This window comes from Triturus cristatus, chromosome 1_1 (assembly GCF_964204655.1).
Source record: "Triturus cristatus chromosome 1_1, aTriCri1.1, whole genome shotgun sequence".
NCBI classification, from domain to species: Eukaryota; Metazoa; Chordata; class Amphibia; order Caudata; family Salamandridae; genus Triturus; species Triturus cristatus.
Window position 1 is genome coordinate 283599898 of NC_140579.1, and position 144179 is coordinate 283744076.

The window sequence follows — 144179 nt, forward strand, 5'->3', positions numbered from 1 at the left end:
CAGGTGGCTGATGTTCAGCCATTCGTCAACGGATCTCATGCCTTCTTTAAGGTTGGATCTGGAAATGGCTGGGTCTTTGGTGAGGGTGAGGAGCAGCTGGGTGTCAATGGCATACGAGATGATGATGAGGTTGTGTGCGCATTTGATGGTGGAGAGGGGTTTCATGGAGACATTGAAGATCGTCACGCTGAGAGATGATCCCTGGGGCATGGGCCAGATGACCCGAGTGTACTTCATGCTGAAGGGTGGAGGTCGACTCCCTGGGTCTTGTTGGTGAGCTACTTGTTGATTTAATCCTGGGCCCTCCTCTGGATACCAGTGTTGGAGATGTGTGAGCTGACAGTGTGGTAGCACATGGTGTAGAATGCCGTTGAGAGGTCAAGGGTGGTGGTCTCATCATTGTTGAGCAGGGCAAAGTTGTCGTTGGTGATGGCAATGATGACGGTTGCAGTGGTGTGATTACTGTGGAAGATGGTCTGGTGCCAGTAGCCTGGAATTGTTTGCGTGGAGGAAGTTTGTCAGTTGCTCATTGAGTGTCTTCCTGATGACATTTGCTGGGTAGGGAAGCAGGGTGATGTTCCAGGAGATCCTGCGGTATTGCCCTCCGTTGTTTAAGAAGGACCTGGGTCTCTGCATGCCTCCAGCTCCCATGGAATGTGGCAAACTCAAAGGAGACATTCATGACGTGCTGGACGTGGGCTTCAAGGATGGGGAATGATGTGGTTGAGATGTTGTGTGGGAACGGGCCAGATGGAGAGCCAGAGTGGATGGTGCACATGAGCCAGGTGGTGTATTTGCTGCTGACAGGAGTCCAGAACCTTAGGGGGGTTTGTCCCGCGGATAATAGTGCTGTCTGCCTCTGTGTGCCAAGGCTGTCGTGTATGTCCATGAGCTTGCAGTGGTAGAAAGTTGCAAGGGATTTGATCTGCCTTGCAAGGGTGGGGTGTCTTTTGGATGGAGAGCTGCTGTCAGTTCACTCACAATGCTGATGAGCTCCTTGATGTCATGTGTTTTGGTGCCTCGGCCCTATCTGAAGGATCTCCACTTGTCCTTGCTGATGATATGGTGATTGCGGTGTGTGGCGTTTTCCAGGGCTGTAAGGTAACTGATGGTTCTTTGTGTTGCAAGGTTTGCACAAGAGTCCGGCTAGATCTGTATGAGTCCAGTAGGTCTGCCTTGTCCCAGGTGGCTTAACTGTTGTTGTGCTTCACAGGAAAGTCCGTTAATGTGGCAAAATTGTTGGATCAGTTGCTGATCCAGTGTGTGAGGTTGCAGGGTGTGGCGGTGGTGTTGGTTCGAGTGTCCCACACAGCTTGTATGTGGTGACTTACATCAAGCATCTTTGGGGGATAGGTAGTGGGGTGTGGGGCAGTGTGTTGCTTGTCGGAGATGTGGATGCAAATATTGATGGCCCAATGATGGATGGTGGTGTGGTTCTCCTCCAGCAAGAAGTTACTGGCCCCCAGCCACATGTAGCCTGTGGAGGTGAGGGCGTGCGTGCAGATGTACGTGTTGATGGCTTTGCGGAATTGTGGATGTAGGCCTGGAGATCTGTAGATGAGTGTTGCCAGGGGGTTGTTGCGAAACCGGATTTGTGGCTCTGAGGGTGTACTTGTGAATAAATTGCAATTCATCCTCCGGGATTGTTGGTGCCGTCCCTGCAGGTGATCTTGTATCCGTCAGAGATGGCAATGAAGAAGTTGTGTGCTGAGGATGCTTTTATCCAGGTTACTGTCATGAAGGTGATGTGTGGGGCTGTTGTGTTGAGGAGGCAACAGAGTCCAATGGCGTGCTGGTGGACGGAGTGGGTGTGGAGTAGGAGGCACATGACCAGGTTGTTCTGACAGGGTCTGGTAGGCGGGGCAGCGCTGTGTAGGCAGTTGGAGTTGCACACTCAGCATGCGAAGGTGTCGTGTGTGCGCTTAGGGGTTGCCTGTTAGCATGCGGGTGATTGTCTGGTGGACATTGCTTGGAGGATGGCTGCAGCATGAGCCTGTTGTGTGACGTGGGTCATGTAAGGACCAGAGGGTCGTGTGGGTTGCAGAATCAGGGAACTCGGTGGGGCGGTGCCGCAGGTGAGGCAGCAGCAGGCAGAAGGGGTGAGAAACTAGGCAAAAAGTAGCACACAAAGACAAGGAGGTCAGAAAGGCACAGTGCAACAGGTGTATGTAAAGGAAGGAGTGTCAGGTTACTCATGGGTCACTCCGAGAAAATGTATGAACAATCACCAAAAATGACAGCCACAGGATCAGGCAACAAAATGCGGAGCTGCGCACAGGAGACACACCATCAGCAGGCGTTGACGTCCCGTTGTGGGGGGCAACCTGCACAAAGACATACACTACCAGGTACTTCACGCACAATAGAGATTATTAGCCATGAAGAACTGCATGCATGTTGCCGAAGTACACATACACTCATATGCTCAATCTTTGACAATTATGCCATAGATGACGCATGCAAACTGGCAAGAGATCTGCAGTGACAGAGATGAGGCACTTTGGATTGTGCTGAACACCTTTATTACACAAACTCACACAAAGGGAAATGCATCCATATGAACAGACTCACAGGTCAGTTGACAGAACATGTGGGACATACGCTGGACCCCCCCCTTCACAACACAGATGTTTTAAATCCCAATGAACTGGCACACAAGTTAAGGGGATGAGCCAAACACATCCTGCTGCACACGGAGAGGCTGCAATTCACCATAGAGCCTGTTGTTGTGATGTCCCACACTATGTCCACCCGTAGCATCCGCAATGTTTCAGAGGCAAGGTTTTCGCACATTGATGCCTTCATCAGACTCCACACCCCACTACAGATGACTGTCAAGAAGGGTGCCTATCATGTCATGGGAGTGATGCTACATGTTATATGCTCCATGGTGAGAAGACATGTATGCATGGTACCACAAAATGCACACAAGCAGTCCCCACATATTCCCAACCAGTACCACCACCAAAAAGCCTTGCTGCAATCTTTACCCAAACTGACATTTCCACATGTGCATGGAACGCTGATGAGCACACATTGCAATCCTCATGAGGAATAGCAGGAGGACAAAGATGACACGAGCAGACAACAGGCGCAAAAACCTGGGAATGACAGACACACAAGAAGTCACCTAAAACAATTCTCGCCGCACACATGGTCAGTTACGAAACATGAACAATGTTGGACACATGCAAATTTCAAAGAAAGTCACTTTGCTTTCAGCCAGCTGGACACACACATTGCAACACATGCCACTCAATGCTACAAGCTTGCACACTCATACCCAGTGACTCACCATTATGAGAAGAAGTTGCGTATGAGCTGACTCGGGATATCATCCTCCTCCTCCTCATCGCTTGCCTCGTGACCAAGCCCTGGATCCTCCTCTTGTGGATTTTCCTGCTCATCCGGATCCAGGATGAGTGGCACTGACTTCTCAACTGCCATGTTGTGCAGCATGCAGCACACGATGAAGATTTTGCAGACCTTCTCCGGTGCATATGGGAGGGACCCGCCTGTCTTGTCAAGGCACTGGAATCGGCTCTTCAGGAGGCCAAACATCCTCTCAATCACTCGCCTGGTCTGCCCGTGTGCATTGTTGTACCAGTGATCTGCAGCTGTTCTTGGGTTGTGGAGAGGTGTCAGTAGCCATGGCATGTTGGGATATCCAGAGTCCCTTACATGGAAACATCATGTAAATAAATAGGTCAGGAGATGCCGTAAGAGCCAAAGATACCGCAACACACAGGACAAACAGAGTATACCCACCAACAAGACATGCTCGTTCGTTGTGCATCCGCAGCATCATTTGTGGCACCCTGCCACGCCTCATGATGTAGTCATCGTGTGCTGATCCTGGAAAACGTGCACAGACATGGGAAATCAGCATGTTAGCAAGACACACCACGAGGGCATTTATTGAGTGGTAATGTTTTCGGTTGCGATAAGCTTGCTCCTGTGCCTGTGTTGGTACCAAAGCCACATGTGTCCCATCAATGGACCCAATGACATGGGGCATCCCTCCCAGGGCATAAAAATCACCCTTGACATTTGTCAACTCCTCAGGAGTAGGACATTTGATGAATTCATCAAGGTGCTCCAACATGGCTGCCAAAACATCACGCAGGACACGGCTGAACATTGTCTGTGACATCCCACCAATATCAGCTATGGTCAATTGAAACGTACCTGTGGCAAAAAAATGTAGGGCTGCCATCACCTTCATCTTGGGGGTCAGCGCAGTAGGATACCTGTGTCGCGGTTGGAGGTGTGGTGTCAGCTTGTTAGTCAAGTCCTCAATCAACTGTCGAGTGAATCTGTAACGTTGGATGCAGGCACGTTCCCTCATGGCAGCCAAGTCTGGCATTGGTCTTGGGACAGGCGGTGCCCTGCAGGACATTGTTAGGAATAATGAAGATTGAGAGTCTGCCAACATCAGTGTCCATGAACATAGCACATGCTAAACTGCTACTAAACATGAGGTAACTATGGAGTCTGGTGTGTGCAATACATCCAGGACACATATGCCAGCTTGCTGGCACTCCTACGAAAAGCCAGATATACCTGTTGATTGTCAAGTCTACATGACATGCCCTGAAATGAGCTGGGGGCAAGTCTGAGTGAACAGCCAGAGATATCACCGGAGTGACACACATCCACATAGCTGCATTGGAAGGATGTCATCTCATCCAGTCAGCTGACTGCAAGGCACACGCACAGGTTACATGGAATGTCAAATGTACATATCAAACACATTGCAATGAAGGGGTACACGTGACAACAAAAAAACACAGCCATTGAAACGACGCAGACATGTATGCCTGGGAAAATATGATGTCCGATGCACACAGACCCTACAGCCGTGGGAATCCACATGTGGCATGGTGTGCGTAGATGTGTGCCATGCCCATCTTCACACAGACCCATGTTGGATGCACCAACAGCAGATGCAGTTGATGGAACACTAACAGAAAGCTCATGGGAACACATGACACACACCTGACATAGTCACATAGGGGCACAATGATCGTGACATGTCAGTTGATAGAGTGTCCCTGTCCCTGGCATCAGGAGACAGGTGCGGGTGGTGATGATTGTGCCATCCCACTGCTGCTGTGCATGACACAGTTGCACTACAGACACACATGTGGCAAGTGTCAAGGTGATGTGTGCCACATAGTGCCCCATCACACATGACATGTGTACACAGGTCATTACACATCAATTGTGCAACTAGATGAGATGACCTGTGCAATATCACTGGCTGACACACCTTGGGCCTGCACATGAAAGTATGCAATGACAAGTACTTGATGGACATCCTTGTGCGACTCGTAGCCCTCCATTCCTGGCGTGTGTATACCTCGTATCACCATTGTAAGCATGTGAAACGCACCGTACCCCCGCATTCATTGCGTGTGTATGCCCTGTATCACTATTGTAGTGGTGCCGTAGGAGTACGTGTGAAACGCACCGTACCCACGCATTCATTGCGTGTGTATGCCCCGTATCACTATTGTAGTGGTGCCGTAGGGGTACGTGTGAAACGCACCGTACCCACGCATTCATTGCGTGTGTACACCCGTATCACTATTGTAGTGGTGCCGTAGGGGTACGTGTGAAACGCACCGTACCCACGCATTCATTGCGTGTGTATGCCCCGTATCACTATTGTAGTGGTGCCGTAGGGGTACGTGTGAAACGCACCGTACCCACGCATTCATTGCGTATGTACACCCCGTATCACTATTGTAGTGGTGCCATAGGGGTACGTGTGAAACGCACCGTACCCATGCATTCATTGCGTGTGTACGCCCCGTATCACTATTGTAGTGGTGCCGTAGGGGTACGTGTGAAACGCACCGTACCCACGCATTCATTGCGTGTGTACGCCCCATATTACTATTGTACTGGTGCCGTACGCGTACGTGTGAAACGCACCGTACCCCCGCATTCATTGCGTGTGTACGCCCCGTATCACATTTGTACTGGTGCCGTACCTGTACGTGTGAAACGCACCGTACCCCCGCATTCATTGCGTGTGTATGCCTCGTATCACTATTGTACTGGTGCCATACGGGTACGTGTGCAAAGCAACGTACACGTCCACTCCCGTTGTTGCTGTACGCAGGGGTTGCTGGACACGCCCCCCCAAGTGACCAGGCCCTGGTGGTAATGTACGGGTTCCATATTATAGGTTTGGCTTTGGGTATGGGGTATGTTTCCTGCCCCTCACCCCCACCCTGGCCCCTGGATGTTGTTCTCACCTTCTGCGGCGTGTGCGTCGGTTTCGGTGCACCAGGTCATAGGCTAAGAGGACCGGGATGACACATACGGTGGGGTTCATGGCGTGTACGTCGCGTACCGGGGCTCCGTTTGAAGGACTCTGCTTTTATGGCTGTTTTTGGCTCCCGTAAGAAAAGAGCCGTACGGAGTGCCATAGGGACGAATTGTACTTGCTGGGCCGGAAACCGCTGCTTAAATACGTCTGGATGTCGCGTACAGGCTGTTCCGGATCCTACTCGTTGTTTTTTTTTACCCATACGGTCTTTTGTACGATTCAGACGGAAATAGGCTTTCTGTACGAATTGTACTTCCTAGGTTGTACGGAAAGTTTACCGGGTACGAGTCGTATGGAGAAATGGCTCCGTACAACGATTCGTACAGCCTTTTTCCAGGATTGGAATCGGCCCCTTTGTGTTTGTTTTTTGAGGGTATAGGGTAGGAAGTAAATTATTTAAAGGAAATAATTTTAAACTTATTAATCAATAATTTGATAATCATGTTTAGCGTGTAAATCATTTTTGTTAAATTTTATGAGTAATGTGTGTGTTTTTGGGGGTATATTGTGCCAAGTAAAGTACATATAATTAATATTTTATTAATGATATTTGGATTGTTCCACTTTATATTAATAGAATAAATATTCATTTTTAAATTACATTTTATGGTGTAGGTTGAGTTTTGTGGGGTTGTATGGTGTGAAGTTAAAAAAAATATATATATTTTAAAAAAGTATTTCTATAAAAATGATTTTTTAATTTTATTTCTAATGATATTTGTAGATATTTGTGATCTGATTGTAACATTATAACATGGGTTTGTTTTGGATATATATTTGTATATTTTTTTCAACATATTTATATTTTTTAACATTTGTTTTTGAAGTAAATTAATTTTGTTGAAGATATTTGGTTTCTTTTTATTGTTGTGCTAATTGAAGTGGGAATAGTAAATTTTACTCCTCCGCAATCCAACACTTTCCCTACTGTTGCACTTATTGGAGTGGAAATAGTAAATGTTACCCCTTTAGAGCTTGCCTACTGTTGTACTTTTGTTTCTTTTTATTGTTACACCAATTGAAGTGGGCATAGTAAATTTTACTATTCCGCAATCCAACACTTTCCCTACTGGTGTTTTTATTGGAATATTACATTTTACCATTCTGCACTGCAACATTTTCCCTACTGTTGTAGTGTGTCAAATGGTAATATCAAATAAAACCTATCTGCAATTAAACATTACCGCTAGGTCCCTTTAGCTTATCTCCATTACGCAATGAGGTCCCTGTGCCTCGTAGACACACAGCCCTACCAAAATAAAGGCACCGCCCACTCCACAAAACCTGTTCTTTTGGTTCTAGACACAGTAGGATGTGTGCGGAGCACTCACTCCAGAGTGAGTTTGTTTGGCGGTGTCAGTTGCTAAATTTTTACCGCACTGGGTGGGGTATGGCTCCTGCTCCAAGGAGTTTATTCTGGGTTGGGCACGCATGATGTTCCTTGTGGCTTGGTTTCCTGCCACTCTGTGCCGGCGGTTGTGTGGACCGGCTTCTGCGTTCTTCTCTCCTGGTTGTCATGTCTTGAGGCGTGCTGGGTGGAGGGGGAAGGAAGATGTCGTTCAGGTGAGGTGGGGGAGTGGGTCTGCTTGCCGGCGTGGGGCTCCTCTCTCATTCCCGTTTTTTGCTGGGATGGAGGTCTGCGATGCTTACCTCCGTCTGGCTTGCGGAGGTGTGCAGGGACTCTGTTGTCTCGCTGTGTCGTCCTCACTTCCACATTTAAAAAAACCACAAAGGCCTGTTTTAGTTTCTTACATGGAGGTAGACTGTGCTTTCCTCCGGTCGGGGTGGCCTGTTGCCAGGGCTGGCAGCGGCCCTGTGTTGCTCAGCGGGGGGCATTTGTTGGCCCTGATGCAGCACATGGCTCTGCCTCTGCATTGCTATGCATCTGGTCCTAGTGCGAGTTTGTCGTGTGTGGAGTGTGCCCTTCTTGCCCTGAATTGCGCCTCTTTGTTCCTGCTGGTGATGCGATGGGGGGTAGATGCTAGCTTTTAGCATCTCCTGGGCTGTTGGGTTCTGGTCGCGACGCATGGGGTGGTTTCCTCTCCTTTCGTTGTGTGGCCAGGGGTGCTGTTGTGTGTCTCCTGTGTCCCACGTGGGAGACTGTGCCTGTTCATGGTGCTGCAGGATTTTACCTCGTTTGGTTCTCCTGGCCAGAGGTCTGCTGTGCCTTTCTCCGGTGGAGCACTTTTGTCTCTCCGTGGTGTTCGGGGGAGTGTTTGTGGCTGCTGCCAGCTTGTTTCTCTTTAGGGTGGCTGGGAAGGGTGCGCTTGTTGGCTGATAGCGGTGCATTAGCATTGTGCGTTCTTTGCTCTGATCTCTTCCGTACGTTGGGTTGCGGTGCTTTCTCCGGCCTGGGTGTGCTTCTGGGGTTTTTGGTCCTCTGGATGTTGGCACTGTTTGTGTGTCTGTCATGGGTGGACCCTATTGCGGCCCTCTGCTGTGGCTCCATGGGTCTGGTGCCTGTCTATAGCTTAGGATTGGCATTCATACCGGTGTTCCTGGTCCTGCCACGTGGGTTTGTGTAGGTCTGCTCCTACACGGGTTGGTCGGCCTCTGGTCTTTAGCTGTGGCCTTTTTGGATGGGTGCCTAGTGCTCGCTACGGTGTGGATGGCTGTGCTGAATTTAGCCTTGTGTGGCCTGGCCTACTCCTCTGGTTTCAGCGCACTCCTTTCTTGTGGGTGCTTGGCTCCTGGCCTTGGCGGCAGCTTCCGTGCATCCTCGTGGTTCTCTCTGCCAGTGTTGGGCGGTGCTCTTTTCGAGTGCAGGTTCGGCTATGCAAGGGTTTCTGGGTTTTGGCGACTTCTTGGCCTATGACTGTCCCTGGGCTTGTCACGGGGCTTAGGAGCATTGTTCTGGCTGTCGCTGTGGCTGGATGGGCACCTCAGTGCTGGTGCTACTGGCTTTTTGGCTCTTCTGTTTCGCTTGTTGTGGGGTGCTTGGCCTCTCAGCGTCTGAGGTGGGGGATGCATTTCTTCTTGCCGTTTGTGACTGTGCCTCTCGTTTGGTCATCTTTTTTGTGGTGTGTATAGCTGTGCATTTTTTTTTGTTGTGTTTGGGTTGTTTCCTAACCAGTCATTTTCCCCCTTGCCTGACGGTTTTCCTGTGCCTTGCCTCTGCGCCTACGGTGCAGTGCTTGCAGGCCTGGTGCTGCTTCTTCTGGAGGCATCCCCCAGGCTGCTGGGCGCACATGCCGGTTGCAGGGCAGAGTCTTGTGCCAGCCCTTTCCCTGCACTTCCTATGTTTTCAGCTTCCTATGGGCTGTGGGTGCCTTTGGGAAGGGGTGCGCTCCTGCCAGGGTCCCTGTTTGTGGCTTTGGTGTCTGTTAGAGCTGTTGCACGTCGTTTTCGGGGCTTCTCTATTGTGCAATTTCTCCCCCCTTGGTATGGCTGTGATCATTGTCTTCGGCTTCCCCTGCGCGCTGTTTCATGGGGTGCCGTGGCTGCTTCTTTCTGCCTGGTTGTTCAGTCTTGATCCCGCCTGTTGGCTGCTTCTTGTACTGGAGCTCTTTGCCTGCTGTTCCGGTGTTTTCCGGTGGTTTGCTGGCGAGTGGTGGCTTGTGGGTCGTTTGCTGACCTCTGGTTTTGGCCTGGTCTGCCTTGTTGTGCCAGTGGGGCATGTGCTGGTCGCCCATGTGCTGTTGTCCCGTCCTGTGTTGGGGGTGTCTGTGTCCTTTGGCCATACGACCCTGCAAGCACCTGCCCTCGTATGTTCTCCGACGTTCTGCAACATCAGGTCTGGTTCGTTCCTGGTTGGGAATCTGCCTGGGATTGGCGGGGGCTGTAAGCTTCGCTGCCTCCTCTGCCCTCCTGACCTGAGGGCTGTGTATTGTGGTTTGGTTTGGGCTTTGCCCTCTTCGGTTTCATGGTGGGGCAGTGGTCTCCAGCTCCTGCTTCTCCAGTTTCTGGGTGGTTGGGGAAGGTGCTGTGGCCTTGTTCAATCAATCAGGGGTTTTAAAGCACGTGGGTAAGGGTCTCAAGGCACCAGAGGTGGGGGTGGGGGAGCAGCTCCGGTCAGTCGAAGAGCCAGGTCTTGAAGGCCTTCCTGAAGATGTGCAGGGTGGGGGTGCCTCCGATGACGTTGATCAGGATGTTGTTCCAGGCTTTGGCCGTTCTTGTTCTACGGATGCGCAGGGGTTCGGTAAGGGTGAGGTTGGCTGTTCGGAAGTTCCTCTAGGGTACGTGGAAGGAGATTCTGTTGTTGAGATTTTGGGGTTCGGTGTTCTGTAGGCATTAGTAGGCGTGGATGAGCATCTTGAAAGTTACTCTTATCTCAACGGGGAGCCAGTGGAGGTTGCACAGGTGATGGGTCATGTGTTGTTATTGTTGTAGGGATGCCAAGGAGGAGTCTGGCTGAGGTGTTCTGTATGGTTTGGAGTTTGCGGAGCAGAGACTTGTTGATCCCAGCGTAGAGGGCATTGCTGTAGTCCAGTCTGCTGGTTATGAGTGTGTGGGTGATGGTCTTCCTTGATTTGGGGGGAGATCCATTTGAAGGTCTTTTGGAGAATGCAGAGGGTGTTGAAGCAGGTGGAGGTGACATTGTTGACCTGCCGGGTCATGGAGAGAGAGGAGTCAAGTACGATGCAGAGGTTTCAATCAATCAATCAATCATGGAATTTATATTGCGCACTACTCACCCGGAAGGGTCTCAAGGTGCCTGGGGAGGGGGTCTGCTACTGCTCGTACAGCCAGGTCTTGAGCTGTTTACTGAAGGCGAGGTGGTCCTGGGTCAGCCGCAGGTGGACGGGCAGGGAGTTCCATGTCTTAGCTGCCAGGTAGGAGAAGGATCTTCCTCTGGCGGTGGCTCTCTGGATGCGAGGGACGACGGCGAGGGCGAGGTTCGCGGATCGTAGCTGGCGGGTGGGCGTGTAGAAGGTCAGGCGGTCATTGAGGTACCTTGGGCCCAGGTCGTGGAGGGATTTGTGTGCGTGGGTGAGGAGTCTGAACGTGATCCTCTTGTTGACAGAGAGCCAGTGCAGGTCTCTCAGGTGGCTCGAGATGTGGCTGCGTCGGGGGACGTCCAGGAAGAGTCGGGCGGAGGCGTTCTGGATGCGCTGAAGTCTTTTCTGAAGCTTGGCTGTTGTACCGGCGTAGAGGGTGTTTCCGTAGTCTAGTCTGCTGGTGACGAGGGCCTGGGTGACCGTCTTCCTGGTCTCGGTCGGGATCCAACGGAAGATCTTGCGGAGCATGCGGAGGTTGTGGAAGCAAGATGAGGAGACGGCGTTGACTTGTCTGGTCATCGATGGGGAGGAGTCCAGGATGACACCCAAGTTGCGTGCGTGGTCCGTTGGCTTGGGTTCGGTGCCTAGGGCCGGGGGCCACCAGGAGTCGTCCCATGCGGAGGGCGACGGTCCCAGGATGAGGACTTCTGTCTTGTCCGTGTTCAATTTCAGGTGGCTGGTGTTCATCCATTCGGCGACGTCTTTCATCCCTTCGTGTAGGCTGGCTTTGGCGGTGTCGGGGTCTCTGGTGAGGGAGAGAATCAACTGGGTGTCATCGGCGTAGGAAATGATGTTGAGGTTGTGTTGGCGTGCGATGGCAGCGAGGGGTTTCATGTAGATGTTGAAGAGAGTGGGGCTGAGCGACGATCCTTGCGGGACGCCGCAGATGACTTCGGTGGCCTCAGAGCGGAACGGAGGGAGGTGTACTCTCTGTGTTCTGCCGGAGAGGTATGAGATGATCCATTCCAGAGCCTTCCCTCGGATGCCGGTGTCGTTGAGGCGTTGGACTAGGGTGCGGTGGCCGACAGTGTCAAATGCTGCGGAGAGGTCTAGGAGGATGAGTGCCGTTGTTTCACCGTTGTCGAACAGGGCTCGGATGTCGTCGGTGGCTGCGATGAGGGCGGTCTCGGTGCTGTAGTTGGCTCTGAACCCGGATTGCGATGGGTCGAGGGATCCGTTCGTCTCGAGGAAGGCGGCCAGTTGCTTGTTGACGACCTTCTCGATGACTTTGGCAGGGAAGGGAAGGAGCGAGATGGGGCGGAAGCTCTTGAGGTCGGTCGGGTCTGCTGTTGGTTTCTTCAGCAGAGCGCTGAGCTCGGCGTGCTTCCAGCTCTCCGGGAAGGTGGCTGTGTCGAAGGAGGTGTTGATGATGTCTCGGAGGTGGGGTGCGATGGTAGCGGCGGCCTTGTTGAAGACATGGTGGGGGCACGGGTCGGTCGGAGATCCGGAGTGGATGGTGTTCATCATGCGTGTCGTGTCTTCGGGGGTCACCTCGGTCCATGTCTGGAGAATGGCGGCGGGGTGCGTAGGTTCGACCGATGGGTGCGGGGGTGGGACGCCGAAGCTGTTGTGGATGTCGGCGATCTTGCGGTGAAAGTACGAGGCGAGGGAGTCGCAGAAGTCCTGCGAGGGGGTGATGTCGTTGTTGCCGGTGCTGCGGTTGGAGAACTCCTTGATGAAGTTGAAGAGCTCCTTGCTGTCATGGGCGTTTTTGTCCAGTCATTCCTTCAGAGCTTTCTTCTTTGTGGTGCGGATGAGCTGGTGATGTCTGCGGGTGGCGAGTTTGAGGGCGGTCATGTTGTCGGCGGTCTTTTCGAGGATCCAGGCCTTCTCGAGGGTGCGGCAGGCCTTCTTGGAGTCCTTGAGTTCGTTGGTGAACCAGGGGGCCTTCTTGCTTCTGGGCCTGGTGAGAGGGTTCTTCAGTGGGGCGAGGTCGTCGGCACAGGAGGTCAGCCACTGCGTGAGGTCGAGGGCTGCTGTGTTAGGGTCCGTTGTCCTGACAGGTGGGTTCTGGCTGAGGGATGTGGCGAGCTGGTCGATGGTGATCTTGCTCCAGTTTCTGTGGGGAACCTGCTTCGGGTGGTGGTGGACCGTGTTCTTTTTGAAGCTGAAGTGGACGCAGCTGTGGTCAGTCCAGTGAAGTCCGGTGGAGTGGCTGAAGGTGACATGCTTGCTGGATGAGAAGAGGGGGTCGAGCGTGTGGCCGGCATAGTGGGTGGGTGTGTTGACCAGTTGCTTGAGTCCGAGGTTGGCGAGGTTGTCCAGCAAGGTGGTGGTGTTGCGGTCGTTGTTGTTCTCCAGGTGGAAGTTGAGGTCCCCGAGGAGGATGTAGTCGGCGGAGGGGAGGGCGTGAGGGCTGATGAAGTCCGTGATGTCTTCGCAGAACTGTGCGCGTGGTCCCGGGGGTCTGTAGATGAGGGTGCCTCTGAGGGTAGTCTTGGGGTCGGTGTGGATCTGGAAGTGCCGGTATTCGGCGGCGTTGAGTGCGTCGATGGAGTCAGTCGAGATGCGAATGGTGCTTTTGTGAACGATGGCGATGCCCCCTCCGGTCTGGTTGGCGCGATCCTTCCTGATGATCTTGTAGCCGTCCGGGATGGCTATGGCAATGTTGGGGGCTGAGGAGGCGTTCATCCAGGTTTCCGTGAGGAAGGCGACGTCTGGAGATGCGGTGTCGAGGAGGTTCCAGAGTTCCACGGCGTGTCTGTGGACGGAGCGGGTGTTGATCAGGATGCACTTGAGGTGGTTGCTGTTGTCCATCTTGGTGGGTGCGGTGCCGGTTCGGAGGCAGGAGAAGTTGCAGGATCGGCAGACGAAGGGTCCATGGGTGCGTCGCGGGGATGCTCGGTAGCACCCGGGGGCTCGGGCATGGCCTATCGGGGTGGGGGGGCTGCCGTGAGCGGTGGCCCACCAGGTCAGGTGCTGTCCCATGCAGAGGGGGAGGGTCTGAGGATGAGGACCTCGGTCTTCTCCGAGTTGAGCTTCAGGCAGCGGCTGTTTATCCAGGCTGCAACGTCCTTCATTCCTTCCTGGAAGTTGAGTCTGATGGTGATGGGGTCTTTGGCGAGGGAGGGATGAGCTGAGTGTCGTCGCCATAGGATACTATGCTGAGTCTGTGCTGTTTGACAGTGGCGGCGAGGGGGGCCATGTATATGTTGATGTGTGGGGCTGCGTGACGATCCCTGGGGTACAGTTGATTTCCGTGGGTTCTGAGAGGAAGGGTGGTAGTCGGACTCTTTGGGTTCTGCCAGTGAGGAAGGAGCGGAGCCAGTTGAGGGCGGTTCCCTGTATGCCGGCGTCGTGGAGTCTTGTTGTGAGAGTGCGGTGGGAGACGGTGTCGAATGCTGCAGAGAAGTCGAGGAGGATTAGGGCTGCGGTGTATCCCTGGTTGAGGAGGGTGCGGATGTAGTCTGTGGCGGCGAGTAGAGCGGTCTCCGTGCTTTGGTTGCTGCAGAATCAGAATTTGGAGGGGTCGAGGATGGAGTTTTCTTTGATGAATTTTGTGAGTTGGATGTTGACGGTCTTCTCGGTGACCTTTGCTGTGAATGGGAGGAGTGAGATGGGTCAGTAGATTTGAGGTCCGTGGGGTCTGCCGAGGGCTTCTTTAGTAGGGGTCTGACTTCTGTGCATTTCCAGTTGTCGGTGAAGTTGTCGGTTTCGAAGGTGGCGTTGATGCGTTGGATTTACGGGGCAATGTGCAGGGGCAGGGGTCCGTGGGGGCTCCTGAGTGGATACTTTTCATGGTCGACACGGTGTCTTAGGTGGTAATTGGGGTCCAGGAGAAGATGGTGGGCTGTCTGGCGTTGCTGGAGGGGATATCGGGGGGCGTGGAGTGGTTATGGAGTCAGGTGTCTGGTCGTTGAAGTGGTCGTAGAGGCACTTGATTTTCAGATGGAAGTAGGAGCCGAGCTAGTTACCGAGGTCCTGGGAGGGGGTGATGTCTGGTTTTGCTGGGAGTTTTTGTGAATTCATGGATGACGCTGAAGAGTTCCTTGGAGTTGGCGATGATCCTGTTTTAGATTAAGGTCCTTTTGGTGTATTTAATGTGTTGGCGGTATTCAGTCATGGCGTTCTTGTATAGTGAGAGCGACATTCTGAGGATTTACTATTTCTCCAGTTTTTCCTCGAGACTTCTGCAGGTGCGTCTGGCTTCTTGTAGGTCAGCGGTGAACAAGGTGGCCTTTCTGGGGCGCTGTCAGTCGGGGTTGCGAGCTCGTCTGTGCAGTTGGTGATCCATCTGTAGAGCTCTTTGGTTGCAAGGTTGGCGTCAGTTAGGGTGATGGGGGCATCGCAGTTGAGGGTGGAGTTGAGCTGCTCCTCAGTGACCTTGCTCTAGTTTCTACGTGGAGAGCGGGGTGCAGTTTTGGGTGGCGTGGGTTTGTTGGCGAAGAAGTGTATGCAGTGGTGGTCCATCCATGGGGGTTGCGTGGTGTTGTTCCCACTTGTGAAGATGAGGTCGAAGGTGTGTCCTGCCATGTTGGTGGGGGTGGTGATGACCTGTCTCAGTCAGATATAGGCTTGGTTGTCCAGGAGGGTGACGGAGTTGGGGTCGCTGGGGCTGTTGAGGTAGAAGTTCAGGTCTCCGATGAGTATGCAGTCCATGGAGGCGATGGCGTGGGGTGCAATGAGGTTGGTGATGGTGGTGAATGAAGCTTGAGGTCCGGGGGTCTGTAGACTAGGGTGCAGTGGAGTGTGGATTTGGGGCCAGTCTGAATCTCTAAGTGGAGGTGTTCAGTGGAGGTGGAGAGTCGGTGAGAACTCTTGTGTGCGATGGAGAGTCCTCCTCCTGGGCGGTTGGGGCGGTCCTTCCTCTGGATCTTGTATTTGTCAGGGTTGGCGGTTGCGATTTTGGGGGCGGAGGCGGTGTTGGTACAAGTTTCTGTTAAGAAGGCGACGCCTGGCGAAAGGGTGTCGAGAAGGTCCCAGATCTGTACGGTGTGACTGCAGGGAGCGCACGTTGAGGATGCACTTCAGGGCTTCGGCGGTGTTGGGGTCTGACGTGGGGGAGGAGACTGTGGGGTTGCAGAGGGTGGTGAAGGTCTGTCGGGAGTGGCAGCAGGACTGGGTGTGTGTGATGTTCGGCGTAGGCAGCTGGAAGTTGTTGTTTCTCCCAGGGTTGAGTGCAAGGAGTGGCTCATGTTCAGAGAAGCAGGGTTCCTGCCGCTGGTCGCAGACGGGCTTGCCTTTGGCACACTTTTGGCACACCAGCAGCGGGCAGCAATCATTAAATAGGGAAGGGGGAAGGGAAGCGCAGCTGGAAGGTGGGAGTCGGCAGGGAGGAGGGGCTGCGGGGGCAGTTGCGGCGGGAAAGGGCGACAAACTGGCACAGGGCACATGGGCAAAAGCAGCATCGCAACAGAAAGATAACAAAATCACTCCTACAATTACAATACAGGAACAATTACGAATTCAGGCAGAACAATGCTCACCAGGCACAACACGGGAGGCAGGACTCGAACACCAACACACTAGGAGAGGCGGGGGCAGCGGCAGACGAGCAGAGCTGCTGGGGCAGGGGACAGAGTCCCTGAACAGGAGGTCAGAGATCTTGCTTGCGCGCCCTAGCAGCGGCTGACATTAAATAGGAAAGGGGGGAAGCGCAGCTGGGAGGCGGGAGTCTGCAGGGAGGAGGGGCTGCAGGGGCAGCTGTGGCAGGAAAGGGCAACAACAATCGCAAAAGCAGCAAGGCAACAGAAAGATAACAACAAAATCACTATTACAATTACAATACAGGGACAATTACAAATCCAGGTGGATCAACACTCACCAGGCACTACACCTACTCACTAGGCGAGGTGAGGGGGCAGCAACGGTGACACACTAGCGGAGCTGCTGGGGCAGAGGGCAGAGTCCCTGAACAGGAGTTCAGAGGTTTTGCCCTTGTTCTGCCTGGTTCCTTCATGGCCCCTCTTGTTGCCACTGCTTCTTTCGGGTTCATGGGGCATCGGTGACAGCCTCCTCTGCTGTCCTGGCCTGCTGGTTCCATGTTTGGTGTCCGGTTGTTTGGTTTACCAGGTTGCCAGGCTTGGTTGCCCTCCTGGTCCTGTTGGTCTTCTCTCTACTCTTTTTCTAGCTTGGCTGCCTGCATCCCCTGGGTTTTTCCTGCATACAGTACCCCATTTCTTTTCCTTCTGTGGGGCGGTTTCTGCCCGGATGAGATTGGAGTCTGTTTTTCCGCTGTGCTGCAAGGTCCCTCTGGCTGTGTGCCTAGTCTGGGGTGACCAGTGTGCACCTGTCCTGTGGCTGGTTGGTTGCTGTGGGTAATCCTGCTGGGGGCTTGCCTTTCTTTCTAGTGGGTGTGTTGGATTGTTCGGGTCTCCCTGCTTTTCCTCCAAACTAGTTTGTTGTGCCTCCCTGCTCTCGTACCCTGGCAGGCCGCCTTGGTTCCGCCGGCTTTGGGTCAGAAGAGGGGCATTTGCCGTTGGCACTTGGGTCTTCGTTCCTCCTTCTTTTTGCTGGTTACGTTCCTGCACGTCCCCGTTGGTCCATGTCTTCTGCGTTTCCTGGGGGGTCCGCTGTGATCTCTGAGCCTTTCTGGTTCCTGCCGACCGGGCTATTTCCTGTGATCACCTGGGTGTGGGTTGCCCTACAGGCTGTTCAGGCGCCTCTTTTACATGGTTTCCCGCTTTGGTTTGTGGATGTGGGGGGGTTGCTCTGCGGTTTCTTTGACCTGCAGGCCTCTTGGTGGCTCCTCTCTCTAGGACTTGTTCCAGGGTTCTGTTTCATTGGGATGGGAGTCCGGTTTTCTGGTGCCTTCCGGCCTGTCCTGTTCCTTTAGTCCCTCTGTTATTGGAGTTGGTGGTGGGTCTGGAATCTCCGAGTCTGTTGGTGACTGTGGCCCTGTGGTTTCTTTTTACCTGGTGCCCTCTCGGGTGTTTCCCAAGTGGGCGTCTTGCAGATGGAGCATGGTTGACGATGATGCCTTGGTCTCTCGGCTTTGGTCGCCTCTTCTCTGAGAGTGCCTTTTGGGGGTCTGTCTGGTCTTCAGGTGCTCTGCGTCGACTGTTGGCTGGGACGTGGTGTGCTCGTGGTTCCTTTCTGTTTCTCTGTCTCTGGCACTCTGGCTGGCCTTTAGGGGCTTAGCAGTCCTCTTGCTGGGGTCTGTTGATCAGTCTGGGTCTATTCTACCGGTCCTTTTGTTGCTTTTATCTGTGGGGGTTGCACCTTCTGGTTCTGCTGGTTTTCTTCCTTTTGTTTTCGGGTTGCCTTTTGTGTCGGCTTGCAGGCTCGGGGGTCCTTGGCTCGTTACCTGTGGGTCTTCTTCTTTCCTGTGTTTGAGGCCGGGCGTACCTCCGTGATTCGGTCCACTGTGTTGGGACTGGCCTATCTTTTCTGTTTGTTTGCCCTTCATTTGGGCATCTTTTGTGATGCTCTGGGATGATGCTTGGACCGTTGGCCTGGTTTTTTCCTTAGCTTGGTATGGCTCATTGCGTAATGGAGATAAGCAAGAGGGACGTGGAGGTAATGTTTATATTACTTACCAGTAATTACATTACTCTTAGTCCTGCTCTCGCTTACCTCCACTGTGGCTCACCCTCCCTCCTGGTGGCACGGCCAACAGTCTATGTTGGCTTGGTACATACAGGTATTGTGTATTGGGCGACGTCTTTTTATATTGGATGGGGAGTGTGTCTACGAGGCACAAGGGCCTCATTGCATAATGGAGATAAATGAGAGTAGGACTAGGTGTAACGTGATTACCGTCAGGCAATATAAGCATTTTCACTATTATCATATTTATTGGAGGGAGGGAGATATGTGAAAAAAAAAAAAAACGCGTTGCGTAAAGTGTGAATTGTACGTGTAAATATATTTATTATAATAGTTTGCGCAGTTTTAAATACATTTTAGTGTTGTAATTATTTTTATAATAGTTAAATGTTAGAATTACTTATAAAATGGTATTTTTAAACTTTAAATTATTGATATAAGAAATAATTTTATGTGTATGTAATTTAAAAGTTTACAAATTCAATAAAGATAATTGTTAAATTATTTTTGAGTAAATATATGTATAAATTATTGTTTGTGTGTTTATATTTTTTAAATTAAGTTTATTTGTAATATTTAGTTTAAATGTCAATATAGGGGTCGATTCTGATCCTGTTTTTTTTTTTCCCGTACGACTCGTATCCGTATTTTTTTACATACGAATCGTACAAGTCCCGTACAAACGGCGAAGTACGATTCGTACGTGAAAAATACATACGAATCGCCTCGGGAAAAGTCTACGAGACTTCCTCGGACAGTTTTACATACAAATCGTAAAACTGAAGTCCGAGCGCGCAAGTACGATCCGTACCGCCCGTCCGAAAACACAAGCGCATGGAAAAGGCTCCGGTCGGAGCGAACTTTGTATGAGCCCTACCCCGTGTGCCCGGGGTACGAGTCGTACAGCCCCCCCAGCCTCCCACCCCTCCCGCGTACATCCGCACCGCACTCCTAACCCCCGTATGAACGGCGCGTACCCCCCACCCCGTATGTATGGCGCGTACCCCCACCCGCATATGTTCGCTCCGTACCCCAGGCGTACCCCCCACCCGCGTATGTTGCACCGTACCCCAGGCGTACCCCAATCCTCGCGTATGTACGGACCGTACATACGCGAGGATTGGGGTATGCCTGGGGAATGGTGTGAACATACGCGGGTGGGGGGTACGCCTGGGGTACGGTGCGAACATACGCGGGTGGGGGTATGCCTGGGGTACGGTGCGAACATACGTGGGGGGGTCGCGCCGTACATACGGGGGGGGTGGGGGGTATGCGCCGTACATACGGGGGTGGGGGGTACGCGCCGTACATACGGGGGTGGGGGGTATGGGCCGTACGTATGCAATGTTGGGGTACGCACCGTACATGATGACACGTACGACGTGGGGGATGGTGTGTACGTCACGTAGCGGGCCCCCTTTTCCTCGGGCATCGCAGCGTACTTAGCTTTTCCGGCACTTTTTGGCTCCCGTAAAAATATAGCCGTGCAGAGTGCTGTAGGTACGAATCGTACTTGCTGGTCCGTAAAACGCTACCTGACTCCGTGCGGATGTCGTGTACGCGCAGTCCAGGATCGGAATCGTATGTATTTTTTAGCCGTACCGTGTTTTTTTACGATTCGTACGAAAATGGTATTTCTGTACGAATCGTACTTGCTGGTTTGTACAGTGGAATTCCCGGGTACGAGTCGTACGGAGAAAATGCTCCGTACAACCATTTGTACCCGGGTTTTACAGGATCGGAATCGGCACCTAAATGTAGTAAGTTTGGTTAAAAATAATATTCATATTTAATATATTTAATACATTATATTTTATGTTATATATATATTAAAAATCTATATTATTTACATCTATATTTTTGTACTTACCTGTTCAAGTTTTGGGTAGTCGATATTTTTGTATTCAATATTTTTACTGCGATATTTGTTATCGATATTTTTTACATAGATATTTTATCAGTGAACCGGTAATATTCTTCCTCCTTGGACCTTTCTGTAGCTTTCAGCTCCCTATGCAACAGCTTAAACATTCCGACATATAATCCCTGCCAGATCTTTTCTGTGGTGGACAACAGATTGTGTGCCCCCATCTGTTTTGTCACCATGTATGACAACTTTTTTCAAATCCTTTCTTTCTTTGAACTCCGCTATTTTGACCGTACCTTTCTACCCCTCATCACAATCTGTTCCACAGCATCAGTTCCTGTGTTTGACTTTGCCCCCTCGTTGTTCTCCTGCTGAGTTACCTGTCCGTGCACAAGATCCTCCATCTCTTTGTGCAGCCTCCTTTTTTTGTGTACCTTCTTCTTTTGTATCAGACCTTCGCTCCTCCGTGCCTAACCCAGTGTCCTTAACATACCAATACATCGGTAGACATGTCGTTTACTACTTTCCATTCCCAGCCTCCACCCCAATTGAAAACATAACAGTGGCAGAGAAAGTGGGACTTACATCCTTACCTGGCATTAAAGTCAGTACCCGCTCCGTAGTCTGCTGCCTTGCTTCTGTAGCCTTGCCAGTAGAAGTCACCTGCCCACCAACCTTGTGTCAGTGGATCTGGCCACTACTGTGTCTTGAACCTGTAAAACACTAGGTGGACACTGATTAACAAATCCAGCTCCCACCACCCACTGACCTTCCTGCCCCTTGCTGCCACCACATCTGTGACGCCTTATCAATTACGTCACTGCCCAAGACCTTGTCCTCCTCCTGGGAGTTTGTCATTATGAACTCCACAACGCCATAATGGCCACACTGTAAACTGAAAAGTTTGGTATCAAACTTCTCAGCACATTAAACACACACTGATGCCAGTGTGGGACTGAATGAAAAATGCACACAGAGGGCATCTTAGAGATGCCCACTGAAAACTAACCTACCACTAGTGTCCAGGCTGAGTGGCTGCTTTCAGCTGCCACCACCAGACATGTTTCTGGACCCCTGGGGCGAGAGCCTACTGCTCTCTGGGGCCTGAAACAATGCACCTCATGGGACGAGGTCCAAAGCCTCCTCCCCCAGGATTGGCAGGGTTCACGAAGAGGAAGCGTCAAAGGCTTGCTGCCTTTGTAAGCTTCCCTAGGCCACTTGCAGCTCTCAGCAACTGGCCCCCACTGGTTTTGACCCCCACTTTGGGCGGGAAAACCGGCAGGAACAACAAGTGAGGAGAGAGGTGTGCCCACCTCTGCCAACTTCACCCCTTAGGTGGGGGAGGCGAGGTGAAGCACAAATCTTAGTCCCCGCCATCTTGCAGATGGGGGAACCCAGCTAACCAGGGATAGGCCAATGCCCCCTCCCACTGGAGGGTAGCATAATAGGGGGTGTACCCACCCCAGGGAAGGGAGCCATTGGTCCCAACCTTTTTACCAAACTGTAACGCCCCTGAATCTAGTATTTAGGGGCACTCCTGAACCTTGCTGCCTCAGACAAGATGAAACTACAAGAAGAAGAAGAAGGACTGAACAGCCGTGCAGAAGCTCACAAGAGGAAGACGCCCACTGGCTTGGCACCAGCCCTACCGGCCGGTCTCCCCCTCGAACCTGCTCCTGCAAAATTCCATTGTGTCCTGCAGCAAGCAACCTTGAAAACCCCGGAGGACCTACCTGCCTTCAACCCCAAAGACTTTGTCTCCCCTGAACACCGGATTTGTTAACCTGCAATCTCTGGCCTCGGCCGGAAACTGAGAATCCCCACAAGTTTGCACCCGCCGTCCACGGCCGGAGCTCGAGTGGGCAAACAGCACGAGGTGGTCCCCCTGGTGATCCTGACCCGAGATCCAGTGATGCCCGACCTGCCTCCAGCCTCCAGCCGATGCCTGCAACCTAAATCCAAAAGGACCTCTCAACCGCGACCAGGAGCTGGTAAGATGATCCGACCCCAAAAGGGACCCCAAAAGGCATCCCTGCAACCGACGCCACGTGGCCTTGGGTGGCCCAACCAACGGTGCCTAGCCAACCCCCAACTTACATTTTGAAGTGGTGGTCGCACCCAGGAGACCTTCTTCCCTGCAGTGCCTTTTCAAACCGGAGGTTCCCCATAGCAAACAACAGGGTGCCTGACGTCAAAACAGCACCCTGCACCCGGCCACCCCAGTGCCGCTGAGGGTGCACCTTTGCTTCCCCATTTGTCCTGAGCTTAAGTTCAGGAGCTTTGCTCACACAGCCAAGTGGCCTGCTAGCCAGCAGCCACCAACCGGAGAACCCCCATCCCCCATTGGATAATATTGTGCCTCAGCACTCTTAACCCGGCCGCCCTAGTGCCGCTGAGGGTGTAACGAGAGTGAATCCTTGACCCTGGGGAAACCCTTGTTCTAACCCAGAAGCTCAACTCCAAAGACCGATTACTTACCTGGTAACCATTAACTTAATTTCTCTCCATAGGAACCTATTGACTGTTTTTCTCTGAAAAATGTTCCAAGTGTGGAGTTGATTTGTATGGAAACCTGAAAAATAACAATTGTACAAAACTGACTTAACTTACCTTTTCTCTTGGAAATGTCCCAGTGTGATAGCTAGGCATATCACACTGAGTAGAAAAAGTAATCTAAAAAGTAATCTCAAAGTAACGTAAAAGTAACTTACCAGTAATTTTAACTGCAAGATCGATACAAAGTATATGTACAGCAGTTCACAGTATTGCATTACCATTAATTCAAACTGTAACCATTCCAAAGTACATTTGCAACGACATTTCAAACTGTATATTTACTACAAAGTATTTATCAACTTACCTGTGCCAGGCTTGCTTGGTTCTAGGAAATAAAATAACAAAGAATATTTTTATACAAAACCAATTGGTCTGAAGTTCAGTCTTTGAGTGTGTGAATTAATTTGCTGACTGGGTGTGTGCAACAAATGCTTAACATTTGTCCTCTGATAATGCCTTCCTGCTTGACCACACTACCACAAATAGAGAGTGAGGTGCTATCTAACTTTACCTCTGCCTACCTTTGGGGTTCCACTGGACTCTGTGCACACTATAATTCACTTTGGTATAGTATATACAGAGCTAGTTTCCTACACTGGCTAGCCTTGAGAATCGTTTGGTTGATCTAGGTAGAGCAAGAGGCCTTGGTGAGTTGGGATGCTCAGGTAGCGGAAGAATTAAAAAATTCATTGGAGGAGTACCACGAAATCGCTGACAGTGAGGTTAAACACATGGGGAAATACGCAGTTGCCAAAACATATGGGGAGGGGGAAAGGCCGGGCTCAGTGTAAGAGGCAGGCTGTGCTGAGAGTGTGGTGGGAGTAGGGCTGTGTCTGAGTTGCGTGCAGAGAGTGGCGAGCTACTGAGAGACCCAACAGCAATAGCAGATAAGTTTGATCAGTACTATTTCTATCTGTACCACTCTAGAGTGACCGCTGGCGATGCAGCGATCAAAGAATACTTAGAACATATTCGGATGCCCTGGTTGACTGATGAGCATAGGGAGCACCTAATGAGGCCGTTAGATGCAGGTGAAGTGCTTGCTGCGCTAAATGCAATGCGTGCTGGAAACACCCCAGGGCAAGATGGCCTTACTGTTGCTTTCGTTAAGGAGTTGCTTACTCCACACCTGATTACTCTTTTTGAGGAGATAGGGGGTGGGGGGAATGCCCCCTCAATGAGGGAAGCCTTAATAGTTACATTATTAGAGCCAGGCAAACCCCCTAATGAATGTTCATCCTTTAGGCCCCTGTCACTTCTTAATGTGGATAGCAAGCTCTTCGCTAAAATCTTAGCTAACCAGCTGGGCCGCTGGTTGCTTTCTTTGTTGGTCCGGAACAATCAGGGTTTGTCTCAGGGCATAACTTGACATACAATCTACAGACTGTGTTTGGAACAATACAGCATATTAAGCAGGAAACCAAAGCTGCTACATATTAAGCCAGAAACCAAAGCTGCTGAGGTCTTTCTCGATGCTGAGAAATCCTTTCATGCAGGTAGTGTTGAGGCGGATGGGTGTGGGAGAAGTTTCCCTGCAGTTAGTGGTGGTCATATACAACTCCCACACAGCCAGGGTAAGAGTCGGGGATACTGTCACTGCCCCTTTCAAGATATCACGGGCACTCTTCAGGGATGCCCCCTATAACCTTTGCTATACGCTCTGGTGGCGGAGCCCTTGGCACGTGCCTTAAGGGAATATCATGGGAACAGGGTGACCCGCTTCCCAAAATGTAATCTCTCAGTGTCGTCCTACACGGATGATACTCTTCTGTACATTAGGGATCCGGTGTCTAATCTGTCCCCAGTGCTGGATAAGGTGGTAAGACAGTGAGCTATCATGCCTCAAGATTAATTGGGCAAAGTCAACTATTTTCCCATTGTCCCCAGCCATGGAGCCTATTGAATTAGTCTATCCCCTAACATGGACTACTGAGCCTGTGCGCTACTTGGGAGTAAAATTTGATCCAGACTCTGAGCTGGTTCCCAGCAAGAACTATGGCAAAGCGATTGCTAAATTAGAAGAGGTGGAATGCTGGATGCGCTTGCCTTGGTCTCTATTGGGTCTCTCATGAAGATGGTGGTGCTCCCAAGGTTTTTATTCCTGTTTTTGAATGGTCCGATGGTGCTCCCTGCACACATCTTCAGGATCATTCGTTCATTATTGGTGAAGTCAGCCTGGGCCAGGAAACAGGCATGTGTCAAATGGGATATTCTCACACTACCCTACTTCGGGGGGGAGGGGGGGGACTTGGGGCCCCGGACTTAGAATTATATTATTGTGTGGCACAATGTTCACATGCGTACCACTGGGTACACCAGCAAGTTGGCCTCCCACATGTACAGATTGAAAGGGTTGCGGCTGCGCCCCCTCCTCTCCCATTGTTGTTGTTTCAGGCGAGTTGGTATTTTGGACTCCGTTAATTCGGGTACTCATGCATGTCAAAATTTGTTAAAAAGGCAGGTGGGCACTATCTTGTATTTCCCTTCGACCCCGCTGGAGTGATGCCATTGGCTGCCAGCATACCGTGAAAGAGAGGTGGTCCACGCACTGGTATCAATTAACATTGTTAAAATTGGGGAGCTACTTTCTGAAGGCACGGCTCGAGGATGAGCTGATATTGAGGCGGAAGGGCATGTTCACACATTGCTTGTGAAGTTTCACTTTCACAGGGTGATGCATGCCATTCGCAGAACACTTGGGGAGGACATGATGGAACTGCCCGAGATAGCCTCCTTTTCTTTCCTTCTGTGTACGGAATCTCCTCGTAAGATAGTCTCCAGTATTTAGAACATATCACAGGACTATCGTAGGAATCACTTCACCAAGGCTAGCTGGAATGGCAAAATTATCTTGGGGAGGCTCTCCATGACATCACCTGGTTATATTGTTGTGAGGTCACGCAGCATGTCTCCTTGAATGGGATACACGGTCTCATACATTTTAAGTTCCTTAATAGAGTTTATTATACGCCTGGCAGGCTGCACAGATATGCCCTCCGTGACACTGCAGAATGTTTTTTGAGGTCTGTATCAGCACTATACAGCTGGAAAAGAGATGGATGTGACTGAAGGGGATGGCCCTGCCTGATGGTGCCGACTGAGACAAGGGTTTTGCACTGTGGGATGATTTGACGACAAACCTGTTATTCACTGCATGTGTTGTAACTTTCTACGTACTAGATTCTGCTAGTAGTTGATCAAACATCGTGTATATTTATGCACCTAATTGCATTGATGTATCTCCATGTAACATGCTGAGTATATGCTTTGCATTCTTTCTATTAGTACATCGTCTGCTCAACACTGAGTACTACTGTGATTGCTTTTTGTTATCGTATTCACGAAAATGTAATTAAAAAAAAAATAGGTATGATCATGAGACTCCCTGAACTCAGCAGGTTACGGGATGTCCTTTTGCCATGTCTGATTTTTACCTACAGAGAAGTGCCACAGAAAGGAGTGGTATTTAGTCCCTTTGAGCTTCTGTTTGGTCATCCTGTGAGGGGAACACCATGTCTAGCAAAGGCTGGGAGAGACCTCTCAAAGAGGCCCACATAGCTATTGTGGACTATGTGCTTGGCCTACGTCAGGCAGATCCCACGTCACCCTTTTTGAAGCCATATTGGTACATCATTACCCGTGACAGCTCTATTGTTTTTACTTTGTCAAGGGGACCACTATAATAAAAGTCTCCTCTGTACTCTTTAGGCTATTTTAGATCACCGAGACCCAACCCTTCTCTTACACCCCCTCACTTGAATTCAATACGGCTAAGAACAAAAAAACAAAGCCAAAGAACCCCACTGAGGAGCCTGTCAGGCACTGCAGCATCGGCCCAACGAGGAACAGCTCAATGATGAAGCTGGACACACTTCTGGGTGTTTGATGGCATTCAGATCTGATCACTTAGACCCCCCCCGCAACCGAATCCCAGTACACCCGCCCTTTCCTTCTATCAGCCATATCATCCCCTCACCCTATATGAGGAACTGTAACCGTATTTTGTGCTAGATTGCCTGTGAATTGCTTTAGCCTGCTTTCTTCTGTGGCCGCACCACAATGCATCAGTCTTTGTTTACTACCCTGGGCAAGACACCTCTGTGCCCGGACTCGCTTGCCATGACTTTTGCCCAACCCCCACATGCCCTTCATTATGCTAGCTATCTCTGTTTCTCTGCGGGACATGAGTCCAAGCGGGAAGCGTCTTGCAATGTAAGACATGGCTTGGCAGTTCGGGCTGGACTGTTCCCACGAGGCACAGGGTCAGACTGATTTGCATATGGCCATGTCTGAACTGGGGTGGCAGAGTGGGCTAAAGAACGGTGGTGGATTAAACCCAGATCAGTTGACTGGGGGTGAGTGCTTGCAATGTTCAACACTCCGTCCATCATTTCCTTTGGTTTTGCTTTGTTCGCCATAAGTTGGCAGGGTATGCTCAGACGTGAGTCCCTTGCTCACTTTGCCACTGGATTCAAGCAAGCCTGGCTGAAGACGGCTGAAATGCCAGAAACCGGTCCTAGGAAGCTTGTTTCCGGTCCATGGAAGACATGGCTTGGCAGTTCGGGCTGGACTGTTCCCACGAGGCACAGGGTCAGACTGATTTGCATTTGGCCATGTCTGAACTGGGGTGGCAGAGTGGGCTAAAGAACGGTGGTGGATTAAACCCAGATCAGTTGACTGGGGGTGAGTGCTTGCAATGTTCAACACTCCGTCCATCATTTCCTTTGGTTCTGCTTTGTTCGCCATAAGTTGGCAGGGTATGCTCAGACGTGAGTCCCTTGCTCACTTTGCCACTGGATTCAAGCAAGCCTGGCTGAAGACGGTTGAAATGCCAGAAACCGGTCCTAGGAAGCTTGTTTCCGGTCCATGGAAGACATGGCTTGGCAGTTCGGGCTGGACTGTTCCCACGAGGCACAGGGTCAGACTGATTTGCATATGGCCATGTCTGAATTGGGGTGGCAGAGTGGGCTAAAGAACGGTGGTGGATTAAACCCAGATCAGTTGACTGGGGGTGAGTGCTTGCAATGTTCAACACTCCGTCCATCATTTCCTTTGGTTTTGCTTTGTTCGCCATAAGTTGGCAGGGTATGCTCAGACGTGAGTCCCTTGCTCACTTTGCCACTGGATTCAAGCAAGCCTGGCTGAAGACGGCTGAAATGCCAGAAACCGGTCCTAGGAAGCTTGTTTCCGGTCCATGGAAGACATGGCTTGGCAGTTCGGGCTGGACTGTTCCCTCGAGGCACAGGGTCAGACTGATTTGCATATGGCCATGTCTGAACTGGGGTGGCAGAGTGGGCTAAAGAACGGTGGTGGATTAAACCCAGATCAGTTGACTGGGGGTGAGTGCTTGCAATGTTCAACACTCCGTCCATCATTTCCTTTGGTTTTGCTTTGTTCGCCATAAGTTGGCAGGGTATGCTCAGACGTGAGTCCCTTGCTCACTTTGCCACTGGATTCAAGCAAGCCTGGCTGAAGACGGCTGAAATGCCAGAAACCGGTCCTAGGAAGCTTGTTTCCGGTCCATGGAAGACATGGCTTGGCAGTTCGGGCTGCACTGTTCCCACGAGGCACAGGGTCAAACTGATTTGCATATGGCCATGTCTGAACTGGGGTGGCAGAGTGGGCTAAAGAACGGAGGTGGATTAAACCCAGATCAGTTGACTGGGGGTGAGTGCTTGCAATGTTCAACACTCCGTCCATCATTTCCTTTGGTTTTGCTTTGTTCGCAATAAGTTGGCAGGGTATGCTCAGACGTGAGTCCCTTGCTCACTTTGCCACTGGATTCAAGCAAGCCTGGCTGAAGACGGCTGAAATGCCAGAAACCGGTCCTAGGAAGCTTGTTTCCGGTCCATGGAAGACATGGCTTGGCAGTTCGGGCTGGACTGTTCCCACGAGGCACAGGGTCAGACTGATTTGCATATGGCCATGTCTGAACTGGGGTGGCAGAGTGGGCTAAAGAACGGTGGTGGATTAAACCCAGATCAGTTGACTGGGGGTGAGTGCTTGCAATGTTCAACACTCCGTCCATCATTTCCTTTGGTTTTGCTTTGTTCGCCATAAGTTGGCAGGGTATGCTCAGACGTGAGTCCCTTGCTCACTTTGCCACTGGATTCAAGCAAGCCTGGCTGAAGACGGCTGAAATGCCAGAAACCGGTCCTAGGAAGCTTGTTTCCAGTCCATGGAAGACATGGCTTGGCAGTTCGGGCTGGACTGTTCCCACGAGGCACAGGGTCAGACTGATTTGCATATGGCCATGTCTGAACTGGGGTGGCAGAGTGGGCTAAAGAACGGTGGTGGATTAAACCCAGATCAGTTGACTGGGGGTGAGTGCTTGCAATGTTCAACACTCCGTCCATCATTTCCTTTGGTTTTGCTTTGTTCACCATAAGTTGGCAGGGTATGCTCAGACGTGAGTCCCTTGCTCACTTTGCCACTGGATTCAAGCAAGCCTGGCTGAAGACGGCTGAAATGCCAGAAACCGGTCCTAGGAAGCTTGTTTCCGGTCCATGGAAGACATGGCTTGGCAGTTCGGGCTGGACTGTTCCCACGAGGCACAGGGTCAGACTGATTTGCATATGGCCATGTCTGAACTGGGGTGGCAGAGTGGGCTAAAGAACGGTGGTGGATTAAACCCAGATCAGTTGACTGGGGGTGAGTGCTTGCAATGTTCAACACTCCGTCCATCATTTCCTTTGGTTTTGCTTTGTTCGCCATAAGTTGGCAGGGTATGCTCAGACGTGAGTCCCTTGCTCACTTTGCCACTGGATTCAAGCAAGCCTGGCTGAAAACGGCTGAAATGCCAGAAACCGGTCCTAGGAAGCTTGTTTCCGGTCCATGGAAGACATGGCTTGGCAGTTCGGGCTGGACTGTTCCCTCGAGGCACAGGGTCAGACTGATTTGCATATGGCCATGTCTGAACTGGGGTGGCAGAGTGGGCTAAAGAACGGTGGTGGATTAAACCCAGATCAGTTGACTGGGGGTGAGTGCTTGCAATGTTCAACACTCCGTCCATCATTTCCTTTGGTTTTGCTTTGTTCGCCATAAGTTGGCAGGGTATGCTCAGACGTGAGTCCCTTGCTCACTTTGCCACTGGATTCAAGCAAGCCTGGCTGAAGACGGCTGAAATGCCAGAAACCGGTCCTAGGAAGCTTGTTTCCGGTCCATGGAAGACATGGCTTGGCAGTTCGGGCTGCACTGTTCCCACGAGGCACAGGGTCAAACTGATTTGCATATGGCCATGTCTGAACTGGGGTGGCAGAGTGGGCTAAAGAACGGAGGTGGATTAAACCCAGATCAGTTGACTGGGGGTGAGTGCTTGCAATGTTCAACACTCCGTCCATCATTTCCTTTGGTTTTGCTTTGTTCGCCATAAGTTGGCAGGGTATGCTCAGACGTGAGTCCCTTGCTCACTTTGCCACTGGATTCAAGCAAGCCTGGCTGAAGACGGCTGAAATGCCAGAAACCGGTCCTAGGAAGCTTGTTTCCGGTCCATGGAAGACATGGCTTGGCAGTTCGGGCTGGACTGTTCCCACGAGGCACAGGGTCAGACTGATTTGCATATGGCCATGTCTGAACTGGGGTGGCAGAGTGGGCTAAAGAACGGTGGTGGATTAAACCCAGATCAGTTGACTGGGGGTGAGTGCTTGCAATGTTCAACACTCCGTCCATCATTTCCTTTGGTTTTGCTTTGTTCGCCATAAGTTGGCAGGGTATGCTCAGACGTGAGTCCCTTGCTCACTTTGCCACTGGATTCAAGCAAGCCTGGCTGAAGACGGCTGAAATGCCAGAAACCGGTCCTAGGAAGCTTGTTTCCAGTCCATGGAAGACATGGCTTGGCAGTTCGGGCTGGACTGTTCCCACGAGGCACAGGGTCAGACTGATTTGCATATGGCCATGTCTGAACTGGGGTGGCAGAGTGGGCTAAAGAACGGTGGTGGATTAAACCCAGATCAGTTGACTGGGGGTGAGTGCTTGCAATGTTCAACACTCCGTCCATCATTTCCTTTGGTTTTGCTTTGTTCACCATAAGTTGGCAGGGTATGCTCAGACGTGAGTCCCTTGCTCACTTTGCCACTGGATTCAAGCAAGCCTGGCTGAAGACGGCTGAAATGCCAGAAACCGGTCGTAGGAAGCTTGTTTCCGGTCCATGGAAGACATGGCTTGGCAGTTCGGGCTGGACTGTTCCCACGAGGCACAGGGTCAGACTGATTTGCATATGGCCATGTCTGAACTGGGGTGGCAGAGTGGGCTAAAGAACGGTGGTGGATTAAACCCAGATCAGTTGACTGGGGGTGAGTGCTTGCAATGTTCAACACTCCGTCCATCATTTCCTTTGGTTTTGCTTTGTTCGCCATAAGTTGGCAGGGTATGCTCAGACGTGAGTCCCTTGCTCACTTTGCCACTGGATTCAAGCAAGCCTGGCTGAAGACGGCTGAAATGCCAGAAACCGGTCCTAGGAAGCTTGTTTCCGGTCCATGGAAGACATGGCTTGGCAGTTCGGGCTGGACTGTTCCCACGAGGCACAGGGTCAGACTGATTTGCATATGGCCATGTCTGAACTGGGGTGGCAGAGTGGGCTAAAGAACGGTGGTGGATTAAACCCAGATCAGTTGACTGGGGGTGAGTGCTTGCAATGTTCAACACTCCGTCCATCATTTCCTTTGGTTTTGCTTTGTTCGCCATAAGTTGGCAGGGTATGCTCAGACGTGAGTCCCTTGCTCACTTTGCCACTGGATTCAAGCAAGCCTGGCTGAAGACGGCTGAAATGCCAGAAACCGGTCGTAGGAAGCTTGTTTCCGGTCCATGGAAGACATGGCTTGGCAGTTCGGGCTGGACTGTTCCCACGAGGCACAGGGTCAGACTGATTTGCATATGGCCATGTCTGAACTGGGGTGGCAGAGTGGGCTAAAGAACGGTGGTGGATTAAACCCAGATCAGTTGACTGGGGGTGAGTGCTTGCAATGTTCAACACTCCGTCCATCATTTCCTTTGGTTTTGCTTTGTTCGCCATAAGTTGGCAGGGTATGCTCAGACGTGAGTCCCTTGCTCACTTTGCCACTGGATTCAAGCAAGCCTGGCTGAAGACGGCTGAAATGCCAGAAACCGGTCCTAGGAAGCTTGTTTCCGGTCCATGGAAGACATGGCTTGGCAGTTCGGGCTGCACTGTTCCCACGAGGCACAGGGTCAAACTGATTTGCATATGGCCATGTCTGAACTGGGGTGGCAGAGTGGGCTAAAGAACGGTGGTGGATTAAACCCAGATCAGTTGACTGGGGTGGAGTGCTTGCAATGTTCAACACTCCGTCCATCATTTCCTTTGGTTTTGCTCAGTGCATTGAGTTATGCCACTTGTCTGCGATCCTGCCACCCTCACTCCACTCAGACATCTCCCTGCTTTCAGAGGCCCTCCCTGAACCCACAAGCGGCCCATCCAAAAACATAGGCTTCATAATGTCCACTGGCCCTGCCTTAGAGTGCACGCCAATACTGCGGCGGCTAGCCGGACGAACTGACACAGAGACCGCTCCCCTGTCCAACAGGGAATCAAGGCACCCTGCTTCTCGCAATAAGCGTAGCAACTCCTGCACTCTGTCTTCTGCCATGAAGTCTGAAGAGGTCATGTGACAGACTGTAGTCAAAAAAGTCTAATAATAATCAACAGTAAATAACACTAAGTTCAGATATCAATCAATAAATCTTAAAAATAGAAATGTGGATTGCATTTTCTCACACTGGAAGGGAAAACACTGGGTGAAGGGAGAGCAAGGGTCTGCCCTGCATTTCAAAAGGTAGCTCTTTCATTTGTAAGGAATCACTGGTCAAAGGAGGCCGGAGCACATCTGTCGAAGACTATAGGACTGATAAGGGAATCACAACGAGTGGGACCAATGTCATGGGTAACCTTCTAAACCACATATCACTGATGAAAACATCAAGGTGGCCTGTGTTGGGAGCTCCCAAATTTGAAAACTGCTCTTTAGTGATAGATGACTTACAGTGTCATAAGATGTGGGCATTTCCAAATAGGCCTCCCGTTACATGAACATGAAAAGCAGAGAGACAAAATCGAACAGTGTATATGGAAAATGTTTAAATAGGAGGCTTGAGACGAAGACTTGGTCAAATGAAGCTGATCATCAGCATGTAAGATCTCAAGAGTTCAGCATGTTGCAACCAGGATTGTGACCCAGAGGGTCGTCCAATCTCCCATGCTTGCTGAGGAAACATCACCCAAGAGGATCAAGAATTCTCACCTAGTGCACAACCTTCTACCTAACCCAAGACCAGTGAACTCCGTGAGGTTCAGGACAGAGCTAGGCGGTAGCAAGGTCTAGAAGTCATGGTGCAAGAATCTGAGAGGAGGAATGAAAGATTAGGGTGCATCCGGACCACTGCACCGATCGGACTACCTGTCTGCATGCGAGACATGACCCCTGAATTAGAAAAGGGGGGACTGAAACTTTAGGGCCATCGTGTTATAACAATACATCAGAGACTATAGGGCTGCCTTAAATGTGAGAGACAACCACTGCACAAGAGTGAGCAACAGGAACTTAGGGACGGTTGCCCTGGTTCAACGATGTTGAAATAATAGGGCTACAGCTGTGAATCCAAGCGGTTTGCCTCCTTAGGTGAGTAACACAACCTCTGTATACCAGGAAAGGCTCATGGGGATTCAAGGGCCATCGCCTTTGGTACACTGCTGCTGGAGAAGACCGGTTTGTCACCCTAGGCAGTGATGTGACCAGAATTGGGACGTCGTCTTGAGTGTGTGAAAGACACCTCAGATTTGCAAGAGGAGACCTTGAACACCAGCGTGGGTCGAGACTCACACAATAAGTGCATCTGCTCAATCAACTTTGTAAACACTGACGCACTCAAAATCTTTATCAGAAACCAAAGGAACCTACTGTCAACTCTAAAGAGCAGCGTGAAGATCCAAGTCCAGAGATGGTTGCAAATAGGCGGGTATTCTTTTCAAGCACCAGCCGCTGTAGATTTGTAAGCCAGACTACCAAATGTTTCTGGGCCTGCTGCTAGGTCTCCTGTGGTGCGGGCTAGATAAAACTCTGTGGTGCACAGCCATGAGTGGCAGCTACTTTAACTTTAGCACTGCCGGCACTAGGACACATTGTCCTTATCTAGGAAACTGTGGGACTTTAAAGCATCATTCTTTTTTTGATACCCAAGTTCTCAGATTTCGTCATTTTCCGCAAACAATTCTACAAGACTCCATAAAAATGCATTAGAGATATAGACATAGTAAATACATTATCATTACCCATTCAGGCCATGATTTATCCACCACCCGCTCCACATCTTATAATTTCGGTGGCAAAACAGGACCTCGTAGATCGGCTTCTCATGGCTGGCACACCAGTCCACCCCCTCTACCCCTCGAATGAGGCATGGTTCCGGCGACTTCCAGTTACGGGCGATATCTTGTTTGCCCAACAATGTGGCCATGCCGATAAAGGTTCTCTCCAGTCTCAGTCAACCAACTTCCTCCAAAAGGCACAACAGGGCTGTCCTCAGATGATTGTGTGATGGAAGTTCACAATGACATACAAAAAGCGGGAGGCACATCTTCTTAAATAAAGCTACCCGCCCCATAGTGCTTAAAGGCAGGAGGCCCCATTTCTACAGGTCCCTAGTCAAGGTTTTAGTAAAGGGGCTGAAAATTAAGAGTCCAGGCCAGGGCTGGGAGGTGTAGAATATATAGACATCAAACTATTTGAAGGAGTAAGCATATCGGGATCACAGGGCACAAAGAATGTCCTCCTGTGTCTTCAACTGGTACCAACAGTGACTTGTTCATGTTCATCTGCAGACCAGAGGCTTCACCACATAGGTGGAGGTGTCTGGGGCCAAAAGACTGCATGTAAACCAGAAATAATAGGATGTTATCCACATACAGAGCTGTGCGCTCTTCAGGATCCTACTCTTAAAGCCATCCAGAATTTGGGAGTCGCATCTGATAAGACGTGCCAAGAGTTCAATTACTAAGGCAAGAAATGGAGACAGAGGACAGCCCTGGTTGGAGCCTCTGACTACTGGGAAAGGCGGGGATAGGACTCAGTTTACCTGGACTTGGATGCAGGGGCATTGTATGGCAGGCTAATGAGCCCGAAGAAGTAAGTTAAAAAACCTGCATGTTTCAGCACAGCTTCCAAGAAGGTCCACGAAACAGTGTCCAAAGCCGTTTCAAATTCAATTCGGAGTAAGGCCAGGGAGCTGCTCAAACGGCACGCCTGGGGCAGGGTGAGTTGTACCCTCCGTATTCAACAGCGGGTGCTCCTGCCAGGCATGAACCTAATTTTGGTCTGGGTAGACTAGGTAACTCAGTGTCTGACAATGTAGTCACTAGGACATTTGGAAAAATGTGATGTCTGTGTTTTTGAGAGAGATAGGCATATACGAGGAGCAATGTCCTGCGGCCTGGTTAGCCTTAGAAATCACCACAATAATGGCAGTGCCAGGTCTGTGGGTGAATGATCAATGCTCTGCCCCCTCAGTTTAGAGGGCCAGTAGGTGAGGGAGCGAACGGGTCGGGTAACTTTTAAGGAATTCCATGCTGAACTAGTCTGTGCCAGGGGTCTTTCCCCAATTGAGATCTGAAATGGTCATGTTTATCTCCTCAGTTGTGATCGTTTGGTCAAGTTTTTTGACTAGAAAAGGCAGGGAATCGAGTGCATGGGAAATCTCCTTTAGCAATGGGAATGCAGACTCCTGTGCGGGTACAGGGGTTGCACCATAGAAGTCTTTTTTATGCTGCAATGACATGAGCAACCTCGGGCATACTTTCATGAAGACTTCCATGAAAATTGCAAATGGCCGGTACAGTTCTAGTCGAGGCAGCTTAAGCTGCCAGCCAAAATAAGAGCTTGCTAGATTTGTATCTATGCTCGTAGACCAGCTGGGCCAAAGCTCTCCCACACTGCCTCTAGGAAGATCTGTTTCAGGGTGGGCAGTCCAGATCCTCTATCTAGAGTGGTGGACTTGCAGCTGTCGCTCAATATCGCCGAGGTGCAGCCAGAGGTCCACCACTCCAAGGAGAGGATATGGGCTCCTAAATCCATTACCTGTACCAGTTGGCGTGCCTTTTTTCCCCCTACATATCCCTTGGTCAGACCCCCTCAGGGTGGGTTTACTGGACGCCCATAAGCGTTCCAGCAAAGGGCACAGTATTACAGCTGACCTTAAAGAAGATCTTTAGTGCTCTATAAAGTCAATACAGTCTTGGTCTACTAGATGCCAGGCGTTGATGCGCTACATAGGTCATAAGGTGCACAAAAGGGTTTCCTTGTGTGTTCTGAGATGCTTCAGGTCAGGATCTTTTTGCATTGTAATACAAGGGAAGTCACTGGCTGGGAGCCAAATCAGACTGATTAAATCAATCATGATTTGTAGAACACAGATGCTTCACCTCTGAGGGTCTCAAGGTCTTTGACCCAGTTTATGCGCTGCTGACACGCAAGTGTACAGCCCTTGTGAGGGGTTACATAATCTCCAAGCATCGCGTAGGCCAATTTAGGTTGGCCTACAATGTAAGTTGTGATGAGCGCGCAATTCGGCCTGGGCGAAGGGCCTCGAAAATATCAAGACTGGTGTCTGGGGCGACATTAAAAATAACCCACACCCCCAATCAGGTAGCCCAGGGGCTTGGGAGGCACCACAAGGTCCTGGAGAGCCTGTAGTGTCCAGTGCAACCTCTGTTCGGGAATGTAGGCCGATATGAAGTACTAGTGTCTAGTCTCTAGAGGGCCCTCCATCCCTATGTACCTCCCCTGCGGGTCAATGTACGAGGAGGACACCTCAATTGGGAAGGACATATGCAGCAGGATCACGACCCCTCGTGAACCTCTTAAGAAACCAGCATAAAAAACGCAGTCATAGCCAAACATGATGCGAAGGGACAGTGGGAACCTAAAAGATGCGTTTCTTAAAGCAGGACCACATCCTTGCTAAACCGCTTTATATAGCAAAGTACTGCCGATCTCTTATCAATTGAGGACATGGTTTACATTCCAGGAAACTACCTTAGCCATTTGGGGGCTATACTGGAAAGTGGTGAACTGGCCCCTCTCCTCATGAGAGGCCTCCTGGTCCAAAGGGGGATAGACTTAGTGGAGCCGTAGAGCATTTTGTATGCGAGTGCCCGCAGTGGACGAAGTTTGTTGTAAATGCCTGCAAAAGAAAGCCAGAATAAAGGAAAACAGAACAATACCCCATGCACCCAACAGCCCCACCTCCAACACATACAACTATAAAGTGTCTGTCGCCCAACATTTCAACATAAAGAAACTAGTAGGGTGTGTCAGGATCCATCAGAGGCTCCCTGTTGCTCAATTGAAGGATCACACCGGCCGACAACAATTTCTAATTCACACAATAAAACAAAAGAACACAGGAAAACACTTCCTCCACCCCACATCCAAAAATGTGTTATGCAATATAGCAATAGAATAGTTCACAGCGTCTGCAGCAATGGTTGGCTATGCATGACCGGGTCATTCTGCACCTCTCCCCCTGCCAGGGTTCAAGTGAGTGGCTCATGATCGCCATCTTAGTCTGAAAGAGAGTGGGGGTGCCTGAGAGCGACGCCTTTGGGTCCAGAGCTCCTGGTGGACTCCCAGCAAGAGATGGGTTCAATAACCATAGTCTCCTGTGCTGGTTTGGTCTGTCTCTCCTTGAGTGGGTTCTCTTTCCCCAGGGGGTACCTGAGAGAACTCACAGGGGACCCAGCTGTCCTCGAGTTTGCTGCCTCCCCAACTCTGGTGGGCCAGAGTACCCATTGCTCCATCGCCCACTTCCATGCTTGTTGGTGAATGTCAAATAAATAGGTGGACGGGTTGAAAATAACTTTCAGATGGACCGAGAATAGGAGCATATATTGGATCTGAAGGGCCCGAGTTTATGTTTAATTACCTAAAGAAAGCATCTGCATTGCTGGCCTGCCCAGGTGTAGTCTGGGAAGACCATGAGCTTGGTGGTGAAGCGCAGATATTGGTGATTTGAGCCTCCTGGAAGATGACATACCGACAGTGGTGGTTGAAGATGTGGCCCATCATGGGATGAGAAAACCCTTGGGGAAAGACACTTAGCCATGACCCCCTGCGCCCTCTCCTCCATGAAACTAAGAGACAGCTTATCTAATGGGACACAAGAATGGAACCATTGCTCCAGAAAGCAGTCTGTCACTGAGGTCTCAACTCCCTCTGGGAACCCAACGAGGCACAGGCTGTTTCTCAGGCATTGCTTTTCGGAACCCTCTGCTTGTTCTTCCAGTGTATCCATTGTGGAGAGCAACTTGGAGGCCTGGAGTTTAAGGATCGTCACTTCATCTTCAACCGTGGAGACCCTGGCTTCAGCCTCAGTCGCCCGGTCTGCTATTTTGTGAGTATATTGGCACAGGAGGGTGACATCCACCCAGACCTCATTCACTTTTGTCTCTACTGCTACCCGGCGCCTTGAATTGCGTTGAGAATGATGGGCATGAATCTTTATTGTTATTGATGGGGAGGTGCTCTGCGGTCCACCGGGTATCTACAGTAGGTTCAATGTACTGGTCCATTTGTCTTTGGGCCAGCTTTGGCTGTGGAAGCTAGTCACGCCCCTCTCCAACAGCATAGCCATATTCACCTTGGGAGGGTAGAGGCACACCCCAACCGGCCCGCTTGCTACAGGGCAGCTTGAGCAGCCTGAAAAGGCATACAAGAGGTGGATCACAGAGAGTCATTGCTGCTGTGCAAGGCTCTGAGTAGATACAGTGCAGGATTCAGGCTTCTGCAGTTCCCTACACCTATCCAGGTGCCACAGAGCAATTGAGAGGACAGTCTACGACCTCTTAATCAATCAAGGATTTATAAAGCAAGGCATCTCACCTGTGAGGGTCTCAAGGCAGTGGAGTTGCTTAACTGCTTTGTGGTGCTCTGTTCATTCGAACAGCCAGGACTTGAGCCATTTCCTGAATTGCCGGAACGGCCTGAAGGTGCAGGGGAAGGTCATTCCAAGCTTTGGCCACCAGGTTTGAGGAGCGTCCTCGACTATTAACCGCGGGGTATCAGAGGGCTTGTCTGCGAGGAAGAGGGAAGCCGATCGCAGGTGTCTGGTCTGTTAGTGGAAGGTTATGCTTTTGTTGATGTATACTGGTCCTTCGTTGTGCAGGACTTTGTACGAGTAGATCAGCATCTAGAACTGGAATCTCTTCTGAATCAGGAGCCAGTGTAGTTTCTTGATGTTGAGTGTAATGCTGGTCTATCTGCGAGATGAGGAAGAGTCTTGCCGCTGAGTTTTGTATTGTCTGTAGTCTCTTCAGAAGATGTGCGGTGACTCCTATGTAGAGTGTGTTCCCGACTGCTGGTGACAAGGGCCTGCATGACGGTCTTTCTGGTGTTAAATGGGAGCCAACTGAAGACCTTGCCAAGCTGGGTAGGGTGTGGAAGCTGTTTCTTCATAGATGGTTTGCTGTTCAAGATGACGCAGAGGTTGCGGGCATGGTCTCGTAGGGCGGGGAATGGGCCAAGTTAAGCACGCCACCTTGCATTGTTTCATGGTGAGGTGTTGTCCCCAAAGATGAAGACTTCAGTCTTATGCGTGCTGAGCTTGGGAGAGCTGCCATTCATCCAATCAGCGGCGTTTCTCATACATCTGTGGAAGTTGTCTCTGAGGGGGAGGGGTCTTCAGACAGTGTGAAGATGATCTGGGTGTCAATGGCATAGGAGATGATGTTGAGTCTGGGCGATCTGATGGTGTTGGCCGGGGGGCGGGTCATATGCATGTTGAAGAGAGTGGGGCTGATGAACGATCCAAGTGGGATGCTGCAGATCTTCTCGGGCTCAGAGGTGACTGGTGCGAGAAGGATTCTCTGAGTTCTTCTGTGAGAGGTGATTCATTTAAGAGCGTCTCACTGGATTCTGGTGTGGTGAAGTCTGTTGATCAAGATGGGATGGGTGACTGGGTTGAAGACGGCTGATACGCCCAAGAGAATAAGGGCCCCGATGTCGTTGGTGGCTTAGATGAGGGCTGTCTCTGCTGTGTTTGATTCGGCATCCAGATTCAGAGGAGTCCAGGAGACTGTTGTGTTCTAGGTGTTTGGCGAGTAGCTGGTTGAATGTCTTTGAGATCCTTTGCTGGAAACGGGTGCAGGGAGATGGGCCGGTAGACCTTCAGTTCTGCTGGATCAACAGATGGTTTATTCTGGAGGGTAAACCTTTTTACACAGAGTTCATAAAGGAGATTGTGGCTTGCATTGTGAAGGTCCCAATTGGTGAGCAGGTGTTGGGGGTTTCTGTTTGTGGGTGTGAGCAGGCTGATTATGTCGGCAGCTGGGGGTTAGGCTTTTGAAGTTTCGTTGTTGACTGATCTGGTCATGGAAGAAGTTAGTCAGGGTGTCACATTTCTATGGAGGGAGTGGTGTCGTTCTCGGTGGCTGGGGAGTTAGAGAACTCATTCACGATGTCGAAGAGCTCCTTGCTTCATTTTGTACTGGCCTCTATGCGGTCAGCTAGAGCGTTCTTTTTTTTCTATCAGGAGGGGGTGGTACTGGTTTAGAGCTGTCTTGAAGGTGGTACAATTCCCCATCTCTTTGCTGATGCGCCACTTCTTTCTACTTGCCAACAGTTGCATGTGGTGGATTTCAGCTCAGCGATTAACCAGCTTCTGACAAGTTATCTGAATCTGGCTTGCTTGGCAGTGGTAATTATGTCGACGCATTCTATGAACCACTGGGAGAAGTTTTTCACAGCTTATTGTGGGAGGTGAGAGTTGAGAGTATTGTTCATATTTTTCCAGTTTCTGCGCATGGAGTTGGGGAGCATGGTGCCAGAGTTGGTAAGTCTTGAGATGGTGAAGTGGATGCTGTAGTGGTTGGCCCAGGTGAGCTGCGAGATGTGGTTGAACTTGACCAGGTCTCTGGAAGTGAAAATGGGGTCAGGCGTGTGTCCGGCTATGTGGGTAGTGTGAGAAGTTGGTCTGGTATATATGCTGTCCACTAGTTCTAGTGCGCACCTTGCACCAGTCCAAACAACCCTTATTGATGATAGGTTAAAGACAACCTTTATTGAAAGCTATCCTAGTGGTAGCTATGGAGAGCAGCCTTCAAGCTAAGTTTTGAAGGAATGTAAAGCAGCTGGTTTTACCAGTCTATAATCTCTTAAATAACTAAATGAAAGTAGATCTACACCAGATATATATATATATATATATATATATATATATATATATATATATATATATATATATATATATATATATATATGTATTTATTTCTGAACACTCCCTACTAATCTCTTTATGATATTAGAGGTCAAAGCACATATGTTGCAATCAATACAGCACAGTAAATTTGCACAATATACGACAGGCCCCAGGGGGGGCGAACCATATACTAAATAAAGTGGTATAAGAACCACGACTTGGCTAGACACAGTGCCTAGAGCACGTAGACTTGCTGGGACCCCACAGGGGACGGGTGCAGTGTCTGAACACAGGCGTGAACCCCGTACAATGCTATGACAAAGTTGCGGTTGAGAAATTAGAGTTTAAGGACACTTAGAGGATGACTAGGAACAAACTCTTTTGGACTTAGAAGGTTCTAATGTCAACACCCACGGGAGCACCAGAGTACTCGTGTTACCTAACCCAGGGAAGCCGGGTGCATGGGTGTCACATGGTGTCGGGAGTCGTCCTCGTTTTCAATGGCGAGATGTTGTAAAGTGCTGCTACCGTGAAGAGGAGAAGCGTCCGAGGAGATCCAAGCTTGGATCCGAGATGGGAAGAACCTGAAAGCAGAGGGGACAGAGTCTGGGTCACTAGCAAGTGACAAGATAGGCAAATACCCACCGATGTCGTGTGCTTCAGTTGAAGACAGTTGAAGCTTGACTCTGCTGCCACGAGGACCAGGAGAAGTCGACGACGACCAGGGTCCGCAGGCGAGCTATCCCACAAAGGATGTCCAGTGATGGGGTCTCAGTTACCGGATTGGAACCAACAAGCCTTGGCAGTGGCAACCCACGCGATGAGAGAACAAAGGCTTCGGTGGGGACCAGTAAGGTCCAGGGGACTCCCCAAGCAATGGAGAGTCAGGGAACTTCTGGAGCAACCAGGAAAGCCCTCTGAAAGTAAAGTTGCCCTTCTCAAGGACCCATAAGTCAACGGACAAGAGATCTCGAAGGGGTGTTGAGAGAAAACACTTGGAACCAGCCCACGGAACACTCGGAGAGTGTAGGCCAGTGATCTTCAGTGCAATCGCTGCTCGGGTCTGGACTATAAGTAGCCCAAAGCACAGCCGCGGTGAATGCCGGGAAGAGTGTGCAGCTGCAAAGGTTCACAGTGTCCAGGGGTTCGGGTTGCACGGTCCCCACAAGGGCTACGGGTCTCAGGTTTGCTGAGGAATCATGTCAGCCTCATGGACGCTTGGAAACCCACCTCCTGTGTGGTAATAGTCTTCGGAGTCCTCAGGAGCTTCGCAGATGCCAACAGAACAGATGCGTCTTTTTGGTGCCTGCCAAGCAGGGGAGTAACTCCTTTACTTCAAGGGAGATTCTTCAGTTATCTAGTCTTGTAGATCGTTGAAGATCCAGGATTCAGTGTCAGAGTTTCTTCCAGGAATATCTAAAGTCCTGTATCCAGGGGTTCCTACTTTATACCCAAGGAAGGGATTGGACATACTCTGTGGACCCACCTATGGGAGGGTCAGGAAAGAGGGGTGGCTACACCTATTTCGTTTGTCCAGTTTCGCGCCAGAGCAAGGGCTGATAGCCCCTGGGACCGGTTTGAACTGGACTATGCACAGGGGCACCAAACGTGCCCCAGTGCAGACATCAAAGCACTCTTGGAGTGCACCCACCCAGCCCCAATACAATAAAGCCTGTCTCGAAGGTGGTCACACCTCCCTGTGACAGGAAACCTATTGTCAGGCCTTCCCCTGCCAGAGTTTCATCCAGCAGCTGGAGGGCAGACTTGTATCTGTAGTTGGCAGCATCCATTTTGTGGTGCCCGGGTTCTGTTAAGCTGGTACCAGTGTAGTCATGTTTCTCCCTCTAGTAGGGTGGAATCATACCTCCCACGCCAGTTACTGGCGGGGAGGAATGATTCCAAAGTGTTTGACACTAAACACGACATGTTTCTGTGCAGCCATTCCAAAGTTAGCATTTACCGCGAGGTTATAATGCACTTAAGAGTATATGGTCTGGCTGCATCACATACAACCCCGGGGAATAGATTCCGAAGGCTGCAGAGGGGATCTGCTCATGCATGGGCACCCTCTCACATGAAAACCAAGCACCCTGCCTTCAGGATTGTTAAAGCCTCCCATAGGGGTGACTTATAGGTTTATATGTGTGTGGTCAGAAGTGATATAGGTAACCTATACCACAGTAAGGGGTGAATGCACCACCTTACCCAGGCTGCAGTACCAGACCTGTGGTGTCATTTTGGAAGGCTGCTCAGGGGTGGCATAATATATGCTGCAGCCCCTGGTAGGCCTCTGGGGTACCTATGCCCTTGGTACATAGTGTACCGTATAATACTAGGGACTCATAAGGGTACCCCAGTATCCAAAATGGAGTGTACCTAAAGTACATGGAATCAATTTAGAGGGAAATCAGATAGTCTGGCTGGGATCCTGCCAATCAGAACCCCAGCCTAAGTCAAAATACAGTGAAACATCAGCAAAAAGTGGGGGTAACTATAAGAAGCAGATCCTACTCTCCTACAGGTAGAGTTGGTGACGAGGGAGGGAGGGGGGAAGAGAGAGGGAGGGGTGAGAGAGAGAAATAATGAGGGGACACAATGTACCAGATTTATAACAAACACAGTCTAACAATAAGGAGTGGAGAGGCCAAAGCACAATGAAGGGGTAAACAACAGTATTACCGTCAGGTAGGTAGGGAGAACACGGAACACTAGGATATCTAATAATCAGGCACGAGAGAACGCGGCACACTTGGGAGGTAACAGCAGTATAGCAAACAGGCAGAGGAAAGAGCGAGGCATAATGAGGATATGCGGTAGGGGGCAGCAGGAGCAGAACCTAGGCGAGGTAGCTGCTCTTAGAGCTCAGAATAACTCCTAGAGGGTAGAAGAGACCTGGAGAAGAACAGGGCTGGACGCACCACAGCCCTAGCAAGATGACAAGAAAAGTGTCCCAGGTCTTACAGGGCCCTCTCTGGACCCGAGGCAGAGGTCGCTCCGCGTAGCCTCAGCGGAGAATCGAAATCGGCAGCAACCGCCTACGCGTTCATGCTGGGCTGTGTCTGTGGGCGAAGATGTGCCGATAGAGTGTACCTGCAGGAGCCCACCAGGCATGAATTGCTGAATCAGAGTGCTGCACCCATCCAAGTCATGGCAGGTTTAGGCCCATGACTGCTTAGCTGTCAGTAGTGGCCATCCACCAGTCAGGCCACAATGCGAGTCTTGCCAAAATACAACAGGCTGCTAGGGGTAATTACTAGTGCTCATCTGTGAGGCTGCATAGACCATAAATCAAACAAACAAAACCAGAATGTTGGCCAAGCAAACAAGAGTGCCGCTTCAGTGACCTTACCAAACAAGAGTCTCCAACCTCCAACTGCTAATCTCTTGGTCGACCTAATGGACACTGCAAAAATAACGCCAAAGGATACCTCAGTGGGGACCGGCCAACACCTGGAGGGTCAAATCGAGAAAACCGGAAAAATCACTTTGGCTGCAAAGACAAGGGTCTCCTCATGCAGGACGTCTCCTCAGCAATATTCCACTATTCCGTCAAGACCACTCCTTCGGAGGGCCACGTCTCCGATGAGGACCCACATGTCTGGCGCCAACTGTGGAAATGTGCCTTTTAATGAGCACACTGGTGCAGGGGTCACCCTTCTCTGTCCACGGGTCCTTAGACCAACAAAATAGAGATTGGCACTGAAGCTGGAATTCAAATAACAAGTTCATTAATCTCTCATGAGTGCGACTACGTCCACACAGCACTCTCAAGTGCTGCCTGAGGTAGTACATTGAAGTCACAGAACACAGGCCTTATATACGGCTTTTTTTGCACTGGTAAGCATGTGGATACAAATAGAAGGTACAGGCCTACACAGGAATAGTTACCGACAAACATGGGCAGATGGGAGATCACTTAGTCAGCAAAGTGGGAGGGGGAGCAGGAGTGCTAATGGCAGCAGTAAGAGATTGAGAGTTGAGTCTGAGACCAGGTGTTCTGGCAGCTACAAACTCTTAGCATGCATATTGCTTTTAGCTGAGTCAGGAAGTCAACTAAAATAGACAGCACAGGCAGGGAAAAAGATGAGCAGCAGAGGATGGGAGAGTTACAAAGCCAACAAAATGGATGCCATAACCAAGATGGCTTCAGCTTATGCTAACTGAAATTATTCCGGATTTCCACACAATAGGGAAAAACAAAATACACAAGTGGAAATTTTACAAGCCCCTTGCGCCACTTTTGCGTCACTTTTAACATGAGAAAAGTAGCGCACGCAAAAGTGGTGCAAGGGGCTTGTAAATCTGCCCCACAGTATTTCACTATCAGCACATGTAAAACACACCAGTACATGTCCTACCTTTCACATACACTGCTCCCTGCTCATGGGGGTACCTTGTGCCCATTGTTCTTCTCAGAAGCCCACCACTTGCGCTGCCAAAAGTCAGGGCTGCTGAATATCAAGGCTTTCTAGATTTGTTTCCATCTCAAGCCTCTTTCATCCACCAGTCAACACTCCCTGCATTTTATCTCACTCTGGTAGGTTTTATTTTTATCTGTGCTCTCTCCCTTTGAGGCTGTTTTCTCCTTTTTTCCCTCCTTCTGTGCCTTTTTTCCACCTCTCTCTCTTGTTTTGGGCAGTATCTGATGATGACAATAAGTCTTAGTCCCGATAAATGATTGCCAATGAGCACCACCTGCAACCACTGGCTCCGATTAAGTACTGAGTTTGACCCAAGTTCAACTCCTTCTCAAATTTGAGTTTAAAATGGACTATGCTCTGAATTTCCGGGATAATGGCCCTGCGATCTTTTCACCCCTTTTTTAAGTGTAGATAAGAGTTGGCAACATGGCTCACAGATTGAAACCTCACCAGAGAAATGTGGCATTCTACACGGTACAATTTCAAGTCCTGGCAAGGCACAGTCAGTCTTTTACCTTTCTGACGGCACAAAATTGAAAACCATTATTTTGAATAATAGCAACAGATGTTATTTTTTTAACATTTAGAAACGGCAGAATTGGGGTATGACGTCCTTTTTTAGAAGTTACCTTTATTAATTGCTACAATACTAAGGGCCTCATTTATGAAAAGTGACGCATCACTGCGTGAAAACAGTGATGCGTCACTTTTCACTGCGCCCTCCCTGCGACTCCAATGATGCGTCATATTTACAGTATGACGCATCATGTCGCAATGAGTCACAGATATGTCAGTATTTCTGACGTATCTGTAGGCGCAAAAGTGACGCATTGCTGGAGTGTGTCACAAAAGTGACGCAACTCCAGCAATGTGTCCTTTCACATGGGGCAAGCCCCATGTGAAAGGGCCTGCGTCAGTCTTAGGCCTGCTGTGAGGCAGGCGCAAGATATTGACGCATTTGCACCCTAGAAGTGGCGCAGTGAAATCTCGTAGATTTCACTGCGTCACTTCTACGATGCTTACTTACGTGGGTACGCCAACCCTGCATACATTATACCTGACGCAGGTATAATGTAGCGCAGGGGTTTACAAAGTGACGCATCTAGGTGGATGCGTCACTTTGTAAATATGGCGCATCATGGCGCATGTTTTACGCCACTGGTGTGTCACAAAAAGTGACGCACCGGTGGCGCAAAAGTGACGCAGGGGCTCATTAATGAGCCCCTAACTATTTAAAGATTTGATCTACTTAGTCTAGTACTCAGAATAAGACTGAGTTTTAAGGTCGCTGAGGAAGAAACCTTAATAGGACAGATAAGGTGCATTCCTTTGGAAACTATTTGAGGAGGTATGGAGAGATAAGGAATATATAGGAAATAGAACACAATAGAATTTAGAATTAAAAGATAAAAATTACCATTTGCACGCTTAAAAATACATAGGTCTGTTCCGCGAAATACCAAGAAAAAATAACATTCGAAGTTGAGCAGGACAAATGTGGTGAGGCAGTCAAGATATAAACCGTTTCCGAAACCTAAACTAATTGTTCAGAAACTCCAAGCTTTGTTCCTAAATTTATCTTGTCTTCTTTTTTGTCCTCCTTAGAAATGTCTACATTATTTACTGGTAGTCTTCAGTACTCTGTTTCTGCAGTCTCCTAGTCCTGTAACCTATGCAAAAGTAAGTAAAAAGACTAGGAAGGTAGATGAGGAGGTAATGTCTACATTACTTATCGGTAATCTCAGACAACAGATTTCAGTAGGAAATAATTTGAGCTTATTCTTGGGTCTTATTGCAGTTTCAAACTGTCATACCTCTAGAAATGACCTGTCTAGTAGTGGCAAGTAAATTGTATTGAAGTTTACTGCATTTGGTGTAGTGTTTTGTGTAGAGGTTCTGTGGGATGTGGTGTTATGTCAGCAGGAATGTAATTGTATGTTTTTTTGGTTTTTTATGTTCGGTGTAACAAGATAATTAGAGCTATTTGGTACTTTGTTGCCAGATGATATATAAGAAAATTGGATGGGTTTAACTGACATATTGAGAGGTATTGTACTGCCTGTCATGTAATGTTGTGTGCTGTGTTTTGATGTGGTTGATTTGGTATGTTTGATTGTACAGTTTCATATAAACAATGCATGGGGCTGAGGTGACTGGAGGAGTAGATGAAAAAAAGTGGAAATGAGAAATTGATAATGGAGCAGGAAGGGACATGTCTTGTGGAATTTTTGAAGGTGACAGAATTATTTGTTTTGTGCTGTGGTAGCATGTGAGGCCTGATATGAGTACTATGTGGTATTGGTGGTTGGAGGATTCCCTTGAGATGAAGAGAGAAACCAATGATGAGAAGGAAGAATGGGATGACTGGACTGGTGGGGTAGGTGCGCGTAGTGGTGAACTGAAAAGAGCTGGAAAGTTTGTGCTGGACCAACTGATGGGTAAAGAGCACAGAAAGGTAAAGAATTTGTGATGCAGACATGGAAAGAAGATGGAGGGGAAATGTGGCAAACGGAGCAACGTTTTTCAACTAAGGCAGAGGAGAAACCATCTAGAGTTCAGGAGAAACATAGAAACCCACTCTTCTCTCAGCTGTGATGAAAACCATAGATCTAGTGAAGATTCAAATTGGTTGAGTCAGCTTGCTTCCAGCTCCAATAAGCTACTAATTTTTAATTTTACAATGCCCAAATAACACACAATAAAACAACCTGCCACTACATAAAAAGCATGATAGTCTTTTATGAACAAGTAGCAGCCTAAATTGTCTTTGGTTCTGTTCTTGTGCATTTATTATGGCCTGCTCAGGTCTTCAAGATACTGCAGCCTGTAGTTGAAAACAACATTAGGTTGTACAATACACCGAGATGTTGGTGTTCTGTGGACTCCTTGGGTACCCACTGGAACTCATTTCAGACAACGGGGTGCAGTTTACATCTACTGAGATGAAAAACGTTTTGAATAATCCTGGGATTAAATACAAGAGGTGCACTTTATATCATCCTCAAGCCAAGGGGCATGTTAAAAGAGCGAATAGACTTGTCACTGAGTGTGTAAGAGGAGCTATAATTGGGGGCATTGATGTAGTGGGTGCTAGTTGAGCCATGCTTTGGTCCTATCATATCACTCCTCATTCAGTGACAGGCATATCACCCTTTAAAGATTTGAGAGGAAGGATTTCTTGTGACTATTTAAGACCTGCATGGTTAAGGAAATTGAATTGTGTTTTTACCAAATGTGGAAATCTGCAGTTGATCAGCCAGGCTTGTATCAAAATGAAATTTTGTCATGATAAAAGCTAAATCAGATATGCTCATGTGAAAAGTACCAAACAGGTGTGTTTCAAGAAAGGGGTGTGGGTATTAGTGAAACTGCCAGGGTCCAGAGTGATGAAGGGCAAATATAGATATGGCTCACAATGATTTGTAGATAAAGTCAGCCCTGATGGTTGTGCAGTTAAATTGAGTATTGGCCAATAGTGGAATGTAGCACAGGTGCCCAAAGTGGTTGCAACTGAGAGTGTTGTCACAAGTGAAGGGGAAGGCTGCATTATTGCGCAGAAGGTGCTGCAGCAAGCAGTAACTTCTCAGAAGTTCAAATGTAATGTGCCACCAGTAAGAGTGTCTCTTCTACTTCTAACTTGTCAGGTGAAGGCAAAGGTAATGTCTGTGGCAGACGGGTGAACCGTACTCCTGCTACGTTTGATGAATATATTATGGGGTAAGATTCGTTTTTTTTTTTATTAACTGTGCTTTCTTTCCATGATCCTAATTTTTTAACAGCCCTACAGTGCTGATTCTAACATTTTCTCCCATGTTCTTCACTATATTCTTTTACAGAGTGCTTTTTATTCATTGCTCTCTTTATTTATTACTATTGTAGTTTCACATTGTTCTGATAGCTATCATAGCAGCTATGATTTTTGTATTTTGCTTATTGTATTTGCAATATGTTTCCACTGTGTTTTGTGCATTCTATGCCTTAATGTTATTGTGTTTGAAATATAAAGGGAAAGGTGTGTTATTTACTGTGCTTTTTCTCCTGGCGCCGCGCAATCCCTCTGAACATTTGAGAATGTGAATGTGAGTGGTGGAGTGGACGGTTAGCCAGCGACGCGAGACGAGCACGTGCCCATAAACTGTTACATAGATGAAGACAAGTATTTTTAATCTTACATTGCCTTCACGCAATATCTTTATTTAACACTCACACCATTCAATACTTGTTTGCCATTAAAGAAACAGCCCAGTTTAGAGGTGGGTGGCCAGGTAGGTGGTAGAGTAGCTCCAGCCTTAAAGTGTCTAGTAGCTGGAGTAGCTGCCTGCTGCTGCCCATATCTGGGTTAGGCAACCTATATCTTCCCCATGTCCTGCCACACGTGAGCAGCCACCCAAAAAGAGAAGGGCTTATTTCCTAGTTTTTGTCCTGGAGTCTGCCTTTTTTCCCCTGCGCAGCCAAGAGGCCCTAAAGGGTCAAATGGTTTCATGCATGCAAAGACTTAGTAGAAGTGCTTGTTTCAAACAATAAATATAGCCCTGTTAGGAGAGGGCTTCTTAAAATAAAGTGCTACAGATGTACCTCATACAATACATGTATAGCATTTAGGGATAGTGGGTTATGAGCTAGGTCCTTATAGGGTCCACTGTCAAAGGTGCCGCTCGAAGGCTTAGACTTGGTCGCTGAACACTTGGGCTTCACTTTTTTACCGGCCCTCACACTCTGAAGGACGCTACGCTGTGTGTTGTGCTCTGCCAAAGGGGGAAGATCATCATTTGAAACCGGACAACCACGCATTTGGGACTGCGAGGACCAGGGTGCTGTGCGCGTTGCACATCAGCTGCACCTGGCCCTCTTCCCGACTCCACCCCCGCAGACCTTATCACGCCTCGCGGCCCCCGCTTCGCGGGAGCCGCTCGAAGGCTTGGACTTGGTCGCTGAACACTTGGGCTTCTCTTTTTTACCGGCCCTCACGCTCTGAAGGACGCTACGCTGTGTATTGTGCTCTGCCAAAGGGGGAAGATCATCATTTGAAACCGGACAACCACGCATTTGGGACTGCGAGGACCAGGGTGCTGTGCGCGTTGCACATCAGCTGCACCTGGCCCTCTTCCCGACTCCTCCCCTATTCCTACTTTCTGCCCCTATATTAATAAAGATCCGCCCACACGCGTTAGCGGGACGCGTGCGGGTCGAAGCCCGGGGCGAAGACTGGGCAAAGAGCGGGCCGTTTGAGGCCGTTCGAGGACGGACGAGAAAGGAAGAGGATTAACTCCCAGCCCATTACTCAACCGGCACGTCTTGTGTATTCGCCTAGTTAAGGATGTCTCCAAGGGCAACTAGGAGTAAAACATCGTCGACTTTGGGGGCCCCCACAGGTACATTGGATACATATTTTGTTAAAGCAGGGTCCCTTCTTATAGATGAAATTACTGTACTGGAAAGGCGCATTTCTCAAGAGCTAGAATGGGCTAGAAGATCTTCGTTGGGCCCTCTGCAATATGTTACCTCTCCTGTGCTTCCAGTTAGTGGCATAATAATGGAAGAGGAGGGGGTAAATGCAACAGTGTGTAATATATCCGAGCACTCGGTACTCGTTAACTCAAAGAATTCTTCATCCGAACATGACTCCTCCACCCACACTGAGTTCAGCTCATTACCACTCCCATTACCTACCTTATCTACAATAGCCACCACTATCGAACCTAATCTGCCTGATAAAGAGTTAACCCCAACTCCTTTAGTTCAACATGATTCTATCACTACACATGCTAGGGAAGGAGCTATCCCAAAAATAAAGGGAGGGGCACAAGGTACAAGAGGGGGTAAAACCAAATTTACTAAACGCTCTTCCCTTCGTGACAATAATGTAACCGATATGGCTAAAAAAGTCACAAACAGATTTCAAAAACAAGGGTTTTTACCCTCTAGTACCCAGCTTAAAGATAAACAAAATATAACTGTTGTTCCAGGAGAGGAGGGCCTTACACTCTCAAATATTGCTACACTTTTGAGGGATTTACTTAACCCTATTGTAAGCTGTCTAGTGAAGATAGAAAAAGCCTTAGTACACCAACAGAAGGATCTGACTCGTGTACTGGAGGGCTCCAATGTTCACAACCAGATTCCACGTAATAACCCACTAGTTTCCACTAACACTCTCACCCCTGAGATTGCAGGGTAAGTGGGTTGTCTGACCTCACAACCCAAGCAACTGCAGGAGCCCACCATCACCTCTGCAGTGCCCTCGACCGATATTCCTATGACAAAGCCTAATGGTTCAATCAAACAACCGAAGATGGTCACATCTCTTGCGACCACCAACGGTTATGACCCAAATTATAGAACTATTGATTTACCGCCAGAAGCAATACCATATACCGTAATCTTAGCTGGGATCCCCAAACTAAATTCTTCTACTAGAGAATCACCGGGGGCCCTTAAGAACAAGGTAATTTACTGGCTTTCAATAAACAGGCCGCTATCAGAAGGAACATATAGTGAGGTGCTGACTGTGAGGCGAATCCCCTGGATAGGAAACACTAGGAAGTCAATCGAGGGAGATTGTGCTCTGATCAATTTTAGAGATCCTTCCACTGTCTCGCACATTTGCAACTGGCCTCATGAGGTACAAGGGTCACAGATTCACCCCCTTCCTTTGTCATTTTTCTATCCTACTGCTAATTACGAACCAGGAGAGGATTGTTGGGAATCAGTGTCTAGAAGGGCAAGAAATCAGGTCCCTAGAGCACAAACACCAACCCACCATTATAGGCCATCACGTCTCGACTGCTTTCCTATTTATAATAGATTTAGTAGTCTCGACATGGTGGACTGACCAATAAAGATAGAGGAGGAGGTATCCTTTGGGTTTAATGGCTCTACCAACACACAGACCAGGTCATTTGTTTTACCTGAAAAGATTCCAACTACTGGAGTACAACAAGTCACAGAGAAAGATTTTGGCATCCCCCTCCCAACGATTAGCTCATATGAGGAATCTGCACTCCTTGTAGCGAGTATGCAGGAAGCCTCACCCTTAGTGCAGGTTATGAGGGAGGTCCCCTCCCCAACCATAGTATCAGAAAGATCTATTCGCCCCTACCTTAAAATCCTATCTTGGAATGTGGCGGGTCTGGTAAATAAAGTTAACTGTCCGGAATGGAGCGCATATATTAAGGCCCAAGACATCTGCTTCTTCCAAGAAACTTGGGCGAGAGAACATCTCTCTCATGTGGGTTTTGCTACATTTTCTGCATCGGCAAAATGGGCTGGTATAGGACGTCCCTCAGGAGATTTGGCTACTTGGGTATCCACTGATTTGGGATGTAGGGCTGTTGTTCAACCACAAAACTCGGCCGACATCCTTGTGGTCCAGCTTGAATGGCCGAACGCAGGTAGTCTCCTGCTGATTAACGTATATTCCAGACCAACTAAGATCTCGCAGACCTCACATACGATAGAGGAGTTGGCAGTAGTTTTAGATAACATCCCGCAGGGTATCTCTTTCCTGATAGGCGGAGACCTTAACTCCCACTACGAGCCCCTCCCGGGCTTATTGGTAGATCTAGCCGCGGAAGAGGATATGGAATAGTCCATACCCCCTTTGCAAGCATCGGCGCCTAGAGCTTGGACCCCTCTTGCCACACAAATTACCACTCTAACCATGAAATATGGCTGACGGGCATGTAATGGTAGGGCTACCTCGGATAAACCAGCTAGCAACACTTTTAATAGTAAAGGCAGAGAGTCAAGACTGGATTACATACTGGTCCCCCTAGCATTATGGTCATGCATTATCGATTTCCGGGTATTGCCTAGGGAAGATAGTGACCACAATGCGCTGGAACTGGAATTTGCACACCTTGGCCTAGACCCTAAACTGAGACAGAGGGAGTCCCTGGAGGCTGGCCTTGGGCTCACACAAAATAGACGCAGAGTAAAGTGGGAGAGATTTATCTCTAACCCAGAGAAGATACCAATGCTCTATGTGAGGGTTGTTCCCATTCTCGAAAAGGTTTACGCACTTAAGGTATGTGATACAACCCAGAGTGAATATGAACATCTAGGACAGTGCCACAGAGATCTCTCTGAGACAGTATCCGCAATCCTCACTCGTATACCAAAGAGGGTAAATAGCTGCGTTGCTGGACCATCCTGGTATAATAAGACCTGCCGCAATGCCAAATTAAGCCTATTAAATTCTATTAAATCGGGAATGGGAAATGAGGTAATTAGAGCCAAGAGAGCGGCATATAAGACCTTAACTTGTAATGCAAAAAAAGAATGGGAACACCAAAGATGGGAAACCCTCTCTACATCTTTGGCCAGGGGCGACTCACGCTTATTCTGGCGAACAGTGAATACTGGTTCAATGGAATTGGCTCCTGCATTGGAGCCGAATATCTCACCAAAGTCATGGTCAGACCATTTCCATTCGCTTTATCAGCTACCGGACGGGGAACCGGTCGCTTCTCATCTTCTTCTGGCTGAAGATTCCATAGTAACGCCTTTGTTTACAGCTAAGGAGGTTAGAGTGGCTATAGCTGGTCTGGCATCAGGTAAGGCTCCTGGCTTGGACGGTCTCCCGGGTGACCTCTTTAAGCAGGAGCCGGATGTCTGGACTCCCTATCTAGTCCTACTGTTCAATTGCATTTTACGTGGCATGGAGGTTCCTGCTACTTGGCTGGGCGCAGAGTTTGTCCCTATTTATAAAAAGGGCTCTCCTCTGCTCCCAGCCAACTACAGACCTATTAGCCTCATAGACGTCCCACAAAAAATCTTTGGTAGACTGATTCTGGACCGACTTCAGGTCTGGATTGAAGACTGCAATATTCTGAGCCCCTTCCAAGCAGGCTTCAGGTGGGGGGTTTCAACGGTGGATCAAATTTTACGTTTAAACCTTCTCTACTGGAAGTCAGTAACAATTGAGGGGGGCAGTCTATACACCATATTCGTCGACCTGCGAGCGGCATTTGATTTAGTCCCTAGGGACAAACTATGGGCAGTCCTCTCAGCTTTAGGGGCCCCGGTTGACCTGCTTAAAATTTTGAAAAAATTACATCATAATAACTTTGCAAGGGTAAGGTGTGGCAGAGGAGGTACCCTTTCGGAACCCTTCCCTGTTGACAGGGGGGTTAGACAGGGTTGTGTGCTTGCACCCACCCTCTTCTGCCTCTTTGTCAACGGGGTTTTTAATCATTTAAATGAGATAAGTAATATTGATGCCCCCAGGTTGGCGGGCAGCAGGGTACCAGCAATTATGTTTGCAGATGATACCCTGCTGCTCTCCAAATCTCCTATGGGCATACAAAGGGTCCTCAATGGATTTGTTGACTTTTGCAAGTCGCACGGCTTGGAGATCAATACCACAAAAACTAAATATATGATCTTCAACCCGCCCGCCGCAACCCGACCAAGCCCGCGGATAGGGGCTTCTAGTCTTGAGAGGGTATACACCTTTGAATACCTGGGAGTCATTTTTAATCAATCAATGAAATGGGATTCACACTTGACAAAAGTAACTTTGAAGTTAACCCAGATGACGGGGGCCATCTCTAGGATCTTGAGCGGGCTGAATTATAAACCACTAGGTCCTCGCCTGCATATTTATAAAGCTCAGGCTAGGGCGGCTGGATTATATGGGGGTGAAATCTGGGGACATATACCCAAACAGAATCTACAGATTATTGAGAATAACTTCTTGAGGCAGATGACAGCCCTACCACCAAGTACACCATTACTACCCTTAAGATTGGATTTGGGCTTGAGACCAATAACGGTGGAACTTAGGGGCATATCAACAACAACCGGCGATAATTATCGCTCAGCGCTCTTAGCGTGAGGATAATTATCGCCGGCTAGCGTGAATTTTTATCGCTGAGATAGCGTGCTATTAGCAACGCTTATCTCAATAGCGATAAAAATCTACATGCTAACAGGCTAACGTGAGATTATCGCTGGAAACCCAGCGATAATCACACGTTACCTTGTTGAAAGGGACAGGCAAACTTAGCCATGATATCCTCCTTCCATAGGATATCATGGCTAAGTCTGAAAATTAGCAGACGTAAAAAAGCAGCGTTAACCGCGGTTTGCGCTGCTTTTTTTGTCTCTAACAGGGTTAGCGACATTCTTTATAATAGGAGAAATGTCGCTTAGCGACATTTCTCCTATTATTTTACACTGGAACGCCCCCTTTGCATCTCATTAGAGATGCAAGGGGAAGCGTAGAGTAGAAGGGTGCTAACATGCAAATTTGCGTGTTAGCACCCTGTTGTTGATAGGGCGCTAGTTTTATCTCTGCTTTTTTGGCTTTTAAAGCCAAAAAAGCAGAGATAAAGCCCTTGTTGATATGCCCCTTGGTCTTAAACCCTTAATGTTCTGGCGTAAATTATGGTGTTCCCCAGAGCTTGAGAACTATAGAATGGAGTTACAAGAGATTCTGCGCCTCATAAGAGCTGACCAAGTACCATGGCTTCTCTACGTCAAACATTCCTGTGAGTTAATAGGAAGACCCGATCTGTGGTCTGACCCAGCTAATGCATGTCGAATGATCTCCCGCAAATCCATTTCTCAGGCCTACTATGAGCACAATTTACGTGTTTCATCTACGAAGGCTAGTGCGGGGTGTTTAACTGCGCATTTTCTGGAATTTAAAGACACATATTACCGGGAATCAGTCCTAGATAATATTGAATCAACGCTAACTAGGAAACTTTACCTACAATGGTGCTATGGCACTTTGCCTCTAGGAGCTCATACTGCCACTTGGTCGCAATCAAATTCAACACCACAATGTCCAGCATGTGGCCATCCATCTGAGTCTGACTTGCACATAGTTTTCTTTTGTCGAGCTTATCATAGATCAAGGAGATATTGGATCCTTCCACTCTTAAAAAATCTGGGCTTTAGGCAGTATACACCAGCCTATAGAATTTTAAAAACTGATCTATCTGCACCCACAGTGTTTGCAGTTGCGAAATTTTTAACATCTATGTGGATAAATCGTAATCGGTGTATAAAATCTAAACACGGTGAATGAACAGTTTTTCCTATTGCAATGCTGTAATTTTTATCTGATGTATTTTAACAAGTGGTGTGCAATATGTATTTCATTTTGTATGCTTATTTTACAATATTCTTTTATGGCCCGAGTGGGCGAAATAAAGTTGAAAGTTGAAAGGTTGTTTTCTCATAATAAGTACTTTGATGTTGTCATTGCTGTACATGCTACATGCACATTATGCAGAATTCTTCTCCTATCAATGAAAGTACCTCCCACCACCCCTGTAGGGAGAGCACCCACAGTGGAATCTGGCTGTCTCAGAGCAGGGTTTCTCCAAGGAGTCATGTAATTTGAGGAGCTTAACTTAAAAAAACTTGTAGATGCGCGCTTTCCACCTGTCAGTAACCTTAGCCTGGGGCCCAGGATTGTGATCACACGGAATGTAGGGCGTTTCTCCTGTTGAATGTCAACTGAACGCTGCATGGACTTGCAGCCACCCATCTGCCTAGCACAAGACCTGGCAAAGTGATAGCAGGGGGGAGAGCAGGGATGCTTTCATTCCAACGGGAAGTTGTCATCTCTCTTGCCATCTTTTGGGGTCTCTCTGATAAGGAAGGGGTGAAGGCCCTGTCCTTGAGATTACAGACAGAATGATAATGGTCTACTGGTGTATGCACGAGGAATGGATGAATATCTCGTAAAACGGGTGAAAAGTGCAGTGTTTGTTTTAGAAAGGAAAAACAAAATGTAATGCTGCTCACACATTCTTGGTTGCTGTCTTTCATAGAATTCCAGACCATTTACACAAGCAGTTATCAATATCTACCCGATTTTCCCTTTAAGTGGCAGATGAGTATTCTTCTGTTGAAGGTAGTATAAAAACTAAATGTGAAATTTCTATGTAACTCCCATTAATACAGGAAAGCCAGACCAATGCTAATTCCTGGCTGTTGTTTTCAGACGTTTTTCGGAATAATTACTGGAACAAGTCAATGAGATGCAAGTTTGGTTTTTCAGAAAGCACTTGCATTATAACTGTTATGTCACTGTGTTTTCGAGTAACATCAGATGCAAATGGTATGCTGCATTCAGCAGATGGGATTTGTGGCGATGAGCAGATTTGTGTTTAAGGGCAACGGAGGTGGTGAATAGATGAACAGATAATTTCATGTTTCAAGCTGAAAACAGCTAGGAAGTCATTTAGGGACTAGTATCCCTTTCTGACTCGGCAGCAAAAACGTTCATAGGATAGTAGCTGCTGCTATTGCATCAGCCAATGAGTAGGCGTTATGAAAGAGAACACTGATTTTTAGACCTTTTTTTTTTTGTTGCATATTTATATGGCGCGAACTCGACCCGAAGGTATTGGAGCGCTTTACATAGCACCGTATTTACATTACACATTCAGGCACGGGGAGCTTAAGTGATTTGCCCAGAATCACAGGATGTGGACACGACCTCGAGGCTCGAACCCTGGTTTCCTGCATCAGAGGCGGCAGCGCAGCCGACGGACCACAACCTCTCCCCATCACTCATTCGGTAAGGGAAAGTATGTTGCACCAAGTCCTATTCGAATAATGTCATATCACATATGTGAATTCTGTACTTTATGCTGTAATGAGCATATAAGAGACTGAGGGGTATATTTAAAAGGGGATAGCGCCACCAGAATGTCACTTTTACCGACGTTCTGGTGGCGCTACGCCCTTTTCCATATTTATAAGGCGGTGTTAAGCCACTTTTTGTGGCTTAACGCCACTGTGTAAATACGGCCCCGTTTCGTGCATCACTTCGCATGAAAGAGGCGTGCAATGGGCGTTGCTGTGGGAGTTCCACCGCAACATCCATTGCTTTTTGATGCTGCCCCAGATTGAGGCAGCGCAAAAAACGAATGCCATGCAATAGCAGGCGTTCGCATGGTGCAACAAGGAGAAATACTTTTATTTCTCCTCGTTTTTGCTTTTTCTAAGACCAAAACACCATTAATGATCATTTATGTGCAGGAAGGGGCCCCTTCCTGCACATAAACAATCATGAAATAATGAAAATGTGCTACTTCTATGTGTGCAGCAGAATCCTGTCTACATAGAAGTAACAAATCGCCATTATTGATTTTTTATGTGCAGTAAGGGACACCTTCCTGCACATAAACAATCATTCCATGCAACACAGGCACCCTTCCACTATGGTGCAAGGGTTCCTGCATTGGCGCTAGGCAGCTATTTTTAGGACCAGTGCAAGTGAAAACACAGGGGTGTGCCATATTGTTGAAAATACTGTGCATCCCTGCGTTTTGGACATGACAGAGCACGGCGCTGCCAAATATGGCACAGCTACATGCTCTGCCATTTTCTTGGGATTCTGCCCCTGAAGGGCTTGGTAGACGTCAAAGTCTTACTATAGGAAGCCAGTTAAACACAGCGGGCTTGATTTAGCGTGCACTCTCTTTTTAAGCACTCCCTTTCTTGACAGCTGAAGGGACAGGTTCTCCGCCTGGGGAATGAAAACACGCTTTGCTCAGGACCATATTTTTGACATAAAGTAGTAAATTGCCATGAGCTTTGGGATTCCTGGTTTCAAAGCTGAAAAAATTCAAGTGGGAGCATTTTTCCTCATCTTGCAGAGGATCTTCAGACTGGAGCAAAAACTCTCGGGCAGCCTCCATGATCAGTTGCCCTACTTTGGTGACCAACATACATGACCTCAGCATCCTCCATAAGCATGTGACACACTATACAATAGGAAAAGTATGCCCTTGCAGGTAAAACAATTTTAAAAAGTGGCTTTCACTATGTAGCTAAAACTTCATCTTCCATGAACTGATGTCACAGTTAAAAAAATAACTTACGAGCTGGTTGGGGACACTGCTTTACCACTACCCCGCAGTGCTGTCTGCCTCCTAGTCTGACAAGGGCTCAGGCCTGGTTTGAAACCCCCTCCAATTGCCTAATACCATAGCAGCTCCGTCAAGGACGTTATCTGAGACCATCTAAACAGATTGCCTACCTGGACACGCATGTCTACCTCTTACATCCACAGAGATCCTCCAATTGCCTAACACCCCAGTCCATTAGGGACGTTACCTGATATGGCCACTATGGGCAGACAAAAGAGTACCAGGAGCCAATCCCGCCCACCCTCACTAGCGCCTCAAACATTGAATCCGATAAAATGTAGTGACCTGGTACCTCCACAATCCCAAGATAAGCTAGACGTTACATTACATGCCATCGAGACCTTCACACGCATCTGTCATGTCCCGCATAGAGGAAATTTGAGTGCAGTTCGGACTCCTTCGCGAAGACCGAAAATTAGCCTCTAGGGTCTCTGATGCTGAATGTCCCATCTCAGAGATGAAGCCATGTTTGTCAAATCAAGACACAATAGATCTCCTCGAACAAATGCAAAGACTGGAATATCGTGCAGATGATGCAGAGAGGAGGGCATGGCAAAACAACATACAAATAGTGGGTCTCCCAGAGAGCATTGAGGGATCCAGAACAAAAGCTGGATTTCTGGAGGAATGGGTGAAGACCTTCACGCAAACCCAATCCCTCGCCACAATTTTCTCAATGGAAAGAGCGCATCGGTTACCCTCCAGCAGACTTCTACCTGGCACACCCCTCCTTCCAGTGATGGCAAAGATACTCTACTACAAATACAGAGATCCCTTCCTACAGGGGGCTAGACACACAGCTCCTCTGGAATACGAAAACTTCTGCATATCGATATTCCCAGACAATACAGTGCTGACTCAACTGCAACGCTCCTCATTTCTCGCAGTGAAGCACAGCCTTCGAGACTTGAATGTTGAATACTTTCTATTGTTTCCAGCAAAATTGAAGGTAATGCATGACTAACAAGCCCACTTCTTCACTGAGCCGAACTCAGCCTGGGACTGGGTGAAAGCCCACCTTGCGGGCTGCCATCTCCCCATAGACAATATCAACCTATCCCATCCCGGCAGGCAGAGATGCCAGAGAAATAGACCTTGAAACAGGCTTGGGGACATCCTTAGAGTGCCCATACCTCATGCACTGCACCAGAATCTACGTTCAGCATTAGACGCAGCATTTCCGTCCGACAACAATCCTTACGGACCCAGCATACTGACTCCAGTGATACCGCAAGAGAGGATCATTTGGTTTGGCATAAGGGGCTACTGTTAGGCACAGCTTTAATGCCACGAACAGCAGACAATCTACTATAAAGGTTCCCCCGACCACCCGGGGACCTCCTGATGTCCCACCTCTACCATGACTTGGTTCGCACGTCTGAAGCCTCTATTTGTGCTATTCCTCCAGCTTTAGTGGCACTCCGCCATCAATCCTGTTTGATGTACTGGCTCATAGAGCAAACGTTTGGGTGTGTGGCCCTTGGCTGCAGGCTCGGGGTTTGGTTGCAGTTTTGTTGTTTGTTACCTGTTGATTTTACTCCCATTGCACAAGTGACACACAGTCCCCCTTCTTGCGGGCCAGAAGGGTCAAATGGTAAGGGCACCCGACCCCACCTTTCCTTTCCAAACATATCTGACATTTCCCTATGGCCCCTAAAGGCACCACGCGATTTCTCACACTAAATATACTGGGGTTACATTTAGCACACCTCCGTTACTCAGTTATGCTTAGATTAAAAGACAGTGGGCACACAGTAGTTTCCTATAGGAAACACATCTTACTAGTGATGAACTCCAGCACCTGAGTAGGTGATGGAAAGCTACGGTTCACGGTACAACATATTCTTCATATGCCTGGGTGCACTGCTCTGGATATGCCCAGGTATGCCTTTTCATATCCAAACCATAGTCATAGTTCTGGAGGGCAGATATGTTTTTGTGGAGGGCCGGTTGGATGGCAAGCTAATCCTATTAGGTAGTATCTATGCACTAATTTCACAACAAATGGCATTCTGGACGACTCTATCAAGAGGCCTAACTCAATAGGTAGGTATCCCATGGATAATTGGTGACGATTATTACAATGTACTAAATGTTTCTCTTTACCGTTGCCACCCCTACTTCTTCATGCCCCAGCTCATTAACACTCCAAAGTTCTCTGGATGGGCTCAACATTGGTCCCTTCTCGATGCATAGAGAGCCCATAACCCACACTTACGCCTTTACTCACATTATTTGGTCCCACATAATCTTTACATCTGCTTAGACAACTCTATGTGTTCTCAGTACTTAGTCCCATGTCTTCTCCACTCACACTACCTGGCCATGTGATATCGGACCATGCTGCACATATAGTGACATCAGATTGGGTACTCCTCACCCACTAGTTACTGCCTGGATGTTATCCAAAGATAAAGTGGTTACTAGGTGCTTCTGCATTCAAAACCTAGCTGGGTTTGCAGAGAATTGATCAGGGCCCTCCGAGATGCGGATGAAGCAGTGTTCACATTGGATAACTTGCCCCTTCTTGATGACATGGTGCACCACGTCCTGAATGACACCAAGAAACAACAAACCATTTTAGTAGAATGCCTCCGCTGTCATAATTTCACAGACCACACAGCCTGCATTCAAGCTGTGGGGGACAAACCCTGTCGTATACTGGCATGGTTGGTCTAACAGGAAACAAATATTTCCTCAATCACGGGAATCGCCACTGCCGCGGGCGCAATTTTGAGATCCCAATCGGCTATATAACAAACATTTAGTTCGTACTATGCTGAGCTATACAGGGATTCTCCCACCCCCTGGCACAATAAGACATTTCCTAACACTCTCCCCCTGCCCATCATTAAAACTTTGCTATGAGAAGAGTTAGAAGAGCTCATTACTGTGGTTGAGGTAAAGAAAGTAATTCATGACCCAGATCGTAATAAGACCCCAGGGCCAGATGGGTTTCCAACTGAATACTATGATCAGTTCTTAGGCAGCCTGGCTCCACATTTAGTCAATGTGTACAGTGAAACTCTAACCACCAGCATACTCCCATCCTCCCTCCAGGATTCTCTTCTAGTATCTCTGCTGAAGCCTGGTGCGGGAGTCCATCCATCTCTCCTCCTATCGCTCAGCTGCCATATTGGATACTGACTATAATATACTATGTCAAATCATAGTAAATCAATACTTGAGTGTAAATACAAGAAAAAAGCAACAAGCAGTGGACCAAAAAAGGTGCTGCACATACAGCTGGTAACTAAAAGTCTGTTGGACACAATAATTTAAAACTAACAATGTGGGCACACACTGCAAACTCCCTCTGCCTAAAGAGTGTCAACCTAGGTTAGGTATAAACAAAAACAGCAAGCCGAGGTGCACGATTTTTGCAAATATATGTCTATTTTTAGATATATTCACAATATTCCAGGATTAGTTGAAAATCTTCTCTTTACTATTGAATCTATCAAAAAGGATCAGCCAACTAGTTTCGTCCACAAACATGTGGACTTCTTCAGGGGACAAGAAAGAATAAGGAATATCAATCCTAACTTGAGAAGATACATTAATGAAGTCCATTCATCCTGGATTGTTAGAAATATATAAACCTCTTCAAGGTGGAAATTTTCTATATAGCCAAAAGGCTTGAAGAGGCAGTCATAAAGTATTCAGAGTCCACAACTAATTTAGGATATGTATAAGAAGCACCATATGTCCGTGCTTATTCGTTTAGAATTAAAAAAAGAGGCAGGGGGAGGAATCCAACCCCATCCTACACTGCGATGGGTGTGGTGCAGGCACACAATCTTAGTGCTATTAGGTTGATTTAAAAAATACTTGCGTGTACTTCCTGCCCTCATTCATTGTAACCAAAATGGATTTGTACTTGGACACAACATGACTAATAATATTATGTGACTCTTCCATGTAATAGATCAAACCTCGCTGCGTTACCCGCAGGCAGCATGCCTCATTTTGGACCTGTAGAAGGCCTTTGATTTGTTGTCTTGGGAATACCTCTTTGAGGTTCTACAGGCAGCAGACCTGGGCTAATGCCTGCTGACCTCTACAAAGCTGTTGTCACAAACCAGTCATTTAGGGTGCACAGCACACTGGTCGCTTGGTTTCACTCCCCTTTCCAATAAGTTTTGGCACACATCAGGGATGCCCTCTCTCCACTATCCTATTCACAATCACCATCTAGTACTTTCTGGGACTTTGAAGAAGTAGCTGGCCTCCAAGTGAATTGGGGTAAATCATGCATTTTTCCATTATGCAGCGATGCCCCCCTCAGGTATTCCAAATGGGTGACACTCCGCTAGCCTGGAAGACAGTTGTGGGCTGTTATCTAGGGGCTCGTTTATACCACTCCCAAAAGACCTTTTTGAGGGTAACCTGAAACATGCCTACATAATCCTTAGATCCCAAATCCCCTTCAGGCAAATGCTCCCCCTTGCATTCACAGGCAGGATAAGAATTTCTAAAATGATGATCCTCCCCCGCATCCTATATTATTTTGTAAATGTTCTGGTGTTTCCCAAATGCAGCTTTTTACGTGATTTGGATCAATTGGTGGGGGACATGTTGTGGCACGATAGGAGGTGACGTGTGGCTCTTCAGCTATAGATGGATCAAGGTGGGCTTGGGGCGACATCCTTTGAAACTTAGGGGTCCATTATTATGTCGGGCGGATCGCCAGTGCCCGCATGGCCCTGGCGATCCGCCCGACATAATCCCCCGCCCGCCTCCCGTTTCCCCCCGCCATATCAGTATGGCGAGGGGTACCGCGGCATAGGGGAAGACCGTCTGCCGCTTTTCGTCGACCGGGCGGAAAAAAGGGTTTAATATGGTGGTGGTGTCTGCTAGACACCGCCATCCATATTTGCATGCAGGCGGGGAGCAGCCTTTCAGAATGGCATGTGGGTTTCACATTTGGGGGCCCGTTGCGGTCCCCCAGGAAGTTGGAGGGGGTGGGGGGTGCACTTGGGGAGTACCTATGGTACCCCCCTGCATTTGCATGCACAATGCAGCAGGCACCGCGCGGTGCCTGCCACGTTGTGCATGCAAATGCACAACATGCATTTTTGGCATTGCGGTGGGTGATGCTGAAAGCACCGCCTGTCGCAATATTAAAAATGCAGGATGCGCCTGCCAGTGTGGCGGGCGCATCGTAATCACCCCCACAGGATCACGTCACTTATGGCGGGCGGTCCCTTTTCATGTCAGGATGGCGGGCATCCTAATGATGCTCTTAGTACCTAGCGTCACAGCTGAAATGGGTATCCCGATAGCTTGCAGAAGCAACCCTTTCTGAGACAAGCACAGGAGATGGTCCTCTCCTCTCTTATTGAATAAGCCAGCTCTTACACCCCACTATCAGGATACATCACTCCTGGTCCCTACACGTGTGGATTGCCCGTAAAAGTCTAATTAGGGTTTTCCAGCTTACAAGTAAAATCACCCCATACTCCTCCATAATTCTCCTCCAGGGCCTACCAGGGCTCTTAGGTCCGCCTATGGTGAGCAGCTGTCGAAATGGCCTGCCCACTCCTTGTAAAATGGTGGGAAACCACTTCCAAGATGCCAAGATCCTTACATTTGAGCAAATTAGTCAGGACGATGATAATCCCCTGGGACAGTTACTAACATATGGTCAATTGCTGATTGCACTCCGATTATTGTGGAAGGACTAGCTGACGAACTGCCTACCTATGCTGTGATACATACTCTTTACCTCATGGGGGGACGTTGACATCTTATCACATGGATATACAAAGCTATTGGGGACTTTACAAGACCTCTTCACAACACCGAGTAGTCTAGAGCCCTGGAGTCCCCTAAAACTGTTTTGAGGAATGCTCATTTAAAATACATCCAATGTACGATCCTTCACAGGGCCTCTCTTACACCTTCTCGATTTCATCATATGTTCCCTGCAGCCAACTTCACTTGTCCTAGATGTCTCACCCAGATTGCTGACCCTTGGCACATGCTTTGGTCCTGCCACAGCATAGCAAGTTATTGGCACACAATACATACTTCATTAACCACAGTCACAGAATTTACCAGGTTAAATTTATGGGAAGCTACCGCCTTACGTATTTTCCATAGACAAAAAAAATCACAGGGTTCGGGTGCGCTTTGCCAACCTCGCCCTCCTGCTGGCCGAGTGTTTATTTACCATGCACAGGAGAGCCCAACACCCTCCGGCTCTCTCCCAATGGCGTAAGGCACTACTTACATGGGGAGCGGCAGAAAGCTCTGCACTGCATTGGGAGGAGGCTCGCCGTCTACTCTGGTGCCCTATAACTGCTGCCTGGGAATCTATGTTTATTTAGTACAAGGAACTGGCTAAAGAAGACATCTCTCCCTTTATGGGCCAAATGTAAAGGTGTCAGATCCCCAGCTACCCTCCCCCTCCATCGTAATATGCTAAGCATTATACCATTATCGCTCATGCTTCCCCTGTTTTATTTTTCCAAGTTCTGTAACCCATTCCCATTTTTCATTGGATCAACCTCATCCTCCTAGGACACACGGAGACAATTTTACAAGGCAGCACATAGCTATACCTGAAGGACTCTGATTTCATTATGAACCAGTGCAATTTACTACTAGCCTTTTGTTTGTGCAGGTACAGAACATTGATTTCTTTCATGTACTGAAATTGTATTGTATCTGTAAATTGCTACCTGTTTTTGTTCTTATCCTGCTACACTTGTTAATGTCTAAAAAGGTGTGCCACACATTTGTTGACCTCATCTTGCTACAATTCCTAATGTATAAAGTTGAGAAAACCCAATAAAAAATATTTAATCACAAAGAAGAACCAAACAGGTTCTCAAGGTTTCCCCCTTAATCCTAAATCTGGTAATGGATTATCCAATCCAACAATGGAGTACCAGCTCAGTGTCGTAGTTCATGATGATGTTTTGGTGAATCACATAAACATGTCATTGGTCCTGAGGGATGTAGTGTTCTTGTGAAGTTGGTTGCCATGTTGGATTGGTAGGCACCTCAATGAGGTAAGCAAGGAGCCCAATGGTTCTATAATTGGACTGCATTTTCTTAATAATCCGCGAAACGTTGCCCATGAAATTAAGGCCAGTAGATATTCATAATTGCAATTTAAATAATAAAGGCAAATACATCTACAGGGTACCACATACATTCAGTGAACCCAGAAGATAAATGTATACATAGGATAAAGCCTAAATAAAAAGCATGTAACGACAAACGATAGAGCCCAAGTGGCCAGGCGCTTTGCCCACAAGGGCTCTATTGATTGTGGTTAGATGCATGTACAAATTTTCCCTGATTATTAATCAATGAGACCCCGAATGAGGAAACACCTATTCATTCACTAGAGTTATATATATATATATATATATATATATATATATATATATATATATATATATATATATATATATATATATATATATATATATATATATATATATATATCAAAGAAATACCCTTTCAGGCATAGAGTGACGAATAAATTATGCAAAAAAGAAGCAGAGAACTCTGGGTAGTTCTCAAGTTTAGGTGGAAAGCAGCTCCTGTATGGAGCACTCTCAACACCAGCAACACTCTAGATCTGCTCACCTCAAATGTCTGTTTTTCTATCAAAATCTTTAAGCATAGGATTAGCACAGTGCCATCCACGCCGAGATAGAAAAGGACAAAGTATTTTGCCATTTGTACAGCAAAGTCTTTAAGCATAGGACTTGCACAGTGCTGTCCTTGCTGAGCTGTAAAATGACAAAAGCCAATTACCACTCCAGGCACAGTATTACAGCTTTGAATTGGTAAAATGCCAATCAAGCCAACCTGAAATGAGCAAAAGCAACCCCTGACACAGTGTTTCGCTCTAATTAGAGCTCTTCAGAGAGGTATAGCTTTGTCCAGACACAAGCTAGTCCTATGCTTAAAGATTTTGCTGTACAAATGGCAAAAGACTTTGTCCTTTTCTATCTCGCCGTGGATGGCACTGTGCTAATCCTATGCTTAAAGATTTTGATAGAAAAACAGACATTTGCGGTGAGCAGATCTAGAGTGTTGCTGGTGTTGAGAGTGCTCCATACAGGAGCTGCTTTCCACCTAAACTTGAGAACTACCCAGAGTTCTCTGCTTCTTTTTTGCATAATTTATTCGTCACTCTATGCCTGAAAGGGTATTTCTTTGACTTATACTGGGTGCTCCCTTGTGTCTGGACAAAGCTATACCTCTCTGAAGAGCTCTAATTAGAGCGAAACACTGTGTCAGGGGTTGCTTTTGCTCATTTCAGGTTGGCTTGATTGGTATTTTACCAATTCAAAGCTGTAATACTGTGCCTGGAGTGGTAATTGGCTTTTGTCATTTTACAGCTCAGCAAGGACAGCACTGTGCTAGTCCTATGCTTAAAGACTTTGCTGTACAAATGGCAAAATACTTTGTCCTTTTCTATCTCGGCGTGGATGGCACTGTGCTAATCCTATGCTTAAAGATTTTGATAGAAAAACAGACATTTGAGGTTAGCAGATCTAGAGTGTTGCTGGTGTTGAGAGTGCTCCATACAGGAGCTGCTTTCCACCTAAACGTGAGAACTACCCAGAGTTCTCTGCTTCTTTTTTGCATAATTTATTCGTCACTCTATGCCTGAAAGGGTATTTCTTTGACTTATACTGGGTGCTCCCTTGTGTCTGGACAAAGCTATACCTCTCTGAAGAGCTCTAATTAGAGCGAAACACTGTGTCAGGGGTTGCTTTTGCTCATTTCAGGTTGGCTTGATTGGTATTTTACCAATTCAAAGCTGTAATACTGTGCCTGGAGTGGTAATTGGCTTTTGTCATTTTACAGCTCAGCAAGGACAGCACTGTGCTAGTCCTATGCTTAAAGACTTTACTGTACAAATGGCAAAAGACTTTGTCCTTTTCTATCTCGGCGTGGATGGCACTGTGCTAATCCTATGCTTAAAGATTTTGATAGAAAAACAGACATTGGAGGTGAGCAGATCTAGAGTGTTGCTGGTGTTGAGAGTGCTCCATACAGGAGCTGCTTTCCACCTGAACTTGAGAACTACCCAGAGTTCTCTGCTTCTTTTTTGCATATATATATATATATATATATATATATATATATATATATATATTATCTACTGGCGGTCACCAGTAGATAGTTATAGTTAGGACCGTGTTTCCATAGGAAATCCGCAACATTCTATTTGGAATAACTTTGGCGCCGGTTGACGAATCCTCGCGAAATTTTCAAAATAGGTGGGGTGCTCCACTCCGCTCCTACCCTGAAAGTCTCGGGGGCATTCGTCAAGCGGGGTTGAGAAATAAGGGGGGTCCCAAAACACGTTTTCCCCATGCAATTTTCCATAGGGACCTTTAGTCCAAGGTACAACCCGAACGGCTGAACAGAATTACTTGAAATTTGGCAGAGAGGTAGTCCTCAGCTCAGGGAAGTGCCTTTTGCAGGTCTGGTGTCAATCTGTTCAGTAGTTCCTGAGAAAATCAAAAGTAAAATCATATATATATGTGGGCGGAGCCTAACCACACATCTCATCCTGAGATCTGATTGGCTGTCAGCACTTCATCCAAGAAGTGTTGGCAGCCATCTTGGGACCAATATAAATGATAGCACCTCATTAAAAAACATTGCAGTTAATAGAAGGTTTGAAGACTTTAGTTACATTATAAATCATTTGTTGATGGTACCATACTCATTTTAGGAATTGTGGTATGTTCTAAGGTGATTTCACCATGTGAAAAAGCCTTCTGCTGGGATATCATGATTGAGAGAAAAATATTTTCTCATGCTTTTCCCACAGAGGTTTGGAAGGTGATCTATAAGCTAAACTGAGAGCTTATTTTCTGTAAATTCACATTATCTTTCTCAGTCATGTGAGAATGAAGTCTGACATTCTCAGTAAAACATGTACATCCAACAAGGGCAGAGACTGTCAGTTGATTTCTTTGTGTTCTACTGCAGCTTCCCAGAGTATTCCAAAGAACAACTAGAGCGCTAACAGTCCTACTATAAACGTATGGCACACCTGAAGCCATCTTCCTTGGATTAAAGTGGTAACTCTTAAAACATTTAATTTAAAAAGGAACAAAATGAGGGGGTTCATTTTTCCATAACAAGTATGATTAGTGCTGCAGAAAGAAAAACTAGGGCACATTTTGACTTCTGAAATCCTCTTTTATTTCATTAAAAAATTCTGACATGCAGTCTGAAACATGCACTTTCAATACCAGCAGCAGTTTTCCCTGGTGAGCAGTAGCTTTACTACAGTGATCTAATGAGCAAAAAGAGTGCTAACATTCTGAATTTATGGCAAATGTGTGACACATCTGAATGCCTTCTTGATGGAATCAAAGTAAAAAACTGAAAGTATTTCCTACTGAGGAGACTGCAGTAAATGAGGAAATTAGGAAACTTCATAACAAATAAGTCTCCCAAGATGGCCACCAGAGACAAAAGAGCCCAAATGTAGCCCAAATATCACCCAGATGTAGCCCAAGTATAGCCCAATGACAGAATGTCCCAGAGTGTTCTTAAAAACAATTAGAGCGCTTACTGTCTTCATTATGACAAAAGTATGGCACACCTGAAGCCATCTTGATTGGAATAAACTGGTAACACTTAAAACATTTAATTTAAAAAGGAACACAATGAGGGGGTTCATTTTGCCATAGAAATTATGATTAATGCTGAAGAAAGAAAATGAGGGCACATTTTGAGTGACTTCTCAAATCCTCTTCTATTTCATTAAAAAAGTCTGACATGCAGACTGAAACATGCACTTTTAAATACCAGGAGCAGACTTCCATGGTGAACAGTAGTTTTACTACAGTGATCTAATGAGCAACTAGAGTGCTAACTTTCAGAATTTATGGCAAATGTGTGACATATCTGAATACCTTCATGATGGAATCAAAGTAAAAAACTGAAAGCATTTCCTACTGAGGAGACTGCAGTACATGAGGAAATTAGGAAACTTCATAACAAATAAATCTCCCAAGATGGCTACCGGAGACAAAAGAGCCCAAATGTAGCCCAAAATCACCCAGATGTAGCCCAAATATAGCCCACTGACAGAAGTGTACAAAACACTTAGGGGCAGATTTATGAGCCCCTTGCGCCACTTTTGCGTCACTTTTAACATGGGAAAAGTGACGCAAAAGTGGCGCAAGGGGCTCATAAATCTGCCCCTTATTATTTTGGGTTTTTGCAGTGTTATATAGTGCAGACTTGTCAGGTATTGGAGTGCTTCAGTTCAAATAGCTTTATTCGATTTTAAAAACAAAAACCATAAAAGCACAATTTTAAAATATTTCAGAATAAATACATCACAGTTACAAGTGGTTAACCTTTAAATATCTGTTTTAGAATTACATAACAGGATTAATTCATTGAGGACCTAAATCTAATAATGGTTTTAAGAAACATTGACACCGAGAACATAAGGAGATCATCATCTAGCATTTTCAGTCTTAACAGTGCCACTCTACATTGTCTCAGGCCACATTCTCTCAATACAGGTATTAATATTCGCTTCCTAGGGCCTGAATAAAATTTACAAAAGAAAATACAATGAAGTGAGGATTGAACAGAGACCAGGTCACATGGGCAGGGAATTAGTTCTTTTGACCAACAGTTCAACTCCGGGAAAGTAACTAATCTAAAAAAGATGTCCAACCTGAATCGAGTCAATAGCATATGGGAATAACAACAGGGAACTTGCAGCAAGTATGGCTAAATGCCTTGATTTTGTATAAGTAAGCAGTTTGCCATAACAGAGCTCTTACATTTCTCTAATTGGGACCGTTTGTCATCCAAGTAATGTAAGCATAGTTTCTTGAGCTTCCTCCTTGACATCCCTGCCATGCTATCTGGTACGTCAAAGAATTCCTGGTGACCCATGGCCGCCAAAAAATTCTTTATGTACTCAAACCAGGATATCTTTGAGGCCCCCTCAAGGCCTAAACAGTCCAGGATAATATCCCTATTCAGGCCTGTTTCATTTGAGCACCACACTTTGTGCCACAATAAAATCGGATCAACTTTGACAAGGTCCTCAATGTATCGTAGGCCTAATTCTTGATGACAAACAAAGGTAGAGATGGACCCTGGAACTGCCAGGAGATAGCGAAGAAAAGCATTCTCACAGAGCTGTAGACTGTGATTTTTCGCTATCCCCCAAATCCCTGCGCCATATAACGCCGTAGACACACATTTAGATTTATAGATATCCAGTAGGGCAGATACTGGACGTCCTCCCACCTTATTGGCAACATTTTTAACTGCCCCAATTGCTCGTGTAAATGCCAATTTTCTTGATTCTCCTGCTACGGACCATGAACCGCTTTTTTCGAAATTGATACCTAGGTAAGAAAAAATATTTACCGTGTCAATTTTCGAATTAAATAAAACGGTTTTACAGGTGATATTCTTCTTTTTGGAGCAGCACATATTAAAGGTCTTACTTATGTTGATCTTTAGTCCCCTAATGCCCATATAGTCTGAATTTTTTTTTAGTGATCTCTGCAGTCCCACTTGGGTCCGAGCCATGATCACTGCATCGTCTGCATATAGAAGGATGGGGATAAAGGAGTTTCCTATTTTGGGATAATCTTGCTTGTCTTCCAAGAGGTGAGAGGCTACCGAATTTATATATAAATTAAACAAGAATGGAGCTAGTATGCAGCCTTGTCTCACACCCTTCCCTATAGCAAATTTGGAAGTACATTCCCCCTTTTCCCCAAAACGAACCCGAGCACCTGCCCCTCGATACAGTTCCCGGATAAAGATTAAAAGGTTTGGGTCTATCCCCATATCCTGCAGTATAGACCAAAGTTTATTATGGTTGAGGCAATCAAAAGCCGAGCTTAGATCTACAAAAGTTAGGAATAAGCTTTCATTTTTAGCCTCAACATATTTGGCAACTAAAAGAGCTAAGTTCAAGCCTTGCTCTATTGTTCCCAGGCCTTCCCTAAAACCATATTGAAACTTTGAGAGAGTACCGTTATCTTTAGCCCATACTTGTAGTTTAATAAGTAAGACTCTCCCGGCGATCTTCATAAGTGAGTCCAGTAAAGAAATCAGTCTATAACACTTGGGCTCATTTCGGTCGCCTTTTTTAAAAATCGGAACCACAATTGCTTCCTGCCAAGTAAGAGGAAATCCTACTTTGGTAAAGCTATTTAGAACATTTGTTAAAAGGGGAGCCCACAAGGCAGTGTTAGCCTTGAAGATATCAACAGGAATCCCATCGGGGCCCGGGGCCTTTCCTGCCGCGCTCTTATCAATGGCTGCCAGAACGTCTTTTAATAAGAATACTACGTTTATAGGGTATGGGACGATATCCTGCTCTGGTGGGTGGAGCCCCTGCCCTGGATCTTCCGTGATCTCTGCTAAATAAAGCTCCCCAAAGTAGGTCACCCACGCCTCTTCCGTAATTGCTGTCTCAATAGTGTCTGCAGAGTTATCTCTAAAAAAAGGGGCATTTACAGCTCTCCAAAAAGCAGTATTATCTTTTGACTGCGAGGCTTCTGGCAAAGTCTGCCATGCATCCTGTTTTATCTGTTTTTTCCTATTTTTTAATGCACGTTGATATGCAGATCTGGCGGATCTAACTTCAGCCAGATCCCTAGGGTCTCGTTTTAACTGTGTCATTAGGCAGGCATGGGTGTTGCTGCACTCCCTATTAAACCATCTCTTTATTCCATGCTCTCTTGATTTCTTAGGTTTTAAGAGCAGATTTCTTATTTCCTCCGAAATACTAGTAAAAGCGTCATGCACATTAATTGGATCATCGTGTTCGGAAAGACAAATATCAAAATCCCTCTCTTTAGTCTGGATTAATTTTCTTAGGAAAGTAGATGGTTCCACTTTATCCCATTTAAGAGCATAACCATTCTTCCTGGCAAGACCCAGCCTATAGTTATATAAATTTTGAACTACAGTATTAGCCTTTCCACTACCCCCAAAAGAGGAGATTGACATACTGATTGGCAGGTGGTCCCTCACATGTAGCCCAATGACAGAAGTGTGCAAAACACTTATTTTTTGTGTATTTGCAGTTTTATATAGTGCAGACTTGTCAGGTATTGGAGTGCTTTACATGAGCATTGGTTACATCACACAAGAACAAATTCATTTTGGTTGTAGACATGGGGAGACTAAGTGATTTGACCAGAATCACAGAATGTCGAGCTGAAGCAGAAACTCCAACCTGGCTCCCCAGTTGCAAAGTCTGCAGTTCTGGAAGTAACACCACATCCTCTTCCTAAGTGCAACATTTAATCAAGTGGTCAACTGGATAAAAAAACATAAAGATAACAAATAATTTAAAAGTGCTTTGTCGCTATTTGAAAACTCAGAAAATATGTCCTTATTTTAGTCTTTTAGAGCACTAACCATAATTTTGATGCCAATAAGACCCTCTCAAAAATGTAATTTCTAAAGGAAATGCTCTAGGTATTACAGTTTTGATTACATCAAGATGACGTCAGGCGTTCCACACTTTTGTAATAAATATAGAATGTTAGCAATTTAGTTGTTCATTAGGATACTGTTGAGAGGCAGAGGCCAGGGGCACGGACTCTGAAAATTGAAGGCAGGTAGGAGGGTGCAACGGCAACAATTTAACCACACTGAGCAGGCAGGAAGGGCAGTGGCAGCACAACAGACTATGGAGGGCAGTGGAAAGGGGGGCAGGGGCAACAAACCAACAATACAGGACTTGCAAGAGAGGCTGTGGCAATGTAATAGACCATTGTGGGCAGAAGGAAGAGGCAATGGTAGTACAACCATACATGCCAACTGGCCCGATTCAGCCAGGAAACGTCCAATGTTTTTAAGCTCAAATGGGCTTTATTTGATCTGTCTCCTGTCTACAATCTCCTCTTTTTCAATGTAACTCAAAGGGGAAAATCAATACCCCAGTTTTTTTTCAAAATCTCCCTCTTACCAAGTTTAAAATGTTCGCAAGTATGGTACATTGGATCATGGAAGGAAATGGGGTAGGGACAGGGACTTGGATAACAGAGGACAGGAGGGACATGGAGAGGTGCACCAAACTGACCCTGCAGGGCAGGCATCAGGGTTTGCAGGAGCACAATACACCACACAGGGCATGCGGGACGGGAGTGCAGCACAACAATCCATAGAAAGCAAGAGGGAGGGGACAGGACCATGCACATGGACAACAGAGAACAGAGGGGCAAGAGGCAATGGTAGCTAGCTGACCATAATGGACAGACAGGAGAGAAAGCTGCAGCATAACAGACCATAAAGGGCAGGAGGGACGGATCAGGGGCATTACAATGGAACAGACAAGCCAGGAGGGAGGGAGTAGGGGTCTGCACATGTAAACAGAGGGCTGGGGGCAAGGGGGCAGGGCAGGAGCAGCAAGATAGCCATGGAGGTCAGGCAGGATGGGCACTAGAAGCAAGACACACCATGAAGAGCAACAGTGAGACTGTGATGGCATACACACAGACCATGGAGGGAAGGTGGGAGGGGGTCAGGGGCAGCTAACTGACCACACAGGGAAGGTGGGAGGGGCCATGGCAGCACAGAAGACCATGCATGGCAAGTGGGAGGGTTAGTGGCAGCACAATGGCTATGATGGGCAAGAAGGAGGGTGCAGGGGCATGCACAAAGGACGATGGAGGATAGAAGGGAGGGTCAGGACCTGTGCACAGACAAGAAAGTTCAGGGGAAAGGGGCCTCACAACAGACCGCACGGGGCAGGCAGGAGGAGCAGTTGCAGCACAACAGACCAGGGAGGGCAGAAGGGTGTGGCAGTACAATGGACCATGTAGGACAGGAGGAAGAGGATAGGGGCATGGCATGTGGACAGGCAGGGTAGAGGTGGCAGGGACAGGTTACAGTCATCTGACAATGCTAGGCAGGTGGGAGGGGAGTGGCAGCTCAACAGAACACTCAGAGTAGATAGGAGTGGCAGGTCTATGGAACATGGTGGGCAAAAAGGATGGAGCAGGGGCATGCACAAAGACATCGGAGGTTAGGGGGAAGGAGATTAGGGGCAGCAAGCTAAGCACAGAGTTTAAGCAGGAGGTCAATGCTGAGGCATAGAATTGGGCAATGGAGGGCAGGAGGAGGGGACTGGTACATCATACTAAATTGAGGGCAGTGGCAGCACATCAGACCATGCATGGCAGGAGGGAGGAGGCTAGTCCATGGATTCACACAACAGAGGATAGGGAGGAGGGCGATGGGGCAGCAAGCTAACTGTTCAGAGAAGGCGGGTATTAGGAAGTTTATTGTTTTTAAAACGTGTGTCTGTGCGAACTACTTAAAATATGAACAAGTATGCAGCATAATCTCACTTTTATTCAGGAAGAAGAGGACGTTTGTGACTGTGACTCTGGGCTCACTTGGCAGAAACACCCCCTGACCCTCCACCCCTATCGTAAAATGTAATGTCCGTGAAAAGGGTAGGTGAACACAGTGTTATATAGAACATAGTCCTGAGAGCATGATTGAAAATGAAAACTAGATATAGTGTATGGTATAAACTATGCACCAAAAAGTGTGATATAAGATGAACCGGGCGTGAAATATAATATGCAATACATTGTGCGCAATGACAGATTCATTGGAGAGCGCGAGATAGCACAGGCACTAGCGCGTGCTATGCGATGTGCGCCTTGGAGTGTAATATCCACAGGGCAGTGTTGTGTAACCTAACTAGACTCTAAAGTTGTAATATAAAATATGTGCTGGGGAGTGTAACGTTGCATATGCACTGTGACAAAGATATGGATCCCAGATTGTAATATGTATGGCATAGCACTGTGCGTTATAACATAGGCATCGAGGAAGGCACGTTAGATGGGGCAATATAACCCGTGCGAAAACAAGTGTGGCATGACATATTCACGGGGTGGTGTTACAGTGCACATTGGCTAGAGAGTGTCATAGCATATGCACTAGCTGGTGGAATACAACACAGAGGTGTGTGGCACTTGGCAGGCAATGGTGGGTGTAACACAGCATTCGGCTCTGCCAGGAGCGCGCTGTGACTCTCAAGTGATGTTCGCCCCCTTTCCAGAGAGTAAAATAAAAAGTATTACACATCCGGCAGTGGATGTGTGTTTTATTAACCGTGAGGGGGGTTTCTTACATAGTGTTGGTCGAATTTTTGTCGAATCCCCTTTGAATGGCTTGGTGTGCATGTGTATTAAATGTGCCCGTCAATAGCTACCCATGTTTGTATAAATAAACGACAAGGGTGTCTACCGGGATTAGGCACGGTAGGGCATCAGACATGTCAGAGCTTCACTAGTGGTGTAAATACATTCCACGTGGATTCATTGTATGCATAGTCGCCTTTTAATGAATTTCACTCGAACCGTCATGGTGATAGGTACGTACGGTTTGTCCAGCATGTCCTAGGTGTGTCTATAAATATATATTTTTTAAAAATAATAAAAAACAGTGGCCGGCCCTGGGGATTGGGGTCAAAAAAATATAATTAGGAGACAGGCCCTGGGGGATGGGGTCATCAGGGCCAATAAATTAGAATAAGAAGTGGAACCACACAGCCCCCCTTCTTAAAAAATTAAAATAAATAAAAGACTGGCATCGTGCCGGAGGCCACGCCCCCTCCTTGCAGCACTCTGCAAACGCGCCCCCTGGCGAGTTGTAAGTTGGGGAATTAATTCCTCTTCAATACTGAGGGTCCCTGAGGGCCAACTAACCAAACAGGCATCTCCAGTATGCGCCAGGGAGCTGCGCTGCAGACAGGTGTTCTGAGGCCAAGCTCCTTTTTACACCTCTCTGCAACGCAGCTCTGTGGCGCTTACTGGAGGTACCTAGTGGTCTAGTTTGAGCCTAGGGACCCTTAGGATTCAAGGGGACTTAATCTCTCAACATAGAACAGCCACAGGGCGCGTTTACACAGTGGTGAAGGGAGGGGACGGGGCCTGAGGTGACGTGTGCACACTCGCACTATGGCACGTTTTAAATTGGGGATAGAATTTCCCTTCAATACTGAGGGCCCCTGGGGGCTAACTAGCCCACCAAGTGCTTCCAGTAAGTGCCACTGAGCTGCATTGCAGGAAGGTGGTCCAGGCTGTGCCACTTTTTACACCTCTCTGCAACGCAGCTCTGTGGCACTTACTGGAGGTACCTAGTGGGCTAGTTGGACCCTAGGGACCCTCAGGATTCAAATGAACTTAATCTCCCAACTAAAAACAGACACAGGGCGTGTTTACACAGTGGTGAAGGGAGGGGACGGGGCCTGAGTTAACGTGTGCAAAAACGCCCTGTGGCCTGTTTTAAGAGGTAGTTTTAATCCCCCTGCCCTATTATATACTAGGGGCTTACAGAGGAGGTCATGCTAATCACAGGGGGACCCCAACACATAATGTTCCCTAGTGTATGTAGGTGTTTTCACTGTATTCTAAGTGTCTTTTAACATAGCACTGGCTCTAGGACTGGTTAGTCAGACTCAGTTACCACCAGTATCCGTCTGAAAAAGTTGAGGGTACAGGATGATTTTGCAACAAGGATTCTTTCTGCTCTTCTTTTTGTTCTTTCTGCACGTTATCCTTCTTCCTGCAGTTTTCTTCGTCTTTGAGGACTTCTGTTGCTTCTTTCTGCACTTCTTTTTTTTCTTTCTGTGCATTTTTTCTTCTTTCTTCACATGTCCTATCTCTGTAGGCATAGTTAGAAATTAGCATTTAAAAAACCTTTGAAATTCACAGAAAAAACCATAGGTTTCAGGCACGTTATAGTTAGGAATTAGCATTTAAAAAACCTCAGAAATTCACTGAAAAAACCATAGGTTTCAGGGGTGTTATAGTTAGCTGGACTTTTCACTTGTACAAAACCATTGAAATTCCCCCGTTATAGTTAGTTCAGCTAACTATAACTCGCGCGCCCGCAATGCACTGCTGATGACGTCACATATTACATCACTCATGACATGGTCAATGACATCACTCATGACATCACTGATGACATCACTCATGACATCACTGATGACATCTCAAATGACATCACTGATGACATCACTGATGACGTCATCCAGTGAATGTCTGTTTTTCTGAAAATTAAATATGTTTTATATATGCATATCTCAAGGTCGATGGAAGAATAAATGGGTATATAAGTGTCTAAATGGATGATTTGTTTTTGAAAAATTGATTGTGTAACTGACTGATTAAGTGTATCTTAGTGAATACATGGCTTAGTGAGTAATGTTTAAATATGTGAATATCTGTATCAGTCTCTCACTTTGTGTATAAGTGGCTGCATGGGTGGGTGAGTAGCTACATGGGTATCTATATAGGTTATTAGTTGGTTTTTTGAGTATCAGTCTGAGTGTCTGCATGGTTCGGTGGGGGTATTACGTAGTGCATAGGTGCATGAATGAGTGACTCACTGTTTGTATGTGTTGAAGACAGCATGTGTGCAGGACTGTATGGGTGGATGAGTGTGTGTATGGGTGTGTTAGTGAGTGAATGACTGTCTCAATAGTGTCTTTATGAGTAACTACACATGTTTTAAACTAGTATATGTGACTATTGGTGTATATAAGTGAGTATATGTGAGAGTGAGAGATTGAAAGAGTTCCTGTATGAATAAGTATGTGTTTCTATAAGTGATTGTTTAAAAGACTAAGTATGTGTAAGTTTCCGTAGAAGTAAGTGTGGTGGTGTGTGTATAACTGTATATGCAAGTAAATATATGTTTGATTCTTTATTAGCATGAGTGACTATGTGTGTGAGTAACTCTATGGATGAGTGGCATTGTGTAACAGGTTGTATAGGTGTATGAGTACATATGATGAGTGAGTACATGTATGAGTGACTGTATAGGACTGTTGGTGAATGAGTGGATGTGTATGTGGATCTTAGAATTACTGAAGAGGTTGTTGTAACTGGTATTGGTATGTTCATTGTTTTGAAAATTTTAGTCTCTATTTTTGAATGTGTGTATCAAAGGTTATATTAGGGTGAGAGGAGGTCTTTCACTCTATCACAAGGATTTGTCATTTGAGATGTCATCAGTGATGTCATCAGTGATGTCATTTGAGATGTCATCAGTGATGTCATCAGTGATGTCACTGACCATGTCATGAGTGATGTAATATGTGACGTCATCAGCAGTGCATTGCGGGGGCGCGAGTTATAGTTAGCTGAACTAACTACAACAGGGGATTTTCAATGGTTTTGTACAAGTGAAAAGTCCAGCTAACTATAACACCCCTGAAACCTATGGTTTTTTCAGTGATATATATATATATATATATATATTCACTGAAAAAAACAAAGGTTTCAGGGGCGTTATAGTTAGCTGGACATTTCCCTCGTACAAAACCATAGAAATTCCCCTGTTATAGTTAGTTCAGCTAACTATAACTCGCGCCCCCGCAATGCACTGCTGATGACGTCACATATTACATCACTCATGACATGGTGTAACGTCCTGGCTTTCTCGGGGTTGGGACAAACAGACGACGGACCAGAGAAATGGAGGTTTAAGGATGATTTAATAAACAGATAAACATCTACAGACAACAAATAATACCGGTACTGGAATCACCAGTTAAAGTACGATACCCATTCACAGCTCGTCTAACCGTCCTCCGCATGCACACCGGACCCGGTATGCTCCAACGGAGGGCACAGTGCTAAGCAGTGGCCGACAATGCCACTCGACCGCTGTGAAGGGTAGTTCCAAGGTTGTGGAATCTACGGGGGGCACGTGGGAGTCACCCGGCCGGGCTCTCTACCACCTGGGAACAGCCGCTCTACCAGTATCCCCCAGAGTACTGCCACAACACAAAGACGCTGGGAACACCTCCTAGTGTGCATCTCTTGTATCCGGGTTTAAGTGATGATACCCAAGGTGGCGCAGAGAATGGATGGGAGCAGCCGCTCTACCTATCCCAGTTCTCCTACGAGTGTCGATGGCTAAGACGCGGAAACACCTCCTAGATAGCGTCTTAGCTCTAAGCGTGTGTTTACCCAAGGAACGAGGGTTGGGAGCTTCGGCTCGCACCAACCTCGTTTTCTCCAAATTGTCAGGCCGTTGGGAGCTACGGCTCTACCAACGGGACTTGTGCCCAATGACGTTGAATACGGCTCTCAGAACGGGACAGGACACGGGCAGGAAGCACACGCCAGCACCTCTCCTCCGCTCCTTAGAATGTTCCTTCCGCCGCTCAACTCACCAACGGGTCCGTGTACCTCAACCAGGTACTCCGGCAAAGATCAGAATATCCGACGCCGAGTCCCAGTGATCTTCTCCTTAAGTAGTACTCTCGGCGTTGTATAACCATGACTCTTGAGTTGCATAACATGAAAACTAGGCGTTCCCCTTGGTGTTATGCAACCAGAACTCTTGAGTTGCATAACATGAAAACTAGGCGTTACCCTTGGTGTTATGTAACCAGAATTCTTGAGTTGCATAACATGAAAACTAGGCGTTTCCCTTGGTGTTATGTAACCAGAACTCTTGAGTGGCATAAGGCAATTGTTGCCGGAGGGCATTCTGGGAGTTGTAGTCCGCTCTCCTCCATGCGCACCAGGTTCACAGAAGTGGCATCGTGGGAGGGAATCCATGTGCGGGAGGGGATTCCTGACACATGGTCAGTGACATCACTGATGACATCACTGATGACATCTCAAATGACATCACTGATGACATCACTGATGACATCATCCAGTAGGTATGTGTTTCTGTACAGTTTTAATATGTTTAATATATATAGGGAAAGGTCTGTTGAAGAATGAGTGGGTGTACAAGTGTGTGAATGGATGATTTTGTAGGTGCGTAACTGACTCTTTAAGTGAGTCATTAAATGTATCTTACTGCAGACTAGTGACTAAACTGTGTGAATGTCTGTATGTGTCTGTGTGTAGGTGTATAAGTGGCTGCATGGTTTTGTGAATAGCTATATGAGTGTCTATATGGGTTATTGATTGGTTGTCTGAGTATCTGTATGGGTGCCTGAGTGTTTGTGTGGGTAGTGTGTATGTGACTCTATGCATAGATGTGTGAGTGGGTGATTCTATGGGTACATGGTTTTAAGAGTGCATCTGTGATGGACTGTATGGTTGGGTGAGTGTATGTATGGGTGTGTTAGAGATTGAATGTATATCTCAGTGGTACATGTGTGACTAACTACATATGTGAAAGGCAGTATATATGTGTGTAAGAGTATATAAGTGGGTATATGTGAGAGTGTGTGATTGTGAGAGTGGCTGTATGGATGAGTGTGTGCTTGTATCAATGATTTTATTAGAGCGAAAGAATGTGGTACTATTTTTATGAGTAAGTGAACTTGAGTGTGTTTAACTGTATAGGTGAGTAAATTGGACTGTGTTTAATTACTTGCACGACTGACTAGGTGTGTCAGTACCTCAATGGATGATTGGCGGTGTGTGAGTGTCTATATAGGTGTATAAATGCATATGATAGTCTTGTACGGCGTGACTGTAAGTATGAGTGACTGTGTATGTAGACCTAAGAGTTAATGAGTGGGTATGTAGTTATTGGTATTGGAGTATCTATGATTTTCAAAATGGCCGTCTGAAATTTTGAGTCGGTGTATCAAAGGTTGTATTAGGGTGTGAGAAGATGCACTAATTTATCACATGGATGAAGTCATCAGTGATGTCATGAGTGATGTCATTTGAGATGTCATCAGTGATGTCATGAGTGATGTCACTGACAATGTCATGAGTGATGTAATATGTGACGTCATCAGCAGTGCATTGCGGCGGCGCGAGTTATAGTTAGCTGAACTAACTATAAGAGGGGAATTTCTAGGGTTTTGTGCAAGGGAAATGTCCAGCTAACTATAACGCCCCTGAAACCTTTGGTTTTTTCAGTGAATTTCTAAGGTTTTTTAAATGCCAATTCCTAACTATAACACCCCTGAAACCTATGTTTTTTCAGTGAATATATATATATATATATTTTAATGGTTATATGTTTATCTGTTGAGCTCGATTTTATGTATTTATTTCTTTTACTGGGGCTCACCAAATGTCAACAGTGATGTCACTGACCATGTCATGAATGATGTAATATGTGAATATGTGACATCATCAGCAGTGCATTGCGGGGGCACAAGTTATAGTTAGCTCAACTAACTATAACAGCTGAATTTCTCCGGTTTTGTATAGGAGTGGGCGGAATTTGCGAAATTCACTTTCGCAAACTATCGCGAAAATGTTAAACATCTCTGTAAACGCGCGGAAATATCGCGAAGACACAGAAGTTTTTTTCCCGCCCGTTCGCGGTATTTTCTGCGTGATCGCGGCTTGCCAACTTACCCATGCGGTTGCTCACGGGCGCGGCCATCTTGTTTTCACTTGTCCCGCCCGCTCGCGTTCGATATGACGTGCCCACGTCCTCATGCTCTCGCTCGCGGTGGAGAATGACATGTTCGAGATGTCAAGCATCTCATACTCTCGCGGTGTGTGTTCACGAGAAGAAAGACATGATCACGCGACGAATGACGTGATCGCGCGACTAATGACGTTAATGGGGGCGCGAACTGTCGCAAGACAGCGCAAATGGCTACCAACAATCCAACATCTCGTGGAGAACGCGACCGGATCGGGAAAACTTGTCGGCGAACGTGGGGATTCAGGTAAGGCGATCGCGCGCACGCAAGAATGTATTTTTTCACAGCACGAGCAAGAAAGAAAATTCCGGTAAGATGCGGATTGCGGAAATTTTGAGATTTTCGCGCTCTCCGCGGAACGTGAAAATGTCAAATTATCGCAATTTCCGCGAGCGGAACAGAATTTTTGCCCAGGCCTAGCTTTGTACGAGTGAAATGTCCACCTAACTATACCGTCCCTGTAACCTTTGTTTTTTTCAGTGAATTTCTATGGTTTTTTAAATGCTAATTTCTAACTATAACGTCCCTGAAACCTATGTTTTTTTCATTGAATTTCAAAGGTTTTTTAAATGATAATTTCTAACTATAATGTCCCTGAAACCTATGTTTTTTTTCAGTGAATTTCTGTTTTTTAAGTGCTAATTTCTAACTATGCCTACCGAGGTAGGACATGTGAAGAAAGAGGAAGAAACGTGCAAAAAGAAGCAAGAGATATGCAGAAAGAGGCAACAGAAGTCCAGAAAGACGAAGAAAAGTGCAAAAAGAAGTAGGAGATATGCAGAAAGAACCAACAGAGGTGCAGAAAGAGGCCTTGTTTCAAAGTCATCCTGTGCCCCCAACTGGTCCTGGGGGTAACTGACTCTGGCTAACCAGGCCTAGAGCCAGTGCTATGCTAAAAGACACTTAGAATACAGTGAAAACACCTACATACTCTAGGGAACACAATGCGTTGGGTTACCCCTGAGATTGGCAGGCCCTCCTCTGTAAGGCCCTACTACATAGTAGGGCAGGGGATTAAAACTACCTCTAAGTCAGAGGTGCAGAACGATGCTTCTTTAAGTTAGTAGTCACGTTTTCAGAGTGGTAGAGAAAGGGTGCTGGGCCTCCAACCAGCGCTCTGGAATTCCGCTGTGTAGGACTTACAGGAGGGCTTTTTTTTCACAGAGTTTTATATAGCGCGAACTTGACCCGAATCGGGTATCAGAGCACATTACATACAAGTGATTTGCCCTGAATCACAGGATGTTCAGCGTCATTGCCGAGACTCAAACCCAGTTCCCCAGATTCTAGGTCGACCGCCCTAGCTGTTAGGGCAACTACTCTCCCCCTCAGGAGTAAAGTGGACTTCATCCCTCATCCTGTAGTCTGTCAGGAGGTGCGTTTGCAGAGTGGTGGAGAAGGGGGGGCATGGCCTCCGAAGACTTCTTAGCAATCCCACTGTGTGGGACTTACTGGAGGTAAAAAGCGGGTGACTTGGCCCCCAAGGACATTCTTGGGGGCCAACTACCCCTCCTATTACCTCCAGTAAGTACCCCACAGCAGAATTGCTAAGTTTTCATAACAGGCCACGCCCCCCCCTGCCCACCACTCCCTGGCATGCTCTTGAATGGGGATTGAAGTCTCCTTCGCTGCTGGGAGTCATTTAGGGGCCAACCAGCCTACCTCTTACCTCCAGTAAGCCCCACACTGTAGGATCGCTGAGAGGTGTACACAGGCCGTTCGCCCTTTCTCCACCACTCTGCAAACACGCCTCCTGGCACATTCTAAGTTGGGAGATTAAGCCCCCTTGAATACTGAGGGTCCCTGGGGGCCAACTAGCCCACCAAGTACCTCCAGTAAGCACCACATAGCTGGATTGCAGAGAGGTGGTCCAAAGCCACTCCCCATTTTTACACCACTCTGCAAATGCACCTCTTGGTGCACTGCTGCTCAGGGGATGAGGTCCACTTGTGTCCTGAGGTCCTCAGGACACCGAGGACCTCATCGCCCCACCAGCAGTGCGCCAAGAGGTGCATTTGCAGAGTGGTGTAAAAAGGGGCATGGCCTCCGACAACCTCTCTGCAATCCAGCTGTGTGGCGCATAGTGGAGGTACCTGGTGGGCTAGTTGGTCCCCAGGAACCCTCAGTGTTCTAGGGGACTTAATTCCCCAACTTAGAACGCCCAAGGGGGCGCGTTTGCAGAGTGCTGCAGGGAGGGGGCGGGGCTCCGTTGAGACGCCAGGTTTTTTTGTATATATTTTCAGAATGGGGCTGTGTGGCCCCCCTTCTTTTAGTATTTTTGGGGCCCTGGGGACCTGATACCCCAGGGCCTGACCTTTTAAAAAAATGTTTTTAAAAAAAACGGGAAGGGGGAAGCCAATTTCGGCCCCGGGGACCCCATCCCTGGGGCATGGCCTCCTTTTTATATTTATATTTATAGGGAAGAGGGGCCGTGGGGCCTCCCTTCCCTGGGCAACTTTTGGCCCTGGGGACCCCAACCCTCCGGGGCATGGCCTCTTCTTGTTTTAAATATTTTCAGGGATGGGAGGCCGTGTGACCCCCCTTCCCTGGGCCACAATTGGCCCCAGGGACCCCATCCCCCAGGGCTTGCCCGTTATTTTAAATATCTATTTTTGAGGAGGAGGGCCACGCAGCCCCCTTCCCCAGGCTGATATCGGCCCAGGGGACCCCATCCCACAGGACCCGGCCATTCTTTTTTTTAACTAAAGGAAGGGGGGCCGTGTGTCCCCTCTCCGGGCCACTCCATGCCCCGGGAACTCCATACCCTGGGGCCGGCCCTAAGCTTTGGGGACCGTGGGGGGATCCCCAATACCCCCACGGCCCCAGCCGGCTCACTGCCTCCTGCGGGAGCCGGCATTGCTTTTGCACAAGGGAAGCTGCTGACATGCAGGTCCTCTTGGCAAAAGCAATTCTGCTTTGGTTTTTGGAAACGAGAGCAGGTTTCCTGCTCTCACGTCCAAAAAACAAAACAGAGTTTTCTATAGCAGGGCGGGAGCCTTGCTCCCACCCTGTCATAGCAAACAGCAATGCCCCGGGGTGGGCACCCTGGGACATTGCAGGAGCCGTCCCTAGGGGGTGGCGGTCCCCAGGGCCATCAAGGGCTCCTGGAGGGGGGCCGTGCAGCCCCCCTCCCATCATTTGTAAAGCCCTGTTGAGGTGATGGTCCCTGAGACCGGGGTCCATTACGGACCCCCGAATTTGAATAATTAGTGCCCCGGGGAGGTGGTGGTCCCTGGGGCAGTGTGGGGAAGCAAGAGCTATTTTATATTAATTTAAGCCCTGGGGAGGTGGCGGTGCCCAGGGCTATAGGGGGCCACATGCCCCCTGCGCATAATTTCCCCAGGAGTTGGCAGTCCCCAGCATGGGGGGGCCTGGGAGCCCCCCCACATCCAATTAAAGAAGCCCCGGGAAGGTGGCGATCCCCGGGGCTGCGGGGGGGCACTTGTTTCAGCATATAATCAGCATAGCCCCGGGACCCTCAGGATTCAAGGGGACTTAATCCCCCAACTTACAATGCACCAGGGGGCACGTTTGCACAGTGGTGCAGGGAGGGGGTGGGGCCTGACATAACAAGTGTGCAAATGTGCCCCCTGGTGCATTGCAAATTTGGGGATTACGTCCTCTTCAACCCTGAGGGCCAACTAGCCCAGCAGGTACCTGCAGTAAGTGCCACAGAGCTGCGTTATAGAGAGGTGGTCCGAGGCCACGCCCCTTTTTACACCACTCTGCAAACGCGGCTTCTGGTGCACTGCTGGTGGGGTGATAAGGTCCTCTTGTGTCCTGAGGACCTCAGGATACAAGTGGACCTCATCCTCTGAGCACCAGGCGCCAGAAGACATGTTTGCATGGTGGTGTAAAAAGGGGCGTGGCTTCGGACCACCTCTCTGCAACGCAGCTCTGTGGCATATACTGGAGGTACCTGATGGGCTAGTTGGCCCCCTAGACCCTCAGGATTCAAGGGGACTTAATAGGGATGTTATAGTAAGAAATTAGCATTTAAAAAACCTTTGAAATTCACTGAAAAATCCATAGGTTTCAGGCACGTTATAATTACAAATTAGCATTTAAAAAACCTTAGAAATTCACTGAAAAATCCATAGGTTTCAGGCACGTTATATTTAGAAATTAGCATTTAAAAAACCTTAGAAATTCACTGAAAAAAACATAGGTTTCAGGTTTCAGGGACATTATAGTTAGCTGGACATTTCACTCGTACAAAACCAGAAAAATTCCGCAATTATAGTTAGCTCAGCTAACTATAACTTGCACCCACGCAATGCACTGCTGATGACGTCACATAGTACATCATTCATGACATGGTCAGTGACATCACTGATGATATCACTGATAACATCTCAAATGACATCACTGATGACATCATCCATGTGATAATCTGATACACCTCCTCACACCCTAATAAAGTCTTTTATACCACCACTCTAAAATACAGACTATCAATATCGAAACCTTAGACAGACCAATAGCAGTTAGTACATACCCGCTCAGTGATTTTTAGGTCTACACACACACATCCACTCATTCACCTATACAGTAACTCATACATGCAGTCACTCATCAATACAACACTATCATGTGGACTCATACACCCATAAAGACACTCCCACACTGCCACTCATCCATAGACTTAGTCACACACCTACTGAGTCATGCAAAGAATCAATCACACCCATTTACTCACCTATACAGTTATACACAGACCACCTCATTAATTTATACAAATACTAACACATACTTATTCTCTTATACAATCACTGATACAAGCACACACTCATCCATACAGCCACCATCACAATCACTCACTCTCATGTATAGTCATTTATATACTGTAACACTCACATATACTGCATTTCACATATGTAGCTACTCACACATGTACCACTGAGACATCTATTCACTCACCAATACATCCATACACACACTCACCCACCCATACAGTCCTTTACAGATGCACTCTTGAATCCATACACCCAGTGAATCACCCACTCACATATCTATGCACAGTCACACCCCCCCCACCCACACAAACACTCATGCTCCCATACAGATACTCAGACAACCAATCAATAACCCGTATAGACACTCATGTAGCTATTCACAAACCCATGCAGCCACTTACACACCGACAGACTGATACAGACATTCACACAGTTTAGTCACTAACCCATGTATTCAGTAAGATACGTTTGATCACTCACTTATAGAGTCAGTCATGCACCTACTAAATCTTCCATTCAGACACTTATACACCCACTCATTCTTCGATACACCTTGGTCTATATATATTAAACATATTTAAACTTTACACAAACATACATTCACTGGATGATGTCATGAGTGATGTCATCAGTGATGTAATTTGAGATGTCATCAGTGATGTCATCAGTGATGTCACTGACCATGTCATGAGTGATGTAACATGGGAAGCCATCAGTAGTGTACTGCGGGGGCGCGAGTTATAGTTAGCTGAACTAACTATAACGGCAGAATTTCTCTGGTTTTGTACGAGTGAAATGTCCAACTAACTGTAACGTTCCTAAAACCTATGTTTTTTTCTGTGAATTTCTAAGGTTTTTTAAATGCTAATTTCTAATTATAACGTGCCTGAAACCTACTTTTTTTTCAGTGAATATTTATGTACACATATATACATAAATGTGTATATATTACCTATTGGCTGCCAGTAGTAGTTATAGTTAGGACCAAATTTCCATAGGAAGAGCATTTTTTGTTTTGCTTATAACTTTGACGCTGTTTGATGAATGTTCATGAAATTTTCCAAACTAATTCTTCGTTCATATCAGCTCCTATGTTGAAATTTGGGGGTGATTCATCAAGGGGGTGCTGAGAAAAAAGGGGGTCCCAAAACGTGTTTTCTCCATGCAATTTCCATAAGAAACTTTAGACAAGGCTACAGGTGGAACGGGTGAACAGAATTACCCCAAAGTTGGCAGGGAGAAGGGTCTTGGTGTAGAAAGCACGCTTTTGTTTATTTGGTGTTAATCGTTCAGTAGTTTTGGAGAGATATCAAAATTTACAGATATCGATATTTGGGAATTCTGCCATCCGATTGGCTGAGGCCTTACGAGCACGAGCTTGCTGCTTATTGGCTGCGAGCTGTTGCAACTAGGAAGTGCTGGCAGCCATTTTGTGATTCCGTTGAAACGATTAAGGGGAAAAAAGGGCGAAAAGAGTAGGAAACAGGAGGATAGGAGCACTGTAACCTCTTTGGGGGAGTACGAAGCGAAGTACTCACTCCTAGCGGTCTGAAAGTGCGGTGTTGCTCAGAGTGACATGGTACTGAGATGAGATGTTGCTACACTCAGGTATGAAACCGAGAGCCTAAACCGTGAGCTCATTGCTGTAAAGTGATGTGCTCTGGTCTTTGTAGCATACCTGTGCAAGTAGTGTTAGTAGGCGTTTATACCATACAGGGAGTGGGAAGCGAACTACTGACCTCTACCGTGCGTTTATACTATACCGGAAGTGGGAAGCAAAGTACTTACGCCTACCGGTGTGAAGAATCGGGGCTCAAACTGAGCTGATAGCTGTAAAGTGATGGGCTCTGGGTGCTGTAGCATACTGGCCGCTGTAGTATAACTGTGTAAGTAGTGTTAGTATGTGTTTATACTATACAGGGAGTGGGAAGCGAACTACTCACCCCTACTGGTCTGAAGACTCAGGGATTAAACCGTGAGCCTAAACCGTGAGCTCATTGCTCTAAAGTGATGTGCTCTGGGCGCTGTAACATACCTGTGGAAGTAGTGTTAGTTTGTGTTTATACAATAGAGGGAGTGGGAAGCGAACTACACACACCTCAAGACTCGTGGATGAAACCATGAGCTCATTGCTGTAAAGTCATGTGCTCTGTGTAGTATTCCAATGTAAGTCATAGTAGAATGTTAGTATGTAATGCTGCTAGAATGTAAGTATGTAATGTTAGAATGTAGGGCTGTCATGATGGGAATCTTGGGGAGTTTGTACACGGTGCTGGAGAAGATGGTTGCCTTGCTGTCTGCTCCTGTTGGTGGCTGTTTAAGCTGTCTTCTTTTCCCGCAATAAATCTACTTATCGGATCCACTGCTGTCTACCTCTTCACTACATAAATTTGGCGATGAGCGGGAGAAGGTAAAAAGAAGGCAGCACTCACCAATATTTTGAGCTTCCTTGCGTTCTGCTGAAGACCAGTTTTCTTCATGAAGCTGTTTCTACTCATCCCAGGGTCGTCGGCTCATCGAACTTTGTCATCCGACCTCTGGTAGGATTTATATTTTTTGATTTTGGGCTTCCGCTGCCTCTTCACTACTCTCTGGTCGCTGTACTACACATGTGCAAATAGTGTTAGTATGCGTTTATACTAATTCTGTATTTATGCAGTAACCAATGCATCATGGCCCTATGGAGTGCCACCTCCCAGGCGCAGCTCATACAATGTCCTGGGGTGTGCACCCGCGGGACATTTATGTTTGCTATTACAGGGCGGGAGCATGGCTTACACCCTGTGATAGCAAATCGTTGTTTGCCTAGTTGAAGCGAGAGGATGAAAACCTCGTATCGCTTTAATAAAGCGGATCCGGATGGTAAAAATGGAGGAAAAAAATGAAGCGGGGTCTCACCCATTCATTTAAATGAGCCCCCTGGTGGGTAATGTTCTGGGGCCAATCCTATTATTTTATTGCGGGTCTCTGCAGCACTGGGGACCTTAATCTCACATGTAAATTAGGCGCAGAGGGCACAGAGATGTTTCGCAGCCTAGGGGATCGCCACCTCCCCGGGTATTGTTTACTAATTGTTCGGGGGGCTTCGAGGCCAACTCAAGTCCAGGGATCGCCACCTTCCGGGGCTTTACTTAAATATAAAGGGTGGGCCTCACCAGTCCCTGAAGCCTCGTGGCCCTAGGCTGTGCCTTATTGGTTCTGTAATCACACGGGCAGTACTCATGGTGTTATAAAGTGATACACTCATAGAACCCTTGCAGGTGTAGAATTACCCAGGCTTAATTTATGTAATAGTCTATTGGTTTATATTTGGTAGGTGCACCGCAAAATTATAAATGTTTTCATTCATAAACTCCTATCAACTGCCGAATTTCACAATAAACTACAGACAAGTGTTTTCAGAAAAAGAAGACCCATACACTCACTTATTTATTGGTAAAAAAAATAACCTTTATTAAAACAACACAAATAAATGGAAATGCAACTATATTAGAAGAAACAACAGTATAACATGAAATAAGTGGCGGGGGGGACTTCTCCGGAAGCAGCGTACAAAACCTGCAAGACAAAAATTAAACATAAGTATGTGTGCCATGTCCAAGAGAAAAAGAAAGGTAGTCAGAATGAAAGGAAGAAAGCGAGAATGGGACAGAGAGCGAGTGGGTGGAAGGGAGAAGGGGAGGGAGAGTCAAAAGAACAGAGGGAGGAGGACACAGAGCATCGGCCTACTGCACCCAGCCCTTACTGTTCCCCTCCCATCACCCGTGTGTGTCTGAGTTATAGTTAGCTCAACTAACTATAAAAGGGGAATTTCTATGGTTTTATATGAGTCAAATGTCCAACTAACTATAACGTCCCTGAAACCTATTGTTTTTTTGTGAATTTCAAAGGTTTTTTAAATGCTAATTCCTAACTATAACGTCTGTAAAACCTATGGTTTTTTCAGTGAATATATATATATTTATATATGTTTGTGTGTGTGTGTTTTTCTTTTTGCACTGAAAAAAACCTTAGAAATTCACTGAAGAAACTAAGGTTGCAGGGACGTTAAAGTTAGGAAATTGAATTGAAAAAAATTCACCAAAAAACAAATGTTACAGGGATGTTATATTTAGGCTCAGAAAACAATCGTACACAACCAGTGACATTCAGCTTATAATTCATGTTATGATTAGCTGAGCTGTCTATAACTTATGCCCTGCAATGCACTGCTTAGACCTCACATGTTACATCATTCATGACATGGCCAGTAACATCACTGATGTGCCATCACTGATGACATCTCAAATTATATCACTGATGACATCATCCCGTGAGTCTGTTTTGTAAATGTTTCTGACACTTAAAGATATATACTAAGCTACAGCAGAAGTTACATTACTATTCTTTCTATGCTAGTAATTAGTCATACTATTTCTAACATATCTCTTGAGTGAGTGTGTGAGTGGATTTCTGAGTGGCTGTATGAGTGTGTGAGTGGCTGTCAGTATGTGTAAGTGGGTATGTGAGTAGCTGTATGGGTCATTGAGTGGCTGCATGAGTGGCTGTATTGGAGAGCGAGTGGGTGTGTGAGTGACTGCATAGGTGAGTTAGTGGCTGTGTGAGGAGCTGTATGGGTGACTGAGTGTCTGTGAGAATGGCCCTATGGGTGAGGGAGTGGGTGTGTGAGTGGCTGTATGGGTGACCAAGTATTTGAGTGTGTACATAGGTAGGTGAGTGGCTGTAGTGGTTGGTGAATGTCTGTGTGAGTGGCTGTAAGGTGAGTGAGTTAATTGGTGGGTTGTTGTATGGATGTGTGAATGGGTATTTAAGTGGTTCAGTGGGTGTGTGAGTGGGTGTATGGGTGAGTGAATGGCTGTGTAAGTGGCTGTATGGGCATGTGAGTGGGTGTGTGAGTAGCTGTATTGGTGAGTGAGTGACAGTCTGAATGGCTATATGGGTGAGTGTGTGGATGTATGAGTACCTCTATTGGTGAGTGGCTGTGTGAGTTTCTGCATGGATGATAGAATGTGCAAGTGAGTGGCTGAAAGTGTGTATGAGTGGCTGTGTAAGTGTCTGTATGTATGTAAGACTGAATGTGTGAATGGCTGTATTGCTGAGTGAGTGGGTGCATGAGTGGCTGCATGGGTGAGATAGTGGGTGTGTGAGTGGCAGTATGAGTGAGCGGATGTGTGAGTGGATCTATGGATGAGTGATTGGTTGTGAGTACTGGTATGGATCTGTGAATGGGTATGTGAGGGATTGTGTAGGAGTGGGTGTAGGAGAGGTTCTATGGGGATGTCATTGGGTATGTGAGTCATTCTGTGGCTGATGTCACCAGTTATGTCATTTGAGATGTCATTAGTGATGCAACAGTGATGTCACTGACAATGTCATGAGTGATATAATATGTAACGTCATAAGCATGAGTTATAGTTAGCTCAGGTAAATATAACTGCTGAATTTCAATGGTTTTCTACAAGTGAAATCTGAGCTTAACTTTAACATCCCTGTAGCCTTTGTGTTTTTTCAAAGAATTTCAATGTTTCTAAGTGGAGTGTTTGCTATGGCTTGGCAGGAGCGGCAAAGCTCCCGCCAAGCCCTAGCAAACAGCTAGGCCCTGGAGGTTGGCACCCCGGGGCATAGCAGGAGCTTGCCCCAGGAAGATGGTGGTCCCGGGGATGCGGGGGGATCTGCGCCGCCCGACTGCATTTAATTTGATAAAAGCCCTGGGGGGTTTGTTCCCTGGGATGCAGGGGGGTCCACATGGCCCCTTGGCATTGTTTAAACATAAAACTCCGGGAAGTGGCAGTCCTTGGATCTGGGGGGTCCAACAGGACACCCATTTAAAAATAAATAAGCCCCGGGGAAGTGGTGGTCCCCAAGGCAGCAGGGGAAGCTGTACGGGCCTGCCCAGCATTGGTTTGTAAAAAAGCCCTAGGAAGGTGGTTGTCCCTGGGACATAATAAGCCCCAGGAGGGGTGCCCATTATTTGCAAAATGCCCCCAGGACCTGGGCCACCCAGGGGCTGATAATAAATGAAGTGCAGAAGCCTGCACTTTAGGCTTTTTTATTATGCAACAAATAAATGTTTTTTTTGCGCTGTGGGACTCCCCCCTTCCCCCAAGAGGCCTAGGGGGTCAGGGTATTTCTACCATGCCCCCTCTTCTTTGCTTTTTTCATGGTTATTTCTGGGACTTGGTTCAAGCCGAGTCACAAGATGGCAGGCAACTCTCTGCTGGTTTGAAGTGTTGGCAAACAATCAGATCTCAGCACGCGATTGGGAGGGCTCAGAGATCCTCCGTGTCTCTATATATACCATTGGAAATTTCTTCAAATTAGTCTGCAACTATTCAATGGATTTATACCACATCACAAAAAGGCACTTCCCTGAACCAACATCTACCTCTGTGCCAAATTTAGTGTAAGTCATACTTATATATTCATGCAGGCGAATTTGGTGGTCCTGGAGCAAGGCGCTGGTGTGGCGGCATGCTCCAGAACGACCAAACTTGTAATTGGGTCCTTAGTATTTATTTATACCATAAAATTGAAAAGACAACAGTTGTATTAATTTTTTCAGGGAAAAATACCAAACATTAACGGCAAGATTTCAGTTGTGTATTAGAGCACAATTATTAATGTGAATAATTTCTATACTCTTTAAAGAACCTGATGTTTGAATTAGCTCTAAATATTTACTGTTATAACATTACAGTTTTTTCAACAGATGTAAAGGACATCCATTAGTAGCTGTCCCAAGAAACAACTGAAATATTTTAATTGCAGAATTTTATAGCTTTGTTTCTGTTATTTGCTTCTCTTTTACCCTACGCTGTGTCAGTGTCTCACGTTTCAATTGCAGAACAATGCAGATTCAAGAGAGTTTGACCAATGTCTTCACTCCCAAAGGTCCTTGCACTGCCAAGACAAGAGATCAGTGCTTATTTTGTGCCAATGGGCTTAATTTTAATAAAAATCCTTTGCATACTTGCTAGTCATGGAAAAGTAGTAGAGATGCCATTAAAAGTATGTAGTAATCTGCTTTTAATGTAGTCCATTTCCTTTGCCCTGCTGTTCTCCCATGCTGGTGATGTCATGTAGAATGTTGGGGATGTTGGTTCCTGAAAGAAGACAGTTGGAGAGATGGGCTCAGTAGCCAGGAGGCTGCTCCTGGTGGGGCTAACTTAAAATCTTATTAAAGAACTTGTAAGAATATATTAATGAATAAACTACAACTACGAGACCCCGTCTACGGGACTTCCTTTTATTTCTACATTGGCGACGATTGAAGAAGAATTTACGCGTGAAAAGGTGAAAAAGAAAATTTGAAACTGCAACTAAGGTACTAATTTTGAACTAATTAAAATTAAAATTATCTGGCACCTGCCCCACCAGTGACCCCAAGATCGGTCGCCCTAGAAACTAAGATTGCCAGATTAATTTAATTATTGTAAAGGTGCAGAGAAGTTATGGCGTTTTACCGATTTAAATATTAACTGTGGCAAGCTGTGAATAATTCGTTGGCGTTTTACCAATTTAAATATGAACTGTGGCAAGCTGTGAATAATTCGTGAGGCAACTGAGAGTGAGCCCTAAAGACTTATGAGTGCCATATTCAGCTGTGAAGATCAAGGTCAAGAGCCGGTGTTAATTAAATAAGTGTTTAGAGATGACTGTTGGTGCGTGCGCACTGCATCCTGAGTCAAGTCTGTTAAATGGAAATCCATGTTTTCTCAAAGAATATCGACTCGACATTACAAGCTGCATGTTCTAATTTTAACTCTAAGCAAGAAACTTACTGTAAATATAATAATAAGTAAGTGTAATCAAATAACAAGAAATATCGAATTCTATGTAAAAGGGGAATCCTCCTCCCTTTACAAATAGCAGGACCAGGGAGTATTACCGCAAAACATAAGGTGGGTGAATACATGCAGAGTTATGAATTACTGGGAACATAAGCGCTGGCAGTTATATTCTTAAGCGCGTGTGTTATGCTTGAAAGAAGACAGGTGCGTTAGCGGACACACGAAGAAATGTCAAGCATTGGTGATTCCTTTAGGCTGCATTTTGATACCCCTTCTGACTACGGAAATCAGTCATAGTCATAACATCTCAAGGGAGCACGAACGAGCAAAAAATGAGTGAAATTAAGACTTTCAATTCCTTTGCAAGAGTGCCATCTAGTGGATTTTCGAAGTATTTTTTCTTTGTGTTTTAGTTTCTCAACATGGATTTATGGAAAGCAATATTTGAATGTAATAAAACCTACTGCAAAAGTGAGAGAACAGAAAAAACGGCATAGCAACAGTGACTGTCAAATCAGTACAAGGAAAGAACAGTGCTGTAGAAAAGGTTGCAAGACTAGAGTGTTAACTCGATACCCGACGGAGAGCTGAAACAGAAAGCCTGCTAATGGTCCATAAGCGGTGGATTGCTGCACATAAGTTTATATTGAGATGGTAGTTCCTCTCATCAGTTGGATGTCGTATTGAGATGATTGTCTTTCATTAATTTGATGTGTATTTTCATTTACAGTCTATTGTAGGGAGAAGGATTCCCCCTACAATTTTCATGTCGCAATTCACATGTTGTTATTAGTAATGAGTGTTATGGGTGGAGGATGTCAATATGCTATTTCATATTTACTGGTGAGTTTACTCACGTTGCATTCAATAAGCAAAATGTTATTCATTTCTTGAGGTTTCCGATCTAGATAATTTTAGAATAAAGCATTGGATGGTCATAATAATAGTTGAAAGACAGACGGTCTTGGTAACTTACCTTTACATGTGTTTTGGAAGTGGTTAAAGAGTATAGGGAGGAGGATTCCCCCTGTATGTATGCAGAGTTTTTTACTTTGATCCTATCTAAGGGAGGTTTCCCATCTAGATGATTTTAGGGTACTAGGCTTTGTTAGGTTTGTGTGGGTATTAGTTGTGTTGGAGCCGGTCTTCACACACTCTATTTTAATCTACAGTGGGGGTAGTGCACACCCTTTACACTGATTCTACCCTAGTTGGTTTTCTTTTGTGCCTAGCATTAGTGTTTCAATCTCGCTACCCTTTTTATAGTGTTAGTTAGCTGTGTGTTTGATGGGTATCTCTAGTTGTTACATAAGGTTGAAGTGCGCAATGGACAACATTCTTATTTTATTGGTTATGCGCAATGGTATGTGTAGGGAGGAGGATTCCCCCTGTCCAGTTGGTGAAGTGTGTATGCAGTAGAGGGCATGTAATATTCTCCCTGGTCCTGCCATTTGTATTGGGAGGTGGATTCCCCCTGTACATTGTGTTCGGAGGTGGTTAAGAGTATTGGGAGGTGAATTCCCCCTGTACATTGTGTTCGGAGGTGGTTAAGAGTATAGGGAGGTGGATTTCCCCTGTCCAGTTGGTGAAGTGTGTATGCAGTAGAGGGGATGTAATACTCCCTGGTCCTGCTATTTGTAAAGGGAGGAGGATTCCCCTTTTACATAGAATTGGATATTTCTTGTTATTTGATTACACTTACTTATTATTATATTTACAGTAAGTTTCTTGCTAGATGTTTATCTTCCTTTTACTACGCTTATAGAATTGTATGATAATTCATTTTTGTGAATTTTATTATTATATTTATAGTGTATTTCTTGCTTAATTTTTATCTTCTTGTCCTGTGTTTATAGAATTGTATTCTATTTCATTTTATTAATATTTAAAGGGGGGAGATATGTAGTAATCTGCTTTTAATGTAGTCCATTTCCTTTGCCCTGCTGTTCTCCCATGCTGGTGATGTCATGTAGAATGTTGGGGATGTTGGTTCCTGAAAGAAGACAGTTGGAGAGATGGGCTGAGTAGCCAGGAGGCTGCTCCTGGTGGGGCTAACTTAAAATCTTACTAAAGAACTTGTAAGAATATATTAATGAATAAACTACAACTGCGAGACCCCGTCTACGGGACTTCCTTTTATTTCTACATAGTTATTATCCTCTTAGTTTCAAAATGTAACTCACTGGTGAAAGTAGGTTTGCAATATCTTTAGTGGAAAAGTAACTTTAAGCAAGTGCACTTTGTTCTGTATGAGGGCAAATAGTTTGGAACTGTTCAGCCCTTGAGTCCTGTTCTAGAGACTGAATATCCACCTGCCCCTGGCATATTTATGTCCCTTCTCGTTAAATACAATGGCTTGGCCTCTGGCAATAGGAAAGCAGTGGTGGTTTTAAAAAAAACTATGCAAGGGCAAAAAGGACAAACCAGAAGGAGCACTATACTGAGCACAAACAGTTAATCTCCCCTAAGCAGAATCCATAGAAATCATCTTAAAATACTCTAAGTTTTCTCTCAGGAACCAAAGCAAGGGGGGAATCTAAGGGAGGTTTTTTTAAGCATCAGGAGCAAATAAATAGTCAATGGTGGAATATACTGTTGAGAGGGCAATCGCAAATAGTATTGTGACTGTTGTAAATAGGCACTTTCAAAGAAGTACTGAGTATGCTCTGGATAAATCCTATGTGTCCAAATGAACCTTTCATGTAGAGAAAAAGTCAGTGAAGACAACCTCAAATTTATTCCCGGTGCTTCGAGAGTTATGGCCAGAGGATCCAGGTTTCCAGCACACTTTTCAGATTGATGTTGAGAAGTTCTCTATTCCAATAGATTCAGACATCCATATTGTCATGATGAATACTATGCACCTATGGATGTGAATCCCAAGAACTGGTTAAAGGAGTAGAAGATGTATGCTAAGAAAGATTGGGGGCAAGTAATCAGCTGATGTCCTATGGCCCAACTGACTCTCCAAATGGTTTACAAAATCAAGTTTGCGAACATGGTAGAGTGCTTTGACCTCTCATATTTCTGGAATATAACAAGTTTGAATTGTGGATGGTGGATGATGTTCTGATCTATTTATAAGCGGCTCAGCATATGGAAAATTCCTATAATTAAAGCTCTACCCAGTAACCAAGGCACAGTGTATAGTTGAACTATGGCGACTGAGTCATCTGCAGGCTCACAAATTCAATGGCTCCTAGCTTTTGTGAAAGAGGCACCAGTGCATGGCCACATGACTCCATTAATGGACATGGCCCTCTCTGCAGGGTCACCCCAAAACTTTTTTCCTTCACCCTCCTGTTTTCTGAACCTGTTTTTCTTGATTTAGGACTCTGCACACTTTGCTACTGCTAATCCGTGCTAAATTGTTGTGGTCTCTCCTTTAACCTTGATAAAATTAGCTCATTACCAATTGGCACATTTAATTTACATGTAAGTCCCTAGTAAAGTGGTACTACATGCATCCAGGGCCTTTAAATTAGATGCTACAGGTGTGTTTGCAGCACTCATTGTGCCACCCACTTAAGTAACCTTTTAAACTTGTCTCGGGCCTGGCATTGAAGCCTGAGTGTGCAGTTTTAAACTGCCATTTAGACCTGGCAAGACAAAGGTCTTACCAGGCCCAAACATTCCTTTTTTTAATCCATGGAAGTCACCCATAAGGTAGGCCCTGCATAGCCTAGAGGGCAAGGCACACATAAATGAAAGCAAAAATATATGTGGCACAGGCGCGCAACGCCCATAGGGCTGAAAGGGCTTCAGCCCACACTGTTGTGTGTGTCAGCCCCGGCTGTTGCAGGTCGAGCTGCTGTGGGCTCGGCTAGGCAGTGTCTGAAGTCTTATCTCTGGCATGCCTGAGTTTTTCACTGGTCTTTAAAGACCATTTGCATATTTACATACCTTTGTAAACTGGTTACCGAGGCTTAGTTATTTTTCTGGTTCCAGTAACCCCTGGGCCACCACTTTGCCTATTCCTAACATTTGTATTTTACAGTTACTGCCGTAGTGTGAGAATGCATTTCATGAAAATGAATACAAAGTAGTGTTGCCAAAAGAAAATACCAGCCATTTGTTGTTTCAAGAGCATGCAAAGGCCTCATCTTAGCAATGATAGGGGTATAAACAAAATAGCATGTATTCCTTTGTAATGTGACTTTTCTGTCTTTGTTCCCTTTAATTATCAGTCATGGATTATTCAGGCAGCCCTGGAACACAATTAAAAATGTTTTCTATTTATATTTGCTGTTCCAAGTATGCACAGATAAGTGCTGAAAATAGGCATTCAGTGACTGCTTATATTTGTACAGCCTGGGACATCAATATAATAGGCTAGCAACCCTAATCACAAGACTGGAAGTTTGTTGCAGGATGAGCACAATATTTATTTCCTTCACCCTCGATCCCTGAACAGGGCCGGACTGGGAACGCAAACTGCCCATGGCAATTGTGTCAGGTGGGAGGGGTAGGGGAAGGGAGAGGGTGGGGTGCACGTGGAAAAAACTGCTGCAGCTTTTGGTACAGGGAGCCGATATGGCAGCACTGCTGCAAAACCGGCCCCCTGTACCAAAAACGGCTTCCACTGGTCCAAGACCGGCCTCCACCCTTCTGGCCCACCAAGAAAACACCTGGAACCCGCTACGGCCAGTCCGGCCCTGACCCTGAATAATGCCATAATAGCAATAGTTTAACTTATATCTGGAACCCTAAGCCAGCCCTCAATAACATGCTGAGTTACTTCAAGTGTCTGGGAATGCACCCTAAATTCAGACACCTCACTCCTCATTCTGGCCCTTCATGTTGACACTCACCCTGCACTCACAGTGATCACAATGCATTCGCACTGATCACCATACACTCACACCTTTCACCCTGCACTCACGGCGATCACAATGCACTCAAACTGATCACCATGCACTCACACCATTCACCTGCACTCACAGTGACCACACCACACTTATGCCACTCGCCATGAACTCACACCGTTTTCCCTCCACTTCCCCTGCGGTCACATGAGCACACTGCTCACTCTGCGCTCACAGTGATCACTCTGCACTCACAATGCACTTGTGCTGTTCACCCTGTACCTCACCCTGCAGTCACACGAGTACACTACTCAGCCTGCGCTCATGTGACACTTTATTCACCTGTCCCCCTCACCGCTCACTCTGCAATCTCACTCAAACAAGCAAATCACTAACCATGCATTAATTTGTCCCACTCTGACTTACAGCTGCACCCAAGTTTATATGGTCACCTCACTCACCCCACAGTCACTCCTCTTACCCTACTCTCACAGTGTTGCATCGCTCACCGTGCACTAATATGGGCACTCCTGCCACCCACATAGTGCAGAGGGTTAATGTGCCCGCTACAAAGAACGTGTACCATTCAGATCACAGAACTGAGTGTGAGTAGACTATGATTAGTCCTATAACAAAATTAAATGTTTGTCAGAAAGGGGCTATAGAGAGATGAGGTGCATTGTTGGCAAGTGGTAGTGAGGGAATTCATGGAGAAGGAGGAAATGGGAGAGGGGACCCCAAAAAGACTGTTGCACCGTGTGCTAGGGTCAGCCCCAGTTGGGAGTCTTACCACCACCCGCCCACCCTCCCCCCACTGGAGTTCGGGTCTAGTTGCGCCCCTGGCCTGATGTGGCACACACCATAGAGCCAACGGTGAGAAATAAAGAAACGTGCCCCGTTTAGAGTACACATGATTCATAAAGGTATTAATGTCATTCAAATGGCCTCCCGTGTTTAAAAAAATTAATCCGGTGCCTTGTGCCACCTGTTACTGCGCCCGTTCTGTCGCTCCTGCCCTCAGGTGGTCCCAGTCCGCCATCCCACTGATAAACACTCAATAGGTTTTTTGGGGTTTTTTTTTGTTGCGTATTTATATAGCGCTGACTCGACCCGAAGGTATTGGAGCGCTTTACATGAGCACCGTATTTACATTACACATTCAGGAACGGGGAGATTAAGTGATTTGCCCAGAATCACAGGATGTGGACGCGACCTCGTGGCTCGAACCCTGGTTTCCAGCACCAAAGTCGGCAGTTTAAGCCGACGAACCACATCCTCTCCCCTTGATAGACTGAAATTTATTTCACTTGAATGTTTTTGCAGAGCTACGCCCTGCTCAGGGTTTATGTTCTTACTGCTCCCAAGCTGGCTGCAAGTTACTTTGGGGGCGTGTGATCTCAGGCGTGTTTCTGTTTAAGGCTCAGGAAAACGTAGCCCGGGGGAAGAGGAAAGCAATAAAAAAGGAGGAGTCCCCCACCACCTGCTTCTGAATGATCAGCCCGCCTGATCAGTCTGCTTAAAAGCGTCGTGGGCATGCAGAGCCTGTCTGGACACAAAGGCGAGCGAGGGGCTGCTTAGAGATAGGGATAGGGACGGATACGGTGGGAATAGAGTGTCAGGCAGCTCACCCATGGGGGCCATTACGGCCATGATTCAAGCCTCATAAATCTATGGACTACACAATGAACAGCATGTATTATACACTATGATGTTTTACTGTTTACTAAGGTGAATACATAACACACTGAAGTACATAAAAATGCACATCGAGAGAGATACCTTGCGAAATGAGATGTAAAAGACTGTTTATTGAAATGGGCGCATGCTCTGTTTATCTTATGTTGTATTTATTTGTAAGTTGCTGTATACACAGAGCTATTTTACGTTATTTAAAGTAACTGAATCACCAATAAGCAATTTTTACAAACATAAAACATCCCAGGCAAGAACAATGCCGTCATCGCAAGAGAAGAAAATTGAATTATTGAACAAGTAATCATGTTTTGCTGGTTTATCTACATCTAGGCAGGCTGGAATCAATACACAGAGCGAGGGTTCCACAACCTATCAAAAGAAGGGCTTAATAGGAAGAACGTAACGAACAGTCTGGGTTATGCTACTTAAAGTTTGTGGTCAAGATGGCAGTGGTGTTCCGATAAATTGTTTTACGTGTGATGATCATTCATGGCCTAAAAATGGACCCTGCTGCAGACCGGCCGTCAACGTCCGGTTTAAGAACAGAAGTGATATGTTCACGTTTCTAGAGTTCTATTGCTGGAGCAGGGTTTTCTATTGAAAATTTATTGAGATTTAAACTCCAGTTTTATGTTTATATGTCATAATTAAATTACTGATAATTAATCATTAATTATTAATTTTGTTTGAAGTTTCTGACTAATCAACTTTACTAATGAAAGAGATACACGCGGGAATGCATTTATGTTGCTTTATTAATACGTGAACTAAATTGTTGAGCGAATTAATTAAATAAGTGTCGTAAAAGTGCTATTTGTTTTTGTGATTGCGCTTTGAATAAACGTGCTTTAATGCTTCTTTATGTCGCAGAAGGCTAGATAATTGCATACACATAAGGGTATTAGTGGGTATTAACACTGTATTATCATTACAATGTATTAACGTTGTTTTGTATTTCTTTTAATTAAGATGGTCCGTTTTGGCCTAATCCAAGATGGCTGCTATTTACAGCCTGCACTCGAGTGATTGAAATTTGACAAGAGGCCTCGCTGAACATGGTTGGAAGTCACCTGACCACAGCCTCTGTCTGTATTAAAAGTTTCCGTGAGGACAGCAGCTCCAGGCTCGCTGCCAATTGCCCTTGGAAAAGAATAAAGCCACAATGAACTCTGACAAACTTGCGGTGGCTTCACTATGGTTCCGAGGAAAAGTATTCATGGATGTATCATTTTTTAGTTTGAATTTCCTTCTTCCGTGTTTTTATTTTTGTGATTTTTCTGAGTGGAGGTTTTCTAAATGTTGCAAATCAACATCCTTTCCTGCTCGCTCTGCTCAGCGGCTCAACGGACGTTTAGAGTTTGTTTGTTACTTTTATTTTGTTAGTTTCATTATAAATATTGTTAGACTAGAGAGGGTCTAAGGCCACTTCTTCCTGAACCTATGCTCGAGAGGATCGACGCTGATTGAGAGGACGGCAACTCGGGAGACTTTACTGAGAGACCTGTCCTGACCCATTTAGCTAGAATAGGTAACTATGAGAATAATGATTTCGCTATTGATTGACTTTCCTTTGAACTAATTTAGATAAACAACCATTTTGTTTGAATTACAGTGTCGGGTGGTTATTTCTTTGTCATTTATTGAGTTTCAAATGTATTTCCTGTGTTTAAAATCATGACTCAAGACATATCTTTAAGGTCGCATTGACCTCGCATTAGATGCAGATCGGTTTAGGTTTTCTCTTGTATCTTCAGTGTGGATAGAGTAATAGTTATGAATGTCGGTGTGATGGGCCCTAGCGTATGATGAGTGTATGTGCGTGTGACTGTGGAATTACTCTGTCCGTGGAAGTAGGGAGAAATTATATGTGCCGATCTGCAGCAGTTTCCTGGTAGCAGTATGATGGTTAGATTATTGTCTTGATCTGATAGATTGCTTGTACATAGGCTTTGATTCATTGATTTATTGATTGATGTTAATATATGTACTAATACTATATGTTGAGGTCGTCGTATTGAGTTCTATGTAGTGTGTACGGCTTCTGGAACGTGGGGAGCTGGTGACAGTTCCGTAGTAGGGCAGAGGGAAGTGAGTGCTGCTCTCTGGAAAAACGGGATTGTTGGAATTACCTGTACGTATGCAGGAAAACCGTGTGACAATTGAAGTTGCGAGTCACATTGTCTGGGTTCGGAATTAGTGACATCGTCGTGTGTTACTATTAGGGACATATTTTCAGTATAAAAGGAGTGCGTATGGTAGCGAAGGTTATCTGTGAAACTCTGGTCTTAAGTCCCAGGGAACCGTAAGGTTTGCCGTTAAAGCTTACTGCTGGAGAAGTAATAGGTATTCTCTGAGCTTGTCTGAAGGACTGGGCAGAGGTAAGCGCTGCTTGGTTAACGTGTGTTATAATTCTGTAGTGGGACAGACTGTTCGCTGTTCTCGGGAAAGGCAGGATTCTGTGTGGATGTGCTACATTTTCTGGTGTGAAAGTGCGTGAATGTATGAGCATTTAGTTGATTGTGAGACTCTTTGGAGCATTCCTGGAGTAAACAGTTAATGGATGCATGTTAGAAGGGCAGAGTAGAGGGATGTGCTACTGTGTCAACGAAAGTAATAATTCCGTAGTGGAGCAGAGGTAAGCGCTGTTCTAGAGAGAAGCGGGATTCTTGTGAGAAAGAATTTTCTTCACTATTCTATGGTTAGCGAAGCAGACAATGGAGATGTTTATATGTTGTAACTAATAGATTTTGTAGAATCTGAAACGAAGTCTACTGAGAAGGCTTTGTAAAGGGGGGTAGACGAGTGACAGGAGACAGGAGCAGAAGCGTCTGCAGCGACTATTGACGTCAGAGAGTCAGAGTCAAACCGCGCTGTGATTGGACAGTGGATTAGAACAGTGCTCGCGCTGGGATTGGTGCGTTGGTGTGAGCCGTGCAGGGATTGGAAGGAGTACAGGGTGACGTAGACGCTCCAGGATTGGTGCGTTGGTGTGAGTCGCGCTGTTATTGGACAAAAGATCGTACAGTTGCGGAAGGGTCTAGAGAATAGTGGTAAACGCTAAAATGTATTACCAAACAGAGGAAAAGAAGAAGAAATCCTTGTTCAGTAAAATTAAAAGGTGGTTTGACAAGGATAAGAACATAATAACTAGAGAAGGTGAATTGTTACCTCCGACAAGAACTCCTGCATCCTTCATGGTTGCGAAATATGGGTATCATACCTGTATATGGTTAGACAACTGGGCTAAGTACACTAAGGAGGATGGTGTTTTAGCGTTCCCGGAACATGGTTCATTTAATTTGGCCGTGTTGAGAAATTTACGGGAGAAAATGATGTGTCTAGAGCCTAGACCAAGGCCGACACAGTTTGAAGCGTTGGTAGAATGGGAAGATGAGGTGCATGAGCGAGAAAAGCAGAGGAGTGGAGGCAATTATAGGTATATTTTCGGGAGAAAATATGATCGTGAAACTCATCATGATCGAATGAGGAGATGGCGAGATGCTAGTATGTCAGAGGGATTATATCCTATGAGAACTGTTGAAGAGACGGAAGAGAGGAAGGGTACGGAAAAGGTGCCTGATGCAGAAGTGAGAAGGTATGGGGCTAATGATTATGAGGATGATGTCTTGGATGACATGATTTACAAGAGACCACCTCCATATAGACCAGAACCAGAAGAGAGAACGCCAGTTGCTACTCCTATCAGAGATACTTTGCGAATTGTTAAAACTGAGGTTGTGACACCTGATCTGAAAAGTGGTAGCTCTTTCACGGAGAGAGAGAGAGAGAGAGAGAGCGAGAGAGAGAGAATCGAATCGGTGATGAGAAAACAAGAGAATTAGCCAGAACTACATCTGAGCTGACTGAGAAAATTAGAGAGCTGACGAAAAATCTAGAAGCTGTTACAGTGCCTGTAACAATAGGTCCGGTTATGCCTATTTTTGATAAACAAAGAATGGGTGAAAATGGTTTGACAGTTCCCTATGTAGGAAATGGTTTGGTTGGTTCTTGTTCTTTGGAGGAATCAGGAATGAGGACGGGAGAAAATAATTTGAGACAGCTGAGACATGACACGTGAAGTGTAGATGTACAGCCTAATTCAGGATTGAATACTGGTTGTTTGGGAGGATCAATATTGGAACCACAGAGGATGACCGAACAAGTGGGTGCAGTGAAAAAATCTACTGAAATAACAGCTGAAGATTTGAATGATTGGTTGAAAGTTCTTCAAAAGAAGGATAACGATTCACAGGCAATAGATGTAGCCAGGTTGCGCATAGAATTGGAGGAGCTTATTGCAGGAACAATTCCAACAGAAATATTGAAAAACCATCATGATGGAGAGTTGTTATTTATGTGCAAGAGTATCACCTGGAGGGCTAAAAGTACACGACAGGTTAAAAGCAATAGCGAGTGAACAGGGAGTTGACATGGATAAGGTGAAAACTTTGCAGAAGTCTTACAGGATGGATTTCTCGGATAAGGACATTGAAAATCTAAATGGTGTTGGCAGAACAGGGCAGATTAAGGAAATGATTTCTTTATGCAAAAATGGGGTGATGTGGAAAAGTGGAAGGATAGGTGGTACAAGAAAAGGGAAGATTCAGTGGACAGGACTTACTCAGCTTTTCCTTTGAGAGAAAAAGAAAAAACAGTGGATGCTTATCCTATGAGAGAGATTCCTGGAGGAGGATATGTACATGTCCCATGGACTAGACAGGATATTTTGTCATTTACGAATGATTTCCCTCGACTGAGAGAAAAGCCCGTCGAGTGGTATAGGCAGGTAGACAGGTTTGTGAAATTGTCAAAGGTGCTGTGGATTGATCTGAATAGTCTGTTTGATATAATTGTTCCAGCAGACTTGTGGGCAGAGTGTAAAATAGTTGTAGATTGGCCTGCTAAGGAGTACCCAAGAGATCCGAAAACAGGAGCTCCAGACCCAGAAGTCATGAGGAAGTATGAGAAGGTTATTGTGTTCCTGAAGAATAAGGTACCCCCGAAAGAAACAGACTGGGTTAAGATAGATCGAACACATCAGGAAGCAAAAGAATCAGTTCATGCTTTTTATGAAAGGCTGATACTGGCTTTTAAACAGTTCAGTGGAGATGAACACCTGGGTGATAAGGATTTGAGTCATTTTGTATACAGGTTTGTATATGGCTTGAGACCTGAAATAAGTGAAAGAATTCGTGAGCACACAGTTGACTGGCAGAGTAAAAAGATTGATGAAATCTTGAGACATGCAAAGTACTTCAGTGATGAGATTGAGGCAAAACAGAGAAAGCTGAAAGAAAAAGCAATGTGGGCACAGGTGAAAGTTGCAGAGAGACAAGAAGCACAGCTGGTGGAACAAGCAAACAATCCAGGAAATAGGCCCAGATATGGCACAGGAAAGGGAAAGGGGAATCTAGAAGAAGCGAAGAAAAAGTTCCCTTGTCACAACTGTGGACAATTGGGGCATTGGAGATCCGACTGTACTAATCCACCATTAGTGAGTAATGAGAATAAATCATTGAATCAACAGGTGCAGAACGAGGGGTGTAATCATCAGCAGCAACAGCAGAAGGTTGTCAGACAGCAGAGTCAAGAGCCAAAGCCGCCCTTGCCGCAGAATAGAGGGTCCCAAAAGTATAACCAGGATTCGGGATTCTACAATGATGAGCAGGTAAACAAACCGAGACGTACAAACCCGGTACAGCAGTACTGGTTAAAGAATGAGGGGAGTGAGTCTGAAGGGGACTATTTACGGTGCCGAAGAGAGGAGGAAGAGTGCATACTTGGTGCAACTCTAGAAATAGACCAGGCAGGACCATTTGTAGATGGGAAAATAAATGGGGAGAGTGTTACTTTTTTGGTAGACACAGGAGCGACGAGATCAACTGTCAGGTCAGCAGATATAAGAAATCTTCCTCTCTCGGACGAAGCAATCCAAGTGGTTGGTGTAGCTAATACACAGATTAAGACTCGTCTTACCGAACCAGTAAGGGTAAGAATAGGGAAATTTTCAGACATGCACAGATTTGTAGTCTGTGACACTAGTCCAGTGAACTTGTTAGGTAGGGACTTATTGTGTAAGATGAACTGCACAATTTTTTGTACTCCAGATGGAATAGCCTTTGAGACACCAGATGAGGATGTTTTGTACAGGATGACTCTGGATAATAGAGAGAGTGAGATTGTTGGTACATATGCTGTGTTTAATCCAGATGATTTGCCTCAAGAGTTGAGACACACAGTAAAAACAGCAGTTTGGGATTTTACTGGAGAAGATGTGGGATTGATGAATAATGTGGATCCAGTGAAGTTTTCAGTGAAAGAGGGAATTGTTTATCCTAATATCCCACAGTATAGATTGACACCAGAGATAATTGAGGGAATAACCCCTATAATTGACAAGATGATTCAACAGGGTGTTTTGAGAGAGTTACTGAGTAGCCCGTGTAATTCACCGATAATGGGGCTAAAGAAACCTAATGGAAAGTTCAGAATTGTACAAGATTTGAGAAAGGTTAACAAAATTGTGGTGGCATGTTGTCCCATTGTGCCAAATCCGTCAGTGATTTTGTATCAGATTCCTCATGATGCTGAGTGGTACACGGTAATTGATTTGTGTCATGCTTTCTTTTCAATTCCATTGCATCATGACAGCCAGCCGATTTTTGCATTTCGGTTTGGACAGCGTATTTTAGCATGGTGTCGTATCCCACAGGGGTATACAGAGAGTCCATCGATATTCAATCAGTTATTGAAGAAATCATTGGAGAGTTTGATCATGCCTGAAAGTTCAGTACTAGTGCAGTACATCGATGACCTACTTGTGGCATCGAAGACACGTGAAGCTTGTGAAGTAGATACTATAGCTGTACTGAATCATCTGGCAGATGGAGGGTTAAAGGTATCTCCGGCCAAATTGCAATTTTGCAAGAAAGAGGTGCCTTATCTTGGACACAATATTGAAAAGGGTCTGAGAAAGGTGACAGATGACAGGATCAAAATTATCAGAGGAATGAGAGCCCCAATGACCCAGAGAGAAGTGAGGATGTTTCTGGGGATGGTGGGTTATTGTCGTCAGTGGATAAGTAATTTTTCCCTGATAGCAAAGCCACTGATTAAATTGACTAAAAGTGAGGTGAGAGACCCATTGGAACTGAATGCAGAACAAATGGCAGCATTTGATGAGTTGAAGAGCAGAAGGTGTGAAGCTCCTGCTTTGGGAATGCCAGACTATGAGAAGGAGTTTGAGTTGTATTGCAGTGAAAGAAATGGTTGTGCACTTTCAGTGTTAATTCAGAAACATGGACAACTGAGAAGGCCAATTGCGTACTTCTCATCGACACTTGACCCTGTAGCTGTGGGTTTGCCAGGTTGCCTGAAAGCAGTAGCTGCTACATGCAGAAGCTTGGAACAGAGTGAGGGTATAATAATGGGATATCCTGTACGGGTGTTCGTACCTCATGATGTGGCAATTCTTTTGACAAGAAGCAGAACTCAGTATATGTCACATAGTCGGCTGACTAAATATGAGAACATTATTCTGGGAGCATCAAATGTGACTCTTGAGAGATGTGTAAATGTGAATCCAGCAACTTTGTTGCCAGATGCTGAAAATGTGAATGTGGGAGATGATGTTGATCATGATTGTTTGGATGTGCTTGGTTCCAAGGTGGGGAAGGCCAAGACAAGTTATTCTGACTACGACAACTGCAGTAAAGTGTGCTGGTGTGAAAAACTGGGTGCATGCAAGTCATACTCTGAGAGTTCCAAATCCAAAGGATGGGACTGGGAAGGAGTATTTTGAAGAGTCAGATTCCAGTGATGATGCGGAGACTGAACCAGTGAGAAGGAAAAAGAATCCTGAAAGGGGGGAAGGAGAAGGAGAAAGAGAGTCAGGTGATTCTTTTTTCTTTCCAAGAGAGGCTTCAAGAGAAACATTGAGAGTTTCAGAGGAGAGATCGGATTCTGTAAGAGTGCCTGAAGTTCCAACAAGCAGTGGAGAAGAAAGAAGAGAAAAGAGCAATTCCACAGGGACTACACCTGAAGCAGATGAGGAGGTTGAAAATCCACCTGAGATTACTCCTGAAGTAGTAGGGTCAGAAGAAGATAGAGAGGGACAGATTGCGAAAGACCCCCGAGGAGGTGTAGGGAACATTCCTGATAAGCTAGGTGAAGGGACAAGTAGACAGCAAGAAGATTGCGTGTCGGAGACCCGAGGAGGGACAGTGGTAGGGAAATCTCAATCGGTGGAGAGGAAGTCTGTGGAAAAAGAGAAAATCGTTGATGAACAAGAGGCAAATGAAACAGAATCAGATGAAAGTGAGAATGAGAAACCAGAGGGTCGAGTTCTGAGAAAGAGAACTTGGATCGGAGAAAGAAATAATAAAGAAGTGAGACCAAAGAGGGTTGTAAGAGGAGATCTTTGGCCTAACAGGATAAAGAGGCTGAGGTACAGACTGACACGAGCAAGTGCAAGTTCAAGTTCATCGAAAGCTGAACAGGTGAACGAGGTGTCCAGTCAGAATCAAGCAAAAGGTGAAAAACAAAAGGTCTCAAAAGAACCAGAGGAGATCAAGAGAATAAGAAAACCTAACCAGAAGTATAGGTCACCGGAATGGACGTACGTGGCACTGTCTGAAGGTGAAGAGGCAGAAAGTCAAGGAAATCCAGAGGGGACCGTACGAGAAGTGGTTGAGGAGGAGAAAACTGTTGGAATCCTGAAAGTTATCTTGACTGACATTGGAGAAGAGTCGGATGCTCAGGATGTTGAAGATCTGATACAGTTTGATGTTGCTGAAGAGGAAGTGAAAAGTGATGAAAATCCAAATTGAGTGAACTGAAGGAGTCACTTGGAGAGGAGTGAAAAGAAGAAAATCTGAAATTAGCTGCTTGAAATAATCTAGAGTTCTAGAAATTCAGTAGTGGAGTAGTAGAGGCTAAGTTAAAAGATACTGCCGAAGTAGTAAAATGGCTAACACAGAGAATAATCAAAGTAGATGTGCCTTCCTGAAAAGATGGTGTAGAATGTGCTGCTGCTGTACAGGATTATTAATGCTACTATGGAGTGTACTTGCTTTACTAGTTACTTTTAGAGTTATAATAGACACTTTTGGAATACATACTGAAAATGTGACTAACATAGAGAAGAGTTCACAAAAAGTAGTTCCAACTAGAATTAGTAACATTTACATACATAAAGATAGGTCAATTAATGATTTTTCTAGCAATGTTTTTTCGAAGTTGTTGTACGAATACGTAAAGACAATGGAAGTTAGGGATTGCTACGTTTGTATGCAATTACCTGCATCCGTTTCAGAGGGTGTTACTTATCATCATTTACCAGCTACGTATGGAATTTCATGTAGTGTGTTAAGTAGTGTTTTTCATTTGTTAGGGAAAATAGATTATGAGATGTCTAACAAGGATAACATTTTCGGGCAATTGCCTATGAATAAGAAGCTGAATCCAGCTAAAGAGGCTAACATTTTTGGTGAGATTTTTATTGAGTCAGAAGAATTAACATTAGATTACATTTTTAGAAACAATTTAACTTGCAGTTTGAAAGAAGAAGAAAAGGCTTTCCTAGACATGGTAGAGAAAAGGAGAGTGAGCATGCATGAAAAGGCAGGAAAATTTAAAATGAGTGAGACAATATGGGATATTGAGATGGGAAAGGAGTTGAGGAATGGGGCCAGTCCAACTTTGGCTTTCGATGCACCACAGAAGGGTAAACTGTGCATTACCAGAAGGAAATCCCAATATGATAGCTATTTTGTTGGGACTAGTGAGTGCCATGATACATACTTTATTGCAACAGGATGGGGTTTTAAAGGTGGAGAAGATCCAGTTTTCCCGGGAGTGTATTATATTTGTGGGAATAAGGCTTATTACAGGTTGCCTGACCATTGGTATGGCACATGTTATGTTGGCCTGGTCTTTCCGAAGATTTTCCATATAGATAAGATAGAAGATGTAGATCACATTAATCTACTAACACATTTTAAGAGAGAAACTTGGTCAGAAATTGTAGGTGATATTTTTGGAGCTTTAATTCCAGCAGTGGGAATTTCATTAAATGCATATGGAATTCGGAAACTGTCAACAGTGGTGGATCGCTTATCGACAAATACCGCTGGAGGGTTTCGTTTGGTAAATATGGAGATGATTGCCGTACGTGCCATGTCTATGCAAAATCGACTTGCCCTTGATATTCTATTGGCCAAAGAGGGTGGAGTTTGTGGAATGCTGAAAGTTCAACATTGTTGCACTTACATTCCTGACGAAAGCAAAGATCTAAAGGTCTATATCAAAAATATTACTGATTTGCATGAAGAATTAGTACCACTGGAAGCTGAAAGTGTCTGGACTAAATTAGCTAATAAGATAGTTGCTGTTAAGAGTTTTATTGCTAAGATAGGTAGTACCATTATTGGTAAAATATTATTTCCTTTGACATGTGTGATTGTTGCTTTATTGATACTTAGATTAGGGTGTTTGTGTTGTAAAAACAGGAGAGGGAAAAAGAAAATAATTAGGCAGAATACTGAAAAGAAACAGAAGAGGTCAAAGAGAGACCCACAAGAAATAGAATTAGAAGAATTGAGGGAGAGTGTTTACTTGGAGTCAAAGAGGGATGATGAAAGAGAGTCTGGTGTGTAGTGTTGTAAAAGACATTTCAATTTCTCCTAACATGGGGACTAAATTTTTTTTTTGGGGTTGTTTTTTGTGGTGATATATATCACCAAAGGGGGGATTGCTGGAGCAGGGTTTTCTATTGAAAATTTATTGAGATTTAAACTCCAGTTTTATGTTTATATGTCATAATTAAATTACTGATAATTAATCATTAATTATTAATTTTGTTTGAAGTTTCTGACTAATCAACTTTACTAATGAAAGAGATACACGCGGGAATGCATTTATGTTGCTTTATTAATACGTGAACTAAATTGTTGAGCGAATTAATTAAATAAGTGTCGTAAAAGTGCTATTTGTTTTTGTGATTGCGCTTTGAATTAACGTGCTTTAATGCTTCTTTATGTCGCAGAAGGCTAGATAATTGCATACACATAAGGGTATTAGTGGGTATTAACACTGTATTATCATTACAATGTATTAACGTTGTTTTGTATTTCTTTTAATTAAGATGGTCCGTTTTGGCCTAATCCAAGATGGCCGCTATTTACAGCCTGCACTCGAGTGATTGAAATTTGACAAGAGGCCTCGCTGAACATGGTTGGAAGTCACCTGACCACAGCCTCTGTCTGTATTAAAAGTTTCCGTGAGGACAGCAGCTCCAGGCTCGCTGCCAATTGCCCTTGGAAAAGAATAAAGCCACAATGAACTCTGATAAACTTGCGGTGGCTTCACTATGGTTCCGAGGAAAAGTATTCATGGATGTATCATTTTTTAGTTTGAATTTCCTTCTTCCGTGTTTTTATTTTTGTGATTTTTCTGAGCGGAGGTTTTCTAAATGTTGCAAATCAACATCCTTTCCTGCTCGCTCTGCTCAGCGGCTCAACGGACATTTAGAGTTTGTTTGTTACTTTTATTTTGTTAGTTTCATTATAAATATTGTTAGACTAGAGAGGGTCTAAGGCCACTTCTTCCTGAACCTATGCTCGAGAGGATCGACGCTGATTGAGAGGACGGCAACTCGGGAGACTTTACTGAGAGACCTGTCCTGACCCATTTAGCTAGAATAGGTAACTATGAGAATAATGATTTTGCTATTGATTGACTTTCCTTTGAACTAATTTAGATAAACAGCCATTTTGTTTGAATTACAGTGTCGGGTGGTTATTTCTTTGTCATTTATTGAGTTTCAAATGTATTTCCTGTGTTTAAAATCATGACTCAAGAAATATCTTTAAGGTCGCATTGACCTCGCATTAGCTGCAGATCGGTTTAGGTTTTCTCTTGTATCTTCAGTGTGGATAGAGTAATAGTTATGAATGTCGGTGTGATGGGCCCTAGCGTATGATGAGTGTATGTGCGTGTGACTGTGGAATTACTCTGTCCGTGGAAGTAGGGAGAAATTATATGTGCCGATCTGCAGCACTATCACCAGACAAGCTGATACAATTTACCAGCGAGAGATGGTGCAAAATATTTCCATATTTCCCTTGGTGAAGAAGCAGTGCTTTAAATGGTAAAAGATAAGTACCTGTACTCACCAAATTGATTGCGCTGTTAGGCGATTTGTTGTCTCTACTTTGTAGGGTCTGACTCCTCCTAAGCTTTGGATTGGCTTTTGTCTGTGTTATTAAAAAATAGTAGCCTGCAAATGGGTAAAGGTAGGAACATGTCCCACCTTTTCACGAAAGTTCACTCCCATGGAGTATTGCAACGGGAGTGAACAGAGACGCGCACGCTGCTTGCGTGTCATTTTCTTTTCCTTTTGAGGACACTCGTTTCATTGGCTGCTTTTCCAACAAGTGGTCTGCGGCATCAGCTAAAATGGATTCCTGTCACAAAGAGGCGAGTGGTGAATAATTAACTTCAGAGTGCGTGTTACTTGTGCCCAACGAGCTGTGTTTGATAATCATCTCCGCAATAGGATTTGCTAAATAAGTGCAGCTTTTGACTTGGATGTTTAGACAGCAAAGCCCTTCTTCACACAGCTGATCCAAGGCTCTCACAAAGGCATTAGATTAGGGGAAACATGCCCCACATGCCCCAAAAACAGTGCACATCTGCAATAATGCTGTTTGCAGAGCTTGTTGCTCCTAACCTTGCTTGTGTGTGCTATATTCCTGGGCAGCAGCAGTTCCCGTGAATGGGAATCATTTAGTTGCCATGACAAAGGTCTCGCCCCTTACCCACTGAACACCCCTATGGAAGTCCTATGTTTCCAGCTGCCGAACAAAATAAACTTAGAGAACAGGTACATCTCCATTTATGGAAGAGAGTGGACTAATATTCCTCATAAAACTTGAAATTATTAACTACTCGTTATAAGAGTGTCATGTATCCAGGGTTTGACAAGCTAGATGCTAAAGTTCTGATGTGGCTGGGTCTTGCCTCCTCTGCCCAGCAGAAACTGCCAGACAAATTTCTATTTTGTAAATGCTTTAATGTAAAATATTCATCCACGGTGCTTTTCCCAGTGGCCAAAGCGCACTAAATTAGTATGGGAAATATGATCCTATGTGCAATGGGGCGGGTCAGTGAGTTTGGGGGCAGAGACAAAGGACTGGCTGAAAACACAAAACTGTAACTATTTTGTTGTTCTTCTTAATTCAGGTAACTGAATATACACACCTTCATTGAAAAATAAATGCAAGTTAAACTAATCAGTGGAAAATGCTTTATTTTACGTTATGAAACCTTTCATGCTTATTGTGATCACTGCAGCTGTCTTTGTGTGTGTAACCAGAGAGCCAAATGTGAATATGTAACTCATTATTTTACATTTAGATTACACACACTATAAAATAGGCTGCATTTTACAGTAAAACAAAATCGCTATATGTCCACCCATTCTGATTGGTTGTGCAGACATATCGCCATCATGGTCCACTCACCAAATGTATATGGGGGTGGACCTTAGGTTTGGCTACAGCTGTGACTACTCTGTCACCGCCATAGCCAAACCTCTCTGATGCCTTACGGAGTTGGTAGCGACAGAGTATACATACCGTGAACATATAAATCAGGCCCTAAATGTTTGGCATCCTGCTGCGTTAAGTGACTCCATCAATTAAAACCAATACTAGCTTCCAAGGGGGAGTTTACATTTGCAGATTAACCAGTTACACCAGTATAAATTCCTTTAAACAGCAAGCAGTCTGGCAAAAATACTTGTTTTTAGGTCTCACCTAGGTAGCACTTGCACTGTCGCTGTGAGACATGCTGTATTCAGGATATGGGCTTTAAAAGCTCCTCCCATTTTCAAGGACAGCCCCTGTTACATGTGTTGTTACTCAGAGCTTGTGAGCACTATTTCTTTCTTTAAGCTGGAGCATTGGAGACTTATGATCGTGGTTTACAGAGCTCTATTGTAAACAGGGCTGTAAATCTTACTCTTATCTTGCCACATTTGCTGTGCATTCGAAGACCGAGGTCTGTTTTGGCTGCAGCTGTCTCCTCATCCCTCCTGCTTTTGAAACGCATGGCCTGGCGGCACGGTCCCTTCCTTCATATCGCGGCTGCCGCCTCCGTCTCAGAGCTCAACAAGCATTTGAAAAGCAATAGGTCTAGCATTTGCGAGAGTTTGAGCTATTGGCATAGTAAATGTGAATGCCTTTTATTTATGTGTTTTGAAAACCTGCAAGCGGTGCGTAAACACTCACTTTGTACTTATAGTCATTGCTTACAAGAAGCAAGGATGGATGTAACTGCACCTCTTTTACTGCCAGCCTTGCTTCTCATAAGCAAAGATTATAAGTACAAAGTGTGTGTTTCAGCACTGCTTGCAGATTTTCAAAACACATAACCAAAAGGCATTGTCATTTACAATGCCAATAGCTCAAGCTCTCGCCAATGCGAGACATATTGCATTGCAAAAACTTGTTTTGTTTTATGCCACAGGGAGATTGCTCAGAATAACAGGATGTTGAGCGGAAGCTGGGAGTTCAACTCCCCGTGCCATAAAAACAAAATAAAGTATGCTTTCATATAGAACTTGTTTTTTTCATTTTGTAAAGTGCTTTATTAACCTCCTGCCAAGTGTGCGCTATATATAACTGCAAAAAAGTGCTAATTGCGCACTGTACACATGAGCTGAACTTGGCCAAAGGCACTGGGCTCTCTGACAGACAATTGCAATTGTATTCCAGCGCTGCAGCCTTACACTCTATCTGACAATGTAAAAGTTCCAATGTAGGGAGCCCTGTCCGTCAGGCCACATCTCCTTACTCCTGTCACACTGTCAGTAAAGAGAGCAAGGCAGCAGCAGCAACCTAGCGCTAGAATACACTCACTGTTGACTGTCAGAGCACCTCACATACATGCTACCCCTGAATGTATTCAGCAGCACCTGCAATTATTGTACTCATACCCCAGAGTCTGATCCCACCATGCCTCTAGGAGTTCCAGTACTTTCTTGACACAAGTAAAAGTTGCAGTACTCTAGGGGAGAAAACTGAGAGAGCCGGTACTCAGTATCAGTGAGTACTAGCCCATTTAAAGCACTGTGAAGAAGTAAATAATGAATCACAGTCCAGCCAAGAACAGGCTTAGGTATTAATCATGCTGAAAGGGTCAAATAACTGGTTGTAGGATCTTCAATTGTAGGAACCTTGGTGTTCAGTAAATATTCTGCATAAAGTCCCAGGTTACAAGACTCATGATGGTGGGGGCTTTTGGGTGCATGGCTTGAAACAAGAGAGTTTTGTTCCAGATGGAAATGTACAACTCGATGAGAAGAATCCTAGTGGTAGCCAGGTTTACATAGATCAGGCTAGTGGTCCACCAACACCGGACAAGTCAAAGACAGCGGGATTTGCAGTGTGAAGCCCTGAGCCTTATCCTCCAATGTTAAATGTTTGAACAGCCCAAAGATGAGCATAGTGTTACAATACCATTAAAATCATGCCCTTTCTGAAGTATACATTTTATAAGACCCTTATGCAAAGATTAAACAAAACTATTGACAAAACCTTTCCCCATAGGCCACCACTACTGAATTCCCTGAACACGGTTGTAAGTTGCAGACATCAACCAAGAAGTGCTGTAGCCAGTTGAGGACAATACCTGAGAAGCCTGCCTCAGCTAGTCAATTAATCAAGATGGCAAGGTTAATGGTGCTGAAGACTGCTGAGAGGTCAAACATAAGCACCATCTTGACATCGCCACCATCTCCCAGCTTGTGCAGGTCATCCAGCACAATGGGCAGGTGATCTATTTAAACTTTCTAGAGAGCTACATATATTTCTGTACTAAAATGCATCTGGCACTTACTGAAGTACATACAAGTTATGGAAAGTTAAGTGTTACCGACTAAGGAGGATATGTTAGTAGAATAGTTAGATGAGATAGCATAAACATAGCCTAAATTGAATGGTGATAAATACTCCATAGTAAAATAAACATATTATACAGGGAAATATGTAGGATATGTTATGAAATATATACTACTAGTTAAAATTGATATATTACTTAATACAATTGTTATATACATCTCTTTAAAATGGCTGGGCTGTAGGGTGACTCGAGCGTTCAAGAGATTACTCATAAACAGAATCTTCATTTTGTTATATACTCTATTGAAGATGTTATCTGATTTGTTATCCCAGAGGCTAAACATGGTGCCTTTATTTTCTCTAACTTCTTTCATTTTCTAGACTATGTTCAAGAAAGTGAATGTTTTTTCTGCTGCTGAAGCCCTTTTCTATGATTTTCTGATCAGCTTAGCCTTGCATTTTGGCAGAGCATATATAAGGCTCGAGACACTTGCTTTTTTTTTAATGTTTGAGAAGCTTTATTGAAGAAATTGTTAACATGTAAAGATATCAGCAGAAGCATAAAACATGTTTAAATATAATATAGAACATTGACAGTGCTAAAATCAAATATTAAAAAGACAGAAAGCATTTTATTAGGATTTAAAGATAAAGGAAAGGAGAAAAAGGGAGGAATAAGGGGGAGGGGAATAAGAAATAACAGAGCAAAATATGAACATTAAAGATTAAGTACGGCATATAAACAAATGATATAAATGAATAATACAAAATGATCAGCATAAAAAAGAAATAACATAAGAAACCTGTAAAAAATGACAAGGAGAGAGTCGGAATCCTTCAAGGAGGTTTGAAATTTTCTGAGTAGATACGTGGAGATTTTTCCAGGGTCAATCGATCCAGGTATGAAGTGGGAGGCAACCAGAAAAGATCAGTATTACGGATAGGTTTGCAGGAAGAGGCAAAGGCAACATCCAGTCTGTGAAAGTGACATAAAGTGTTCCACCAACCTTGTACTGAGAGATTAGTAAGGGACTTCCAGTTAGAAGATATGTGTTGGAATGCGAGAGCAAGCATGAGATCGAAAAGACCATGTGAGTGTGAAGGAAGGTCTAAAGAATCAGAAAGGCTACCTAAAAAGAGAAGAGCTATAGAGTAAGGAACAGAAAGTGTAAAAATGCGAGTAAAGTATGGCCAAATTTTTCCCCAGAATGTAGAAACAACAGGACAGAAAAAGGAGAAATGAAGAAGATCAGCATTAAGGGTACCACATGTCCAACATTTAAAATCAGAAGAGGCTAAGAAACGTGACAAAGAAAGAGGAGAAAGATAGAGTTAGATAAAATAAAGATTGAGTAAGAGAAGCCGAGCGGGAAATTTTTAAGGATCTGGACCAAAGTTTATCCCAAAGAGCAACAGACCAAGTACACCCGAAGTCCGACTCCCAGGAAAGTTCCAATTTAGTCTTAGCACGATCTGGATCGGGAGAGGAGAAACATTTATAAATAAGAGACGCTTTAGGGAGGTTAATAAGAATTTTGAGAAGAGGAGATTGAGGGATAGGTGATGATGAAGAAGGAAGAGAATAATAGCGGTCAAGAATTATTGTCATGAGAGTAGTACATTTCTGCAGAAAGGATCGGGGTCAATGAAATAAGGATTGAAATTGGGGAAAGGAGCAAGGTACTAGTCCATTAAAGAGTTGATTAATCCATATGATACCCTTTAATCTCCAAGTATTCCAAAATATAGGTCTATTATTCACAAGGATAAGCAAGTTATACCAAAAAGGGGTGTTTAAAAAGGATTAACGTGTGATGGTAGTAGGGAAAACCAGACATCTTAAAAGTGAAGAAGTATGTTTGAATAAGGGAAGTGAGGTATGGGGAGTTTTGGTAGAGAAACGAACAACTTCATCGAAGGAGAAGGATAATACTAATGTTTGTTCAATGAGGAGCCAAAGAGGAGTGAAAGGGGAAAGGCCTGATGAAAGCCATCTCGAGGCCTGGCGTAGCGAGAAGGATTTATGGTAAAGACGAAAATCTGGAAAGTTAACTCCACCCTTAGGTTTGGACTTTCGAAGGGCTGCAAGAGAAATTCTGGATTTTTTGTTCTTCCAGAGAAATTTCGAAAGGGATGAGTCAATACGTTTAAAATAGATTGAAGTAACATGAACGGGTAACATTGAGAAGATATATATTAGAATGGGGACTATCATCATTTTTATGGAGTCTAAACGACCGCACCAGGAAAGAAAAAGGGGATTCCAGGTAAGAAAGGATTTATCAATTCGGGACAAAACTGCGGACATATTTAACTTAATTGAAGAAGAAATAGAGTTAGAGAACCAAATACCTAGGTACTTGATCTTTGAACTATTCCAGGCAAAGCCAGTAGAGGAGAAAAAATGAGGGAGACAGGTTTTAGTGAGAGGAAGGATTTCAGTCTTATCTGAATTAATCTTATACCCTGACACCAATGAAAACGAGTTGAATTCAGATAATAAAGGGGGAATAGATACTTCTGGGTCGGAAATAAATAATAGAATATCGTCTGCATATGCAGAAAGTTTCAATTGATTATTACCATAAGGACAACCAAAAATGGAGTTATTGTTACGGATGGAGGACAAAAAAGGTTCAAGTGCTAGAATAAAAAGAAGTGGGGATAAGGGACGAACGCCTCGTTGAAGAGCAAAGGACGAGGAGACCTGACCATTCACAAGCACCGAAGCTTTGGGTGCAGAGTATAACAGGGAGATAAGGGATATGAAATTGGGACCAAGCTATGCCAACGTAATGAAGCAAACAAAAAAGACCAATCAACCCTGTCAAAAGCTTTTTCTGCGTCAACAGAAATAGCGGCTAAAGGAATAGAAAGAGATAAAGCGTTATTCAAAACATTAAGAAAAAGGCGAGAATTATCAGAGGTAAGTCTGCCTTCAACAAAGCCACATTGTTCCTTACCAATGAGATGAGGCATAACGGGATCTAAGCGTAGCGCAAGTAACTTAGCAAATAATTTATAGTCCACATTGACCAAAGAAATCGGACGATAATTTTTACAGAATTGGGGGTCACCACCGTCTTTAGGAATAAGACAAATGGTAGCGGTTTGAAAAGTACCTTCCGCCTTGCCAGATGAGTAAAATGATTGAAAAAGCTTTAAAAGCTTGGGAAGTAAGAGAACAGAAAAGTGTAAATAAAACTCAACAGGAAAACGATCAGGGCCAGGCGTTTTACCTTTAGTGAGAGATTCCAAAGCCATGGAAAGTTTGTGTAAGGAAAGATCAAGTTCAAGGTCCGGAAAATTGAGATGAGAAAAAGAGGGTTTAGGAAGTCTCTCAAAATAGGTCTGAATAAGCGAAGGATTTGGAGGAGATTCTGGGGTATAAAGATGCTGATAAAACAATTGAAATTGATCAAGTATTTCCTTATCTTTGTGTAGGAGAATGTTATCAGAAGAGTAAATAGAATCTATAAGAGTACGCTCTTTACGTGATTTAAGATAATTAGCTAACAATTTGCCTGATTTATTACGACTCCCATAGTAACGAGCACTACTACGAAGAAGTATTGAAGATGCATTATCAGTAGTAGATTTATTGAACTCCAATTTTGCTCTTAAAAGGTCTGGTGAAATAAATTTATCTGAGGAGGTATAAAATGTATGTTCCAAAGACTTTATGTGAGCCAATGAGAATTTCCGTTTCTGGAGATATTGCTTCTTTTTCTTAGAGACAAAATCAATAATAAATCCTCTCGCTGTGGCTTTAAAGGAATCCCAGAGGATATAGGGAGGAGTACAAGGATCACAATTAAGCAAAAAGAAATCCCTAGTAAAAGTGCGAAAAGAGGAAGAAAAGTTAGGATCAGTAAGAAGGGAACTATTGAAGTGCCAACGAGAGGGCTTGGGGTGCGGCGGAAGCAAATCAAGGTCTGTAACAACAGGGGCATGGTCCGATATTACTATAGGCTCAATAGAGGAAGACAATAAGTTTTGAGATAAAGATTGAGAGAGAAAAATGTAATCAAGGCGAGAAAAAGATGTGTGAGGAGGAGAGAAAAAGGAGTAGTCCAAAGTATCAGGGTGAGAAAGTCGCCAAGAGTCAATAAAACGTGATTGCAAGATAGTGTCAAGAAATTGTTTGTGAGTCTTGTGAGGAATGAAGCGAACTGTGGATTTACGATCAAGGAACGGATCAACAATCTGGTTACAATCTCCACCTAAGATAAATAGTTCATCCCTATGTTGAATGCATTTTTTCGTAATTAGAGGCCAGAAAGAGCAACCAGGTTGCGTAGGGCCATAAACATTAAAAACAGTTAAAGGAACAACATTAATTAGTAACTTTGCTAGTATCCATCTACCATCAGTATCATTCTCTTGTGACAAAACGTTACATTGTAATTTCTTGTGACATAAAATGACAACGCCACTCTTTTTGTTAGTGGAAGGTGAAAATAAGACTGTACCCACCCAACTCCTCTTTAATTTAAGGGATTCACTTTCGGTAAGGTGTGTCTCTTGTAAAAGAACTATGTCAGGGTTATAGGAGGCTAGCCGTTTAATAGGACTAATAAAACCCTTTACATTCCAGGAAACAACCTTGATTTATCAAATAGTATAATATTAATAGAAGCAAAAAATACAATAATGCAGGTATGGAAGAGAACGCCAAAAAGTAAGAGAGCAAAGAAGTGAATGTAACAAGTACCATAAAAAAAAGGTAAGGATGAAGTAGAGAAAAGAAAAAAAATCAATACAGATATGAGAGTAGAAGAAAGAGCAAAAGTGGAAAAAAAAAAGTGAGTTTAACCATTGAGTGAAAGGGAAAGAAAAGGAGGGAAGGAAGGAAGGAAGAGAGTGAAAGAGGAGACAGTACATATCCAAAAGGATGACTGAAAGTAACGTACCTGAGGGGGACATATAAGAAGACAATGGGGCAGTGGTGTCACTCAACAAGATGGAACGCCTGAAAAACGGGTGTCCAAACTGCACCAGGACAGAAAACGAAAGAAGAGGACCACAAGAATTGAAGGGAAGTACACCCACGAATCTACATAAGGACATAAAAAGGTAATTAGCAATAGGGATATACAATAGGGTATATACAACAAACCAACAAACTATGGAAAAACATAGGGAAATGAAAAAACTGCAAGATCAATGCAAGTAATCAGTAAAGGAAAGACAAACCAGGAGAGAAACTATACTTAGTAGAAATTATCTAAAAGTAAACCTGAAAATGGAACATCATCAGAATTGCTGCAAGAAAAAAAGAACAACAATTAAACAATCAATTAAACAATCAATTAAACAATCAATCAGCCACTAGAAGGAGTGGAGGTATCCATGCCACTATTATATTGAATATGAATAAAGTTCTTGAGTTCTCCAGGGTCTTGAAAAGTCCATGTGCGATTCTGGTGAGTAACTTTAAAGATACATGGATGAAATCAGCCATATCGAGCTCCAAGAGATCGTAGAGGAGCACAAAGGTTCAGAAATTCTTTTCTTCTTGACGCCGTAGCATTGGAAACGTCTTGCGATAGAAACACTCTCTGACCCAGCCAGGAAACTTGACGCTTGGCTCTAGCCGCAGAAAGGACTGAGAGGAGGTCTGTGAATTTCAGGAAAAGAATGATAACACCTCTTGGTTTCGTTGAAGCAGATGAACGGGGACCAAGTCTATGGGCTCTTTGGATACTGAGAGAAGTAGTAAGCGGCATGTCCAAAAGTTTCGGAAGGAAAGAGGTAAAAAATTACACAGGATCATCACCTTCCAAGTATTCCGGTAAACCGTAAATACGTAGGTTATTCCTCCTATTCTTGTTTTATAAGTCCTCTGTATGTTGTTGGAGAGCGAGGACCGACTTTTCCAAAGAGGATATCCGCTGAGAATGAGCTTGTACCTCCAAAACCTGTTGTTCCACAGACGTCACCCTATTGTCCATGGTCGACCATTTCTCCTCCAGAAATTGCATTTTGTTGTTAGTTTCCTCTACAAATGGCCGCAAGGCGCGTATCTCCTCTAAAAGTAACTCCATCGAAATGGGAGATGATGGTTTGTCCGGAGATGAAGGTTCATGCTTCAAGCACTTAGTGGAAGAAGTAGGAGGAGAGGTCTTGTTCAATATGGGCTGCGCTGAGGAACGATTAGAGGTGACTCCAGCCATTTGGATTGTGGCAGTAGAAGAACCTGAGGCTGAAAAAGATGAAGAAACTGCCACCTGAACACTCTTGGAAGGTACAAAAACAAGCTTTGGTTTACGCAATTTCCCCATAGAAATTGATTACTTCCAATTAGTGATGTAAGGAGGAATAACAATGGCCAAGAATTGCATTTGATAACAGTACCATAGATAATCAAAACAGTCACGCCGTAGGAAAGGTGAGTACGGAGCAACAGTAACCAAAATGATCCACAAGGTGTGAAATGGTAGAGTGGACCAACATATAAACAGCTACTAGCAAATGACAAATGTAAAAATGTCCACCAAGAAGATCCTAGAGACTGTGAAAGAGATCTGTATCTGGTGTGGCAAACATTTCAAGGAAACAAAGTCTACAAAGAAATCTACATGTTCTTTTGTTTCTGCATATGTTTAGTACAGGAATGACAGCGCTGCATTATCAGGGTGAGATGATAAGATGTGAATGCAGTTCAGAGAATGCTACCCAAAAGCATAACATGCGACATTTCCACAAAGGTAGCATTGGTAAGCAGACATGTGTACAGCCGGTATTATTAGGTCGCCGTCAAAGCATGAGGTCAATAGGAGTCGTGACCTTAATTAGAGCCTGCTACACGTAAGTGAGCCATAGAGACAGGCATAGATAAAAGGCAGTCAATTTTGAAAAGAGGCATCCCTTTATTGAAGCAGATAGACAATGTAGAGTGCTCCAGTACTACATTGAACAGTTGATAATATATTCACCACAAAGTAATAGGCATCCTCCCATAAACGTGTAATTGTAAATTGGCAGGACACAGTTAATGCAGAAATAGCAGGACACAGTTAATGCAGAAATAAAGGGGCTCAGCGCGCGAACAGAAATCTTCTTCAGAAAGCGCGAAGCTCCATGAGAGGAAAACTGCGCGCGTTCACAAAATGGCGGGCACCGTGAGGGAATAGATGCGGTGGCGCCGATAAAGTGAAAAACCTGAAGTTTCAAGATTCGGTAAAGCTCTCACCAGAAGCGGCACTAATTCCAACACCTGTTGGTCACATTTGCATATGACAAAGCTCCGGAGAAGTGCAGCGAAGGCTCCGTGGAAAGGTCCGGTGCGGCGGAGAAACTCCCTAGGCAGCCATCTTGCGTGGTGCTGTAGCCACGCCCCCGAGACACTTGCTTTAAGGTGGTTGGTTTAGCAATTTATGTTGGCTTTGTTCTTGCTTCCAGGATAGAGACACTCAGATCAGCATCCTGTTCTGCAGCATAGAGAAGAATATGTGGACTATGAACATAACAGTTGACTTCAATCTCCTTGGTACTGCAATAGAGATTTTTCATGTGTCCCCAGTTTTAGACTGCCTGTCAAGAATTTAGCCATTTATTGAACAACTAGCATGTCAAACAGGCACTTAAGTATCACAGCAAAACAGGAACAATGCCAACATTCAAAGGGGGTTTGGACAAAATATCGGATTAGAAATATCGACTTGCAGAAATATCGGAGAAAAAATATTGTGCCACCAAAATATCAAGATGTAGAAATATCGATTTTTCAGGTAAGTAATATCGTTTTCAATAATATCGTTGTTGATATCTTTTCCAATGATATAGTTGTAAAAATAATGTTTTTTAATTCTCTTTATCTGTGTTAGTTCACATATTAATTTAATGTGTAAGTGTTCTTTGTATACATTTTAATAATAATTTGAAACATAGTTTGTAATTTCAAGTGGTTTATAAGTTTTTTAATAGTGATTTACATTGCCGTAGCAGGTTGCTAGGTAGGTAGGGGTGTTGGGTGGGATACTAATTAATTATAAATTAATAAATAATCAATGTATTCTTAATTATATAATTGATTACTAATTACATAAAGTGTGGAATAGTTGTGTTTTTTATGTTATATGTTAGGTTGGGGTGGTCGGTTTGTATGGGTACAGGGTAGGAAATTAAGTAAGAGATAATTAACAATTAATTAATAATGCATTCATCAAACAATTGATAATTAATGATGTAAGATGTGTAATAATTGTATTTGTTAAGTTATATATTAGATGTGGGCTGCTTGGTTTGTAGGGGTATAGGGTGGGAAGTTAATTAAGTAATAATTATTAACAACTCATAATTAATTTATGATGAATTATTTAATTAGTTGATAAATACGCAAATTGTGAAATATTTATATTTTTATGTTAAATATTAGGTGTGGGCTGTTTTGTTTGTAGGGGTATAGGGTGGGAAGTTTTTTTACCAGTAATGCTTAATTAATATTTAAACATTAATTTATTGTTCATTTTTTAATTGATTAATAAATATGATATTGTGTCGTAATTGTTTTTTTGGAGTTACATATTATGTGTGGGCTGCTGTGTAGGGGTATGAGGTAGGAAGTTAATTTTCAATTAATTATTTAATTAATTAATGATTATTAAAATAATAAATGCTTTCAAATTATGTTAATTGAGTTACATTTTTATGTTTTAATTATATTTTAAGTGTGGATTGGCAGGTTTGTAGGGGTATAATGTGGTAAGTTAATTAAGTAATTAAGAAATGTGTTTTAATGGATTATTAAATATGAATCATGTTAATTGTTTAATTCTTTTAATTTATATATATATATATATATATATATATATTCACTAAAAAAACCATAGGTTTCACACACGTTATAGTTAGGAATTAGCATTTAAAAAACCTTGCAAATTCACTGAAAAAACCATAGGTTTCACACATGTTATAGTTAGCTGGACATTTCACTCGTAAAAAACCATTGAAATTCCCCCGTTATAGTTAGTGCAGGCAACTATAACTCACGCGACCGCAATCCTCTGCTGATGCTAATACTGTATTTAGACCATGGTGCCGATCACGATCCTGCAAAAACCGGGTACGAACCGTCGGACGGAGCACAATCTCCGCCCGACGCGTACCCGGTCGTCAATTTTCACAAACAAGGAATTACGATTCGCACGGGTACACCATTACCGTACGAATCGTAAAAAAGCCCGACCGAACAAAAAAACACCTACCAATGCGATCCGGGAAAGCGCCGACCTGACGTCGGGACGCTCGCAGCCAGCCATTCACGACCCAGGAATCACGATTCGCACCGACGTCACCCCGCACGGTGAATATTTTGCGGCAGCCAAAAACTGCCGGGAAATCAGGACGACGCGAACAAGGACCACCAGTACGCGACGGACAGACGACGACGCGAACAAGGAGGACCAGTACGTGACGGACACACAGGACGACGCCACCAAGGAGGACCCGTACGCGACAGGACGACGCGATCAAGGAGGACCCGTACGCGACAGGACGACGCGAGCAAGGAGTACCAGTACGCGACGGACAGACATGGACCCGAACCTACGAGTCATCCCTGCCCTCATAGCAGTACACCTCCTCTACAGGTTACGACGCAGACGCCGCAGAAGGTCAGAATAACTAAGGGAGGGGGGAAAGTGGGGTGGGGTGGGGGTGGCACGACCAGGGCAGGCCACAAAACAACCACATAAGTCACACACCACACATGGCCTGGACATACCTGACTCCCATGCCCTGGTCACCACGAGGGGGTGGGGGCGTGTCCTGATAAGCCAGCGACCGCCACAACGGAAGTCCGTCACCACGCGAACCGGCAACACAACCAGACAGGTACGTCCCGTACCCACGCCTGAAGAGCGTGGGTACGAGTCGGACCACGCCCACACACGTCACCCCAACAATGGCGGGACGGATCGCACCCACGTGGCAAAGGCCTGGGTACGGGCCGCACAAACATCACATAGCGTGGGGACGGATATGTACGGACCCTACCCCCACCCCGTATGCAAGGAGCGTACCCCCCAGCCCAACAGTGTAAGTACGACCCGTACCCCCACCCGCGTATGCATGGAGCGTACCCCCCATGCCAACAGTGTAAGTACGACCCGTACCCCCACCCGCGTATGCATGGAGCGTACCCCCCATGCCAACAGTGTAAGTACGACTCGAACCCTCACCCGCGTATGCAAGGAGCGTACCCCCCAGCCCAACAGTGTAAGTACGACTCGAACCCTCACACGCGTATGCAAGGAGCGTACCCCCCAGCCCAACAGTGTAAGTACGACCCGTACCCCCACCCGCGTATGCATGGAGCGTACCCCCCATGCCAACAGTGTAAGTACGACTCGAACCCTCACCCGCGTATGCAAGGAGCGTACCCCCCAGCCCAACAGTGTAAGTACGACTCGAACCCTCACCCGCGTATGCAAGGAGCGTACCCCCCAGCCCAACAGTGTAAGTACGACCCGTACCCCCACCCGCGTATGCATGGAGCGTCCCCCCCCATGCCAACAGTGTAAGTACGACTCGAACCCTCACCCGCGTATGCAAGGAGCGTACCCCCCAGCCCAACAGTGTAAGTACGACCCGTACCCCCACCCGCGTATGCATGGAGCGTACCCCCCATGCCAACAGTGTAAGTACGACTCGAACCCTCACCCGCGTATGCAAGGAGCGTACCCCTCAGCCCAACAGTGTAAGTACGACTCGAACCCTCACCCGCGTATGCAAGGTGCGTACCCCCCAGCCCAACAGTGTAAGTACGACCCGTACCCCCACCCGCGTATGCATGGAGCGTACCCCCCAGCCCAACAGTGTAAGTACGACTCGAACCCTCACCCGCGTATGCAAGGAGCGTACCCCCCAGCCCAACAGTGTAAGTACGACTCGAACCCTCACCCGCGTATGCAAGGAGCGTACCCCCCAGCCCAACAGTGTAAGTACGACCCGTACCCCCACCCGCGTATGCATGGAGCGTACCCCCCAGCCCAACAGTGTAAGTACGACTCGAACCCTCACCCGCGTATGCAAGGAGCGTACCCCCCAGCCCAACAGTGTAAGTACGACTCGAACCCTCACCCGCGTATGCAAGGAGCGTACCCCCCAGCCCAACAGTGTAAGTACGACCCGTACCCCCACCCGCGTATGCATGGAGCGTACCCCCACCACACCAGTGTAAGTAGACTCATACCCTCACCTCGAATGCATTGAGCGTACCCCCACCGTGTATGTTCCAAGCGTACATATCCTGAAATCGGAGGTGTGTGTGCAGAGTCCACCCAGCAGTGCCCTGAGACAGGAGGGGTGTGTGCAGAGTCCTCCCAGCAGTGCCCTGAGACAGTAGGGGTGGGTGCCTATCACTCCCAGCAGTGCCCTGAGACAGGAGGGGTGTGTGCAGAGTCCTCCCAGCAGTGCCCTGAGACAGGAGGGGTGTGTGCAGAGTCCTGTCTGTCTTGCCTAATAAACTGTGACCCATGTGTCCTGTGCCAGACTCAGGCCCCAGGGTGTGGATGGTTGAAGTGAACAGATGACTCAGGCATGTTTAGACTGTACAAGACACATGTTAGGTAATAATGCTACCAGCAGGCATCTACTCTTAATAGTGTGATTTATTATTGGGGGGGGGGGGACAAAGTGAGGGGCTTTCCGGGATTAGGGAATCCAAAGTTCAGTAGGGGAGTTGGTGTCCTTGCCATTGGAAATCCTCAGAGTCCATGCCACAGTCTTTGTCAACATTGGTCAGCCAGTGACCAGCAGGGCCATGTGGCAGAGAATGTCTCTTGATGCTGTGATGCTGTTGCTCCAGTGGGCCAGGTGCCAGGCCAGGTGTCCTGGGAGATGGTGATGTAGCAGCCACCCTCACGGTCCTTTCCGTGGACGACCCGGCTTCCTGCGGGGAACCTCAGCAGCAGGCCGTGACGACGTCTGGGATGCTCCGTCGGATGTTTCCTCCTCCTCCTCATGATCCCTCCCTGTGGGTGGTGATGTTCTCCGCCTTCTGGCACAGGGAGGGTCGGCCATGGTGTCGGCCATCCGACGGAGTTCAGCGTGAATCCCCTGGGACGCCGTCACTTGCTCAGCCTGTCTGTCCTCCATCCTCCGTTGGTGTAGCTGTAGACAGGCTATTAGCTCCGCATGTTGCTGGGCCTGCTGGACCTTGATCCCCTCGAGGACGGACACAACCTGGGCCATGCCCGTGGTGTCCTGCCGGTATGAGTCCAGGATGTTACGGACATGGGAAAATACCGGATCCCCAGCCAACTGGTCAGGCTCGCGCCTCCGCCGTCCTCCACTCCCACCACCCCTGCCCACTTGCGTCTGGCCTGCACTTGTGGGAACATCGGGTCTCCGGGACCCCTGAGGGGTGGCATTGGCGTTGTCGCCTGCCTCCTCCTGGGTGCCCGGGACACCGTGTCCCTCCTGGCCAGCCTGGCTGCATTGTGGTGTTGGGGCAGGGATCCTGGGTGTCTCCTGGGATGTGGCAGGAGTGGGGGTGGTGGTTGGCACGGTTGTACCTGACGCAGGTGCTGCAGGTGGTTGGACACCAGAGGGGCCAGGTCGGTCGGGGTCGTCCGCAGAGTGGTGAGAGTGGTCGCTGCCGGTGGGATCGGTCTCCTGCATATCCGGGTCCTGTGAGTGTTCCCCCCCAGTGTTGGGGGGTGCAGCACGACGTTGACCTGTGTGTGAGAGAGAAAATGTTAATTTTGATCCATGCAACATCCATGTTTCATCCGTTACAAAGTTGGCACATTTCCTCTTGGAATTAGGATCTGTCTTGCATTCCACTCACAGTGCACTTGTGCATGGGTGTGTCCCTTGGCCACCAATTTGGCCCCTTTAACTATGTGTGGCACAGTCTTACTTGCTGCGTCAAGTGTGACTGCAGTCAGCAGTGGAGTGTGCATGTGTGGCGAGCCATGCATTTGCGCCTTCCTTGTAGCACTGTACATGTGCACATGGAGTGGATCCACACACTTATATGATGCAGGTGGCTGTCCTTGTGCTCGTGTACAGGTTGTGACATGGCCCTGCGTTTTGCCATGATGAAGAGGGGGGGTTCTGGCACTGGCCACCCTTGTCTACATGCACGCAGTCCACCTGCTGACGAGCAGACATTCCCACACACCAAAGGACTGATTTGCTCTCCCTGTGTCTCCCTCCTTCTCTGTCCCCCTCTCCCTCCCTCTCTGTCCCCCTCTCCCTCCCTCTGTGTGTCAGCCTCCTCCCTCTGTCCATCTTCCTGTGTCTCCCTCCCTCTCTGTCCCCCTCTCCCTCCCTCTGTGTCCCCCTCCCCCTCCCTCCGTGTGTCACCCTCTGTCACCTTGGCCCAGCTTCCTGGGCACACACTGTTAGCAGATCTTTGAGTGGCCCTTGGCCTGTTGATGTGAGTTTGTTTCTGATCTCCAGGCACCCATTTTGTCTGCTGTGTGTCTGTGCGCTGCTGCTGTGGTGGTGTGTGCTGCCACTCTTTCACAATGTTGGCTGTTCATTAGCTGCTGTCATGTGCAAAACAGTGCCTTCACCCCCATGTGTTGATGCAAGGCGTCCGCCATTTGCTGGCAAGTCATTCCTGTGTTGGGACACAGTGTTTGTCTGGCTGTGACCTAGGCCATATGGGCAGAGGGCATTGTTGTCTGCTTTGGAGTCGCACTATGTGATTCTTGGTGCCCAGCCTCCCGCCATCCGGGTTACCGTGTCATGTGTTGTTGTCTTCTGTGGCCTGTGACTTGACATTGTCCAGCTGGGTGCATGGGGCATGGTGGCAGCAGTGGCATGTGCCTGCTCATGGAGTGTGGTTGAGTCATGCGATGGCTTGTGGTGGTTGCGTGCCTGTTATTAATTTTGGTTGTGGTTGCAGTTCCCCCCATGTGAGGTGCGTTGTTTGTGTACTCACCCGGGTCTCGGAGTCCTTCTACTCCTTCAACTGCCTCCACCGGCAGTATGGCCATCACCCTCTCCTCCCAGGGATGGTACTGTATGGCTCTGCGGGAGGGCCCTCCTCCGGTGGCGTTGGCCTGGTCGTGTTCCTCCTGCCTCTTGGCTCTGACCCTCCTCCGCAGATCGTACCACCTGTTCTGGCAATCCTGCTTGGTCCTCCTGGTGTCCGCAACAGCATTCACTGCATCGACGATGGTCTGCCACATGGCTGTTTTGGCTGCCTGGCTGGTGCTTCTGACCAATGTTCCAAAGATCTGTGGCTCGACTCTGAGGATTTGATCAACAAGGACCTCCAACTCTCGGTGACTGAACTTTGGATTCTTGGTAGTGGGCATGGTGAGGGATGTGGGTGGGGATGGTGTGGGTGTGGGGGGTGTGTGGATGTTGGGGGGGGTGTGGATGGTTGTGTGTGTGTGTGAATGTGATGAGAGGGTGTTTGTGAGGGTGGTCGTGTGAAGGTGTGCAAGTGTAAGATGTGGTGTAGCTTGTAGTCTGGTTCTGTGGTGTCTGGCAGCAGTGAGTCTGTTGCAAAGGCTCATGGTTTGTGTGTGTGGGCCCTTTTCATTGGTCCATGGGTGGGTGTGGCAGTGTTTGAATTTTGGGTGGGTGTGTTATAAGGAGTGGTTGTGTATTGGGCCTCTGTTTGTTTTTGACAGTTGCAGGTCAGTGATTGTGTTATTTTAGTGGTTGTTGGCCATGTTTAGTGGCTGTGTGCCTTTCGAATGGTGTATTCTTGTGTTGTTTTGTTTTGTCCTTGTTGTGTACGTGCGTTTTGAGCGTGTGTACGGTGTGTACATGGGCCATTTGGTTGTACGATTATGTCCTTGTGTGTGGCTTTGTACGACTCGTACATGCGGTTGTGATGTTGGGGCATGGGGTGCGCTCCGTACTTAGGAGGTTGTGTTGGGGGTGCGCCAGGAACGTACTGGGGTGTAGGTACACGGGGGGTATGACACGTACTGGGGTGGGGCTCGAACGTACTGGGGTGTAGGTTCACGGTGGTACGACACGTACTGGGGTGGGGGTACGACTGGAACGTACTGGGGTGTACATAGACGGTGGTACGACACGTACAGGGGTGGGGGGGTGTACATTGACGGTGGTACGACACGTACTGGGGTGGGGGTACGACTGGAACGTACTGGGGTGTAGGTTCACGGTGGTACGACACGTCCAGGGGTGGGGGTACGACTGGAACGTACTGGGGTGTAGGTACACGGGGGGTATGACACGTACTGGGGTGGGGGTGTGGCTCGAACGTACTGGGGTGTAGGTAGACGGGGCTATGACACGTACTGGGGTGGGGGTTCGACTGGAACGTACTGGGGTGTACCTAGACGGGTGGGGGTATACATATACGGGGGGTACGTGTCGGACGTACGGGGGCTGGGGGGAGTGTTGGGCGCGTATGCGGGCACATGTCTCCATGGTTGCTGTAGGAGTTCGGTGCGGACGGTGTTTTTTCCATACGGTTGTAACCTCGGACGCACGGGATGGATCGTGATTCCTCGGTCGGACTTGGATTTTCACGTTTGTAAGGTAAATCGTCCGAGGACGTGTCGGACACATTTTCCGACCCGAGGACGTGTGGGGAATGATTCCCAGTGCGGTTCGTATGGACTTTTTACCATGCGAATCGTGATTGCCAGTTCGTACGGCACTTGTACGATTCGTACGGTAAAAAGACCCGATACGAGTCGCACGGGGGAATTTTTTACCGGATCGTGATCGGCACCAGAGTCTTCCGTGAGTCCCCTGGCCAAAAATTACAATCACCTAATAACAAAATAGAGGAGTTGTTAACGACCAGGGTGGCAAGAAGATCATGTAAGGCTGGGATAAAGTGGGACATGGATTGAGGGGGACGATAAAGCAGTACAACAGTGAGAGGGGACTCGAGATTGGTAGAACGTACCACCAAGAGGTCGACTGATGGAATAGATAGTTGAGGAAGAGGTTGAAATAGGAGGTTAGAACAAACAATCATAGCCACTACGCCCCCCATCTTACCCTCAGGGCGGTCAGCGCGGAGGATATAGTAGGAGTATGGGGGAGAAGTGAGAACATCAGGTATGGAATTGGCAGTGTACCAGGTTTACATTAAACACAAAATCTCAGGACTGTAAGTTTTGATAAAGTCAAAGAGCTCCAATTGGTGTTTAACAGCAGAGCGAGTGTTGAGAAGAGAGACCGAGGCCAAATGAGGACCTTCCATATTATTGTAACGTCACCACTGTTTGTAACCTAAACTTGCGTTGTCTGTCTCAATTTCAATACATTATTCATGGATAATCTTTAAATTCTATATAGTGTAGCCTGTAGCAAATAAGGGGCTAGATTTTCTAAAAGATGACCTAATCCTGCATGCTCATCCTCTGGATCAATATCCTTAACAATTTAGCAAAGATAAAACCTTTTTACGGTCTTTCAGACAATTATGACAGGGCAAAGGCAGCCAACACAAGTATCATGCATTGTATTCTCATTAAAGAACACTACTAAGTTGCCACTTCTACATCCTAGTACACGTCCTTTGAACATTACATTCTTTATATTTCATGTTTGCATGGATGGCCATTTTGACAGGTCAGTTTGGCACGATTTATTGTTTTTAATTTTCCTTGGTACCACCACAGTGGAAGGTATTGCTTGTGTATCTGTTCAAAAGTTAAGTAATTTCTGAGGTATCGGTCTCAATCATGTAAGACAAGTCACCCTCACTTTGGTAATGCATCAACTGTCAGACATTATGTTGCAGCAGATTCCTTACAGACCTACTTTTCACTCAAAACACTGTTGATTTATTTAGGGTTCAAAGGCCCTTCAGGGCAATAGTTGTAATTAATAACACTCCACGGCCATTCACTTCATTACTCGGCGCTTAAAGCATGGAAAGAAGTGAAAAGTCATGAGAAAAGCGCAAATTAGAGTTGGCGACATACACAATGCAAATGTCACAATGATGCAGGACAAAAATCCTAAGATGACACGCGTAGTAGACTGGCAACCCGTTACGTCACACAGGGGTTCCATTAACAATCATCTTAAATATCTATCATGACGTCTGGAAAATGAAAATTAATGAATATTTGGATAGGTCCTGTCTCTATCACAATATGCCTTACATAAGGTAGGTAACTTAAACTTTATGTTGGTTGTTTTAAAATTTTACAATTTCATATTTCTTAATAGTTTACATTTGGACTTTAATATATCTTCATTACTTATCATGCATTGGAACTCTATGCAGTTACAGCTGTAACTGCATTAAGAATCTTAGTTTATGAACACATATACTGTATTACGTAAGACAAAATTTTAGATTTAAATCATGTATGTTATTTCCAGACCACACTAACAAAAATGTAACAAAAGAAGAAAGTTCACACATAACTCTTAAAGTCTTTGTCCCCAAAACAAATTAAAACAAGAACTGTGTCTTTATTGCTTAGGATGCATTATGACAAGTATGGTTAGAACACTAACTCGCCCAACCTTCTTAGCATTTGTACATAGCTATTGTATCTCTCACACACAAAGTAGATTCAGGTCATGGATTACATATTGAAACTACACTGGGAATCTACTTAACAAAGAAATTTGCAACATGTGTTATTTAACATTGATCTTTTGTAACTCTTAAGGAATTGTCCAAAAAAACAATAATTCCTTTTTTATTTTTTTGGGGGAAATATGTTGGATTGCATATCCCATTGATACATGTTCTCAAAAAAGATAATTGTCATGTTATGACAAGGAAAGAGACTTTGTCCATGCTTGCTTGGAATAATGCTTCAAAGACTACAAATAGTCAAACCATTAAATTTTTATTTTTCAAATGTTGTCAAATATATTTACACTCAAGTACAAAACACTGTTCTGCTTAAGAAAAATAAATATTACATATAATTTTACATAATACATATGATATGTGAACAAATTAAACGCCTATATTACTATTAAAAATAAATGTAAAATCGATTATATGCATCTAAAAATCTCACTTCACATCACAGAGGTAGTGTTTCTAATACTCTTACAGCACTGCACAAATAAATAGCATTATAAGCATTTGCGGCATCTAAAACCATCAATCGCCAATAAGGATGATGCATCTGTTTCAATGCATTCAAGATGAATCCAACGACCGCATTCATCACAAAACGGCTGTTGGAAAAGGAAATGAATAAATAAATGTTATTTCCTTTAAATTGTATGCTGGTAAATATGTTATAGCTTTGCTAACATTTGTTAAAATTTTTGACGTTTGTAAACAATATGCATAGTAACCGGGCCCAATTTAAAAAGGAAAACTATTTTTTTAAAACGATACGTGATGCAACTGTTCCTGATAATCACTAGATTCATCAAAACTAGTACCTTAGTGCTATTGTGGTTTTCACAAAACATGGTCAATGCATGCTTATTATCACATTGGCGCTTCACCTCTCAAAGTTTTCAGTAATTATAAAACCTGGTTGTTAGAGCATTGGTATTAAGAAGGGTCCCTTTAAACAACACCTTGCATTGTGCCACCATAATGGTAGTTTGGAATCAACTCACACAAACTCCCAATAGAGGAGGCATTAAATACTGCAAACAAAATTAAAGATTTTAAAAGCATCAGGAAAAATACCTTATTTACTCTTTGCACAAAGAGTAAACTGAAATATTGGTAAAACAGCCTTACAACATGCCTTATATCACATACCGCAGGGATCATTACAGTCCAGGGCATAGCATATTAACATTCGCACATCTGACAATGCACTTTACAGTTTAATTAAGTATTTTACAAGTGAACTTTGAAATTGTACTGCCACTATTTTTTTTCCCAGGGTCATGATGCTTTCACAGAAACCGATTTTGTTTGCTGTTAAAGAACAAGTTACTTACATTCTGTAACGATGTATCATCAAGAATCATTATTTAGTTAGAGTCCTCACCTTAGATATAGCCCCAGGCATCAGACTGTATTTGGAAATAGTTTTGTAACAAAACCCCTTGCGCGTCGATAGGCGTCTAATGTGGCTCCTTGCCCGTTGTTGGCGTCCTGCGCCGGAATGACGTCGTCAGAGTACTTAGACGCCGCCCTCGTGCTCTGATGTCAGTTCTTGTACATAGATTTCCACGCCAGGAACGCACAGCCATTCAAGAGTCCGATACTGGTGCAAAAAAAGTCTAGGGGCCTGAAAAGGGTAACCTTAACCCTAGGTGTCATTTTCCAGAACTGGGAGGCAGGATGGGTCGGATTAGGAATCTAACTAACTAATGTTTCTTACAGATACATCGTTAGCAAAGGTAATTAACTTTTTTATCTGAAAGAAACACGTTACTTATATTCCTCACCTTAGAATAGATACCACAGCAATACCAACACCGGTGGTGGGTCTGCAAACCAAGATCACAACACAAAGTCCGGGAGAACAGAACTGCCAAAGAAGCCATCACTCCTTACTTCGCTATCTAGGCAATAATGCCTGGCGAACGTGTGCAGTGAAGCCCACGTCGCCGCCGGACAGATGTCCTGCAAGGGGACTCCCCGTCCCAGGGCAGTAGTATCCGCTTTGGCCCGGGTGGAATGGGCTCTCAGCCCAACAGGAGGGTCCTTTTTAGACAAATACTAACTGATCTTTATACACAAAACGACCCACCTTGACATGGTCTTCTTGTGTACAGCTTTCCCCTTCTTAGCACCTACGTATATCACTAAAATTTAGTCCTCATCCCGGAAATGTTTGATCACGTCCAAATACAAGGAGAGCACACATTTTTGATCCAGACGGTGGAGCCTCTCTTCCTCTTTTGGACGATGCAGAGCAGGAAAGAAGGTGGGCAAGGTGACAGATTGCACAATGTGAAAGGGTGTCACCACTTTCCGGAGAAAAGAATGACGAGTCCGGAGGACAACCTTGTCCGTATGAACATACAGAAAAGGAGGCTTAGATGATAGAGCCTGGAGCTCACTCACCCGTCTAGCCCAGGTGACATCTAACAGGAAAGCAGTCTTAAGAGTCAGAAGACGAAGGGGACAATTATGAAGAGGCTCAAAGGGAGCACACATCAGAAATGTCAGGACATGATTCAAATCCCACTGAGGCATTACAAAAGGGACAGGAGGGAACATGTGGGTAATGCTTTTATGAAAATGTGAAACTACAGGGGACTTGAAAAGAGAAGGCTGATCAGGAAGCCTCTATAATTTAGAGATTGCAGAAACATAACCTTTAAAGGTCCCCATAGCAGAGCGCTGCTGGGCAAAAGAATGAAGAAAGAGGAGAACCTGAGAAACAGGGGCGTAAAGGAGATCCACAGCCTTTGCTGTGCACCATTCCACAAATTTGTTCCACCTGTCGGCGTATACCGTTTTTGTTGAGGGACGCCTTGCGGCCAGAATGACATCCCAGACTTCAGGAGGCAAGTCAAATGGCATCAACTGCTGCCGCTGAAACTCCACGCATGGAGGTGGAGGCTGGACAGGTTCTGGTGAAGGAACGCCCCCTGTTGCTGCGACATAAGGTCCTCCTGAAGAGACGTATCGGAGGATCGGTTAACATACCGAGTAGCTCTGGATACCAGTACCTTCGTGCCCAATCCTGAGCCACTAATTTGACTAGGGCCCGGGCGTGCCTTATCTTCTTCAGCACTCTGGGCAGAAGTGGTATAGGCGTAAATGTGTACAACATACCGCAACTCCGCTCGCGACAAAAAGCGTCTCAGAGCGAGTGCCTTTTTGTAAATTCAAACACACAGAACTGCTGACATTGCGCGTTCTCTTTGTTGGTGAATAGATCTAAACAAGGGTCTTCCCACTGTAGAAAGAGACCTTGCGCCAAGTCCGAGTTCAGACGTTATTTGTGATCCATCATGCACCGGCGGATGAGTTAGTCTGCTCTGGTGTTCAGAGAGCCCGCCAGATGTTGAACCACCATGGTGATGCCCTTGTGTTCCAGCCATGTCCAGAGGCGCAGAGCCTCCTGACAAAGCGTCAACGACCCTACCCCGCCCTGTTTGCTGCAATACCACATGGCGGTGGTGTTGTCCGTGAACACCTGCACGACACTTCCCCGGAAAGAGCGAAGGAAGGATTTCAGTGCTAGTCGGATGGCTCTCAGCTCCAATCATGTTGATATGGAGTCGAGACTCAGCCGGAGACCATAGGTCACTGATCTCCGCCTCTCCCATACGGCCCCCCCAAGACAGGAGGGAGTCATCCGTCACTACTACATGCTCCGGTTGGGGTTAGGGAGAGGCATCTGCCCTTGACCCAATCGCTGTCCGTGAACCACCAATGCAATTGTTTCGCATTGCCATCCGAGATCAAGACATGGTTGGACAGGTTGCCTCTATGCTGGGCCCACTGAAACTTATGTTTCCATTGCAGAGCACGCATGCGCCGCCTGGCGTAATTCACTAACAGGATGCAGGAGGCCATCAGCCACAGAATCCGCAGCACCAACCTGACCGAAAGCAAGGATAGAGGCGGAAAGATGGGAATCAGAGCTTGAATATCACAGACCCGCTGCTCCAGTGGATAGACCCGGAAATGTGCCAAATCGAAAAAGGCTCCGATGAAAAGGAGCTTCTGGCAGTGACTCTGGTGCGACTTTGGCACATTGATGGAGAACACCAGCGGATGCAGGAGGTTGGCCGTAGTCTGGAGGTGGGAGAAGACTTGCTGGGGCGAGCCCGCCTTCAACAACCAGTCGTCGAGATAGGGGAAGACTGTAACCCCTCATCTGCGCAGATGACCTGCAAACACCACCATCACTTGTGTGAACACCCGAGTGGCACTGGTGAGGCCGAAGGGGAGCACGGTGAACTGAAAGTGCTCCTGACCCACAGTGAACCGCAGGTAACACCGATGGGCCGGCAGGACGGGGATGTGAAAGTAAGTGTCCTCCAAGTCTAACACTACCATCCAGTCTACAGGATTGAGGGCAGCCAGAACCGGAGCTAGCGTGAGCATCTTGACCCGCTCCTTCATAAGCAAGGCGTTGAAGCTCCTGAGGTCCAAGATAGTGCGTAGGCCCCCTTTGCCCTTCTTTCGAACCAGAAAGTAGTGGGAATAGCAATCACGACCTACTTCAGGCCCAGGAATGCGCTCGACGGCCTCTTTTGCCAAGAGGGCCGTAAAATCCTCCCGCAGCAGATTCAAGTGATCCTACGACTTTTGGTGGTATTGCGGTGGCATGGCTGGAGGGTTTGTCTCGAAGGGGAGGGAGTAGCCCCTTTTGACTATTTGCAGCACCCACCTGTCCTAAGTAATGGACCACCAGTGGAGCAGGTGAGGGCAAACCATGCTACCCACTGTGGTTGGATGGTCCTGAAATCTCGGACTTGGAGGCCTTTGAGTCGGATGGTGTCGGGGTGGATGTGGAATGACCGGCACATTGTCCTCCCATACCGCCTCTGTGGAAAACCACGCCCCTGACCTCATGCAGGTTGTTTTGTTGGCCGGTGGGTCGGCGGACGTGTGGAGGCACCCCTTCCTTGGCCACAAAAGGTGCGAAAGGAAGAAGTTTGCTGCCGTGGGTACGAGAGACCTAAGGACTTGCCTGTAGCCCGGGAGTCCATAAAACGACCCAGCGCAATATCCGCCTTCTTACCACAAAGACCCTTTGGCTTCGTTATTGTTAACAATATAAAGGTTTTTCTATTTTTTTCTTCATATTTTCTCCATAAGAAATGACGTTATATTTCTTTCCTTTTTAATTTCATAAGTTTATCCAGAAACATGTGTGGACACTATCATACGTCAATAGTGGAGAAAACACTCTGTTGAAACACGTACTCCCAAAAGGACTTTTGTTTACTGCAGCTCACCAATAAACTAATTATATGTCACTCTCTCTCTCTCTCCCCATTTTTGGCATGCTGCTGCCTCCATCACAAAATACCTCATATTACATGACGTGGTGAGGTATGCTCTATCCAGTATTTAGATTTTGATTTTCTATAATTGTGTATTGTTAGATAATTTTAAGGTTACGCTACTGAATCTTCCACCGACTCAACATCTGGGATCTGCATCCACATGTCTTATTCTCACTGTAATTTCCAACCCGTACTTTGCATTTCTTGCCTCATTACTTTTGAGAACTAGGAGACAGTCTTCATCCTCAAAGCAGATACAGCAACATATCTAAAGACGTCTGAGATTTGCGGCTCAATGCCTCTCAATCCCCACTGTTTTCTAATTCTTCTGGCAATGCCCACATGCGTCAGGAAGTTTCATTCCCGAAAGTATTATTCTGCTTGTATTACATTGAATGTGAGCAGTGTACAATATTGGTATTAGTCCCCTATTTAAATTCTGACCCGTCCCTACCCAGAACTCATACACCGACCACTAGTCTCACTGTGTAAGACCACTTAGTATTGAGATAGGTAGGTCCATGGAGTATGGTGTCTTGAGCAATCTCATCTTTATAGCTCAGAAGCTGTCCACCAACATGGTTTACATTGTGTCTTCAAATATGTTCTGCCGCAACAGTAAATGGATCTTTGATAGAGCTATGGCATCTGGAGGATCCGTGTTACGTTACCTTTTTTTATTTGTTTTCCAACAACAGACACTGCATCAGCCGGGACAAGTGGCAAGCCATATAACTTACATCTAAGTCATGGACCGCTAGTCTACCTCCGCTTTGGAGCTCTCTAATGACTACTATTGGACTGAGGGGACGCGTTGCACTTCAAATCTATGCAAAACCATTCCTGCAAAATTTTCAGAGAGTACCCACGGAGGTGCCTCTTTGGAATAGAACTGCACTACATGTTTCATGCACATCATTAACTCTAAAACCATGTGGTCCATGAACCAATCAACATTTGCACAGGTGGGCAAAAGTAATCACACCGGGTGTACATGCACATGCATTTTAAGCACGGGGCCTCTGCAATGCCTCATTCATTTCCTTTATACCATAATTTTCATGGTGGTGGAAGAGCTGGCAGTCACAGTGATGCTCCAGTGACAAAGTTGTAATTTCTCGTTCGCACTGCCTGAGAGGCATTGGGTAGATGAGCCACCCCCAAGCTGACACAAGTGTTCCGGTCATCCAATTACCAGGAGCATTAACAATTTACCACATTTATCAAAAACTATTTGTGGGAACGAACACTGTAGATCTGTTAAAAAAAATTTAGGTGCATTATGTAAAATGTACATTTAATAAAATGATTCCTGAAAAATAAGTTTATTCTGCTTTCCAATGTATTTTTATTCACATATTTACAAATATTATTGCTATAAAAAATAAAAAATTACCAGAAATTGATGTTCATCTTCAGGTGACTTCTTTTCGTTGCAGACCCCGCAGAACTCGTCAACAGAATCTAGATGTAATATTAAGTTAAATTAGAACATCTTAATAGTAAAATAAAATAGAAATTACACTTATCTGATGTTTCAATTACATGTTTTTAACTTTATAAAAATTACTATTTTTTTTTGCATATGTCTAGAATCAAGGAAATAATGAATATTACAATTTTGAAAAAATGAAAGGTTTAACCACATATTAAGGAATTATATGATGGCAGATAATGTGCATGTTTAAATGCATACCAAGTAATACATGTAAAGAGAGAACCATGTCTGTTGTTACATTAACGGATTCATTGCTACAAGTCTAATCATCCATTTTTAAAAAAAGTGGCTCTTTATGATGGCAGCAGGATCACCACCCCCGTGCCGGTGGTGTTGATCCTCCCACCATCACAATGTGATTCAACCACCCCAAAATTCGGATGGCGGTGGAAATCACATTGTTTACACGGCGTGTCTTGCAAGTCGGTCATTTTCTGTCTGACTTGTGTAACCCTTAAAAAGGTCTTCATTGCTACGGTGCTTTACACGCACCGCCCTAGTTATTAGTATGAGCCCGTCCATATGTCTTTTTGCGGCGGATATCCAGCCTCCAAAGAGACAGACTGATAGTCTATTTTGGTGCACGTTTATTAAGCACTCTGTGTGGTCGCACTGTGCCTTTGGGGTGTACGGGTACACACAAATATTTTCCATGAACAAGGTGGCATGCACCACCTTGTGCCTGATACTTTGTACGTTTAAAATGCACATAAGAGCCTTTTAACATTGCGGAATGTGCTGTTGCCTGCAGCACCGTTCGCAATGTTAAATGGCCAGTATGCACCTGCCATAATGGGGGGCGCATCCGAATTGGGCTGTTGGGACTGCCGGAAATCTGGCTGCCGGTCCCATCACCATTATTATGGTGGGCGGACTTATGTCCGACTGCCATCTAAATCAGCCCCTAAGTACAGATCATATAGGTAATATTCAGTAATTACCAAAAAAATATATATTTTATATTCTAAACTTGACATACTTCTTTGACGGTGTAATAATTTTTCAAAACTTAATGGCAAGACAAATGACATTTTTTAACATACTCAAACATTTACATTTAATTTTAAATAATATTCACACTTTTAAATTTATTAATAATTAGCAATGGAATCAAAACATTCAGTTGCCACAAAGGGATTACATATAAACCAAAAAGAGACATATACATTTTTAAACTCTAACCTGATGACTCCATTAGATCAAGCACAATCTTGATTCTTAAATCATCCATACATTTAGGATTTTGGGTAATTTCTGTTAGCGACTGATGACTGAGGTAGTGATCTGCAAACTAAGAAAATATTGGAAATTCTTACTTTCCTTAATTAATTTTAGAGTAAACTGTCTATGTTATTAAAAAGATCATGTTTTACATTATTGTGCGTAAAAACAAATATTGTGTTAATAGGATGTCATTTTCAAAGCCATACAACTTATTTCCGTTATTCGGAACAACATCAGAGTTCTCAATCAAACCACATTATTACACTACTTTTGGTTTTGTTGATACCCAAGCTGGAATCCCAACCTGCTTCCAATGGCCGATTTAACTTAGTCTGTGCCGCCGTCAGCAATCTAATCTCGGAAAGGCAACCGATACAGCCTTGCTTCCACTTTGAAGGCACATTTTTGTTTTTTATCCAGCACTTTCACAATGGCCAAACACCAATTAAAAGTCTTTTGAAAAATGACTTTGGTAACCACTAACAGGGCTGCATACTCCCCTTGTCCTCCACATTGTGTAGTTGTGGGCACATGTAGTGCCACATCAAATACAAGCCACATGTGGCTGCCACCTCAAGAAGCCTGCAAGACTGTGCAGTGTTCATTAAACTATGCATTTTTTTAATGTGGCTTGTGCTGCGAAGATCAGCATAAGGTGCAATTGAAAAAATTCTGTATCACACAGCAAACTCAGATATCAGATTCAAAATTTGAAAATATGAACTTGGACTCCTTGTTGGCAGTTCGGCTTACGCAATCATGAAGGTTTAATGCGATTCAAAACCGACATCGTAATCCGGATCAATGTGTCTTTAAGTGTTTTTACATGACGCTGG